The sequence below is a fragment of the Eretmochelys imbricata genome, chromosome 3 (assembly GCF_965152235.1).
Source record: "Eretmochelys imbricata isolate rEreImb1 chromosome 3, rEreImb1.hap1, whole genome shotgun sequence".
In the NCBI taxonomy this organism is placed as follows: domain Eukaryota; kingdom Metazoa; phylum Chordata; order Testudines; family Cheloniidae; genus Eretmochelys; species Eretmochelys imbricata.
Window position 1 is genome coordinate 152,528,984 of NC_135574.1, and position 144,179 is coordinate 152,673,162.

Genomic DNA, 144,179 nt, shown 5'->3' on the forward strand with positions numbered 1-144,179 from the left:
GAATGCTACATAATATCCTGGCTCAGAAAAGGAAAGAAAAATAGAATTGGAAGGGTTCAAAGAAAGAGATGGAAGCTAGACTGAGAGACAAAGAGTGAAACAGGGCTGTGGGTCAGAGGGGAAAATAAAAGTCAGAAGGGAAGGATGAGTAAATCAGGATGTGAGGTCAAGCCTAAAGCTCAATCCTACAGAAAGCTAAAGTAGCTCTACTGTATGTAGCTACAAAGGGAAATACGAAGTGAAAAAAGCCTCATCTGGGAAAGAGGAAAATATTTCCAATCTGTTTAGTAGAGGGTTGAAATTTTTCTCACATACTTTTTTTTTTCTTGAGAAAATGTGCTTCTGTCTAAACCAATTTCAGCTAAAAGTTTTGATTTTTCTGATTAGGAGGATCAAAACAAAGTGTTTCCAGATGTCATTTTGCTTACATTTCATTTTGAAATGAAAAATATCACTTCAGCCCATTGAATTGTTTCAGTCAAAAAATGACACAATTTCCCGTTTTGACAGGTCCAGTGCAAAACTTTTCAGAATTTTCCATTTTGAAGAATTTTCAGTATTTTGACTTTTCCTTTTCAAATTAGAATGAAAATGATATCAAATTTCTAGATAAAAGAAATGCCATTTTTGGAACAGCTATACTATTCAGTAAAAGCAGAGAACTGGCAACTCTTTACATTAGTGAGGTGCAAAATTACTTCTGAGTTAGGGAGAAAGACCTCTCTACTCAAGAGGATAATTTCAATTGCCATACCAGTGAGCCTGTACCTGAGGAGGGAAGGAAATGAGGGCAGGACTGAGCTGAGATGTTGGAGAAAAGAAACTGATTGCTCTGTTTCCAGCCTGTAGCTTTTGCTCTGGTTTTACAGTGTTCTATTAAGTGTTTTCTTATTCACATAAATTATCATAATGCTTTGAACTCTTAGCACCTTTCATTTGAGGTTCTCAAAGCATTTTGCAAATGCTGATTGATTCAATGGCACAACTCCCTGTCAGGTTCTGTAAGGGCCAAATCCAAAGCCCACTGAAGAAACTGAAAGATTCCAGTTAATAATAATTTGTATTACCATGGCACCTAGGAGCCCTTCCTCCAGGGGCTTGCAGTTGAATAAGCTTGGACTTTGATGGGCTTCGGATCAGGCCCTAAATGAATATCATTATCCTTATGTTACAGCTGGGGACACTGAGAGGTTAGGTAACTTATCCAAGGTCACATAGCCCCAGATCCTGCAGTGAATTCTATTCAGACACAGGAGTAATGGCAGGTTCAAGGTCCTAGTAAGTCATTGCCAAAACTCTAAGCAGAACCCAAGGCTCCCAAACCCTGGTTTCCTTATGTTACCACTGGACCATGCTCCCTCTCTGAACCCAAACTAAAGAATAGGCAACAGGTGGTAGAGGCCTCATGAAGTGCCTGGTTCTATTCCCTTTATAGTCCATGGGAATTTGGCCAGTGACTTCAGTGGGAGCAGATCTAGTCTAAAGCCCCTAATTCTTTGGTACCTGTGTGAATGCTAAAGAGGAGAGGGAGGTGCTGGTATTCCAATGGAGAATATGCTAACAGACTCAGCCTGTAGACTTTCCTAGGCTTCTCCCTTGTGGTCTACATCTCTTCCTCACCACACTTGTTCTGGAGATCACACAGGCAGAGTAATTATGCAGATTTCTTTGTTTCCTCATCTTAAACCATCCAAGAATGGATCATTCTTATAAACTGGTTGCTACGTAGGGGACAGAAATGGAGCAGCATTTCATGCTGATTGGGCACACCTCATTAGGTCAGTGATAGCCTTTGGCTGGCCTCCCTACAAAGGATAATTTGTACTGACAACAGTGTTGTTTTGCCACTTACCAGTCAGAGGTGGCATCAACAACAAGATCAGCGAAATAAACAAGGAGGAAGGAAGAGGAGGAAAAAGATTGCTCAGACACAAGCAGCTTAGGAATTAAGAAAGATGCCCACAAAGCTGGTTCTTAATTTTATTAAGGACAAATGATAGCAATTTTCTATCTTCAGTATCAGATGACTGAGCAAAGCATTATGAAGCACTACTTAATAAAATTGGAGGCAGACCAGAAATGCTTTTCATGCAGTCTGAAGACAGAGTTCAGTGGAAAAGGCAGAGACCAATATCTCTCTCTCGTTTGCTATATGTCCTTGGTGAGTGCTTTTCTCCACTGTATAAAGCTTATGATGGGGTCCTCTTGTTGACTTCAGCAGGAGCTGAGAGTGCTTACCACTTTGTTGGAAAGGGCCTTATCTTCAGAAAGAAGAGGGAAGTTAAGTTTGGTTTGCAATGACTATGTCAGTGAACAATAGAAGTTGGGACCTACAAAGATCAGATACCAGACTAGATACGCCATTGTTCTGATCTGGTCTGAAAATTCCTGTGTTCCTTAAATATTTCATTTGCGTTCACTTAAAACTTACTTGTTCCAGGTATTGGTAAGTGCCCATTATCATTCAGTGTGGGTGCCCCATTTATGTTATAGTAATATTGGGGGTTTGTTGCAAAATAAAGAGGAATCTTTGAAAAGCTTAATTGTTTCATTTGTAAGTACAGGTGCCAAGTGGAGGCAAACTCCACAAATATTTTGATCCATATATTCCAGGATATGGAGCCAGGCTAAGACTTTCTCCAACACTTAGTATTGTCGTTTTTTGTTTGTATTGCTCTAATGCCTAGGAGACTCCATCATGGACAAAATTCCCATTATGCAAGGTGCTGTACAAACTCAGAACAGAAGATAATCATCAGCCCAAAAAGCATACATTTGAAGTAAACACAGAAGGCTTGTTTACACACACAACTTGCACCAATTTATTGAACTGGATAATTTGGTGACCAAATTATGTATAAATTAGTCCATAGAGCACACATACAGTTCAATTTTTGCACCATAAAACAATCAAATGACATATTGCAATATAGTTCCTGTCAAAAAAGATACCATATGGCTATTGTTCTTTTAATGGAAGTTTAAGATTAACATTGGTTAAAAACTCGTAACTTCTTTTAATGGGAAATTTAAAAAAAAATTGCATTGTTTCAAAAATTCCCTCTAAAATTTGATGAAAATCAAAACAAAAAAATTCCTGGTTTTGTTTTTTAAAAAATTGGGTTTTGAAAACTAAAATCTGAAATTTGTTACCAAACCCCAAAAACTTTTACAGTAAAAGATCAGGTTTTGGTTTCCATTCTTTTGTCAAACTGGGAAATTTTGACCAAAATATATATATTTTTTTCCCCGGGGCGAAAAAAAAAAAAGAAAAAAAACATGTTTAGACAAAAACATTTCAATCAGCTCTAGGTATGCTATGTGCAAACTGTGGGCCAGATCCTCCACTGGTGTATAGTTGTGTACCTCCTTTGGCTTCAGTGGTGGTGTATTGATTTACACCGGCAGAGGATCTGGCTCTATTAAGCTGTAACAATAAATACTTACCTTTATGGCTGGAGTCTGAGTCTGCATACGCACACACCGATAAAGTAAAGGACAAGAAAGGGGGATGATATTTTGAGGGCAAAGAGGGTTGTATACAGATGTCATTGTAATTAAAACTGGCTGAAAAATAGACTTTTTCTGTTTTGTTAAGTTTGAAATGGAAAATAAATAGTTTTGGGTCAGAATGAAAATAAAAATTTTCAGTGCATTGAAAATTCAGAAAAAAGTTTTAAGTCAAATGGAATGTTTTGTTTCAACAGTATTCAAGTGCTTTGTTTTGATTTTCAGCTTTTAAAAATATTGATTTAAAAATGAAATTGAAGGAAATTTCAAACTGAAAAATCAAAAAAATTATTTAGAAAAATGTCAAAATGGGCTATTTAGAAGCTTTTTTAATCTTTTTCTTTTTGTTTTTTTCAAAATGAAAATTTGGCTAATTGACGCACACCCATAAATCATGTCAATGACACTAAATCTGCATCTTTTTCAGAGGAAAAAATTGGTGCTAAAATTTCACCCACTCCAATTATAATGTATATCCTGGCCTAGACTTTGACCTCAGAGTAAATCTGGAATACCTCCATTATCCTAATCTACTTCACATTTACACTGGTTTAAGCAAGATCAGGATCTGGTCTCATAAACGTCACTTGAAAGTATCAGAGTAGCAACCGTGTTAGTCTGTATTCACAAAAAGAAAAGGAGTACTTGTGGCACCTTAGAGACTAACCAATTTATTTGAGCATAAGCTTTCGTGAGCTACAGCTCACTTCATCAGATGCAACTGATGAAGTGAGCTGTAGCTCACGAAAGCTTACGCTCAAATAAATTGGTTAGTCTCTAAGGTACCACAAGTACTCCTTTTCTTTTTACTTGAAAGTATGCAAATGTTTAACCCTGTTTCCATCATGATTGTGATATGTTTAAAATCTATTTTTGTGTATAATCCTAAAGAGAGAAAATATTTCTCTCCTCCTGTGCAACATTTCTGAGCCTTTTTATTCTCCATATTCTTCCCAGTGTTTGTTTTTCCTTTTTTTATGTTCATTTCTCCAGACTTGTCCAAGGTCTTGTTTATGTCAGCATCTGTATGAGCGACGCCCCCCTTGTGTTTTTTATAACTCAGCCATGAAAAAGCTATTGCCACCTCAAAAGCAAGCAAGCCTAGTCAAATTATGCTCTTAGAGTGAAAGCTATCTCTACATCCTCTGTGTATATGTGCTCATATAGGGCTGGATTATTTTTTTTTCCCCCACAGGCACTAAGCCCCCACCTTGACTTCAGTGGGAACTGTGGATTTGTAGCATCTCTGGAAAACAGGCCTGTATTGTGTGTGTCAAAGTTGGGCTGACCTTGCTCAGTCCTTATCGATTGTAAACCCTTCACTCGCCAGTGAAATGCAGCCACCTCTGTGATGGAACTCGCAATAGTGCTACAGTGCACCAGGGCAGAAGAAGATTGCTGCAAAACCGACTGTTACTGATCCTGCACACACTGGGTGCGGAGTGCTATGTATTCAAGTGTAAGGTAAAAAGGGGTGAGCAGGATGGGGAGCGCATAGGCTCCCACTCTTGTATTAACAAGAGAGGAGTTAGTCTTGCTAGTAGGCAAGCATCGAGGAAAGAAAAGTGGGAGCAGGTAGCTCTGTGCTTTATGGGCATGATAGGATTGCTCTTAAGCCCTTCTCTGTGCATGTCCTATCCTTTTGTGTGTGTAAGGGAGTGGGAATCAAAGACATACAGCTGCCAAATATAGCTGGTTGGCTACACTAGCGCTAGGGTTGCCAACTTTCTAATCGCACAAAACCAAACATCCTTGTCCTGTCCACTGCCCTGCTCCTTCTCCGAGGATCCGCCCCCACTTAATCCATCCCACCCTCACTCACTCACTCATTTTCACCATCCTGGGGCAGGAGGTTGGGGTACAGGAGGGGGTGAGGGCTCCAGCTGGGCATGCAGGCTCCTGGGTGGGGACAGAAACGAAGGGTTCAGGGTGTGGGAGGGGGTGAGGGCTCTGGGGTGGGGCTGCAGATGAGGGGGTTGGGGTGCAAGTGGGGGCTCTAGGTAGAGGCAGGAGGATGGGGTGCAGGAGGGGGTACAGGCTCTGGGCTGGGGGTACAGGCTCTGGGCTGGGGGTGCAAGCTCTGCGGTGGGGCTAGAAATGAGGGGTTCAGAGTATGGGAGGGGGCTCTGGGTTGGAGTGCAGGGGAGAGGAGGGTAAGGCTCCAGCTGGGGGTGCAGGCTCTAAGGTGGGGCTGGGGAGGAAGTATTCAGAGTGTGGGAGGGGGCTCAGGGCTGAGGCAGAGGAGGGAGTTCAGGGTGTGGGCTCTGGCTGGGCAGCGCTTACCTTAGGTGGCTCCCAGAAGTGTCTGGCATGTCACCCTCCTGGAGGGGCTCAGGTGGGTGGGTGGGCTCTGCACGCTGCCCACGCCCACAGGTGCCACCCCCACAGCTCCCATTGGCCGCAGTTCCCAGCCAATGGGAGCTGCAGAGCTGGTGCTCAGGGTGGGGGTGCGCCTAGGAGCCGACATGCTGGACGCTTTCGGGAAGCCGCGTGGAGCCAGATAGGGAGCCTGCTAGCCCCGTGCCAACCAGACTTTTAATGGCCCCGTCAGTAGCGCTGACCAGAGCCGCCAGCGTCCCTTTTCGACTAGGTGTTCCAGTTGAAAACCAGATATCTGGCAACCCTGACTAGTGCTTATCCTTTTGTGTGCCCATATGGTGTCTCCCCTCCCAACTGCTCTGGTTCTGTGCGCTATCCAAGGGCTGTCAGGAGCAAGGCCTTCCTGTGAAGTGCCTATACCCATCCAAGTGGGATCATAGGGAATGGCTTTCCTCTGCTCTTAGAGGCTCTCCTGATTGCTTGAATGTTCCCAGCACGTGAGGAGGGCACTCTCTAAGCTACCTTTCACAAGGAGTAAACCAATGTCACACAAACATCAAGGAGGGATTGGCCCTCATCATGTCTCTAATCCTGACTAATTCACTCCAGATGGCTGCAAAACACGCACTGGTGGGAATAAGCCAACATCCTCCTGTGCCAGCAGGGCACACCCTCACATGCCTGTCTGTCCTCTGAGTGTCGAAGTCGCGGGGCGGGGTGGGGGCAGAGGCTAAGCCAAGCTGCTCCCATTTACAGGAGCCCAAAGGCCCTTTTCAACTGGCATGTCTCATCGCATTACTTGTAATCTCCTTGAAGAGGTTAGTTAACCTTAAACTTTTTTCTGTCCTGAAAAATCCATCCCCTTAGCACAGAAGGCAAGATGCTATCCAGTTAATGGCTTAGAACATAGGAATACGGGGGATGCCACACTGGTGCAGAACAAAAGTATAATCTATTATACTAAGCCAAAAGGTGAGGTCTAACAGGCAGTGGAAAATGATGGGAACACCATACTTTGAGTCATTTAACATTGGATTGGACAGAGCGCTAGAGAATGTACCATGGGGTGCCACCCTGCACTGTCCTAGAGATAAACTCAAAATTTAAAAATCTGCTAGATCACATAATTTCATAGTTTTCAAGGCTAGAAGGGACCATAGTGATCATCTAGTATGACCTACATAACGCAGGTCCTAGAATTGCCCCCAAAATAATTCCTAGGGCAGATCTTTTAGAAAAACATCCAATCTTGATTTCAGAATTGACACTGATGGTGAATCCACCATGACATTTGGTAAATTGTTCCAATGGTTAATTACTCTCACTGGAAATAAAGCAAAAAATTTTAACAATCTGAATTTCTCTAGCAACTTCCAGCCATTGGATTGTGTTATGTCTGTCTCTGCTAGATGATTCTAGGGCCTTTCTCCAACCCTAACAGATGCCTCATAAGACTGCAGGCCAGTAGGATGCCTCTGACCGTGTAATGCTCTACTCTGAAAAGGGGAGAAAGGATGTGATTTCTTCCTGGCCCAATCTAATGAACAAAACAGCCAACCTCAAGCATTCAAATTTCATAAATCAGCTCCCCTCCCACCCCAAAAAATCATGAGATATTAAAAATAATTATTTGCCTTCTGGTCCCTGAGCCTTTAGTCTTGAGTATCTCCCCACAACCAAGAGGGCTAGAGACTTATTTGATTTATTTCTACAGTGAAGTTGACATTGTCAGAATAGCATGACTCCAGGAGCTAAGGTTTTAAGAAAGATATCAAATATAGCAAGACTTGCAATACAATCATTGGAGTTGGCAGTATTGGGATCTTTATGTCCTGAAGCAGGAGGACTGACAGCCCTTTGAATGTTTATACGCTTGCAAGAATAGCTGTAGAAGCTATAATTTTTTCCCATAAATGTTTAATCCTTTCACTGAAATAGTTTCAAGTGGCCATTGGCCCTGATATTCTAGTGTGTTTTGTTCTATTCAGGTACTTATATTGCACTCATTTCACAGCTATTTGAACACCCAGTAGAGTTAAAATAAATAAAAAATTACAGAGTGACTTACATCACTAGTAAGTAAAACGTCCTCTCCTATCCCCAGGAGATTTTTGATCATTTAACCTGTGTTTGTATGTTCTAGTCATGGGAGGTGGATGAAACCCCGCTTCAGGAAGGCTAGCCCACAGACCCCGCTCTTTCTGCCCAAGGCCCTGCCCCTACTCCCCCCGCCCTCTGGCCCGCCAGAGCCCTGAGCTCCTCCTCCCCCACTGCTGGAGATGCCCCAGCTGACGTGCCCTGAGTTGCTTTGTTGGAAATCATGTTCAAAGAAATAGGATTTACATTCGGACCTGGAGGTGGTCAGGTTGATGGTCACCCTTAGATCCTGGGAATCAACTGCCCACAGTCAGGCCAGCCCCCAAGAAAGTCCTGTCTGCTGTGCTTCACCTTCACCTTTGAGATAGACTGGTCCCTTGTTCCCGAGGAGCAGAACTGCTGAGGGCAGGCAAAGAACAGGAAGGCAAGGCAGTCCTCTAGGGATCCTATCCCCAAAACATTGAGGGCCTGGTGAAAAGGACACCAAAGGCCAGATATACAGATGTGCCTGAGTGCAGTTAAGTATCTAGTGAGGTTTTCAAAAGCACTTTAGCAGGTTATGCAATGAGGAATTTGAAGATCAATAGGAGTTAGGCATCTACAGTACTTCACTTATGGACCTAGTGGGATTTTCACCTATCTTCATCTTTAGAAGCCTAAATACTTCTAAAAAGCTGGCCCCAACATCACAAAATTGGCATGATCTTCAACAGGGAGCCTATGGCATACAAAGGGACTACAGCCAGGGAGATGCACACTGCCCAGGAACTAGGCTGCTGCATGGTGAACCAGCTGCAGCTTGTTTAAGCCTGATGCTCTGAGCCCAAGGTAAAGCGCATTGTGTTGATCTGGTTTGGAGGTAACTAAAGCTTGTGTGAGCAAGGCAAGGCCAGGCCATCACCGGACAGGATGGGATGTAATCCTCCAGCAAGCTGGCAGGAATAGAATATGGGGTTTGTGGGCAATGCTCTGTTGAGAGTGCAGGGTCAGGAGGAGCCAAGGAGTACTCTCAGCCAGCGAATGCTTTGGGGACATACATCTTAAACTGGTGGACACATTGAATCCCATGATATCTTTGCAAGTATGGCCATACAGTCTTTTACTACATATGCTATGCACATGGGCTTCAGCAATTACAGTGCCTGGCTCTGGACTTCAGCCCATCCCTCAGGGTAGGGTGAGCACCACTATCCAACAAAGTGTTCCAGTGGGAAAGTGGATCTGCTGTCTTTTGTACCAGGTTCATCACCTTTCCCAAGGCCCAAGCACTGGTGCAGTGCGCTAGTCACTGCAATGCGAACCAGTAGCTCAGGGGCTAACAGGAGAGCATTTGACATTTCTCAAGACTAAGTAAATCCGCATTCCTCTGCTCTAGGAACTAACCCTCAGCGCTCTTGTGCAAGCTAATGTGCTGAGCGATTGGGCTGGACAATCCTATTTTGCTTCCCTTGATTCAGAGATCAAAGGCAGTAGTACAATGCTTTGGTATTTAATATGTCAATCCCTCCTGCTTCAGTGGCATCCACTTAAAGGAATATATCTGCTAGTGGACTAGACCTGTTTAAGAGATTATATTTTCCAGGCAGCAGAGCAGAAGACAGAGTGAAAAGCAGGGAAGCCCACTTAAAGGGCGTACTTGACAGAGGGATACATTTTGCACTCAGTTATCAAATGCACCAAACAGGGATGATTCTCAGGGTGTAATGTACTCGCTGATATTGAGTTTACTTTAGGGCCAAATTTTCTTCTCCCGTACATAGTGTGAAGGAGAAAATTCATATAAATTTAGTCTTAGACACAACCATAGAGGGGAAAGGTGGCTACCGAGCAGTAGCCTGCCACAATGCAGAAGCTGAACTCCATGCAGCCATGGCAGCTTGCCCTGTTGGGGAAACAGAGAGAGGGAAGAGATGGTAAGAGGCGCTGTGATAGAGGTGAGCAAACTACAGCCCGCGGGACCATCCTGCCCAGTCCCTGAGCTCCCCACCAGGGAGGCTAGCCCTGGCCCCTCCCCTGCTGTCCCCCCTCCCCCGCAGCCACGCGGGCAGCGCTCTGGGCAGCAGGGCTGCGTGCTCCTGCAGGGCAGTGCGGCAACGTGTCTGGCTCTGGCTGGGTGGTGCGGCTCCAGACATGCTGCTCTGAGTGGCATGGTAAGGGGGCTGGGGCCAGGGGGTTGGATATGGGGCAGGGGAATCCCGGGGCAGTCAGGGGACAGGGCGAAGGGGGCGGTTGGATGGGGCGGAGGTTTGGGGTGGTGGTCAGGGGACAGGGAACAGGGGGCAGTTGGATAGAGTGGAGGTTTGGGGGGGCAGGGGATGGGTGGTTAGGGGTGGGGGTCCCGGTAGGGGGCGGTCAGGAGACAAGGAGCAGGGGGGGGTTGGATGGGTGGAGGGTTCTGAGGGGAGCAGTCAGGGGGTGGGAAGTGGGAGGGGGCAGATAGGGGGCAGAGGCCAGGCTCTTTGGGGAGGCACAGCCTTCCCTACCCGGCCCTCCATACAGTTTCACACCCCGATGTGGCCCTCGGGCCAAAAAGTTTGCCTACCCCTGGTCTGTAGGGAACAGCTGTCCTAGGTGGCATGTTCCATTCCCAGGGCAGTGGACTTTATGATGGAAGTTGCATAGTAAATTTCTGCCTTTCCGCTTCAGCAAAGCAGTAGCAACTCGCTTTCAGCTCCCCCTTATGTCTTCACCATGCTGATGCCTAGAGCTGTAGTGATGGGCATATTAGAAGTGTCACGGGCCAGAGCTGTGATGGGGATCTGAGAGAATGTGGATGGTCTGAGATGTCTATTGGTACCTACAGATCTTGCCCTCCCATAAAAACTGCGGCCCAGATCCTGCAAGGAATTTAGACACTGAGCTCCTATTTAAATTCTCTCAGCAGGCCTGCCTTGCTCTTCGGGCTGTTCTTCTCTCTTGCACTGGCCCTGCTTCCAGTAGAGGACCATGCAGTGAAGTGGAAACAACTAGGTCTTTTTAATGTCAGACATCTGCCTTCAGTGGGAAGGGGCGGTTATGGGTGATAAAGATTTGGAAGGTTAATGGGACCCTTGAAATTCAGCCAGCTCTGATATAGAAGGCACATGGGAACTGTTTAACTATTCAAGCAGCGTTAAAGAGAGAGGGAGAGATCAGCATATCTGAGCCTAAGACTAGCATCGAGGAGCTCCTGCCGTCTTCTCCAACCTCTGATACTGGCTCCCTCCGTGGTTCCTGGGCAGTTCATTTAACTTCTCTTTCCTCTGCGGTAAAAAAGGGGATAATACTTAAACTGACTGACTAGGTTGTCCTGAACATGAATATTTATGATGCTGAGGAAAAGCCCTCTTGGCCCCTGGCTCTGTCTCTTCATTTCTTTTATTTATTTGGATTTAAATAGTAAAAAGACACTAATGCAAAGGCTCTAAGGGGCTGGAGGTATAATTGGCATTATTGCAGGATACCCCAGCAGCATTAAAAGGCAAACATTTAGACAAGAAATCAACTCAACTTGGCCCACTAACCAACTACAAAAAAGCTGCTTTCTACCACACCCACATCGTTCCAGGACCATACCCTACACCTTCTCAAAACCCCCTATCAAATAGATGGTTTTTGCAGTATGTCACCAACATCAAGCTATTTTGGCCCAAGGCCTGTTCCAGCAATGCAAAGGAAATCACAAGTGTCTCTAACAGGCATGACTGACTACTTCTCACCTATTCGCTGTCCCTATGCTGTGCGAGTGTTCCTCAGCTGGCAGAGCAGTCTGTATGGAACTGCTGTAGACAGCACAGAAGACTTGCTGTAGCTGGTTCACTGTTTGGTTGGACTGAGATTCAGGAGCAGAAGGTAACTTCCAGCCACCTTTTCCCCCACATCCCCAGTCCTGTGCTAACTGCTGAGGATGGCCCAACCAGAGCTGGGGATGTGGCCTTCTCTGTTGTTTGTTTTTATGATTATTATGCCAATTCCATCGCAGCCTCCTGTCGTGTTTGCTATATAAATATAGATGGTATGTTGTAGAATCCTAGAAATGTAGGGCTGGAAGTAACCTTGAGAGGTCATCTAGTCCAGCCCCCTGCTCTGAGACAGGACCAAGTAAACTTCGACCATCCCTGGCAGGTGTTTGTCCAACCTGTTATTAAAACCTCCAAACACAGGGATTCCACAACCTCCCTTGGAAGCTTATTCCAGTACTAAATTATGCTTGTAGTTAGAAAGTTTTTTTCCTGATATCTAACCTAAAGCTCTTTTGCTGTGGATTAAGCTAATTATTTCTTGTCCACCCTTCAGTGGACGCTGAGAACAATTGATCACTGTCCTCTTTATAACAGCCTTTAACATATTTGAAAACTCTTATGAGGTCCCCGCTCCCTCATTGCTGCAGGACATTTCTTTTTCAGTAGTAAATATTATCCCCTCTTCAGTACTTAATACTGGGGTTTCTGTTGTTGTTTTCTTCCTTTTGTCATACATTGGTGGGTTGTTTTTTTCTGTTTTAGGAAATATATGGATGAATTTGGAACTGACTGAAATAAAACAAAGATTGCTTCATTAGAAGAGTAGATCAGGAAAGATATTTTCTTTGTACCAGACACCTCCTACCCTCCCTCAAGGGTCTCCTAAAAGAAAAAAGAGACCTCTGAAATCTGTCCTTTGTTATTAAAAGAATAAATCCACTGCCAATGTATGCATGAACATGGTCATGTATTCAACTGGTGTCTCAGAGCCTCCATCCCCAGGGGAGGAATCTATAAACCTGATATGTGAATGAAGGGGAGGTGGGGTACCCCCTTGCTGCCAGTTCTTACTCTAAGCATGGTCAAAAATCCATGGAAGTCAATAGGAATTTTTTTTATTGATTTCAATGGGTTCTGGACCAGGATCCCTATATGTAAGTCATACCTTGTGAATTCAGGGAGAATGTGGAACAATACTACAGGAGTGGAATCATTGCCATCTTACTGTCACTTCACCATCCGTTCTGTATGGGATTTGCATCACAAGTTAGGGTTTGATCCAATGCCCACTGAAGTCAACAGCAAGTCAAATGATTCTATAGGCTGGTGGTTAGTGTAGTCTCCTGGGAAGCCCAGGTTCCAGTCTCCACTGAAAAGATTATGTAAATATTTTATACAGAGTAGAACTGCTTCAACAGGAGACACTGAGAGAGCCCCTCCCTAGAAGGTGGGAGATGTGTGTTCAAAGTCCCATCAGAGAGGGGATTACTGAGTGCTCTAACCACTGTGCTACTGGGTTTAAGGAGACCACCTCCACTTCCTCTGTTTTTTTCTGAGTAAAGACTGACCTGGCTTAGGCACCTAATTCCAGGAGAGGGTACATGGCTCTGAATCCCACGCACAGGAAGGCACCTAGCTCCTTTTGAGAGGCAAGGACTAAGCCCCGCCGGTCTCCTCAGCATTTATTATTGGCTAATGTAGGTGGCTCCCTGTTCAGTTTGCTGGCTGTTGGTGAATTTCATTCTTAGGCATCTAAATCTCCCCCTACCTTGTGTGGGGAGCTTGGGTATCTAACTCAGGGCTGTGGATTCCATTAGGTGCCAGAGCACCTAAATGTTAGGCATTGCAACACTGAATCTGTCGTCTTTGTGGATCTACCCTTAGTGACTTGTTTTTTCTGCTTCCAAGTCCAACTGGATTTTTCCAGGGTCAGCATTTTCCTCCCTACGTATGATGGGCCAGATGCTGCAACTGGGGTAAACTGGCCTACCTCAACTGAGGTCACACCAATTTACAGCAGCTGAGGATCTGGCCTGATGCCTCTATTATTGCAGATGCTATCTTAAGAGAAGCCTGCCTTTGAAGATGATGATGATACAGCCAGAAAAACAGAGAGTGAAGCTAAACTCAAATACAGCCTAGTTTGGATGGTTTTATAAAGTCTTGCAGAGTTCCCTCCACAAACCATTAAGTCTTAATTGCCATGCTAATGTTATTTTATATTGTAAGTGCAACTCCAGACTTGTGTTGTTACAGCACCCAGCGGAATTAGAGCAGGCACTTAGCTTCACCACGCTCCTTGCTGTAACCTTTTCGTTCCGCGATTATTATTCTGCCGATGCATGCTTGTTCATTATTACTTAAAGGTATCGTCTCTTTCACCAAGATGATTTGCAGTTGTGTAAATTAGAGCCATAACTAACCGGGTTCAGTGCTGAAGCAAGAACCTTTCTTCTAACAAGTTATGAATTAAGGGCTTCTTTTTATTCCCAATGAAAGGAACCTTTCTCCTTCATTTCTAATAAGGGCAATGCTGAGGTGGGTTTAAAAGGTTCTTTTCCCGTGAAAGGGGTTTAATCTCCTCTAATCTGAGAATAGCAACAAACTGAGCATTAGGCCTGAATTACAGATGCACAGTTAGCTTCTCCCTCCCCTCCCCGCCCCCCGGTTTAAAAATTCATTTAAGATATGCACCCCCCTGGGATGACAGCAAGGAAATGCCTTTCCAATTAGAATTGCAATTTGATTAATTATTAGGTAACTCTAGCTCTGGTAATTACATTCCTACTGCAGAAATTTCCTCTGCATTTTAGATATGAATACCATGTTGGGTAATGTTGCTGTGGCTGCATTTTAGCAGCCCAGATCGTGGTCTCTCTCTTTTGAGTAGTGCAGTAATGACCATTACAATTAAGGAGCCATAACTGCTTTTCTTCTAATTCCCTTTCAAAAGATGGTAGAATTCTTTATTGCAAATAAATTAGGCAGTGAATTTAGTCCTTGTTTTAATTCATGAATCGCTCACTGATGAATCCGAGTTTTAGCAAATATTTTCATTATTTGCACACAATCTGGATGAACGAATATCATCCCACGGGTTGTTCAGACTCTGGTCACTTTGACTGTTGCTCTTTGCTGTTGGTGATTTGTGATTCATCACGTTATTGTTTCTACACCCTTGCTGGATGATAGATATTTTTTAAATAGGTGGAAAGCACAAAAGAAATGGTGACTGAAGACTAGCCAATAATGAGTAGCGACCATTCTTTCTCATACAGGACTTCCGTGACTTGTGTGTAAATATACATAGTGGTAGGAAGAACCACCATTCCCCTGACAGTGCTATCCACAAGAAGCATTTCACATGAATGTACGTGAATAGAGGCTAACAAGGGCCACACTAGGACCCTCTCACAAACCCTGGAGTAGGGTGGGTGTCAGGGTGGAGCTGCAGCATGCTGCGCTGCAGAGATTCCAAGCACTGCTGTGGCCCATAGGACTGCCTGAGAAGGCTACTGCAATTTAGACAGCCCCCCAGAGCAGCCTAAGTTACACCGTGAACCACTGAGCCGCGAGGATCAGGACAGTGCAGACTTGGCTTAGAGCTACCACATGCCTCCCTCCCCTTGGGCTGCAAGATGGGTGCTGCTGCGGCACCCTTTCGAGATGCAGCACAGAATCTCACCCTAAATTGAGTTGACTCTTCTCTGCCTTGCTCCTGGTCTGGTCATTTACTTCTCGGGAAAGTGGGAGTAAAATGCTGCTCTGGGTGGAGAATTTTGCTCTGGAGGTGTTTACATCCCCTTTCCACTCGCTTGACTCAGATGTAAATGGTGGCACAAGGTGCAAAGCAGTGGAGAATCAAGCCCATGCTTTTGCAGTGTTTGACCAGTTATTCTCCCTGGGAAAGACCTTTGGCACTAGTCCATCCCCTGTGCCAGTCAGTGGCAGCTGGGAATTAATGGCATGAAGCTGGCATAGCAGTTCTGTCACCTACTCCTGGCACCTCTGGCCAGGTGTGGGAGTTGTCTGGCTAGACATGTCGTGTTCTGGCAGTCCTGGATCAGCTGAATGGTTCCTATGTGGCTGCCGTAGTGAATATAAGTTAGAGCAGTCCTGTATCTGCCCCAATTTACATGGGGGGCTTGTTACACTAGTATAAATCCAGAGTAACTCCAGATTTCAACTTGTGTAGCTGAAAAAAGAATTTGGGCTCAATTCTGAGCAGCAGAATGGCCCATTTACACCACTCTGCAGTAGGGGACACAACAGAGGACTGAGTCCACTGGAAAGCTCATCTAACTGAAGCCAGTGTTCTAGACCTGGCACAATCTGGATTTAGGCCAGGACATGGAACTGACAACGCTTTGGCAGCACTGGTGGATGATGTCCTCTTGTCAATGGGTAGAGGACAAACATCCTTTCTCATCCTCCTGGACCTCTCTGTAGAGTTCGACACTATTGATCATGAAATACTGCTGTCTCACCTGAGAGAGATGGCAAGAGTCCAAAGTAACGCACTAACATAGTTTGAGTCATTCCTGGAGGGATGCACCGTAATAGTAGTGATGGGAAACTGTACCTCCACCACTGGGCCCCTCACTTGTAGGTTCCACAAGGATCAGTTCTCTCTCTGGTTCTTTTCAACATCTACATGCAACCACTAGGTGACCTGGTCAGATGACATGGACTCAAGTGCCAGCAATATGCAGGTGACACATAGCTCTACCTATCCTTCACCATATATGACTGCAGTACCCACCAAGATGGCCCATGGATAAAGAACAGCTGGATGAGCAAAACAGAAGTGATACTGGTGGTCAGAGGAAAGTATTTGGAGGAATTTGCAGCCACGGTGCAGTTTCCTTTGATTGAAAGTTCACATCTGCAATTGGTCAATTCAGTCTGTAACCTAGGAGTATTGTTGGATTCCTCGCTGTCGCTGAACTCTCACATCACAATGGCCGTGAGTAAAGGTTTCTACCATCTCCAGTTGGCCAGGAGACACTGTCCCTCTGTGGCGGATCAAGACATAGCCTCAGTTGTTCATGCCATCCTCACCTCTCTGCTGGACTACAGCAGTGTCATTATAGCTGGGCATGAAACCATCTGTGCTTAGGAAATGCCAGTTAGTACAAAGCGCTGCAGCATATCTCCTCAGCAACACAGGCTATTGTGAGCATGTCACACCTGTCCACTGCTTTCTACACTGGCTTCCCATGTTGAATCAAGTTCAAGGTCTCAATCCTTATCATCAAAGCTCTCCATGGACTGGGCCCAGGATACCTATCAGACTGCTTAAAGCTCTGGGATGAAGACCGGGGTCAACAATTCCACTCCTCTGGCCGAGTGGAACTCTCAACAATAAGACTAAAGCTCATCTGTGTGGGGAGAGAAAACTTCTCTGGTGGTTGTCTGAGACTGTGGAATAAAGTCCCCAAAGAACAAAGGTCCATTACAAACCTCACCACTTTGCCCTCCAAGTGCAAGGCACATTTCTTTGACCTTGTCTTCTCTAATATAAATGCATAGCAATAAGTATATTTAAAACACACTCACACAGAGAAAAACCACCTACCACAATAAGTCACTTGACTGCGTATGCTTGTTCTTCTGTGGAAGGGGATGAGAGAACTGATCCCCGATGACAGATGTGTAGTTTTGTTTCTTCATGCACTATTGGAAGGCACACAGATGCTGTGGTGATAAGTGAAGTATAAACACCTGAGTAGATTAGAATAGAAGATGATTTTGGAAACTGTCCATGAGAGGATGAGGAGTCAGAAATACATGAACGCCTCACCTTTCTGAAATGAGATCCAGGTCACCTACTCAGAAGACTAACCTGGAAGCACCAGCAGGTGTAATCCATATTAATGCCAAGTGCAATTTACCTGCAGTTGCTTTAGCTGTAAATCTAACCTACCTGACACTGCTGATGAACCTTTTGGCAATGTGAAAACTAGGGCACAAGACATATGAGCCTTCAGTAAATATGAGGTGTGCATGTGGCAGGCTCACCCCCTTTTACAAGACTATGTTAAATGTTGTACAAAGCATACTGTGCTAGGTATCATTTGAAAACTCATGATTTGCTGATCATTATTGGCCTGGCAAAATACGTGTGGCAACATTGTGTGTAAAGATATAAGCTTCCACTGTATTATATTACCCAGGATATGTTCTGGAGGGCAGTCACAAAGTTCCACAGAGACAAAAGGCTAGCGAATGCCTCACCAGATGTGAACACATTCAAAGGGACCATCACATGATTAAGTGGCCACTCTTTGGCAGGCGAGAGGATGTGGGCAAAAGATCTGCATTTTGACAAGGAAGTAGCTTAAGGTTCCTGGCCACACTGACCTTCTGTCTGCTGAACATTAGCTGGAGATGAATCTTGCACAAGAGAAAGGGCTACAAGAAGAGAGGGCATAAACCATCTCTCCCTTGCTCTCTCCCCAGAGCATCATCGACTGCCGAAGAACAAAGGAAGCAGGATTTGACTGCGGGGGCGGGCGGGATACTGACTGAAAGAGGTTCAGCTAGTAAGATTGCTGGAACATGTGGTGAGAGAGACCTTTGCTTTGTATTCATTCAGCCTGTTAAGTTAGGTGTTAGTTGTGTTTTACATTTTATTTCCTTGTAACCAATTCTGATTCATATTCCTCATTGCTTGTAATCACTTCAAAATCTATTTTTCTGTAGTGAATAAATTTGTTCTGTTGTTATATCAAAACCAGTGTGTTTGGACTGACGTGTTTGGGGAACTCTATTTGGGATAGCAAGCTTTGTGCATATCAATAAATGATGGACTTTATATGAGCTTGTATTGTCCAGGAGGGTGCTGGGCAGTACAAGACACACATTTCTAGGGGCAGTCTGGGACTGGGAGTTTGCTGGTGTTGCCCTGCAGCATAATTCAGGAGTCGCTGGCTCAAGCACTCAGACCAGATAGCTGGGAATGATTTACATGCTAGAGAGTCTGTGTGAGAACAGACCAGGAATGGTTGTGTTCACAGTGAAGCAGGATAAAAAGCACCCCATGCTGGAGAATTGAGGGGACACAGCTGTCCATCAGTCCAAACCTAGGACTGTACCCTAGGGAATGTCACAGTGCTCTTTGTCACTTGAACTTTAGACATTCTTCCCTGAAAGGACATGGGAGAATGCTAAACCAACTAGTCTCTTTGGTTCACCAATTTGTAAAGCTGGATTGTTGTCCTCGAGAAACTGTCCACAGCTGGACTTTTCTGAGCTAGCACTCAGGAATGAATAGCTTGCAAACACCCCATAGGCTGGCATTTATTCACACCCAGCCCTTTGGGGAATAATTATGGATACCAAATACATTCTCATAAATTGAGATGGTTTGTGAATGATAAAAGGGCTTAATTCATCTGATCATTTACGTGCCCTGAATAATTCAAATATTTCTAATTGAAACCATCAGTCATTGAAGTCAACAATGGAGTTGCACCAGAGTAATTTAGAGAGCAGTGTGGCCAGCATGAGAGAACTAGTCAAATTCAGCCTGGCTGGATTCTTGACTAGATATGTATAGACCTTTCCTAACCCCAAAACATGAACTGCTTCAGCTTGAGCTAAAGCTCTCTAGCTCAGGGGTTAGCAAACTACGGCCTGCAGGCCACATCCGGCCTGTCAGACCTTTTAATCTGGCCCTCGAGCTTCCGCCAGGCAGCGGGGTTGGGGGCTTGCCCCGCTCCAGCACTCCAGCCAGGGAGCAGGCTTGGGGGCATGCCACGCTCCGCACGTACTGTAGCTCCCAGCAGCAGCGGCATGTCCCCCTCCAGTTCCTGTACATTGGGCAGCCAGGGGGCTCTGCATGCTGTCCCTGCCCCAAGTGCCAGCTCTGCAGCTCCCGTTGGTCGGGAACCATGGCCAATGAGAGCTGCAGGGGCGGTGCCTGTGGATGGGGCAGTGTGCAGAGCTGCGTGGCCACGCCTCCATGTAGGAGCTGGAGGGGGGACAGGCCACTGCTTCCAGGAGCTGCTTGAGGTAAGCGTCGCCCGGAGTGTTCACTCCTGACCTCCTCCTGTGCCCCAACGTCCTGTCCCAGCCTGGAGCCCCCTCCCACACCCACACCCCCAGCCCAGAGCCCACACCCCTTCCACACCCCAACCCCTGCCTCAGCCTGGAGCCCCCTCCCATACTCCAAACCCCACTGCTCCACCCTCAGCATGCAGCCCTCTCCTGCACCCCAAACCCCTCCTCCCCGGCCCCACCACAGAGCCCGCACCTCCAGCCGGAGTCCTCACCCCCTCCCACACCCCAACCGCCAATTTCGTGAACATGTACATAAGAACATAAGAATGGCCATACTGGGTCAGACCAAAGGTCCATCCAGCCCAGTATCCTGTCTACCACAGAGGTTCACTCCCTCTCTGGCACCAGGCATTGGCCAAACAGGTAATGGTCAAGTGATCTCTCTCCTGCCATCCATCTCCACCCTCTGACAAACAGAGGCTAGGGACACCATTCCTTACCCATCCTGTCTAATAACCATTAATGGACTTAACTTCCATTAATTTATCCAGTTCTCTTTTAAACCCTGTTATAGTCCTAGCCTTCACAACCTCCTCAGGCAAGGAGTTCCACAGGTTGACTGTGTGCTGAGTGAAGAAGAACTTCCTTTTATTTGTTTTAAACCTGCTGCCCATTAATTTCATTTGGTGGCCCATTGTTCTTCTATTAGGGAACAAGTAAATAACTTTTCCTTATTCACTTTCTCCACACCACTCATGATTTTATATACCTCTATCACACACCCCCTTAATCTCCTCTTTTCCAAGCTGAAAAGTCCTAGCCTCTTTCATCTCTCCTCATATGGGACCCGTTCCAAACCCTGAATCATTTTAGTTGCCCTTTTCTGAACCTTTTCTAATGCAAGTTTATGGCCCACCGTACAATTTCCAGATGTGGCCCTCAGGCCAAAAATTTTGCCCACCCCTGCTCTAGCTAGAGTTATGACAGGTTCATAGCCTCTGTGATCTGCACCAAGGGGGACCTGGCGCACACAGTTACCGATGGTTTACACAAGCCTGGCCTCAATTTCATGCAAACTTGAGCTTCAGATTGTTTCTGAGGGAAATTAAAATTGGATGGGTCTTACCATCAAAAATGTTCAGCTGAGCCAAAGCAAAACACAGATGATTGCAAACAAAAGCAGCCATATTTTGCCCACCTGTCTTGTGACTGCTACCCTGCGCTAACTGCTAGACTGGTGCATGTGGATGGTTACATTTTGCTCATTGGCATCTGCTTAGCCATTTCATGTTTATTACTATGGAATGGCAACAATGCCTGGAGCACTGGGTGAATGTGTATGGGCTGCGTTAAGTAGGAGGTCAGACTAGATAATGTCCCATCTGGCCTTAAAAATCTGCACATGCTAGTTACACAGTAACCTACTCGTGCTGTGTGTATCCTTTATTCTGCCAAACCTTAACATCTATACCTTTTATTTCTATAGTGCAGTGAAGTCTCCTGTTAAGCAGAATCATTCCTAGTCATGCCTGGTTTATATATTCATCCTAAGTGGTATGGGTGCATGGGGCACAGAGAATATTTGCCCTGGTTTCTTACACTCTGCAAAGCCCTATAAGAAAGGTACTCTTTGAGGGCTTTTTAGAAGGCTGACTCTTCACATTTGAGAACGTTTTTTTTTCCCAATGTACATTTGACTTTTGTGTCACGTGACTCCAGGAGCCACACAGAAGACACTGCGTGGACTTGAATCAGAAATGTTCTCATGTCTCTGCACACACTCTGCCGTGTGCTACATATTTTTTATCTACTCAGGCACCGTACTCCCAGGAGGCAAGACAAGGCCTGTTTTTTCAAAGCGAGTCTTGGCAAACTCTGAGGCAGAAAACTCAGAACAAGATGAGTCACACAGTGCTCATTTTAGTTCCATATTTACTGCTTTTTTGAGTACAGATTTTGAAGGGAGTATTCTGCTTTTCCATGGCTGTGACATACCAAAAGTGCAGGATCGGGAGGGCCCACTTCTCTGTAACACTTCGGGATCGCGGTTTGGGGGCATTCTATAACAGTCCATTGCAGGGTTTCTTGCACCTGCGTCTGAAGCATCTGGTGCTGCCCCCTGTTGGAGACAGGATATTGGGCTAGATGGACATTGTGTCTGAGCCAGTCTGACAGTTCCTATGTTCTTTTAATGTCAGATTTCCTCTCTATGACCATAACTCATTCGGTGATCAAGTTCTGGGGGTACCACTTTGCCATTTCTGTGATCTGTTGGGTACAGGCTGAGGGCGTCTCTCTTCCATGTGAACAAAGGTGTGTACAGAGTCCCACTTTCTGGTACAGCAGTACATTGGATATACGGTGAGGTGTATTGGGTTTACCCGATTAAGGATTCATACTTCCCTCTGTCTGTGACCTGTTCCATGTACAGGTTTGAAGGAAGGAAGAATTGTTACTTCAGAATGAGTATGGATTGCAGTTTTAATCCATAAATCAGGATCTCATCCTGATGCTAGCTGGAAAAGGGAAAGTGTGTGCATTACTGCAGTGGTAACAAGCAAATATAGCAGCATGTGCATCTCTGTCTCTGCCTTCTCACCATCTTCGTTTTTACGTCAAGGCAGTGACAGTGTAAACAGGGCAAACGTCCCTGTAAAAATATAATCTAGTCTTCCTTCTCAGACACCTGTCTTGTAGCGTGACTCATAAAATCTTACGACTGGTAATTAACTGCATGGTATGAAAATATTCCAGAGTGGCTCCTTCTAGAGAAGAGAAGTGGGACTATTAATAAATTATAAAGTGATGACTTTTAAAATGTGCTAACCACAATGGAAGAGAACCATTTATTTCTGAAAACGGAATTGTTAAAGGGATACATTCCATGAGTAGCGGCATGGCACTGCCTGTTATTAAGTTTGCTCAGTACTTCCTATTATAAGACCATCTTTTCAGTTGCTTATAACTTTGCCAAACATTAACCATTGGAATTGAAGTTTTGCATGCTGGGTGTCTGCCTGAAGCTGAATCTTTTGGGAAAAATTCAGCCAAAATGATTCAGCTGTTTCCTGAGAATGAGGCCATAGGAAAATATGGTGTTTTACCCAGGTTAAGATATTAAGATCTTCTCTGAAATGCTCTAGCACCTCCCTGCTGTGGAGAAGAGGCGTGAAATTTGGCAGGGGGTGGCCTTTGGGTCAGGGATGTGACTTTTGCTGTTCCTCTGGGGAAAAAAAAAAATCCAAATTTGGCCACATTCTAAGCCTTTGAAAAATCACGGTTCACACGTGCTCAGTAGAGGCTTCTTCAGTTTTAGCAGCTAAAATCTCAGAAGTTTCTGTCCTCACTGAGTATGTACAAGTCTCTCACAGATCCTAGGTGTGACCAGACTGAGCATGAGCCATCCCTACAGAGTGACTGAACTAGCAACAGGGATACAGGAGCTCAGAAGGAGTTTCCCTGTAGTGACTGCTCCAGGCCTGGGTGGTGTCAGGCACTAGAGCTGAAAGCAGGGAGTCTCTGTCTCCTGTGCTCCCAGTGACCTGACTGCTGGCACCCAGGCAGTATGGAAGAGGAAGCCATCTGATTCAAAATCAGAGGGGACAAAAGCCAGACAGGGAGGTGGGGGGGACCGAGAGGAAGGGAGTAGATTGGAACAAGGATTCTGAGACTGGAACTGGAGTTGGGGACAGAGAGAAATGGTAACAAGCAGTTGGAGAGGGGAGACTAGGATGACTGGTCAAAGAGCACAGGAGCTTGGGGAGAAAGGGCAGGCTGGGACTGGGAGCCAGCTGGATACCAGATCTGGGTGCTGGAACCAGAGCGGACTGTGCACCAGTTGTGTGGAGTGGAGGAGGGGCCACTGAGATTGGACAAAGAGCTGGGGAGAGAATGGATTGGTTGGAGAAGGAAACTGAAAGTAGGAACCTGTTGGAGAGTGGGGAAGAGAGAGAGATCTCACAAGGAGGTGGGATGCAGGGGACAACTCGGGTTGGTTTTGCAAAGAGACATAGACACGGGGCTAGGGCATAGGGTAGGGGAAGACTGAGGTCGGATGAGGAGCCCAGGAAGGGAGGCTGGACCTAGAAGCAAGCGAAGAGGGAGAGGAGAGAGAGATTGGACCAAGAGCTTGAAGTGGGGGAACTGGGATTGTCAAGGCAAGGAGACTGGGGACAAGGAGTTGGGGTGGGAGGAGGGGACCGTGGGTTGACTGGGCCAGGATATTGGCTTTGGATGAAGAGGGGGAGAAATTTGAGATTGGGACTTGGACAGTGAGACTAGGACTGGCTGGGCAAGGAGACAATGGCCATGTCTACACCACCAAGCTTATAGTGGCACAGCTGTATCGAGACAGCTTTGCTGCTGTAAGATTGCTCATATAGCTGCTCCATGCTGATGGGAGAGAGAGAGCTCTCCCATCGACATAATAAAACCACCTAAATGAGCAGCAGTAGCTATGTCAGCAGGAGAGTGTGTTCCACCAACATAGCTCTGTGCACATGAGCGCTTATGCCAGTGAAACTTACCTCACTCAGGAGTGTGGTTATTTTTTACACTCCTGAGCAACAAAAGTTTTGCCAACATAAGGGGTAGTGTAGACATAGCCTAAGACTAGGATGAGAAGCCTGAGGAAAGATGACTGGAACTGGGTGAGCAACGAGAATGGGACTGAGACAAGGAGCTGGAGTGGGGAAGAGACACAACTGGGATGGGGATAAATTGGAGGGGACAGGCAGAAGAGGTCAAACTTGGGGCAAACAGGGAGAAGAGTCTGTGCGCACTAGACCACACTCCCCTCCAGAATCTGGAATGGAACTCAATATTCCTGAATCTTGCCATTATTTTACAATATCTTTGCAACCCACTGGCAAAGATTGTATCTCCTCCTCCTCCTCTAGTGCTGGTCCACATAGACGATGACAGCTGCTATTGCTATCAGTTCCTCTGTTAGGTCAAGGGACAGTGGTTTGTACATTGGTTCTAAAGGTTCCACCCCACTGCTGGCCCAGGAGGGGGTCAATTTGATGCCACGTGATGGAATTTCTGATTTTTTTCTCAGATTGCCTTTTTGAAAAAAATCTAGGAAATTACACACACAAACACAGTGTTAAAAGAACACTGTTAAGGTTGCAAAGTCAAGTACCCAACAGTTGAGAAACACCACTATTAAAACTGCTTGTGGAATTTTAATTCACCTCCACACACATGCCTGTTGTATATGCATTAGGATATAGTTTTTAGTTACATGATCACATACTTTTTTTTTCCCTGACAGGACCTCTGGCTCATTCAGCACACAGGATGAACTTGAGACTGGATGTACTATTTTGTGGGTATTGGGACAGACAGTTTGAGGCCAGCCCATAATTAAAGGGGGGGCAGGATCACAAGACCCAGTTCACAAGTGAGTACATGGTCAATGGAGAAAATAGCCGCAAGTGTGAGGTCAAAGGTTAAATATCAGGGAACCAGACGGGGACACCAAGCAGAGAACTCCTGACAGTGCTCACTGCTCCTCCAAAGAGTCAATGGACACTGCCCAGAGGAACTCTTCCTAGTTACTTGGGACTGGGAACAGGCTCCGCAGTCACAGAGCACCCGCGTGTCCCCTTCCCTTCACTTCCCTTTCCTTCTCCTGGAGTGGTGGATTGCCATCTTGGCCAGTGGCAAGAGGAGGTCGACAAGGAGGTCCCATGACTTTGTGGGGCTAGAGATAAGATGTGAGTAGATCAGGAGGAGTGCAGAAAAGTGGTACACCACATCCAGTGCATTAAATGCCTCAATAACACCTAGGAGGGGAAAACCAGAGAATCACTACGCTCATGACAAAACTCATACAGGAAAATGATAAAAGACAAAACCATGATATCAACTGTGGGTCAACACAAAGCAATTACTTTCTCTCTGACCTATCAATCCTCATCCTCAAAGGAAACCTGCACAGCACATTCAAGAGACGAGCCTGGGAGCTTAAATTCGTAACTTTGCTAGACACTAAAAATCATGGGCTTAATGACAACCCTGGATTTATGGTTTATTACAATAATCTGTAACCCACTAAACTCACTTTTTGTCCTATTCCAACAGGGGTGTTAATGGGCCACTTCACCTTGAATGATCTCCTTAGTTAAGCATAGAATATGTGCTAACTCTTTATCTGTTTCATCTTGTATTTAACTGTGACACACTCAGGACCTTTCCCAGAGCTGAAGAAGAACTCTGAGTAGCTCAAAAGTTTGTCTCTATCACTAACAGAAGTTGGTCGAAAAAAAGATATTACCTTATCCCCATGCATCTATCAAGTACAATGGTTCAGGCAGTTGACTGCTGCCCTGGAGAACTGGATTCTGTCCCTGCCTCTGCCCCAGAGTTTCTGCGTGATGCTGGGCAAGTCACTTAAACCAGACATTTCACAGGTAGCCACTGGTTGTGTGTTCCTCATTTTCTGGGTGCCTGAATGGAGACCTTGATGTCTGATTTGTGGAAGTGCTGAGAAGTCACCGCTGTAAATGGAAGCTGTACTTTGAACATACAAAGTACTTTATAATACTATTTACTATGGAAAAATCAAGTTCCAAATTGGGCACCCAAAATTAATTGATACTTTTGACCTTGATCTCTCTGTTTCTCATCTGTAAGGTGGGGATAATACTCATTTCACAGGAGTGTTGTGAAAATAAATTCTTTTAATATTTGTGAAGCACTCAGGCCCTATAGTGATGGGTGCCAAAGAAAAACCCATGAGGAAATTCATAATTCTGACATCAGAGCAGGGTTTGAACAGTGCTCAGTAAATAAGACCCATGGCCACATAAAATACAGATGTAGAGCAAACTTTTCTTTTTTTAAAAAACACTAATCTTTCTTCTCTCCAGGGGTGCTGGAACAATTTGTATAGTGGGGGTGTTGAGAGCCATTGAACCAAACTGTAAACCCTATAGATGATGGAAATCACTTCAAGCCAGGGGCACCCCATACACCTCTCGTTCCAGCACCTATTCTGCTCCCCCTTTTCTAAATTACCAGCACAGATGGGTGTAATTTGACTAATACAAAGAAAGAGCCCACTGGAGCTAACGGTACAAAGGGAACTAGAAGTACAAGTTTGTTTTCTCGTAAATTCTCCCTGCCTCAGTAGAGTCCCGTTTTTCTTGCTCTTTCTTTTCCCCCTGACAATCCTCCAAAAAAGGCATTGGATAGGCATCTTTCAAGAACCCCAAAAGTTTATCAACACAAAGAGTTCAATTGCTGCCAAAGTTAATACAGTTCATTAGCTGACTACAGGACCCTTCCCTGGAGACTATGCTTTCACTGGGATTTACTAGTATCCTGTGGTAGGAGAATAGGTAACATAGTGGTAATGAGGTTTTATCTTGAAATGGCCCAGGCTGAAACCCAGTGATCGCTGTCTCCTGGAATAAAACATAAGCACCTCCCAGTGACTGCAGTGGGCATCATATGAACCTGCAAAGGGGCCGGGGAGCTTTGGGTAAGTTCATATCCAAACCCAGCCACTGATCCGCATATATATGGGGTTTTAATTCAGCTCATTATATCAAAACTCTGCAAAATATTGGGGCGGTTCATCCCTAGAGCTGTACTCTACAACTCTAGACCATGTGTCCAATTGGTATGATTGTCAATTGCAAGCTGCTACATATAAAAAGGATGTTTCTGCCATCTCTTTCTCTCTCCCCTAGTATATCATCACAGAGTCATGTTCTTTTCCCAGCAACACCAAAAGAGAACACAGATTTCTACATAAATTAGTCAGAAGGTCAGAGAGCTCCATACGTATAGAGAGAGAGCAGCGGCACTTGCCATCTGCTGGCAGTGCAGTTCCAGGCATAAGCACCTTGCACTCTTTGATCTAATAGGGCCTAGTGACAGCTGATGCTGGGGGATACTGTATCTTTGAGGATTCGGGCGTAATTAACTGGGGCTAGACAAATATACTGGAAAAAACAGCATTCTTATATTGAAACAAACAACTTCAAGCTATTCTTCTAGCTGGATTGCATTTGTCCTAAGAACTAATAAACAGCCTTCACTAAAAGGGTTTAAAGATGAGGGATGAAGTATCATCATGTTTAGGGCAATTTCAAAGCAAAACATGTTGGATCTTAATAATAAGGGTTGTTAATTTCATGTTCAGCATGTTATTAAATATATAGCATCACTCAAGTAATAATTCATAAGTGCATAGAGGAAACAGCTAGAGCAAATGCCAGAAAAATATGTTGAAACAAGTAGCATGGGGTACAGTATATACCATATGGCGAGTTGTATATTACTCATGGGTTAATGGGTATAAAGCATTGGAAACAGATGTGATATTCCTGCTATTCAAAGACTAAGATGTTTTCTTTGTTATCAGATGGAATTATTCATTGGTCCTCAGGTTTGAAAGTGCTCAAATCATTGCTACATCACTTGCCCAGACAACTCCCAGGGCTCTGTTTGGTCATCTGGCTTTGGATCATGTCCGTTGGGATACAATGGGAAAATGAATTGAACAGAATCTGTCTGAATATTCATTTGAACACTCTGGAGGAAAACAGTCCCTGTAGCAAGATGTAACAATCTGAATGCCAGGATGCTAGTGCCAATCAGTCTTGCATCATGCAAGACCAGGATGCCTTTCACCTGTGTGTTGTTATGGGAGCTGGCATTGCTTATGACAAGGTCACACAAAGTGGGGCCCAAGCACTTAAATGAAGCTTGAAGAGTTCTAAAATGCTCTCTTCCTATAACTGCAGGGCAAAGGGAAAGCAAATCATCTGCAATTTTCTGTTGCTGGGGAACTTATCATTCATCAAGGAAGATACAATCACAGTTATGCTTTGATTAAAAAACCAAAACTATATACAGCAATAAGAATATTATGTACAGCTCTTGGGTTCCTGTCAAGGTTCCAGTGATTTCCTCAACGACGCAAATTTTGGACATCTGTGCTGCTTGCGTTATAATGCAAGACTACATTGTTTTTCAGCCTCTCAAAACATGGGCTCCATTTCATAATGGAATCTTGTCCTGTTCTTCCAAATAAAGGGCATGGCACATTTTTAGAAACAATGTCTATGTTCCCACCATAAACGATGTCAAAAATGTAACTTACACATGCCCAGCTGTCACGTAGCATTTCCAAAGGCATCTCTTTGGTTTCTGCACCTTTAACTGTCCAAGCTGCCTTCTACGGAAAGCTGTTTTCAAACGGTGGTGTGTATTTTACGATCTAAACCAACTGACACTTGTATTTAGAATAGAGTTGCTGATAACATATTCAACACTCTGTAGCCCTAAGTCAGTTGCTACTTCGTGTGACAGTATTGTTACCTGAGGTTTGTAAAGCTCTGTCTCAGTTTAGGGCTGTGGGAACAAGAGGGCAGATTCAACTCCCCCTAGCCAGTGGTGTTGTTCCATTGACTTCAGTAGCAGCTGGATCAGGTGATCCATCAAGTGCTCTTCCAACCCAAATAAGTTTGTGTGTGTATATAAACTTCACCCACCACTGAAACTGAGTCACTTCAGAGGTGGAACATGGCAGTTCGAACAGCACACAGCAACAGTACACAAAAATATAGATCAAGCACTGCAGAATGAAGTATTCAACTGAAAACTGCAGTAAACTGGGGGTATGAGAGATCAGAGTTGGGCTAGGATGCTGGGCTTAAAAGCACTGATGTCATGAAAAGTGCCATGGGGTCTTTAATGTGCAGAAATCATTAGAATGTTGGTTCTACATTTCATCCAAAAGACAGGTTGTCCAGAAACAGTGTTCCCTGAGCTAGTACGCTGGAGCATTAGTTTAATACTGAGTCAGGGAGAAGAGTGCCACCTTTGGCATCATCCGTGCTACTTCATTCAGCACTTGAGTGTTGCTTGGTGGTCTCCCAGCCAAATATTGTCCCATCCCGGCCTCAGACGATCGGACAGGGTTCTGTGGGGGCCGATCGGACAGGGTTCTGTGGGGGCCGATCGGACAGGGTTCTGTGGGGGCCGATCGGACAGGGTTCTGTAGGGGCCGATCGGACAGGGTTCTGTGGGGGCCGATCGGACAGGGTTCTGTGGGTGCCGATCTTGTTTACCTTTCAATCAGCATTTGCAAATTTGTTGAGCCTCAGCTTCTAGTGGTAAATGAATAAAAATAATAATTAACAAGAATAAGTGCTCTTCCGGTTGTTACATTGTGGCTCTTAATACCTGGCTCTTTTGGCATGCATCCACTTCTTCAAGGCAGCATCTGCTGAGTTCCTTTCTCTGATCTTATGCAAAAATAGAACAGAGGTTTTTTTTCTCTGTAATAAAGAGGAATACATTGGACACTGCTTTTGAATTTTCATGAGGGTGAACACTATTAATATTGCAAATGAACTTGACAGCTGAATTCGAAGCAACCCAGCTGCCATGTTTAAAGGGAACCGCAATGTAATAAAAACCAATAGTCTAACCACTGCATATAATAACAAAGAAAGTTAAATTACGACACAAAATTCTTTAAGTGTCTTCAATACAATTTAAAATTAAGTATAATTAACAATCAATGGGAAGCTGTCATCTGGACAGTTGGCTTATATAGATTAAAACACAAGAAATACAGCTCCCATTTGAATGCATGGGAAAAGCAGAAACTTTCAAAGCCATTGTAAAGTTATATTAAACATTTTTTGGTTATATGAACATTGATAACATAGGGCATGATCCAAAACCTATTTAAAGGTGTGGAAAGACTTTGGATCAGGCCCTTAGACCACTGTTAAAATACATTGGTAATATAGGCCCCTGTAAAATTAACCCTTAAATAGGGCTTAATTTATCACTTTTTCTTCCTCCCCTCATACATGCTAAAGGAATCTGAATTGCTTGATTCCTCATCCCTGGTGAAATTCTGGTCCCACTGAAGTCAATGGGCGTTTTGCCATTGACTTCATTGGGGTCAAGATTTCACCCTAAATCTTCATCAGAATTGCCTTCCTTTAGGAAGTGGAAATAAACAGTCAATTTCCAGTTGGAGAAATACCAGTGCTAATCACTGATACTGAGACAGGGAAATGGCAACTTGTTTCTGAAATCTGTTCTGGAAATTCATTAACAATCTAGCTATTAATGATAAATAATAATAGATCCTCAGCTGGTGTAAATTGGCATAGCTCTATTGATGTGGATGAAGCTATGCTAATTTACAGCAGCGGAGGATCAGACCCATTGTATATCTCATATCTTATGTTTGAGGCACTCTGTATACATTAGTTAATCAACCCTCACAACATGCCATGAAACATCAGACATGTTAACTGTTAGTCTTGTGCACCAAACACTACCCATCCATGCACAAGCTGCCTGGGTGTGTTCAAGTCAGTGGGAGTTTTACTACAGCAAACAGTTCAGGATTGGGTCCATATAAAGTATTGTTATTATTGACTGAGCTTTTATTTAAAAGGCATCTAAGGCCTTGTCTACACTAAGAGGGTTTTGCTGGTGTAGTTATACTGGTAATAACTGGCAAAACCCTCCAAGGGTGGATGAAGTTATACCAGTATAACTGTGTTGATATTGGTACAGCGTGTGGGGAATGGCATAAGCTATACTGCTCTGAGTGTATGGCCTCTACCAGCATAACTGCGTCTGGGTCTATCTACACTGCAGTCAGAAGGTGGGACTGCAGCATGTGTAGCTATACCTGAGCTCGCTAAAGCAAAGCGAGCTCGAGCAACAATAGGAGGGAGCACAGGTAGCAGCATAGGATAGCCCGGCTTGCCCAAGACCTGAGTACAAACTCAAGAGGCTAACCTATACCACCACTTGTGCTGCTGCAGCTTCATGCCGATTGTTACTTACGCTAGCTAGATCAAAGCGGACTTGGGTACCTCTAACCATGCAATCAGACTTCCCCAATGCAGTGTATACACATCACACTCCTAACCGACATAGCCAACATTTTTCATGGTCTGTGTGTATATAAATCTCCTCACTGTATTTTCCACTACATGCATCCGATGAAGTGAGCTGTAGCTCACGAAAGCTTATGCTCAAATAAATTGATTAGTCTCTAAGGTGCCACAAGTCCTCCTGTTCTTTTTGCGAATACAGACTAACACGGCTGCTACTCTGAAACCCGACATAGCCAAGTTTAGATCAGGTTCTCAGAGCATGCTATTCACCCTTATGCAAAGGGCCTGTGCACCACTGAATACCTCTGATTAGGCATGAACTTCGCCCAAAGAAAAATATCTTTCCGCACACGAAACAACAAAGAGAGAAAACGTCTCAAGGTCTTTTTCTTTTTTAAAAAATATTAATGCTTCTTATTTCGGTTTCAAAGCAAAACACAGGACATTAGAACAAATGAAAAGAAGAAGGTGCTTATTTCCCCCAGGAATGTTTTGTTTTTACTGTACATTTTGTAGCAAAAAAAGAAAAATTAAAAGGAAAATAATATTCTGATCACAGGGATGTCATTGTCTAAAACTCCAAGTAAGAAACATGACGAATACAAGATCAAGTACATAGCCATGTCACAATATATCTCTGAATCTTTAAAAAAAAATACATAGAGGTTTTTTTGTGGCTTTCCTCTGTGCCTTACAACCTTTCTCCACACGTCTCCTATAAAATAATAATAATGTGCAATTTCAAAATGGTTCCCAGCTGACAGATCACTGGGAACAAACAAATAAATAAACAAATTAAATAAAGACAGTTGCTGTAGCCACCAAAATATTGGAAATCACATTAAAGTCACTAAGGACAATGGAGCCAGGTGGATGGACCATGTGCATCCACAGCATTCTCAGAACCACAGCAATGCTCCCCAAAAAGGAACTTGAAAATCAGTTTACAAGCCATAAAGAAGAACCATTGGTCTCAGGTAGCAAGTACCTTTGCAAGGGATGGGACAGAGGTCTGGGAGTAGGTGAAGGGCAAGATGCAGGTGACACTTGGGAGACCATCTATTCTGAGACATCCGATTCTAACTTGTTTTCCGTGGCTAAATAGGAACATCCCCATTACACTTATAATCCCCTTAAATGCTCAGATACCTGCACTTCCTGCAATGCTACTGATACAGACGCGCCCTGTTGTGGCGACTGACTGGACAAAGAGCTTTCTGTTGCAAACGAGCTAAAGTCTGCATTTTCTTTATCAGTCGAACAGAGTGACAGAATAACCTTGGTCAGCAGCAATTTGTATTAATAATAGGGAGAGTTCACCCGAGCAGCTTTTGTTTTCGCCTCTTTCTTGCCTTTTATATCAAATCTTGAATTTCCCCCCCACTGATATGAATAGCTGTTGCAATCTGCCTTGACAAGCAGCGACCATGAAGGAGATGGAAGAAAGATGATTATTTTTAAAATTTATTAGCCCCCTAGATTTCATTTTCCTGGGACATAAAGGGTGGTGTTGAAGGCGGGTTATACAGTACATCGAGAGTTTAATCTTTGTACATATCCTTGGTTTCATCACAGGGATTTGATGAGAGACTACAAACCAAAAGGAAAAAAGAAACATCCCTTTTTCCTGCAAAAAACCAACCCAACCAAACCAAAAACCCCTCAGCCCAACAACAGGGGGCAGGGGAGAAATCTCCATATGTTTTTGATAACACCAAGACATCAAGCTGAAAAATTGGTCTGTTCTGTCCCCACAGATGCCCTTAGTGTAGTTCTGTGATGACAAGCGCAATTACAGGCAGTGACATACTTGCATCAGTCTTCTATCCATGGGAATATACTTCACAGGCTACCAAAAGGGAAGAAAAAACCCCCCAAACCCTTTGAATTAAGTATGTGCTGCTAACCCCACTTTAATCCTCGTTTAATCTTGTTTGTCGGGTCACCGGGAGGCCAGGAGACTTTTGGAAAGCAATGCTAAATACGACTGGTAAATTCCTTGAAATGTTCACACTCAGTTTTGTTGGGATCGGATATTAATGGGGCCACACGTGCTTATTAGCATTTCATTACCCTTTTCCTCTTTTGTTATCTTATTTTGTTTATTTATCTCTCTCTCTCTCTCTCTTTTTTTCTTTTCTCCAACGTCGTTGAGCATGTCCCCCCCACCCCTTTTCATTTTCATGGCTTTTCAACAAAACCAAATTTTATTACATTTGATGTAATTAGGGAGAAGCGAGGGGGAGAAGCTCTTATTTACACTGTGCTTTCCATTACCCATTCTGAACTCCCATAAGTCCCTTTCGCCCCTGCTAAGTCATTGTCATCATACTGCAAGAGCATGCCATTCACCGAGAGGCTGCGCTTTGTCCAAATGTTTGTTATCTTTTTTGGATAGGTGCAACATTGAGATGTGGCAAAGTCCCCCATGTCAAAAGAATGGCTACGTTTAGTTTTCCCCTCCAGTGGTAACATGAGGAGACTACGGAATTTTGACTCCTGTTGACCCAAAAGTGGCTCTTTGTCCGAGTGGCGGGCCACTGTGGAAGTTCTGGAGTCTACCGTGTCCTCCTTTTTCTGACACTTCAGTTCCAGGGAGGCAAAAGCTCCCATTAGCCGATCAATGTTATGTTTTGACCTAGAAGGAGGCCTCCACTTACTGGACAATGTGCCTTGTTCACTTTGAAGGCTATAGTCATCACAGTCACGGCTATTCACTGAACTAGAAGAGGAGGAGATGCTGCTCTGTACAGACTCACAGTTAAACTCCATGAGTTCATTTCTTACCACCACTTTAGGGTTGACTTGGGGCAGGACCCCATTTTGAACAGGTTGAGCTCCATTAGTCTGTGAGTAGACATTGCTGACATTGGCCATCTTCCCCTGGGAATTGTTACAAACTTTATACCGGACCATGAGTATGACGATGAACACCAGTAGAGTTGCCACAATGATGCCTCCAATGACTAAGATCATCGTCCCACCCAGGAACTGGCTGTGCATGGACTGGCACTGAGGATAGTCCTCTTTGGTGAAGAACTGGGCGCACCCTACGACGTTGGTGGCTGTGAGTGTTGTGGCAGTGTCATCCCACATGGCCAAGACGCAGAGGTCATAGCCCGTTCCAGATACAAGGTTGTTCACCACAAAGGCTTTGTTTGTAGCGGGGATCATCCTTTAAGAAAAAGAGAAAAATAAGTTAAGGTTTAATGGGAAACAGATACACAATTACAAGTGGAGATGGGCCTAATCTGTAAAGTTCAGACCTAGATCCAAACTTCCTCAAAGGTCAGGGGTGCTCAGACTTAAGGTTTTTCTTCAGGTCCATCTCTCCTGTAGTTACAGAAGGGAACAAGAGTAAATAAAACCAGGCTGGCCTGTTCCTTCCAAAGTGTTTGTATTCAAACTCAGAGTGTACATAGTGTAACCAAGGCTGGGTGAACAGCTCAAGGAACATAATCCTCAGCCTGTATGAACCAGCCCTGACTGAGTCTGCCAAATGACCCTCCAATTTGCTGAGCTCAGGACCAGCAGTCTTGACATTGTTTCATGAGGGTTGGGAAATTTACATTGTGATATGATGATGTTTACATTGCAATACCAACTACAACAGACTGTGCTTTTGATGCATACAGGTGGCAGACAGCCATCTCTCTCCTTCTCCCTACACTATGAAGGATGGATCCTTGAAATGCAGAGATCTTATCTGCTGGAAATTTCTGCATGTGACCACCTTTCTCAGATGGGGTGGGAAAAGAAGTATCGGCAATAAATGCAGAGGCGTGGTGGCAAGGTGTAAGATTGGATTAGAAGAGCAACTCTTTTTTGGTAAATCCATTCAAAACCAAACAGTCCCAACTTTACAACAAATGAAGAGGCTATAAAAACGAAAGATATTCCTGAGTTGTGTTTGCAAAATATGGAGTTGTGCATGGAAAAAGAGAATGGGCTTTGCAATATGGGTGGTTGCTAATGGGTCTAATTAGCTGTTGCTGTGCATTTTGGGCAGTCATTTATACTGGCGCAAAGTAGATGTAAAAGCACCATTAAATCAGAAGGGTAGTGTTCTGCCTACAGCCACTCCACATTCATGTTACACTGGTATACATGATGGCACGAAGTGCAGGGCAGTGGAGAACCAGGCTCATACCCAGTTTACGTGTTCTACATGTAACTGAGAAGCAGCCTTGACATTTTTATCCTTGTCTTCAGACAGCATCCTGACGGTTTAGAATAGTGGGGAAAAGGCAAATTAAATATAATAAGCTTGAGTCTCGTTTATATCTCAGGCAACTTATTGCCACTCTAGCTTACTCCCGCTCTAAGGCCCATTTACACTGCTAGAGTGTTTCTAAAGTGGCTTTAGACTAAAAGAGAATCAGGTCCAGGCATTCAAATCTTGCAGTCTTTGTTCAGGCAAAATCCCTATTGACTTTTGCCTGAATAAGGACTGAGTGGAAATTGAGTAAGAATTTCAGGATTTCACCCATAGTAACCTGAGATTTGAAATATAAAACTATGGAGCCAGAGACCTCAAAAACTGCTGGCTGAGGTTTGTTGCTGACAGTTATGTATTGATATACTGTCATATTGTATGACTCTGGATCAAAGCTAAGACCTTCAGAAGACTCAGATATAGATAGGAAGTCTTTGCCTGCTGCATCCCTCTCCCCTTTGTTCTGCAGCTTCAGCAAATTTACCATACTGTTACCATACTGGCAAACAACAGGAACAATTATATGTAAGGTATTTACTTTGTAGCTGATATTCAACAGAGACAGCTGATGGCAGCAAGGCACCTCATTACTTGGAGTAACAATCTTTATGTGACTCTCCTCCCCCCAAATCTCTAGCATTTGGTCACATACGACAAGGTTAAAATACAAAATGATTGAGAAATTCACACACAACTCTTTCCCTGGTGGCATTCCTTCACTCGTGCTGTGCGGTCATGCCCCACTAGCATTCCATTGATGACAATGGTATCTGCAGAGTATTCCTGGAACATTAAGTAAAAGTAGATGTGTTCAACCAGACATACATGTGATAATCACCAGCATGGCATGTGGATAATGCCTGAGCCTGGCTGTTTATATAGGAGTTCAAAGAGGTGTGTTCTTCCTGGACATACGGGACCAGAATCTCAGGTGCAGTATGGCTGCTTTGCACTACACTGCCAGTGTAACCTGTCTCTAAAGCCAGTGTAACCATGTCAGGGAGGATCATTTCAATGTACAAGTGATCTTCCAGCAGTGGAGCAGATACACAGACACGTACGCCACTCAATCATCTGTTGCCAGGGTAGCAGGGAAAACGGCATGGCCAGAAGAAAGGTGGTGTAGTTGTCATGCCCCTAAACCATGCCAATCTTCAGGTGTATTTTGGCCTTGCATAGCCATTGCAGTCAGCACAAATTAGAGCCGCCCATATGCTGTTCTATCGCAATGCAGGGGCACCAGCCTGCACAGAGAAGCAGCAGTATCAGAGCAGTGTAAAGGTGAGTATTAAGCTACTTTTGCATGTGTGTGCATGCGTGTCACAACTTGGGTCTCTGCAGTTTGGCCACAGCTGAGGATCTGGTTCATTGTTTTTAGAGCACTCTGTAGGCAAAGTACGTATCGCCCAGAGATGCCTGGAAAATTGAGCCACCCAGCAGGTGCCTTTGACTTTCTACCTAGACATGCCTGGTACATTTAATATCAGAGCAGATGTGTTCTGCACAGACACAGGCAGGATACACAGGAGCACCTCAGGTACATTCAGTAGTGAGGCAGGAGCGCTGTACCTGCCATCTCTAGAAAGTTCAATGACAGTCAAATGTTCAATCTAGAGCCACTTTTGATTGCGCTTCCCCCCAATGGTTCTAGAGGCATTATACTTCCAGCCACCACAACTTGGGTAGGATGACTACACAGCAAATGTGAAAAATCAGGACTGGGAGTGGGGGATAATAGGAGCCTATATAAGAAAAAGACCCCAAAATCGGGACATCTGGTCACCCTAAACTTGGGCAATGTTCCTCTTCAATGCATGTTCCACACCCCTGCCTGGGATAGCCATAATTTAGTCACTGGGGCAGAGATCATAGCATCTTCTGTTTTCCAGATTGCCAACCACTCTATGAACAATAGTAGTGAAAAAAAGCACAGCAAGAAATGGGAGATTTCATTGGTTCAGATTTTACCATTGGAGCCCTCTGCTAAGTAGCCCAGTTTGCACATGTACATTCATGTTGGCTAGTTACTCTTGCTGGCTAATACTGTGTCTGTCCGTCTGTGTCAGTGATTAATGTGCTTCTCTGAAGTATTCACACCCCTCACTCCCACACTTTCTGGCCTATGTGGAAGCAGGGACATAGTACAAATCTCATAAGTAAGCCTGGTCTCATGAGATTTCCTCCTCAGCTTGCAAAGACATTTTGATAAGTCTGATTTCTGAAATCAGTCAATGTTTGCATTGCATTGACTTCAGCTCCTCCAATGAAACCTTGCTGTCTGAACCAAACCGTAGCCCACTAGTCGCCCGAACATAGCCCTAAGGATTCTGCCCAGCTGTGGTTTTAAAGAGCCCTTTTGGGTCTGCACTAATTCCCTACCACTGAGTGCGGCGTTCGGTGATTAACAGTACTCGAAGTGCAGAGCAGCTGTGAAAGACTCCTCCATGTGATGGAGAAAAGTAAAGATTGAAGTGGCATCTCACAGCTACCCGTGTTGTGGATAATCAAAGGGTCATCAATATCCCAGAGTGAAAACGTGTCTACATTGATTTTAGGTATGGGGACTCTTAAGTGCTGCCATCAATCACAGCAGACTAGTAATAAGTTTGGGGGATGGAGGATTATTTCAAACAGAGTATCAAGAAATACTTTAAAGATTGGGTAACTTCATGAAAACAAGATCATCCTCTTCAGATGCAAGAGACCTGGTTCTGAGTTTAGTTGCTTAACCCCTACAGTGCTTGAACCTACTACTTATTTCCATGCTGAGCTCTTCTATTACAGTAATATTCATTTGAATGTCATGCAGGGCAGGACCTCTGAAGTACATTTATATAACCATACGTAATCCTTGGCTTTACATGTATTATGGAAAGATGATCACCTTTCCATAAGTAAGGTTCCAACCAGGTTCCATTATAAGCCTATTATTAGCCTTTACGCAGCTACAGCTGTGCTAGCAAAATTGATTGGACTTAAACAATACTAGATTTCCCCCGAAGGCCATGATTTTTTTCTGGAAAGTTTGAAGAAACTTAACTAAACTGCATTTGAGTTCCAGGTCATTAACAAATTGCCCTGCATTGACATTTTGATTAGTTTCTCATGTTTCTTTTTGCCCCTCTAGGTTAAATAGCTAACTGCTGCCCCTTCAAACATTCCACATCATTAAATCTCCATCAAAATTCTTGTCTGGTCCATATTTGAATAAAATAGGTTATAAATGAGTAATACCGTTAATGCTTGTTATATGTAACTGTAATGATTACGGTCCCTTTAGATGAAATTCACCTGTGTGTGCACCTGACAAATACAAGACTTATATAAAGAAAAGGAGGACTTGTGGCACCTTAGAGACCAACCAATTTATTTGAGCTTAAGCTTTCGTGAGCTATAGCTCACTTCATCGGATGCATACTGTGGAAAGTATAGATCTTTTTATACACACAAAGCATGAAAAAATGGGTGTTTACCACTACAAAAGGTTTTCTCTCCCCCCACCCCACTCTCCTGCTGGTAATAGCTTATCTAAAGTGATCACTCTCCTTACAATGTGTATGGTAATCAAGGTGGGTACCCTGGATTTGTGCTGGAAATGGCCCACCTTGATTATCATACACATTGTAAGGAGAGTGATCACTTTAGATAAGCTATTACCAGCAGGAGAGTGGGGTGGGGGGAGAGAAAACCTTTTGTAGTGGTAAACACCCATTTTTTCATGCTTTGTGTGTATAAAAAGATCTATACTTTCCACAGTATGCATCCGATGAAGTGAGCTATAGCTCACAAAAGCTTATGCTCAAATAAATTGGTTAGTCTCTAAGGTGCCACAAGTCCTCCTTTTCTTTTTGCGAATACAGACTAACACGTCTGTTACTCTAAGACTTATATACCATTTCATAGAATCATAGAATATCAGGGTTGGAAGGGACCTCAGGAGATCATCTAGTCCAACCCCCTATTCAAAGCAGGACCAATCCCCAACTAAATCATCCCAGTCAGGGCTTTGTCAAGCCTGACCTTAAAAACCTCTAAGGAAGGAGATTCCACCACGTCCCTAGGTAACACATTCCAGTGCTTCACCACCCTCCTAGTGAAAAAGTTTTTCTTAATATCCAACCTAAACCTCCCCCACTGCAACTTGAGACCATTACTCCTTGTTCTGTCATCTGCTACCAGTGAGAACAGCCTGGATCCATCCTCTTTGGAACCCCCTTTCAGGTAGTTGAAAGCAGCTATCAAATCCCCCCTCATTCTTCTCTTCTGCAGACTAAATAATTCCAGTTCCCTCAGCCTCTTCTCATAAGTCATGTGCTCCAGCCCCCTAATCGTTGTTGCCCTCCGCTGGACTCTCCAATTTTTCCACATCTTTCTTGCAGCATGGGACCCCAAACTGGACACAGTACTCCAGATGAGGCCGAATAGAGGGGAATGATCACGTCCCTCGATCTGCTGGCAATGCTCCTACTTACACAACCCAAAATGCTGTTAGCCTTCTTGGCAACAAGGGCACACTGTTTAAACCCCATTTTGAGGGTTTAAGTGGGATAATTAAATGGTGCATAGGCCTTGGGATGACCCTGCTGATCAGCTACTCTCTGGCGGTTTAGAGAGAATATAAACATCAATTTTGGCTATATGTACACTCACGAGAGCGTGTAGATGCATGCTCAGTTAGCACAGGTACAAACAGCGATGGAGATGGTGAGATGTGGCTTAGGCAAGTTAAGTGCTGTTCATGCCTGAACCCCCACAGTGTTTATCCTACCCAGTCCGCGGCACGCCCAAGCAGCAGCTGGAGCTTTTCCCCACTGCCATAACCTTTCACTACTACGTGTAACTACACATGTAATACCTGTTTGTTACATGCCACCGTAAGTGTAGCCATAACTCTGCTTCATAAGGAATAGTTGAGGGAGTCAGTGGAGTTCTTCAGTACCACATGCAATGGTGTCTGGGGGAGTTGGAGGAAAGCTGGGCATCATTTAGTGCTCCTAAACTCTGCAGGACTGGGTGAGCTAGAAGGAGTTACAGATCTTGCAGAGCTCCTGAGATCCACTTCACAGAAGAGGTCTGGAGGACCCTGCAGAGCTCCTGAACTCTGCTTTGGCCCCATTTCAGAAAAAGCCAACAATCATATAAGGAAATAAACTGGCAAAAAACTATTAATTTTAAGCTAAGTTTGCTACTATGCATTTCCTTTTCAGTTAAAGAAGTCGAAGCCTTTAAAAATCTGGAAATAAATACTCTGGGGAAGGCAAATATTTTCCACTACACTAACAGTTCAAACAGTCTCTTTCACATTGAATAATCCAAAACCAACCTTACCTCATTCCTGGCTAGACAATCCATCTTATAGGGGTCCACTGGCAACCTAATTATAACAAGCACAAGTTTGGAAATTATTTGCATTAACCCATTTCCTGCCAACTCTTGGATATGAGCCACACACCGCAAAACACCTCCTCTGACCAAGTCATTTCTATATTTCTTCCCTTGCCCTTTTCCCTCTGGATAGAAAGAGCAGAGAAATAACTCCATCATGTTGATGCAAGGATTCAGATAATGGATACTTAAGGTTATTACTAAAGTGTCTCACTAGAGATTAAACATGTCCCAGGAAATTAGGAGATTCTCCCACATAGGAGTCTGCTTGCTACCCATTTGGAAATGCTGTCTTTCCAAAATGAAATGAGTTTGCAAGTCTCAACTTTGGGATTGTAAAAGACTGGAATCACAGGAGGTTTTACAGGTGAAGACTGAGGCACATTGGAAGAGCTTTATGGTAGCCAGAAATGGACTTTCAGAGGTGCTACAGGGGAAGATTGAAGTGCATTGGTAGAACTTTGAGGGGAAGAGGAAAGTATGCATGGCTCCCGTATGGATTATGCCTGCCTCTTATTTCACATGAGCACTAAAATGAATGGATCATAACAAAACAAAACGGCATCTCAGCTCCCCTTTTTGAGTTCAGCCCTGACTTGCCCCCAGCACACTTCCCCGCTGAGTACATACCAGGCAATCTTGTAGCCACAGCATAGCGCCGACTGCTTTTGTGATATCTGAGCTAGGCCCCCGGCTTCATTTAAACAAATTAGGAAATAAAAGACTTTGAAAAGCCAGCAGCAACGGTTAAGTCCCAGGGCTGCTGTGGACCTCCCTTTCATTCCTGGCTCGCAGGAACAAGTGTGGAGAGGCACATGGCCTTTTGGATGGAGCACTGAACTGGGACTCAGAAGAGCTGTGTTCTAGATCCTACTCTGTCACTGGCCTACTTGGTGACCTTGGTCAAGTCTCTTCAGCTGTCTGTGCCTCAGTTTTCCCTTCTGTAAAATGGGGATAATGATGCTGACGTTCATAAAGCACTTTGAGATCTACAGATAAAAACCACTATATAGAAGAGCTATGTATTATTATTATGACATCATATACAAATGTCCCCATCCCTTGTTTTCAAGCATTAGAGAGTACCTGTGGGGAACTTAGGGGTTAACATTCCAGCTGATGTGTGTGTGGAGTAGATGGATTAGGCAGAAGATAGACCAGACTCGTTGAGTAGGTTATTTAATTCCAACTTTCCGTCTTGCTAGGGATAAGATACCAACTATTCTTACCCTGAAATTGGCTGCAGTAATCAGAGAACTTGAGCTCCAACATCCAGCCCTGAGTATAACTGAATGTTAAGAGGGAGAAGCATTTAATGACTAATCAGATCTTTGTCAAACGTAGGTGCAACATTTCCCAGGGCAAATGCTGAGGGAATGCAAGTTGGCTTGTGTCAGGGCAAAAGGCTAATGAATGCAAGAAGGCTAAAAGTTTGGCCAAACACATATTTGTCTCAGAGCGTTACCAGTTCTTGCTGTAAAGACACCTCTTTTTGAATAGCCCATCTCTTGAGTCCTAGTTTAGTGCCCTGTTGATATGTGACTAAGAGCCTATGTGACTCTTGTGTGTATTAGCGATAGAGGTACACTCCCTGCATTTCAGTAAGATTCCCCTTAAGATCTTATATCCTACCATGGAAATTGGAGAGGAAATGACACATTAGATCATTTAGTGTAATAGCAATAATAGCACCACCTGTTCCCCTTCCTCATCTTCATTGTTTTTACACACAGCCCTCCCCCCCCGCATTCTTTTCCCCCACTTTTCCTCCCCTTTCTTCTTCCCCTTCCAAAGCGTGTGGAGGAGGCGGGTGAGAAAGAGAAAGGGAAGTTGGAGGAGAGAGATAACGGAGAGAAGGAGTGGGGCAGCCCAAAATAAAAAATATAATTTGGTCTGTTTTTGAGAAATGGAACAAAAACATAGTTGAACTGAAATGACCATTTTCATTTTCCTGAAGAAAAGAAAGAAAAAAGAAAGAAAGAAGTTAAATAACAGTTTCCCATGAAAAAAATCAGTTTTGGCAAAGCCCTATTTTTGGTAGGGAAAAAATCAGCAAACTCTACTTGGGAGTATTGAAGAGGGTATAAGCAGGGTGGGGTGCATCATTGCAGATGGAGTTCCCAGGATGAATTTGGGCAGGATTAAAGTCAGACTGATCTAAAAGGGGACCAGTTCAAGAAGAAAATATGAGCGGAATAAAGGATGTGGTGGGGTGGGGGGGGGGTGTGTGGAAAAAGACTGGATTAATAGAGATTAGGCTGAGGTAGTGGGAGGGTAGAGAATGAAATTCACCTTTGCACAGAGGGCCAGCACAAGGCCTTTAAGTCCTTTAGAACTTCAGTGGTGCACAGACCTTGCATTGGCAGGCAGAGGTAGGAAATTGAGGACAGGTAGAGTGAGAAGAACCTGAAGGAGGAGTGGGTGAGGTGAGTGAAGATGAAAGAGGGTGAAGCAAAGAAGGTGATTCAAGTGGAAAACATGGTACAGTCAAAGCAGTGGGAAGCTGCAGAAAGCCATACAGACATAAGTATAGCAATCAGTGGGGTAAAAGCATTCATGTGAATGGCAACACTCAAAATGATGGAAACATCAACAGACAGCTGAATTATGATCAAGGCCACAGAACCTGATCAATACACAGGTGAACACCAATTAGTGCAGGTGAAGCAGCTCTGTGTACAAATATGAGACAAGTAGCAAGGCAGAGAGCTGAAACAGTGCAGTGGAAAGGGCCTAGCTGATGGCATGCTAGATGAGCCCCACGGTACATGTCACCTCATTACTATTTCCTAATTTGATTATGCTCTCTTTTGCTCACTTGGTAAAAGGCAGGGCGGGGGTGGGGGGAGAGAGGAAATAGTCAAAGGCAAGTTATAAGCCTGGTGTGAAATAATGAACCAGAAAGATACACCCCCCTGAGCTACAGGGAAGAAGAAAAGCATATCTGATACTGTATTTTAGGGAACATTAATTAACGGTTAGCTCTATTAGGCTGTTGGATAGTGTTCTAATGGAAGGAGTAAAAGACATTTAAAAGGGGATAGACAAAGCACTTGGAGAACATAACCTAGGCCTCTAGGGAACAATCCTGCACGGGCTGGGGAACAGGGTCTGATGAGTTCCTTCCATCTCTGGGTTCCTTTGTTCTATGATACATTTTTTCCATTAGAATTTTCTTCAGACTATTGCCTAGAGCAAGGATCCACAAGCCAGCTGTGCTGAAGAGCCACTTCTGACTGAATGGAGAGCCACAAAACTCACTATGTAACAGCTTGAATAAACATAAGTCTGGGGAATGGTGTTCAGCTCCTTGATGTGACCCTTCCCCAAGTTTGGGTTCTGGTTCAGGCCCATTACAGAGATGGGCCCAAGCTTCTACCACACAACCTAGTCATTCCAAGCTTCTCTGAACTTCCTGGTTTTGAATGAAAATCGAGCTTCTTGTACGTTCCCCTGACACACCTGGCGCTGGCCACTGTTGGAGATGAGATGCTAGGTTAGCTGCAGCCCTGATCTTATCCAGTATAGCAATTCCAGTGTTCCTACGTGGAAGTATGAACATACCAGGGTCTGCCCTGTCCAACTTGAAGCAGAATTACCAGAAGTCTCACAGAACAGACTGACCTCAGGATCTCCTCCAGCCTCACTTAGCAAACCAAATTGACTTGGAGATGTCTGAATAAATAGCTGACTATTTGTATGCTGTGTGAATTAACCTGTAATTCTGACCTTTTTGAGGTTCTCCTGTAATGCTCCCACGAAAAAATAAGCTTTCTGGAACAGGAGATGTAGCAAACTCATCCCTGCCTAGGAACTTCATGGCTGTTACTACACCACAAACCTTACACATACTGAACTTCAAAGCAGCATGGGGAAAAAACTTGGGTCCTCCCATTTCAATAGTACCATCTCATGCTACTTGAACTAAAGGAGAATCTCCACTATCTGTGAGCAGCATAGGTGCTCTGACACAGAATTGAGCAGTTCTGATTCCATCCAGTAGAGGACAGCAGAGTAGATACACACCAAGCAGTTCATCTAAGAATGCTCCACTCAGGCAGGGAGGTTAGTTGAGTGGCTAGTAATGACCCAAGGTGTTTACATTAAAGATACTGGCAAAGCATTTAGATTTTGTTGTCAGACGCGGGTAAGCTACAGGTACGAGAATGACTTCTGCATGGTCTGGAAGATAAATTAGCCTGCAGAGTCCTAAAAGGAGGCCAGTAGCTGCTCCTTTTCCTGTAGCCACAGTGTGAGGATAAAACTGACCAGGTTTTTATTCATTGCTATTGAACTCAACAAATAGTTTTAATTGATCTACTAAGGAAGATTCAAGGCTAGACAAATATTAAGGCTGTGCATGTTTTACTTCTTACACAGCTGTATATACTGTCATATACACACAATATGGGACTTGTGCTGAAGCCCTCAATTACCCTGTGAAGTCTATGAGCCATAGTCCATAGGCTAAACATGCATCCTGTGACATTAGGGAACTTTTGCTGAGGCCAGCTGAATTCATTTTGGAAAGGATTTCTCTTGCACACTCAGACTAGCCGTCTCCCTTAACTCATGAGTGAAATGGTTATTTATCAAAAGGGCAAGAGCAGACCACTAGGAGGAAGGGACCTGTAGGTATGTAACCTAGCATTCAAATCAGCCACTGTGCCCGATGTGCCTAATGTAACAACATTTAAAAAAAAAAAAGTCTCAAGAGGCAAACCAGGCAATTACAAGCCAGTAAGCCTAACTTCACTACTAGGCAAATTGGTTGAAATTATCATAAAGTACAAAATTATCAGGCACATAGATGAACATGATATTTTGGGGAAGAGTCAACATGGCTTTAGTAAAGGGAAATCATCGCTGACAAATCTATTAGAATTCTTTGGGGATGTCAACAAGCATGTGGACAAGGGTGATCCAGCTGATATAAAATGTACTTGGACTTTCAGAAATTCTTTGACAAGGCTCACCAAAGGCTTGTAAGAAAAATAAGCAGTTATGGGATAAGAGAGAAGGTCCTCTCGTGGATCAGTAAACTGTTAAAAGATAGGAAACAAAAGGTAGTAATAAATGGTCAGTTTTCACAATGGAAAGAGGTAAATAGCAGGGTCCCCCAAGGATCTGTATGGGGACCTGTGCTGTTCAACATATTCATCAATGATCTGGAAAAGTAGGTAAACAGTGAGGTGACAAAGTTTGCAGATGATACAAAATTACTTAATATAGGTAAGTCCAAAGTTGACTGTGTAGCATTACAAAGGGATCTAACAAAACTGGATGACTGGGCAACAAAATGGCAGATGAAATTCAGTGTTGATAAATGCAATGTAATGCACATTGGAAAAAATAATTCCAACTATACATATAAAATGATGGGGTCTACACTAGCTGTTACTGCACAAGGAAGAGATTTTGGAGTAATCCTGGATAGTTCTCTGAAAACATCTGCTCAGTGGGCAGTGGCAGTCAAGAAAGCTAAAAGAATGTTAGGAACCATTAGGATACTTGAATACCATGTGCAGTTTTAGTCACCCCATCTCAAAAAATATATTAGAATTGGAAAATGTACAGAGAGGGCAACAAAAATGACTCACAAAATGGAACATATGAAGAGAGATTTAAAAAACTGGGACTTTTCATCTTAGAAAAGAGATGACTAAGGGGGGATAAAATAGAGGTCTATTATCATGAATGATGCAGAAAAAGTGAATAGGCAAGACATTATTTACCCCTTCACACAATACATGAACCAGGTGTCACCCAATTAAATTAACAGGCAGCAGGTTTAAAACAAAGATAAGGAAGTACTTCTTCACACAACTCACAGCCAACCTGTGAAACTTGTTGCCAGGGGATGCTGTGAAAGCAAAAGTATAACTGGGTTAAAAAAATTAGATATGTTCATGGAGGACTGGTCCATCAATGGCAACCAGTGAAGATGGTCAGAGACACAACCCCATTCCCCATGTGTCCCTATCCTCTGACTGCCAGAAGCTGCGACTGGACAACAGGAGATGGATCACCTGATAATTGCCCTGTTCTATTAATTCCCTTTGAAGCATCTAGTACTGGCCACTGTCGAAAGACAGAATACTGGGCTAGATCTGGGTTGGTCTGACCCAGGAGGGCTGTTCTTACAAAGACATATCGAATTTGGGTATTCTCTGAGTAAGTGCCTAAATACAGTTTCATCCTTTTACTCTGAGGTCTAATAGTTAAATAAAGCATTTCATTGAAATCTGAGACTCTGTTCTTCTTTGAGAATATATTTTAAAGCACAGACTAGTTAGAAAACATAGTATGGGGGCAGGTAATATATATTATTGAAGGGAATATTGAAGCCCTGTTAGGTCAGAAAAGCAGCTTTGATTTACACATACTGTAGGGGGGAGATAAGGTGAATTAAACACCTAAGGCCAGTTCAATAGTCTTGTCCAGGAATATGTTCCTTTATTCAAAAGTCTCAGACAGATTAACAGCTATTCTCACAAGGTTACAGTAAATTGACAAAGTCACACCAGTAGCCCAAAGACACTGACATATTCCTTACACCATGGCACTGGGACACAGACATGGAGTGATTTGCCCAAGGTCACCCAGCAGGCCAATGGGAGAGCCAGGAATATAGCCCTCCTGAACTTTGGTGCTTTACACACTGGGCCACAATACTGAACGCATTGCAGGAAAAAACAACATAGCCAATGCTGGTCAAGTCCTCTACTTCCAGATACTGACTATATATATCTATATCTAAGTACTTACATGGTCCTTCTCTGACCCAACGGCAGAAGACAATGTGCAAAAGATCGTTTTGGTGTGTATAGCAGATTTCTCAGCATTATCTGTGGAAGAGCTAAGAACTGCCTCTCGGCAAGATGACCTCTTAAGTGAGCTTTGTCAAATTGTATGGATGGGAAAATGGCCAAATCAACACTCGAGAAACTCATTCTATTTCAGAGTTTCAAATCAACTGGCTAGCTTGGATGACATTATACTAAGAGTAGACTGAATCATGGTTCCAATCTCTAAGATTAAAGAGTACTGCTTCATGAGATTCACCCTGGTGCTGTTCAAACTAAACACATTTTGCATAGTTAGTTTTGAGGTCTAATATGGACACAGATGTTGAACAGCTGATCAGAAATGATAAAGAACCACCCTGTACATGATGACCAGTCACTGCAAACTTTAGCTATACCTTTCGGTCTGTGGATAAAATTAGATCCAGCTCTGGTTGGTCTATTGAGTGACAACTAGTCTCGATACCCTGAGGCATTCACAGTCACAGCTATTTCCTCATCCACCATTAGAAGGAAAGTTGAGCAAGTCATTTTGCACATTATGGATATCCTTTTGAAGTCCTTACAGATAATGGAGAGCAGTTTGTGAGTAATTTCATTGAAAGATTCTTTACAGACTGTGGAAGCAAACACATAAGAGCTTCTCTGCACTCTCCAAAGAGTAATGTAAAGAGAGAGTGTTTTCATCTTTACTTGAAACAAGCTTTCAAAGCCACTAATAGTGAGGGAAAGGGCTGGAAAATAGTTGCCAAAGATACTAATGTGGGTGAGATAATGTGTTTTATTGGACCAACTTTTGTTGGTGACAGAGACAAGCTTTCGAACGATGCAGAGTTCTTCAACCTGAAGAAGAGCTCTGTGTAGCTCAAAGCTGGTCTCTCTCACCAACAGAAGATGGTTCAATAAAAGATATTACCTCACCCACCTTGTCTCTCTAATATCCTGGGACCGATAACAACACTGCCTATAAATAGGGTTGCCAACTTTCTATTTGCAGAAAAACAAACACCCTTGCCCCAACCTGTGCCTTCTCTGAGGCCCCACCCCTGGTCACTCCATTCCCCCTCCCTCCCACCCTCACTCCCTCGCTCATTTTCACCGGGCTGGGCCAGGGGATTGGGGTGCGAGAGGAGGTGAGGGCTGTGGCTGGGGGTGGGGCTCTGGAGTGGAGCTGTAAATGAGAGGTTTGGAGTGCAGGAGGGGGCTCCAGGCTGGGGGTTGGTGCCAAGGGGTTTGGAGTGTGGGAGGGAGCTCCAGGCTGGGGCAGGGGGTTGGGGTGTGGGAGGGGTGAGGACTCCACCAGGGGGTCCAGGCTCTGGGGTGGGGCTGCGGATGAGGGGTTTGGGGTGCACGAGGAGGCTCCAGGCTGGGGCGGGGGTTGGGGCATGGGAGGGAGTGTGGGGTGTGGGGTCTGGGTGGCACTTACTTCAGGTAGCTCCCAGGAAGCTGCCGGCATCTCCCTCTGTCTCCTAGGCAGAGGCACGGCCAGGCGGCTCTGTGCTCTGCCCCTGCCTGCAGACGCTGCCCCACAGCTCCCATTGGCTAAGGTTCCCAGGGAATGGGAGCTGCGGAGCCAGCGCTGGGTGGTGGAGCAATGCGCAGAGCCCCCATGGCCACCCCTAAGCCTAGGAGCCAGAGGGAGATGCCGGCAGCTTTCTGGGAGCCGTGCGGAGCTGGACAGGCACCCTGCCTGCCCCACTATGGGTGGCCAACTGGACTTTTAACAGCCAACCAGAGCCACCAAGGTCCCTTTTCGACCAAGCGTTTCCATACATACAAAGATACTAAGGGCGTACTGCTCAACTATTCATAGAACTTCAGGTGAAATGCCTACAAAACTATTTCTCTTACAGGAAATGTGCTTCCCTAGCTCCAGATTGCATAACTGAAAACAAGGTGCAACAACACCATAAAGAGTATAAACAGCAAATGGAACAAAATGCAGATCAAGTACACGATGATACAAAGACCAGATTTTTCCAAGTTGGAGGATCTTGGCTATGTTGCCAGCCCGACAACCAGGGTTGGGAAAGCTGGACTCATTCTATAAAAATGAGCAATATGCTAACCTCAGAAATTGCTTTGGACTTTAAGCTAGACTCTCAATTCTAAGGAGGAGAAAAGAATACCCAATCAGGCTGAAATTCAGTCTAGCTCTAGTTTGGAAGCTAGTTTGGAATTTCGAATAAAGAAGAAGAGCCTCATATTCAGACTAATACTAAAAGTGGGAGAGTTGTGAAAGCTTGTTAGATTTGATTATTTTATTTTTTTAACATAAAATGTAAGTGAAGAATGGAGAAGAGTGTCATCTTGTTGGCGTTGCATGGATCTGTCAGGGAATGTAGAGGCAGGAGGAAGAAAGCTAAAGAGGCACAGAGTTCAGGGCACTGAATAAGATACTGAATATGGTTGCTGGTTATATCCATTTACTTGCTGGTGTAATAGCTAAACAAAAGCATTTAATTGAAACCCAAGACTCCCTGCTTCTTCGTGAACACATCAAGCAGTGCACTTTAAGGTTCTGATGGTTTAGTTCATGGTCTAGCTCTATGATCCAGCTTGCCGTTGGGTCTTTCATCAGTGAGGGCATGTGATCCATATTAGACCTTGGATTCATCAGGTCCAACAGCCAATAACAATCTTTTAGGTGAAAGTGAAGAACATCCCTCCCTGCACATTGATGGGGCCTGAGGTGAAACCTGTCTCCTGCAGCTGATGAAGCAAGAGTTTCTACTACCTTTGCCGGGGGCGACAGTGAGTTGGGAGGAGTGAAGCTCCATACCCCCAAACCAGCCTCCACACCAACTGGTGTTGGATGGGAGCAGAGGGTTGCCGATGATGCACCTTCTTTAATGGTCACTCGGGGACCGTGCTCCCCCTGTAGTTCATGGGCCCAGTTTTCCATTGCTCCACTCTTGTGTTGGAGACAGGATCAAAGTTAAGCGTTAAAGGTGACCACCACGGCTCCCTGTACTGGGGGCCGTACAGAGCCTGCCCAGTTCCTGATGTAAATGAGAGCAGCCTGCTCTGATTTACATTCTGCTTTTCATGGCATCCTATGAGCCCTGGGAAACAAACAGCTGTAGCTCCGTGCACTCTGGCTGTGCCCTCTCTTCACGCTTGGCCCCCTATGCCAGGCCAAGGAGGCCCTGGTGCAAGCAAGTATTCTCAGACAGCCATTTTCACGCTTATTAAGGCCCATTTATGCTGCTGCAGTGGCGCAGAGGGGCCTTAGGGTAACTGAGAATCTGACCTACTGTGTCTGCACGAGGCAACTCAGAGCTCCTGCTGGGTGATACCACCTTCACGCTACCCCTAAGGCAGGACTGCCTTATAAAGGTACCATACAGCCCTCTGTGTTTAAAGAGAAAATGAGCATTAGAGAGTTAAAATGTAGACAGAGGCTTTCATTCCAGTTGATGGAGTAACCTTTCCCACTTCCTCACCAGGGAATTTCTTCAGGGTTTGGGAGGTTTTGTTTTTGTTTTTAAAAGTTTAATTAATCCTTTTCTGCTCTCATGCTTCATCAGTGTGACAAGGGGAGGCAGACAAACAATCAACAGAAATGGAATCTGCAAAACTGCTGAATAGCAACATTTGCTGAACGGGGAGAGGAGAGTGTGGGCTGGGTCCAGGCCTCTGGGAACGGAATACCCTTGTTGTTGTGTGGCAAGCACAGCAAGGGAACAAAAGGGGAAATGGTTAAGTACGAGACTCCTGTTCTAATCACAAGTAGATCCGCTGCTTGGCATCAGCCTTTGAATGTGGCTGAATCTGTTTCCAGGTTAACTGTAGACACCAGAAGCAGAATAAGTTTTATTCATGATGCCTTCACAAGCAGAGTATATACATGGATAAATCTGGTGTCTAAGCAGAGCGAAGTCTGCTTCTTTAACAAACTGCCTACAAGAGACCATAAGTGTGTGTGTGTGGTTACTGTATGTGTGTATGTGCATTTGCACACTTATGTGTATGTACAGTGAGAATACTTTTCTCTACAGATCACCTCCTGTGACATTACTACTTACCATTACACTGTAGGCCTACAGCCTCCATGTAACAGGCATGAAACAGAGCCAGTTCAGGTACTGTGTAAGCCTATTATGGCTGCTGCCTTTCCCACAGATGTTACAGTCTAATGTGCTTTGCGTGTACATTGTAATTAATTAATGTCAGGCAGAAGAAACTACACTTAATACAGACAGAGCCAGGCCCTGCCCAGAATGCCTCGATCTCTCTTTTATCAGTGCCAATAAACCACAAGTAAGTATCCAAGGACAGAATTTGGGCTTTAGTTTCACTTAGCTACACACATAACGAAGGTATAATTCTGATGCACGGTGGTTAAACACCAATGAAATATTAAAAGGATATGTAATTAGTGTTCGCACCTCCAAAATGGAAAAGGACTTGTTCTGTAATGGCTAAACTTCACAAGTGTCTTTTAGAAATAGCAACTGCTTTTTAAAGAGCATGCTGGTAAATTTTTTTTTGGTAACACTGAAGGGGGGAATGGACAGAAACACTCTTATCACCACAACTGCCAGTTTCCCGGCTATGTGAAGATGAGCACAAATATTCAGGAATTCGCTTAAATGTCCAGGGCTCTCCCACAAGACTTTCTGGTGAGCTGCTCAGTAAAACTGTGGCCTATAAACGCTTCAGTCCTTATCTGTGGCACTTCCCTTTTATGTGACCTTATGGTTTTGCAGACAGGGATTGTGGGCCTGATCCTGTCAGCTCCCGTGTGCCTCAAACTATGGGATGAGTGCCCTCAACAGCAATGACTTCAGTGGGAATGGCTGTAGCCAGAATGGTATTGCATTAATAGATTACTATTAGTCCCCTAATATTCTATTCTGGTTTTAATACTACGCCCATCATTGTGATATGTGAATGCCTTCTAAAAGTGCATTAAGTGACACGACTAGCATCTGTCTCATAACCACATTAAAGACTATAGGATGCTCCGACACTTCGCAAATGGTAGACATACCAATACATAAATAGACCGGAAGGATGTTTCAGTAGTTAGTGCACTAGCCAAAGACTTGGGAGACCTGAGTTCAAGTGTCTGCTCTGCTACAGACTTCCTGAGTAAAGGAGAAAGAACAGGAGGACTTGTGGCACCTTAGAGACTAACCCATTTATTTGAGCATAAGCTTTCGTGAGCTACAGCTCACTGCATCGGATGCACGAAAGCTCATGCTCAAATAAATGGGTTAGTCTCTAAGGTGCCACAAGTCCTCCTGTTCTTTTTGTGAATACAGACTAACACGGCTGCTACTCTGAAACCTGAGTAAAGGAGTTCTTCTGTATGTAAATCATGATTGGAGGATGTCAGTAACTCAGCCAGAGGTTATGAGTCTATTACAGGAGTGGGTGGGTCAGGTTCTGTGGCCTGCAATGTGCAGGAGGTAAGACTAGATGATCATGATGGTCCCTTCTGACCCCATGGGAAGTGCTTGATATTTGGCAGGATCTGACCCCCAGTCCTTGTAAATGCCAATGCCCAGTGTGGTCATCAGTCCCACTCACAGCAGGTTTTGGTGTGGGTTGGGGCATGATGGTATAAGCTAATTGGCAAACTGGCAATTTTCTATTATAACAGTGTCAGCGACGATGATTTTGCTGTATCATCAAGTAAGGAAAGGTCACGGGATACTGGTATTGGACCAGGACTAATAAGACACGTTAGCCGTACGATTGCTGTGGCATAAATGTCAGTTAAACTAAGGCTACGTGTACGCTATGAGTAGGGGTGTGATTCCCAGCTTGGGTACATGCACTAGCCCTAGCTGGATGAGAGCTAGCACAAGTGTAAATAGTGGTGTAATCACAGTAGCATGGGCAGGGGCAGCAGCAGCATGGGTTAGCTGTACTGACTACAAACCTACCTGAACCTCATCAGTACCCCTAGTTAACAGTGTAGACGTAGCCTAATAGTCGTTCCTATTCACAAAGGATTCAGAAGGTGAAATTTCAATACATAAGGTTGTTGCATAAAAGTGCAACCTTTTATGAGCTATTCAGTGTCACTGAATCTGTTGACTTCAGGAGATGTCATAGATTGACAAGCTGACTGATACTAAGTTTTCACATTTCTGAATGGCTGATTCATAGATTTTAAAGCTAGAAGGGACCATTATGGTCATCTAGTCTGGATCTCCTGAATAACACAGGCCAGAGTATTTCACCCAGTGATTCCTGCATTAAGCCCATAGCTTCTGGTTGAGGTACAGCACACACTTTAGAACGACACCCAGCCTTGGTTTCAAGACGTCAAGGAATGGAGAAACTGCCACATCCCTTAGATGTTTGTTCTAATGGTTAGTTACCCTCCATGTAAAAAAAAACCCTGCATCTTATTCCAAACTAGACCATTATGTTTATGTCAGTAAAAGTATTTTGAGACTAGGAATGGAACAAAATGGAGTTTAAGTAAGGAGAAGGAAGAAGAACTAGAGACAGTGAATTGAGCTAAACAACACTAGTCCAGATGAATTTTAATTATTATTATTATGTTGTCTTCTGATTACTATAGCAATGGAGACCCCAGAAACACCTAACATGAATGGATAGCTACCTAGAGGGAGTTTAGCAGAGACGATGGAGACTCAGAAACTACGGAGAGATAGCACTAACATAGCTTGAGGCGGTCTTAGGCAGTCTGGAGGCAGACAAGGGGCATACAAAAATGGGTGCCCAGGCAAAAATGCCGTTATTTGGCAGATAGCACTCTCAAACCTCGGGGTGGCTCTGTCTTAGGAGCTTATGTGCTTATCTATTACATGATTGATTATTTATTATTTGTTGTGTAATGCCTAGAGCTCCATTCACTGACCAGGACCCCACTGTGCAAGGCGCTGTACAAACACAGAACAAAAAGATAGTCTTTGGTGTTTTAACACATTCATTAAAATTAAGTAGACTATGGTGCTAAGGTCTAAGGTGCTATACCACAGTTCTGCCTGTCCTAAGGTCTGTTGAGGAAATCAGCATCACTCAGCACAAGAGTCAGTGCAGTAGACTCTTAAACGCCTTCAAAATGAAACATGACATTTCAAAGCTCTTGTTGTGCTGATCAAATAAAAGATGACCTTTACTCTTCACTTTTCTTGAAACAAGGTCAGCAGCATAACTATGATCTATTGACAATTGCCTAGGTTGCCCATTGAGCAAGGGATACCCCATGGTTGTCGATGATTAATATCTGTATTTCACTCACCTCAGAGCCATAACTCACTCAATGCTTCAGTGTTTGAGAATGATGGAGCATCACTGGAACAAATAAACCCATAAATACTCCCTAGCCATCAAAATATTGGTAGCTCTCTAGGGGTTTCTTTAAGATTCAGACAATAGTTTTCTGTTTAACATGTGCACATAGGGGCATAGAAGGATGGACACAAATCTCACATTGAAAATGAAGGGAAAATTAATAAGAGTGCATTAGCAGAATTGACTGATTAGTGTCACACACTTGCATTATTAGTCACTTTTTAAAAAGAAATGCTAGACAGAAGGACATCACATATATTCAGCTGCATCTGTGACTGGCAAGATAAATTCTTTTGCAATTTTGCTGAAAATCATACTTTGAAGTGTGGTACTTCTCTGAAAAAAAACATCTTTATAAAAATATCACCTTCTTAGGCAATAGAACTGCTTCCTGGGAGTCCTACTATCAATCACATTATTCAGAATCATATCTGCTGACTGTAGTGACTAAAATAAGTTTTCAGCTATCAGAGAGTGATCTGGATTCTCGTCTGATTCAGGTGTCATCAAAAAAATTGTTAACTATGTTGCAACCACAGAATATTTATTGCAGTTGATGCATGAGCCAGGAAGAACCCAGCTTGACTCTCAGATTCCAGGCAATGAATTAGTAGGGCTGGCAGTTAGAAAAATAAACCATAAACAGAGTAGATTTAATCTGGACTCAACGAGATGATAACATGGAATCTTAAAATTATATATTTAAAGTCCCTTTTCAGAATAGAACTGCTTTTACTAGAAGATAGTCTTTTGGGTCTAGGTTCACTAGATACACCCCAATAACACCTGTCCATAGAGCTGAGAGGGAAATGTATTTCATTTTCCACAACAAAATTTGAGGAAAACTTTTTTTTGTTTCCATTTAATTTTTTGTGGTATTTTTCAGGTTTTCTTCAAGAAACCCAAACCTGAAATATTTTCAGTTTTCAAAAACCAAAAATAAAAAAAAATGGTTTTCAGATTTTCTATTTCTAATGAAAATCTGAAAAACATTAATGAAAATTTAATCAAAAAGACTTTTTTTCATTTAAATATAGTGATGATTTTTTTTTTTTTACCAATTCTACCTATAGATATTTAAAAATTAGTGATGGATCAACCATAAAAAGTTTGATGATTTCAGCTGGATAATCTCTCCAAAGTTTGAAAGAGTTCACTCTACGAACCCCTCCTAAATGCTGGAGGCACTGCACTGACACTAGCATTGGGTACCTCAATTGTAGTTGCCATTCAACAGGCAACAAATACGCAGATCAGGTCAACGTCACCCTGAGCAATGAACCCAGATCCCAAATGCACATTCAGCTAGTAGTGCCTAATGGAGACAGGGTGAGCATAAAACAGCATCCATAACTATTTGTCCCAGAAGAACTTGGATGTTCATCCAATCAGGTGAAAAATGATAGCTAGAGCCCTGCGTGGATACAAAAATGTGTATCCGCATCCAATCCGTGATACACAAAAAATGTCCGTGGATTTGCAGGGCTCTAAACTAGGGTGACCAGATGTCCCGATTTTATAGGCACAGTCCCTATTTTGGGGGCATTTTCTTATATAGGCACCTATTACCGCCACCCCGTTCCGATTTTTCACACTTGCTATCTGGTCACCCTACTCTAAACAGCCCCACAGCAGTGACACAGACCTGTGCCAAGCTCCTGCCCGCCATTTCTTCCCAGAGACCTCCTGCCCTGCCCCCATTCTACCACCTCATACCCCGCTCCAGGTAGGAAGGCTACAAGCCTGGGCCCTCGTGTGCAGTGCCACCCTCCCAGTGGGGTGGGCTCGGACACCACTATGGAGCTGCAGCAGCTGCAACGCATGCAGACGCAGCCTGGACAGAGAGCGCCACCTACTCCTCTATTCATAGAATGCACCCTTGCCGCCCGCTAGTTTAAATGACAGCCACACCTCTTTCCAAATGGCACTTGGCTCACTCCCTTCCAGGAGTTGTAGTTTACCTCCTCCATCCAAGCAACCTGGGGACTACAACTCCCAGAATGCCCAGAGGGCAAGTCGAGCTGGAGCCTGCAGGCTGGGTGATAGCCACTCTGTTTGGGTCAGCGTGTGCTGCAGAGTCCTGGGCAGATACAAAATTTGTATCTGCATCTGAGCTGCGATCCACAAAAATGCTCCACGGATATAAAGCGGATACCCGCGGATTTGCAGGGCTCTAATGATAGCAAGTGATATATCTAGCCAGATACAGCTAACACATCTTGAACAAAGACTATCTGCGCAGAACTGTCAGCAGTCAATCCATAATTAAAATAATTAGCCAAAAAAATCAGTCAAATAATTTTGAACAAATAATAAATCTGGGAAAAATCAAAATCTGGCCCTGGATATAAACACAAGCAGGAAAAGAGGCTCAGTTCCAGATAAATGATTTGTTGTGACTTACTGGCTCAGCTGTATCAGCGTCCCTGCTGAGAGCCAAAACCCAGAGGGGAATGACATAAAAATAATAGGAAGAAAGTTAATCAAACTTACTTAGATTTGGTTCACATTTTGTGAGGGAAATGGCTTTTTCTATTGCTCAAATCAATGCTCCTAATTGTATGCATCCGTTTCTGTGTCCATATATGCATCCTTTCTTTAGCTAAGTGCTGTGCAGTTGTGGTTTGTTTGCTTTTTAATTAGCATTAGGCCAACACATAAGAGCACATACCAGATAAATAGCATGCACGTCACTGCACTAGCTATATGGGATGGACACTGCAAGGAAAAAGGAGAGAACATTGTGCACTGAAAGTAAAAAGACAGCCAAAGTACAAAGTGGCCCTTCATGTTCTGCTGGTATGCAACCCTCAGTGGGAGGGGAGCAGCTGGGATGGAAGAAGCTGAAAATGCGTAACACAATCCTTCGCTGACTTACTGCTGCAAATGGATAGTGCTGAGAATCGTGATGGCTTCCTGAACGTAAATCCTAGCAGGAGATCCTGGCAGCCAGGGTTATAGCATTTCAACACATAGCTGAGCAGTTCTGATCCTATCCAGTAGAGGGTAATGTTACTCATTTCAGTTCATGGCTTTATTTTTGCGTAATGTGTAATACAGTATAAGAAAAGTATTTCACTTTTATATGAAAATGGGGATTCTTCTAAATCGAAATTTTCTGTGGGAAAAGATCAATCTTTGTTTGATTTTCCTGACAGAAAATTCCATCACAACATTTAATTTTGGGTCATTTTTAATTTCTGTGTCCACCTGGATCTTCACAGGGATAGTTGTATTTGCAGGTCCCTCATGCCCCAGTTCTCCACTATGGTCCTTTCTCCATAGCTAGACAATATTTCTCATTATGTAATGTAGTCTCTCCCTCTCCCACAATACACTATAACAGCTCAACCATGGGATGAGAAAGACATACACATACACACTCACTGTGGTGCATCATGGGAGATGTAGTCCAGCTGGACAGAATGGCCCATATAGGAGAATAGAGGCATGAAGAACGTTGTACTACAGCTCCCATGGGGCCCTGTACTGGCTCAGGGGCAAAGATTAATGCTGACCCAAAAGGACTTTTCCAAAAAAATATTTTGACATTTTCATGACATGATATTTCAACTTTTTATCCTTATTCTGGACAAAAACAACGTAAGATTGGAATTTCCCGGGATAAAAATTCCCATTTTTATCAGCTCAAAAGAATTATGAAACAAAAACATTGTGATATATGTAGTGTTTCTTTATAGCTATTACAGGAAGCCAGACAAGAGGTAGCTGGCAGATGGTTCTAGGCAAATGCTCTATAATGAAGCAGAGGGAGCGAGACAGTAGCTTTATGAATAAGACTATATTTTGTTCTGTTCCCTGTTCAGTGTTAGAAGAAACCAACTCCTGTGATTATTTACTATCACATGACAAATACCTCTTCTTTTAGTGGGTAAACTGAGGCACCAAAGCCAGAATTTTCAGATGGGCTCAGCACCTTCAGTCAGGACCAGATTTTCAAAAGAGCTTAGCTCCCGTTTAAGAACCAGAACAACAGGCCTGATTTTTAAAAGGTCTCAAAATTTTGGGTGTGCGATGGGTGCTGTGCTATTTGAAAATCTAGCTCCACAGATCAACAGACTTACCCAACATCACACAGGAGTGAGTTTGTGGCCAAAACCAGGAAAAGAGGCTGGAGTTTTGATTCTAAGTCTCTTGCTTTTAATGTCCCTCAGCCGTGTCTTTAAGCAGAAAAAGAATGTTGCCTTGTACTGCTATCTTCAGATTCTCTTTCTTCCCTGAACATATTTAGTCCTTCTGAGTTGGAGTAATACAAGTAATGGGGAAAACTGAGCATGGTGTAGGCAGGCCCCGTGCAAGTTGCACTCATATAGCTCTATCCCAGCTAGTCCAATCCGAACCAGAGAGTGTCAGGGCTAAGAATAAGATTTTCAGATGCAGAGGGTACAGCATCTTCAGTGGCAGGATGGGAAACATTACCAGAAGAGATCAGATGGAATCTGATACTGCACACGTTCAGGTCTAAATGCAATACCCACTCCTCTTTGATAACACCATGGCATCTTGTCAGCACGGAGCCACAACTGATGAGATTGGAGGTAAGAAAAACAAACAACAAAATCCCTCCCAAACATGCATACTGGGAACAAGGGAGACAGGAAGAATGCTACCATGAAGGTCATGCTCAATGCTGTCTTTAGTAGTCGTGTGATGCTTAGATACCATGTTGACAGGCACCTTAGAAAAAGCTAAGATAAACTGCTACATAGGTAGTAATGTACATGAATGGGGATCATGCTATACTAACAATGAAGAGAATGACCCTGATTACAACCCTGTTGATTTAGATGGTGACTAAACTGAATTTGCTGAACTGGCTGTGTCATTAGTATTAAACTAACAGAATTAATATAGTTTAGAGCGGGTCAGGAATGGTTTTCTGATATAAAATTCACTTTCTGCAAAATTTTGAATTTTTCCATTAGAAGATTATTCCCAGCATCACAGCTCCCCCACTCCTTGTCAGATGCAGCTGACCTGACAGGCTGCTGGGGAGTCCCAACTTCCAGGTTCCCTGGTTCTGAGGCAGCCCCCAAAGTGGACTGCCTCAGGGCTAGAACTATCAGGGGTTCCCCAATTTGCCCAGTTCTCCACCTGGAGGGCTGCCAGGGCTCTGGGAAGCTCAAGGAGCCTGGGAAACATTTTGAAAAGTCTGAAGCAAAATGCCATTTTGACTTTTTCAAAGTGAAGTTTTGAAATTCGCGTTTTATGGAAAACTTTGATTTCTTTGTTCCATTTTTTTTTTTTTTAATTTTGGAATTTCCCATGCAATGGGAATTCCAGTTTCTGGCCAGCTCTACCCGAGTTATAACCTGATCTGGAATTTGAACTCAGGTTGCCGGAAATTAAGCGATGTAGCTACCACTTGAGACAGCTTATGTTGTGCCTCTGCATGCTACAGTGATGTGTACCTTAGAAATGCATGTAACAGTCAGCTCAAAATAATTATGTTGAATGCACGGCTGATTCTCCATAGCTAGTTTCAGGTGTTCCTTTCCTCTCACTCCTCTTATTCTTCAGGCTTTTGAAAGAAGACCAGGCAAATCCTGGTGTTACAGCTGTGACAACGTTTGCCTATAACTTGTAGTTCAGGCACTTCAGTACTCATCTAAATCTCTGTCTATGGTAGTGGTAGCAGGATTTATATAGTGTTGGGCTAATGCAGGTAAGGGAAATGCTAGCTCTTTTCATTTGAGAAAATACAGTGGAAAAGCCCTTATATATTTAAATAAAATTTGTCCTTCAAAGTCATAAGAAGGTTAAAAGCAAAGTTATTTTTATTTTATTTATTGGAAGGAAAGCTGTATCGTTCTGCCTTGCAGCAAAAATATCTATCAGCTGTTGCACAGTGCCTCCTGTTACTTTTTCTTCAAAAAGTACCCACACCTCCTAACTCTTAGGTGTTCTTCCTTATACACCACTCAGTTAATGAACACATTAATAAATACCAATTAAACTTGCTACAAATACATGTAGCAGCTGTGACACAGAGATCCCTCTACAAAAGTTCTCCTGTTCTTTACAAACAACTCTTGTCTTAGACTTGACAAACTCATTACACCAAACACATATCTTGCAGGGTATTAATCCATAAAAGGTAACATGCAAGGTGCCTACAGAAAGTTTTTAACTTATCAAGGCTCGTAAGTATTGCAAAATGTATGTACAGGTAATATTTAAGGAACAATATAACTATACTGAAAGTATGCCTTATGATCGTGGAGTAAAAGTTACCAGGGATAATATGTCTTGGGATGGCCCATTCACGCAGAAGGAAGTTGTCACCGTTCCCTGGTAAGCCAGTGATGTAATGAAAAGCTCAATTATCTAGCCTTGCTCCATCCCAAGACTATCAATGGAAAACCATCAGAAACAACTGCAACAATCAAAACCACTTGGAGGTTTAAAAAAAAAAGAACATTACAATAGACAGATTTCAGAGTAACAGCCGTGTCAGTCTGTATTCGCAAAAAGAAAAGGAGTACTTGTGGCACCTTAGAGACTAACCAATTTATTTGAGCATAAGCTTTCGTGAGCTACAGCTCACTTCATCAGATGCATCCAATGAAGTGAGCTGTAGCTCATGAAAGCTTATGCTCAAATAAATTGGTTAGTCTCTAAGGTGCCACAAGTACTCCTTTTCTTTTTACAATAGGCAGAGGATCTCTCTGTCTATGAATAGAGACAAAAAACTATTTCAGTATAACACAGAATGGGGAGAGGCATAGTGGATCCATTCAGTGAGGAAACATCTTGTGGAGCGGGGGTGTTTTCATGAAAGCGTGCATCCTGGTTCCTTGGAAGCCAGCCAGCTCTGCAGCAGACTGAACTTTTGGGGGAGGAATCTACTTTATTAGCTAGGAAAAGTAACTATTAATATGTGTAGGCCTTAGTTCGCTTTTTGTGATTTTGTTTTAAATTGTAATCATTTGTGTCCATCACTCTCTCTTGTTACTAGTTGATCTCTATTCTTTCTTAAATAAACCTACTTTTGTTTTATTATAAGGGCTCATATGTGCTACGTGTCATACAGGAGCAGTGGTTTAATGTAAAACTAGTAAGCTGGGGCACACTGCTCCTTTGCAGGCAGCAGATCTGTGAGTAGCCAGTGTCAGGGGCTGGATATCACAGGGGAACATTTCAAAGGGATTGGGATGCACCTGTTGCTAACCCATAAGGCAAAGGTAGGACTGGCTTGGCCTGGAGGAGAATGCTTAAGTGGCTGACAGGCTGATAGTGGTAGGGAGCTAACACCCAGCAACCACAGGCAAGGCTACCTCTCACTAGAGGCAAGGGGTGACAAGGGAATTCACAGTCCTGGGCACCCAAGAACTCTCCCAGCACCACACAATGGAATATGCAGAAACCTCCAAGAGCAAATCCCAACAGAAATCACTTAAGAATGACTAAATAAATTGATTTACTCAAGAACTGGCCTAACTAGCTGATTAAACTACAGCCAGTATAATTATCCAATACAAGAGGGACTGGATGGAGAAAACAAAGCAAAAAGGTATGAGCAAGGTGACTCCTCTTTGATCACTGTAGCTTTGGCTGGCCAGCATCCATCTTGCCACATTCTCACTAAGTCTTTGTTTTTTAACTGTGGAAGCGGTTGTGATGCTGTATGATTGAAATATGACTATTTATATAAATGATATTGCCACTGTTCGACAATTGCAACAGATCTTGTACAAAGTATGTCATGTAAGGTGTCAATGGGAAAGTTATGATTTGCTAAGTATGATTATCCTGTTTATATGCATATATCATTTTTTGCATCTGAAGTTACGAATATTGGCTATATACCTGTATCACCATTGTGCTTGTTCCTGGGTTAACGCCCACAAGGTAGTTTACATCCAGCCTAGCTAACACATAGTGAATGGACTTTTCAAGCTTCATTGCCCATTAAGGACACTTAACTCTCACAATGGGCCACAGGAGAAACTCATCCTACTCAGCAAGTCTTCCTGTGGATGCCTGAGCACAGATATGTCCAATGGCTATCCTCTGTGAGTCAGCAAGCCATGTAAGGACATGTGATATGCTCATGTGACCCTAGACTCCATCTTGTGCCAGTAAGTTTCAACAGACAGGGGCTGTAGGCTTTGTTTGGGACAGTAAAATTCCAAGCACATGGCAGAGGATATAAAAGACCCCTGAAACATCTCCATGTTGCCTCTTTCCTGCTCTCATTCTCTGGATAATGGATTTACAACTAAAAGGAGAATTCTGAACTATGGACCGCGGTCTTTCCAATGTTTTGGAAATTACCAGAGAGACTTTACAAGCCAGCAGCCTAGAACATCACTGCTACAAACCTGATACGAGAACATTGCCATTACTGTGTGTATATGATCTATTAACCATTTCTAACTCTCTTCTTTTCTCTTATAAATAAACCTTTATATTTTAGTTACTAAAGGATCAGCAGCAGTGTGATTATTGGGTAAGATCTGAGTTACATATTGACCTGACTATGTGGCTGATCTCTTGAGATCAGAAGAACTCTTTGTTTGATTAAAGTGGTTTTCCACAACCATTCATCATAAAATCTAGTGTCTGGGTGGCGAAATAAGGGCTGGAATGCCATTTTTGACTTCTTGTTAACCAATGTGGTGAGACAGAAGTTTACTTTAGTTACTGGCTGGTATATTTAGTGATAGAATAACCACCACTTTGGGGTGAGTCTGCCCTATTTCTCAGCAGTTTGTCCTGAATCTGGTATTCTCAGCTGTGACCCACTGAGCCACAGTGACAGAGGTCTTAGTTCTTTATTATAATATTTTGTCTGACTTCGCGTTCCCATTGTTTTCCTCACTATCACAGACTCCTTTGTCATCCTATGTTTTTGTCTCATACCTGGTAATTGAGTATTTACATGTGTGTTGTACAGGAGTTCACCAGATGACTTTCCACAGTTGAATAGTGCTAAATACAGAACATCTCTTGCATCCATTGCTTTTTTGAGTAAGTTCTTCTCTATACATACTCCACATTCAGCTAATCCATTACCTAGAGGATACCTAGGACTCAATGTCTCATGAAGAAAGTCAGACATTTTAGCAAAGTCCAGGAACTCCCTATTCTTGAACTGCGGTCCCTTGACAATTATTACTGTCCTTGGAATTCCATGATGTGCACATATGGATTTAATGTGCCTGACAACTGTTGCTCCTGTGGTATCTTGAAGGGTAACTACTTCTGGCAAACTGGTAAAGTAGGCCCATTATAACAAGGTGGTCATGTCTTCTGAGGTTGAGCATGCTAGTTCCAGCTTTGTCCCATGGAGTGGCAAGTTGTTCGGGCCATAGCATAGGTTCTTTCTGCTGGGAATCTTTCTACTTCTGATACATTCCACACCTGCTCATAGACATTTCTTTGATGTGATTATTTATCTTTGGTCAAATCACAACTTCTCAAACTCTCCTATTTTATTTGGTCATTCCTAGGAATCTTTTGTGTATGCATTCCATTATTTCCCTTTCAGTCACCGTGGGAACCACAATCTGTGTCCCCTTCAAGAGCACTCCTGAGATCAATGAAAGCTATTTTAATAGTGGGAATAGGCAGGTGGGAAACGCTATTTTCCCCTCCTTTACTTAGCACTTGTACCACAGCTTGCAGCATTTCGTCTTAAGCTGTTTCTGTCTCCACTTCATCCCATATGCCTAGAAATACCACACGTGGCACTTCTATTATGTTCACATGTATGTTTACTGCTTGTTCCAGATCATCAGGTTGCGTATTATCTGATGGAGGATATGCTCTTGAGATTGTCTACCATTACTAAGGGGCATCCACATTGGAACTCCAGGGTCACATCTTACGTCTACATTATCAGTAGTGGTCACTGTGTCACTCCACCTCCCATTTTGTGTATTTCAGTCAGTGGTTTGTGATCAGTTTCTGCTTTGAAGCTATGACCAGAGAGAAAATTGTGAAATCTTGTACATCCGCAAGCCAGACCCCTTGTCTCTTTTTCAATTTGTGTGTACATCGTCTCTGCAGCTGTCATAGCCCCGGATGCATGCAAGACTGGCAGCCAATCAGTTCCATGACACTGTAATAGTACAGCTCTGAGCCATCCTTTCGAGGCGTTTGTGGAGAGTTTGATGACTTTCAATGGGTTAAAAAAAGTGCAGCACTTGAGGTGATGTCAGAATGTGCTTTAAATCATTGAACTTTCTTTCATGGTTTGGCATCCATGTCCATTCGGTGACTTTGTGGAGGAGATGTTTTTGTGAACTTGTTACCCGAAGTTCTTTCAACCCAAAGCTCTTGGTAACTTTTCCTCTGTGCAAGGTGGTGTCAGGAAATACATCAGGGGAGACACAGCTGTCCAACCGATAGATGGCTGGCACAAACAGGACAATGCAAGAGTGCTTTCACTTAAAGCTAAACTTTACTTAGTCTCAAGCACTTATACACATGTCTGCAACAGGTTAGTAAAACATCCCCAACCCTTGATAATTACCAAAGCTGAGTGTGGCTCTTGAGTGGCACGGCAGCAGCCCATCTGCTAGTGGGGAACACAAGATGCATCCAGAGGGAGAGTCCAGTCCTGAAGAGTCTCCCTACCTCAAATTTGTCCCCCTTATTTATACATTAGTAAAAGAATGACATGTCCCTTAAAGCAAACTTGTTAAGTAAGCAGTTTCAATGGTCAAGCGAGAGGTTCCTTCTGATTATCGATTAACCAGGTGTGGGTTTTTCCAGAGTTTGCAGCCTTGAGGCCCCAATAAACATTCCTGAGGCACATCCTGTTCTTCTAAGATGCATGTATCAGCAACTTCAACGCAATTCTTATCAGGAAGGACACGGCGTCAAGCTGCCCTTTCTGTGGCACCCAACAACACCCCCCCCCCCCGGTTAAGCTAAGCCTGCTGACTTGGCTGCTTTTAGCAATAAGCCATAGTGGTTTCTGGCACTTTACTGGTTTGCCAAAGTCTCCCCGTACAATTTCCCCTCCTTAAAGATCACCTTTTACACAAGGGAGCCTTTACATGATCGCTGTCATACCTTTTCTGGATGTACCTGAGTTGAGATCCAATGAAAGCTCAAGGCTCTCAGCTGAGACTGAGCAAATTATCTTCTTGTTGGCATCCTATACTTAGCACACCAGCATAGCAATTGACAAGCGATCGCCTTAGCCTCCTTTCCTAGTTGAGGGAGGGGTGACAAGTTCGATATGTTCCTTATCCGGGGGTATGAGTGCTGGTGGCAGTAACCACGGACTCATCTATCGGGGGACTTGCAATTGCCGGATTTTGTGCCATATCCAGCATGTTATTAGGCCGGTAACAAAAACCACTACTATTTGGCACCCTAAGATTACTATGATGGGGTGTAGGACCAAATTCAGTACACCTGTGGCAGTGGGGGACCATCCCAATAACACTTCCCACAAGTGGTGCGACAGGTCCTGGCCAATTCTTGCAAATACCCATTTAATTTCATTGGTATTATGATGCACAGTAACCATGACTCTGCACCCTTCCTGTTTTGCAGTTATGTAACTGGTTCTGTAAATCAGGGTGTACAAGCAATGTTTGTAAAGCACGTGAATCCATTCCACGGGGCACAGGTGTTACAATAGAATACAAAGTATAAGACACCTTTAACTGACTATATTTAAATTCGGGTACATGCAATTCGAAATCACATCCCCTAATTGCTATAATATGACAGAATCATTTATAACATAATTTGATTTGTCTGCCAATACCTCTATGTTAGTAGCATCCAGCACTTCAATTTCTAATCCAGTTCCCATCCAGACCAGTTCAATACATTTCTTGGGAGCCTTTTCTTTAGGCTACCCACCCTCCTGGCTGCCAGGCAAAATCCAATAGCCTTCAGTAGTTCACACTGAGATAGTATTAGGGCAGCTATATCGTCACTGGGCCTTTCTTTCCTTATATCCAATGCCATACAACACCCAGGTGCATTCAGCTGGGCTTCCATGCTGGAAGTTAACTAGGAAGTAATAATTGGCAAGTCTTATTCTTTTAGTAACCCGTGGTTTTACATACCCTTTTTTCCCTTGGTAATTTCACTTTGTGCTTTAAAACTTTTTATGTCCATCCTTTTATTCCCACCAACAGATACACCTTGTGTCTCATGCATATTTTGCTTTTAAATGTGCCTTTACCGCCTAAGGATGTTTCCCTGTTATCAGACTGGCGTTTCTGTAAATACAATTAAAATGCTTGTTAATCCTTTTCTGCATAATGTAGTATTTCCGTTTTTGTAACACAATACACAACAATGCTAGTAACAAGACAAACAACACAAGACAAAACATAAAACACAAAACACAATCTTTGCTGTGACAGTAGATCCATGGTATTCTGGGTTGCTCTTTAGCTGGTACCAGCTTTTGCTGATTCTCTGAAAGACAAAAAGAACATGTTTCTAACCCCTTTTGGGGTGGCAGATTATTGCCTAAAATATCCATTCCTTTCACAAATATCCTTGCTGATTGAATCATAGACTTTAAGGTCAGAAGAGACCATGATGATCGTCTAGTCTGACCTCTTGCACAACGCAGACCACAGAATCACACCTGCGCACTTCTGTAACAAACACCTAACCTATGTCTGAGTTATTGAAGTTCCCAAGTCGTGGTTTAAAGACTTCAAGGTGCAGAGAATCTTCCAGCAAGTGACCTGTGCCCCACGCTGCAGAGAAAGGCGAAAACCCCCCAGGGCTTCTGCCAATCTGCCCTGGAGGAAAATTCCTTCCCGACCCCATCTAACATCCCATCACAGGCCATTGGGCATATTTACCGCTAATAGTCAAAGATCAATTAATTGCCAAAATTAGGCTATCCCATCATACCATCCCCTCCATAAACTTATCAAGCTTAGTCTTGAAGCCAGATATGTCTTTTGCCTCCACTGCTCCCCTTGGAAGGCTGTTCCAGAACTTCACTCCTCTGACGGCTAGAAACCTTCATCTAATTTCAAGTCTAAACTTCCAAATGGCCAGTATATATCCATTTGTTCTTGCGTCTACATTGGTACTGAGCTTAAATAATTCCTCTCCCGCCCTGGTATTTATCCCTCTGATATATTTATAGCGAGCAATCATATCTCCCCTCAGCCTTCTTTTGGTTAGGCTAAACAAGCCAAGCTTTTTGAGTCTCCTTTCATAAGACAGGTTTTCCATTCCTCGGACCATCCTAGTAGCCCTTCTCTGTACCTGTTCCAGTTAGAATTCATCCTTCTTAAATATAGGAGACCAGAACTGCACACGATATTCCAGATGAGGTCTCACCAGTGCCTTATATAATGGTACTAACACCTCCTTATCTCTAATGGAAATACCTCGCCTGATGCATCCCAAGACCGTATTGCAGGCAAAACAGAGGAATTACCCCGATACTTTCCTGTGTTTTTGTTCTATAGGCAGACTAGGTTTCAATGGCTCCTACCTTTTAAGGGTTTAGGGGAAATTATTCCACTGTTCAGTTATTAAATTCATGAGGTGGTGTACCTCAGTTTTTCTTCTTATACAGCAGACCAAGTTTGTAATGTTCTTTCTGCTGTGCTAAGTTTTAAGTGTATTCACAGGTAATAGCTGAGAAGCATCATTACAATATGACCTTAAAGGTTTTTTTCAAAAATCATACACAGTATCCATTGTTACAGGGGTACTTCTTAACATTAAATTTATCCCAATGTTTTAATATTAACATCAAATCTATTAAAAACTTCAGATTTTAGCACTGCATACACACACAAAAAGAATATTTTTCCTACTTAGGGATAACCTGTCCCTCTCTTATTTTTAGGTTTGACTTCTTTTTCCACCTTCCTCTATCAGTAAGGTAATTTGCATTTTTACAGACGCTTTCCGGCTTGCTTTTGAATCCAAAGCCATCAGCAGGTCAGAGACCCTCTCTTAAAAGGAGACACAATCAACTTCCACCTGAGTTTTGATTTCTTTTCACTTTCAACTTCTGCTTCCAAAACACACAGTGATCTGAAAAAGAAAACACAGCCTATTGTGGCTCCTTTTAGAGCCCTAATAGGATTTTAGTTAAGTAGCATGTTTTGTTTGCATTTCTTTGCACAATGTCCTGGGAAAAATGCACATTCCTTTCAGATTTTAACTTCTGTAACATTATATTAGCCATATCCAGCGATGAGCTGCCAAAATCTTAACAACTGGTTCCCTATAAAAAGTTCTGATTTAACGGATGTGCCCCAGTATGTATTTTTTGTACCAAAACAGGGTGACCATATGTCCATATTTTCCCAGGAGGAATTTTTAAAATTTAAAAATTCCTTCCAGACGGTGATTTAAGAACCAAAAAGCCTGACCTGTCCGGGAAAATACAGGTGTATGTTAACCCTGCCCAAAGTTCTTTTTTAAAAAGATGGGCCTGAACTAGAAATGAGCTCCGTTTCACATGTGTGGGTCCCCGCCACACCCTGGGGAGTGCTAGGGTGACAAGATGTCCCGATTTTATAGGGACAGTTCCGATTTTGGGGTCTTTTTCTTATATAGGTGCCTACTAACCCCCACCCCCTGTCCTGATTTTTCACACTTGCTGTCTGGTCACCCTAGGGTGTGCACATGCATGGGTCCCAGCTGCTCCCTGCCCCCCCCATTGAAGCAGGTGTGCAGGGTTACTGCCCTGGGAACTGCAGGGCAACAGTGAATGTGGGGCCAGCTGCAGACAGGGGCGTGGGGCAGGGCTAGCTGGAGGCAGGGGGTGCAGGGCAGAGGGTGCGGGGCTGGCTGGAGACAGGGGCTAGTGCAGGCAGGGCAGGGGGTACAGGGGTGGCTGGAGACGGGCTGGCTGCAGGCAGGGGGTGCGGGGGTGGCTGGAGACAGGGGCTGGCTGCAGGCAGGGGGTGCGGGGCTGGCTGGCGGCAGGCAGGGCAGGGGGTGCGGGGGTGGCTGGAGGCAGGGGCTGGCTGCGGGCAGGGTGGTGGGTACTCATGGGGAGAGCAGCAGGATGCAGCCCAGGCCCAGCAGAGCAGCCGGGGACCCACCAGGCAGCAGCGGGAGCCTCAGGGCCAGGGGAGCAGCAGCAGCAGCAGCACCAGGGCTCGTGCCCAGGGCCAAGCAGCAGGCCACATGGCTCCCGCAGTGCAGCGCCCCCAGCGACCGGAGGAGGAATTACATCCCTTCCCGGACGGAGCCCATCAAAGCCTCAGCGCCCCCTGCAGGGAAGCGGGTTAACAACCGGTTCTAAAACTGCTTCAAAATTTAACAACCGGTTCGTGCGAACCGGCTCCAGCTCACCACTGGCCATATCAATTTTTACATAAGGTGTAACAGTTTCTTTTGTGCTCACACAGTTTCCATGATCCTTTATCAAAGTGACAGTCTGATTACTCAGAGCCACCTTAAGGCTCAGTGTTTCTAATATTGCTTCCTTTTTTTTTGTGCACCTCACCCCTGCTGTTGCTCCAGAGGGGCACTGTCTTTTTTTCTTTTTTTAACTTCTTATACTACAGCTCTTATCTGCTATTTTGTTACCAAAAAAAAAAAAAGGATCCAGGATTTCTCCCCATTCTCCTGGGTTTTCTCCTGCATTCTCCTGCAACTCCTGTTGCAGCCAGGACTTTGGTCTTTTAAAAAAAATATATTGAACTGTATAAAGCATTAAGGTACCTTAAGGGTCAAATGCTAAATACCAAAGCCAAACACCACTAGTCACCTTTGTCTGGCAAAAAAAGTGTTTCTCAGTTTTGAAACTTTGAATGAAAGATTCAGATGGCTTTTTAGTGGTGTTATTTAAAACCAAACCAAACCAAAAAAATAATTTATCTTAAACCCACAAAACAGAGTTTCACAAGACAGGAGTGCCGGCGTTGGTCCCAAACATTCCACACACTTACACAGTATATCTATACACACACACACAGATATACCCACAAGCATACTCTTCTCCTTCACATCCCTTACACTGCTTTAATTTTTACACAGCTGTACATAGATTACATCGGTATATATTTGGGGTCAGGTAAGTTCCCATAGAAACCCCTTATGTTCTTTTGGTAAATTTGACTAATTGTTCAGTCAAATGATTCAAAGCAGACTGTCTTTTTGCCGGGCTTATTTACAAACATTCCTTTGGAAAAGGGCCCATTTTGCCTTCAGAATAGCTGCAAAGAAACCAAGAATCTTTTTCTATAACACTTTTTCTGTTAACATTTGTACAAGGTTCAACTGCTTAATTCCCTCAAGCCTCTGCAGAGTTAATTTCTCACTCTCTTTATCTGTTGCCTGCCTGCTTGTCTGGGCCTGATCCTGCTTTCCTCCCTGAACCGCCCCTTCCCATGGGCCCCAGCCTTGTCCCACTAAGAATTTAGCAAGGAGGGTGGGTTCTTCAACTAGCCCCCACCCCTCCTGGTCCCTTTTCTTTGTTCCCTTTCTCTCTTGTTGCTCTGGGGTGGTCATTCTGCCAGATAGGTAGCGACCCTTTCTGACAGAAGGCACAGGTACTTTGCTGTTGTTTACTGTGTTAGACTATCAGTTCTGTCCTGAAGCCCTTAGGCTGCCTGCAGTGTCTCCACTGAATTCGTTACCAGCACAAAATTCTCTGTTACTCACACATTCAAGGGCACCCACTTTTTCCCCAGTTCCTAGGGCTCCAGGCAAAAAAGCACCTAACTTTACCCCTCCGTGGGGGGCTCTGCGCTCTTCTCTTCCATGGGCTCCGGCAAGTACCCATTCCCTGTGGACTCAGAGCTAACTCCCTTTTCCTGTCGACTCAGGGCTTAATCTTTTGTGGGTTTACGGGGTCTTTTACTAGTGAAAGAGCCTTACACAGTAATATACTACATAACCTCTATTTCTTAACAATCATCAAAACAGAATGCACACACATACAGTGCTCACCACTCCCAATAAGACAGATGGACTTTTCCTGATGGCCAGTCAGAATTAGGTCCACCTGGGGGACTCCAGTTTCTGCACGGTGTCATTGGCAGAGTGTTAAGGTCTGGCAGCTCTGATTTTTGGGGCTGTGTCCTGGAGTTGGTTCCCTGTTTCTGGACATCATTTCTCTACTTGAGCAGGCAATCAGCCTGAGTTCTGAGTCCCAGTAACAGAATGTATCCATAAATTAACTTGCAAACTGCGACACAGGAATTTGTAGGGAGTGACCCCACCCCGCCGTTTTTACCTCCTATTGCAATGGACAAACTACAAACTATTTGTACCATCTGTCTCCTTCCTCTCTACCAATCCTTGCTGGGGCCTCCAAATTCTGTTACCCGGGGTTCTTTCAACCCAAAGCTCTTGGTAACTTTTACTCTATGTGAGGTGGTGTCAGGAAATACATCAGGGGAGACACAGCTGTCCAACCGATAGATGGCTGGCACAAACAGGACAACACAAGAGTGCTTTCACTTAAAACTACACTTTACTTAGTCTCAAGCACTTATACACGTCTGCAACAGGTTAGTAAAACATCCCCAACCCTTGACAATTATCAAAGTTGAGTGTGGCTCTCGAGTGGCATGGCGGCAGCCCGTCTGCTAGTGGGGAACACAAGATGCATCCAGAGGGAGAGTCCAGCCCTGAAGAGTCTCCCTACCTCAAACTTTTTCCCCTTATTTATACATTAGTAAAAGAATGACATGTCCCTTAAAGCAAACTTGTTAAGTAAGCAGTTTCAATGGTCAAGCGAGAGGTTCCTTCTGATTATCGATTAACCAGGTGTGGGTTTTTCCAGTGTTTGCAGCCTTGAGGCTACAATAGACATTCCTGGGGCACATCCTGTTCTTCTAAGATGCATGTATCAGCAACTTCAACACAATTCTTATCAGGAAGGATAGGGGTCAAGCTGCCCTTTCTGTGGCACCCAAAATCCCTCCCTCCCCTCCTGCCTTGGTTAAGCTAAGCCTGCTGACTTGGCTGCTTTTAGCAATAAGCCATAGTGGTTTCAGGCACTTTACTGGTTTGCCAAAGTCTCCCCATACAAGCTGTGCAAGCTGTATAGTTAGGTATGAACTTGTTGGTGTAATTCAACATGCCTACTTGCCTTTTCATTGCCGTTTTATGTTCAATATTGTCTGAATCTTTGCTTCATTGGGCAAGATTCCCTTTAAGGTTAGTCTCTTTCCTAAGTATGTTATTTCTGTTGTTTGAAATTGACATTTGGCCTTCTTCAGTTTAAGGTTATTAGCTCATACAAATTTCCAGTACTCTATTTATTGTTCCTGATGTTCAGTGACAGTGCTTCCCCAAATTATTATATCATCAGTGAACACTTTCATGCCTGCTAGACCCTTTAGCATCTGGTGAAATACTTCTAAAACTGAACATATTTCAAAAAAGCAATCTTAGGAAGCAGGATCTGCCAAATGGTGTGCTGAAGTGCAGATCTTGGCGCTCTCATTGTCCAAGGGGAATCTGCCAAAATCCTGCTGATGCATCTAATATGTTGAAGAATTTGGCTCCTGCCATCTCAGACAATAGTTCACTGCTTGTGGGCAAGTGGAACTGTTCCTTTTTATGTTGTTATTCAGCTCCTTAGCATCCATACACAACCGTAAGTCCTCTCCTTTTTCTCTTTATATAGACTTTATATTTATTCTTTCCTTGTTTTCTCTGTGATTACTCAGGCATGAACCTAATCTACTGGTTCCTCTATTCTCCAGATGATACCATTTGCTGTCATGTTTTCCAGCTCCTCTGCTAGTCTTTTTCCTAAGGCTTGGGGAACCTTACGTGCAGTATGCACCACAGGCTCTTCATCTTCTCCTAACCACTAGTATGTTACTGGGAGGCACCCATTTCCTATGTTTACATCTTCATATGACACTATTCATATCTGGCTCTGTGTCGTCTTTCTGTCTCTCTATGGCACACATCCTCTTAACGAGACCAAGCACCTCGTGTGTGTAGGCCTAAGACTGCTTGCTTGCCTCTGGGTACCACCACAAATTATTGGTTTATCATTTTCTCTTTGTATTTAAGTAACCGCATGCACTCTCCTAATGCTGAATTGTTCCTCCATTATAGTCTTTCACACACTCTTTTGACTCTTCCACTTTTATGTGTTCCTTACATCTCTCTATTTCAGTTTCTATTATAGCATTTACTTGTGCCCCCGTGTCTATCTTGTATGTCACCTAAGTGCCATTTGTGCACGTTTTATAATTTCCAGTTTTTGAGTTTTCAGTCCCCTCCATTATTGTACTTAAGAACAGCTCTTCCTCCTCACCTGAAGAATCCATTTTTGCACTTCATACATACACTTTACTGCTTTCTCTGCACATTTTAGTATAATGGCTGGGCTTATTACAGCTTCTACATATTTGCCTGAATGCTGAAAATTTCCTATATTCATTCAGGTGGCCATATCACTGGCATTATTTCCTGCTTTCTGTTTTTGTGTCACTAGCCAATTTCCTTTCTGTGAACTTTTCCCATGCTGGTTTAGTTATGGTCCTCACACTCATATGCTCTGTGCCTTTTTCTAGGTTTTTTATTTGTGTTTCTGTTCTGCATATGCATCTTGCCCTTTCCAGCGTCACATCCATCTCTCTTAGTAACCACTCACAGACTCTTTTTTTATTGTTACACCTCAAGGACAATCTCGTTTTTAATGAGAGTCTTTTAATATACCATATTCACAGGACTGACTTTTTAGTTTTAAGTCTATGACAACCTCCTCTATACTCTCCCCTTCATTCTGATCCTGAACATCTCTCTCTCATAAGTAACACTTTTTCTGTTTCTATTTTTTCTGGGAGGGGTGGTTTCTTTATTTTTTTGCACTGATCCACAAACATTTTCATTATTCCTTCAAAACCTTCCTCTGTCTCCCCACCACCCTCACTATGGAACACATAGTAGACACCTAGGGCTTCTGTGCCTATCACTGTTAAGAGCAGTGCAGTCTTTTGCTCATCCTCAGTTTATTTGCCCCAGTAAGTTTCACACATTGCTCAAATAGCTGTCTGAGCCATTTCCAGGCACATTCAACATTTCCAGGGAGTCTCAGGTCTGGTGGGGGAGTTGCTTGCAATTGCATGGGCTCTACAGTAGCCATTGCAATGTTATCTTTCACAGATCTACGCTGTGTTTTCCACTCCTGGAACCACGTAGTATCTTACTGATGAGTGAACCAGTGTCAAGATAAACCCTTTATTAGGAATGGAAACCATGTGCAGAATAAGGTAATAAAACTCCCTACTGTTCTGTGTAGCTGTAGACTGGGACTGCCCCATCTGGAGCTTCTTTGTTTCTGCACCAGCAGCAAGCATGTGACAGGAAACCAAGGACTGCATGAAGAGCGTACAAGAAACGTGACATCTCTAGATGTTCTGGAGGACTTTTCTAGAGCACAGGCTCCTTCCCATTTGTGGAGCTCAGTGAATGATGCCACACAACCGCCTCTTCTTTACTTGGGTTAAAACATAGTATACTTTCCCCTATGGATGCTGTGTACATTCTGCAGAGCACTTGTCCTAGCCAATGAAACTCCCTCCCTTTTCATTTTTAGTCACTGTCACTTTCTGAGGCTCTTACCCTAGCAGAGTGCTACGGGGACAAATCCATCCCTGCTGTAACTCTGCCATCAATGCAGCCATTATACCAGGGCTGAATTTGAGCCATTGTATTTGGATTTCCAAATATGCCAGAGAACGTTTCATTCCCTTCCCCCACGCCTGCATAAAAATGATTTAATTTTATTGTAGATATGAAAACATTTCTATAATATTATTATTGTTCATTATTTGGATGACAGTAGCACCTAAACGACCTCAAATCAGGGACTGGGGTCCCTTTGGGCAAGGTGGTTCCATGCTTACTATGTTATTAATAGATTGTAAGATGAGAGAAAACAGGTGAATACAACTACATAAGAACAGGAATCATCTGTATCAAGCTTTAGAACCCTCCAGCACCCCTCCCCTATTTTTTTCTTCACCATCTAAACTTTGGACCACTTTTTGACTTTAGGACAACATAGAACAAATGGCTTCTTTGTCATAAAACCATTCATTGGACATTGCAGCAGGCCCCCTGTAATAGTATGTTGAGCATGAATCTTTACTGCTTCAAGATTTAAGCTCCTCATATTGGGTGAAATTCTCCCCTGTGCAGAGGGTTAACACAAAGCCTATGCACTCATAAAATCTCACTTACACCCTCAAAACCGGGCTTAAGGCATATGTGGAGCACAGGCCTTGTACTGGCCCCTCAGTAGAGGGTTAATTTTCACCCACTCTGAGCAAGCACACTTTGCCCTTGAACTCTGCATTCCCCATCTCAGCTTGATTTTTTTTCTAGGGCTTTGTCCAGTCTAATTTTAAACCTTTCAAGTGACTGGGTTTCAACCATTTCACTTGGGAAATGAATTGCACTGTTGCTATTATTTTTTAAGCTCCGGCAATGTGCTCAAGGCACAAAATAAAAACAGGTTCTGTCTCCAAGAACTTATAAGCTATAAGTCTGACACAGGATACACCAGGGAAGCCAGAATGGGGAGTTAAAGGCTATGTATTCTAGTGGATGAGGCACTGGACTCAGAGTTAAGGTCTGGGTTCTGCTCTGAACTCTGCCACTCACCTGCTGTGTGACCTCTGGCGAATCACTTCCCCTCTGTTTCCCCGACTATCCTTTATCTGTTTTGTCTATTTAGATTGTAAGTGCTTTGGGGAAGGGTCTGCCTCTTAACATATAATTGTTCAATGCCCAGTGCCACATAGCCCTGATAATGGTAGGGGGCTGTAAGCATTACTATAGTACAAATGATTAATAATAACTTGGAGCCACTAATGCAGTATAACTACAAGGCAACCTGTCTGCATTTTGTGTTTTGTTTCAGAAGCAGAATGTTAGAGCTTTTTGCTGTGCTCTCTCTAGTGTTTGCTTTTACATGGAGACTTTATATTTATTCTTTCCTTGTTTTCCTTCATCTGAAATAAAAGACATCTAGACTGAAAATGGTATTTTCTATTAATTATCCTATTCTTTTAAACATCCTATTTGTATCTCAAATATCAAGATATTTTTCTACATATGCAGACTAAATTTCCATTTCCCCCCCATTTTAGACATAGGTTGCACCTCAACATAAATTGAAAGAAACGTCTCTTTCCTTTACTTTGGAAACCTTTATCCCACTGTGGCTCAAGATTCTTCTCCTCAGGACATGGCATCCCAAGATAAGGAATCCTCAGCTTTGCATGATTGCAGCTAATTCTTATTTATTCTTGGGGGGGGGAAACACATTTGTCATAATTCTGTCTCTTGGAGTCTGTTCTGATAAATGTTTGGTCACAGCTGTTCGACAAGTCTCTTAGAGACAAGTGTTTCTGATTATCACTCAAAATTATAATAAGAACATTTGGCCTACTTGACTTTCTTACTGTTCCAGTGGCAGTGAAGAAGTTTCTGATCCCATTTGTTTTTACTCTCTCATTTGTCTCCTGCCCTTTTGTCATTCCTCCCCCTTTCAGGCAGACTGATATGACACTAGGCACCCTGTATGCACACCCTACACACTACTGTGGTAAATACTTGTGCACAATCTGCCTTGTGAGGTCTCAGATGAAAGCTATCAACACACTGTTTATTAATATCATTGTAAAATGCATATGTTAATGTTATATTTGAAGTTATGAATTCTCTCTGTTTGATGTTTCTAGAACATGTTTAAAACAAGACAGCCTAGCCTAGTTAAAGGCAAAAACAGGTCTGTCTTCGGCAAAAGACTGTGGGTTTACCTCAATTTACATATTAGCTATAAACAAAGCTATCAAGCTAAACCAACAGGTGTTAGCCTGATCCTGAACTCAAGAGACAGAGAATTAACATGCTTCTGTACCCCAGAGGGACACAGGAGGCCTTCCTGACTTGAAAAACAAAGACAATGCCTTTGGGCATATAAGGAACACAGAGAGACTCCATCTTTACCCTTCACCTTAGGAGACAAACAAATCAAGTGGTTTGACCTCTATGATGGGTCCAGGCCAGGCTAGCCAGTAAAAAGCTGGAAGGGAGACTGCGGGTGAGAGAAACCATCTGGAACAAAGACTGCAACTTGCTAGATTAAGTTTTAGACTTTCAGATGTGTGTTTTCACTTTTACTTGCTTGTAACCATTGCTGCCTTTCTCTCTTATTTGGTATCACTTAATCCATGCTATTTTGTTAATAAATTTGCTTTAGTTTTTCTATAAACGAATTCAATGCTGTATTTGAAGGGAAGGGTGTATTTACCCTAGTTAATTTAATAAACTGTGAGGTACAGGGCAACTTAATAGCTTCAGTGACTGCTCAGTGATAGGGGCTGCACATTTCAGAGAAACATCTCCGAGGAGTTTGGGGACTGCAGTTCATGAATTGTTACCTCCTAGGCAAGGTTTGGGTCAGGAGAGCCTTGAGGCGTTTTCTAGTGAGGAAGCAGATTGGTGTGGCAGGGAGCTGACACACAGCCTACTCGTCAGCAAAACTCATTCTTGCAGAGGCAGAGAGGTAACACAGTGGGCTCAAGCTGTGGGTATCCCCAGCAGCATGTGACAATTGACTCTGTGCACGTCAGCCTTTCCCGCAGCAGTGTTATTTTTTAAAATATTCTTGGTGCACCACCTAAAAACCCCATTTGTGATGGGGCTTATTGTTTTGAATTTGCCCGTTGCTTCCCTCAAATGGAAGCTGTGCAGAACATGGGAATTATCTGTATCATTTTTTATAAATGTTATGCAGCTATATATATATATCTCTGTGGGTTTGGTGGTTAAGGTATTGCTGGTTAAAAGGTAGCTAAACCCTGCAGGAGTCTACAAATAATGACTGTATACAAAATTCAATTTCCTGGCTCTCAAAGGATCAATACTACAAATCCACTGTGTGAAGAGGAGAAACTCTCAGGAGAAATGCATAAACTAGTCTGGTCAGGTTTGGTTGCCCTGCTCAGAATGCCAGGGGATCTTTCGGCATGAACTCTGAACAAAGAGATATTAGAATGGATAAAAAGACTACCTTCAGGCGACTTAAGGGAAGAGAAACACTGGCTGGGGACTGCTGAAACCTGATGCTGCAGTCAAAATGTGAGGTGAACCACAGAGTCTCACTCTGAGAGATGTATTTCAGTGTCGTATAGGAAAGTTATAAAAGAATCACCCACTTACTGGGGACTCAGTTTACAGATAACTATAGTTCCACCTCAGTGATGGAATTACAATGATGGATCATTACAGAAGGCAAAACTAATGCTTAGTCAGACATCTAGCAGAGCTCCTTGCATGTTTAAAGGTAACCTATAAATATAAAATGTGAAAATCAAACACCTTGACTTTCATGGTAAGCTCTTTGAGGCAGTAGCCATCTTTCTGTTATGTGTGTGGACACAGCGCTTGGCATGATGGGGCTCCAATCCCTGACTAGGGCTGATAGGTGCTGTTACAATTCAAATATAATAATTGTTTAGCACAGCATGCTGAATTACTAAAAAAAAGTATGAGGAGAAATTGGCACATTTGGAAAGCATTGACAGCTGCACACTGGTACGCCTGGGTTCTCCTCCGAGCTGTGATTCTCTGGGTGCTGTTCCCAGCTTTGTGCCATTGGCTCACTGAGCTACCTTGAGCAAATCACTTAACCACCCTGTGCTTCAGTTTCCCTATCTGTAAAATAAGAATGCCCCCATCACAAAAGTTTAAGGCTGATTGAAAACCCATTGAAATGAATGGGAGTCCTCCCATTGATTTCAATAGGCTTGGGATCAGGCCATTAGTAAGTAGTTAACGTTTGTAAAGGGTCATATCAGTGCCATGTATTTTTATTTTATATGCATATGAATGATATGAATGGTATAGGAGCTGGTTACCGTTAAAATGTCAGCATTTTGCAATAGTTACCACACAGAGCAGCCTATGAGATGCCATAACTCTTTCCTATATTTAGAATAGGAAAAACTGTAGTAACTCAGTAGCTGTGGGCTGGCTTATTAATATTCACAAATCCTATGTATACGTAAATACTTTTCACTTACACATGAAAGTGTTGAATCACCAGAAGCTTAATCAAAATGGCTCATTTTAGCATCAAATATGTAAAACACTATGACTATTATAGGTGTGGACAGCTCCCAGCACTTGGGTTCAGAATAGCTAAGAGGGGATATGACAGATGTGGGCAAGAAGATTCTCCTCCTCAATGCCCCCCAAGTAAAAATGTTGAGCCTTTGATGAGCTAAATAAATAATTAGCCACAGAGCTAAAACAGGATCACTCAGTCTTATAACAGTCTGGAAACTAATTCTGATTTCACTTCCGTCCGTGTAACAACACTGACTTTGGTGGAGTTGCACCTGAGAAACACTGCAGTGACTGAGATCAGAATCAAGCCCTTTGTCTTTTTGTTCAGCTCCCGAGGCAGAGCTCAGAGGGACTGCTGTAATGTACTAATTCTTTATATACATCCCCAAACGTTGTCAGACAATTGTTATACTTTAAAACAAGGGCTAGTACAGGAGGGTTTAAATATTTTGAAAACCGGAGAGAGGTGCTAACAGCCCAGGAGACTGAAGTCTTATCTATTGCCTGCCTCTCTCATACTGGTTCTTAAACTGGTGACCATCACTGCAGTATCAGAGTCCTCTGTCCACAGACAGATGCCATGGGTAGCAGTAAGGCAAGCTTCCCCTACTGTACTCTATGTACTTAGAATTATCTCCTGTGGAGATAAGAGAGGGCTCATTCAGTCTTGGGCCTTGCTGCTGTGACTGTCAAGGGAACTCCCCTAAGGGAGTTGGTTCTTGTAAAGTGGACACTTGTCCATTATGAACTGGACTGAGGTACAATAACTCATTTTACACAAGCCACTGAACAAACACAAGATGGTAACAACTTCTTGTCACTAACAATCTGGGGACTGCTTTGATGACTTCGAGGTTTGGGCTTTCCCTGGATTCATCACCACTTTTATACGTGCTTATTTATTTTGGCAATATCTACCAGTCACCTGTTAAATGCAATGATTCCAGTGCTGACATGATAATGCAGCATTTGCCATCTCTAAAGCATTTCCCTATCTCCTTTTCTCTTCCTCTCAGATTTCTTTTTAGTACTGCAGAACAAGCCAATCTGTGTCCTTTTCCAGGCATGAGACAAAACTTGTGCGGAAAGGGGGAAAAAAAACACCCTAAGATCTAACTGATATGTCACTGTGAAGCACCGTAATGTGGCATTGAATACCCCAGAAGACCTTCAGCAAACCCTCAGCACGCTAAAGCGCCACCGGAAATTATCCCAAAACACTTTTTGCGCTACTTTGAAGCAACCTCCAGAGGTCCCTCGTGGACTTCCTCTTGTCCTGATTTATGGGGATCTCACTTCACCCCAAGGATGAGATTCCAGGAGACACATATTATTATTTTTATAAACTTACTGCCTCTGCCTGTCAAGGTGAAATGATGAATACTGTGTCTTTATCTGGTTGGCTCTAGCTTTTTAGACTATTCGTCCCTCACCAACGACTTTTGCCAGCAGTTCCTTTGTCTGATGCTTAGACGCTGGAAGTTGAATGGTTAAGGGGCAGAATCCTCTGGTGCAAGTAAGGGCTATGCAGTCCAATGGAGGTTGATGCTCATCAACTCTGCATGGAGGGGAAAAGTGAAAAGGTCCCTCTAGGCTAGCTATGGCTGCTAGAGGATAGCTTGGTGTCTAGGCACCATGGCACGTCCTGGGGAACATGGGGACACTCAGGTGGGCTAGAAAAGGGAAGAGGTGCAGCCAATCGGTCCACAACTATACAGAGCCACTGTCCACATCCACCATGTATAGGGTGGTCTGGCCTCAAAGAAGGATTCCATCCCTCTATCACCTGTGGAACTCCTCTATGCAAACTTGCTCATGATTTGCTTAGAAGAGAAAATAACATACCTTGACTAACTATAGCGAGTGCACCTCAGCCTGTGATCTTAGGTAAACAGAGTCAGGCATGCTCAGGCCTTGGATGAGAGACCTCCATGGAGTAAGCATGTGTCACACAAAATGGTGTTAGTAATTTGGGTGCTGGCACTCTTTTCTGGGGCTTTGCCACACCCTGGTCCTGGGGGTCCTATGCTGTTGCATGGTTGAAATGCAACATCAGGTTCCTACATATTTTCATAAAGCACCCATCATCATAGTCTCTAAGTGCTTGTTATTAACAGTCCATCAAATGCAAGAGTAGATGTATTAGTCCCATTGTGCTGTGGAAATTCTAACTCAGTTAATTACTTCCTGCCTAGCTACAAGTTTCCATAATTGCAATTGCTGAGGTTATTCTTTGCTTTTGAATTTTAAAACATTGGTGCATTGGCTTTCTGGTGCAGAGTTGCTGCTATGACCTAACAGAGATGTGGCTGGGTGTCAGTGATTGGTTTAGTGAGCTCTCTTCACCTAGACTGTAAAATGTTTGCAATGAAAGGAGCTGTGTAAATGTAAAGCATTACCACATTGTTAAAAGAAAAGGAGTACTTGTGGCACCTTAGAGACTAACCAATTTATTTGAGCATAAGCTTTCGTGAGCTACAGCTCACTTCATCGGATGCAATAAATTGGTTAGTCTCTAAGGTGCCACAAGTACTCCTTTTCTTTTTGCGAATACAGACTAACACGGCTGTTACTCTGAAATCTGTCACATTGTTAAAGTAATCCAATCCACTCCACTATTGTTAAACAGGGGAGAGAGCTGTGGAGCCATTTATTCATATTTTAGAGCTTAAACTGCCTGCTACATAACATAGATAGATAGATAGAAAGAAATAAAAACTGTTCAGGACTATATACAATACATTTTTCAGTGCTGAATTTATAAGTTAGAGTGCAATGCTACAGAAATCCATAATTTGTACGGTTGTTTATATCAACCTTCATATTAAATACTGCAAAGTAAAACAGGCCCAAATCTATCATAAATGTAATGATTCTGGAGTGTTTTTAAAATGCATGTATTTTAAGCAGGTGTCCACCACAGTCACCCACTATAACTTTAGGCTTCCAGCTCCCAGTCATCGCCTCTCTTAGGTAGAGACCTGCATCTCTCTTCCTCCTGGCTTGGGTTTTTCCAGGCTGCACTATACTGACTACATTGTGATATTCCTAGCAAGCCAGACTGCCTAAACAGGCCAGCGTCTGTGCTTTGCTTTCTCCCCAGAGGCTAGGAACAGCATAATTGCCCACAGTTATAAGTTGCCAAACAGCTCTTTCTAAACACATTTATTCTTAAGGTGAAAGCATTACAGAGAAAACAAATTAAAACAACAAATGTTCCTAAACCCATGCTAACATATTACCAGAGATCACCTATCAGTCTTATGGGGCCCTAGTAGGTTCATCTAACCCTTCCGCAAGGGGTCCCCTCCCCTCCACCGCACCCCACCTTACCTCACCCACTTGGACAGAAGGTCCTGTCTGTTTGCCGGATCAGAAGGAAGGCCCTGAGTCAGTTTAAACTGAGACTATTTATCCAGAAGTCCTTTCTTTGTCTGTTGGTCTCTGGAGAATCTAGTCTGAACTAGCATATGCAAGCCTCCCCAAGCAGTGATACCTCTCTGGGGGTGGGGTTACAACCTGACTGATTTGCCTGAATACCCACCCACTGCTTTTGGTTCCATGGAGTGGAACACAATCATACATAAACCATGAAACAGTGGACCACGAAGATACTGCAGGAAGATGCAATATCTGTCACCTCTCCCGCTATAGAGGTTACATTACTATCCCAGCTCAGAGTAATATGTAACTTAGTACAGTAAGGGCTTTCAAGGATATTGCAGGAAGTTGCCATATCTGTCACATCATCATTGCTTTAATCGAAAATACAACCAGCAAGCTAAATGTGGCCTGAGAAGTTCTATAGCAATACGTGCAAATATTCTGATCTTTTGCAGTAATAGTAATAGTTAATATTACATTACGATAGTGCCCAAAGTCTCAAATCAGAATTGCGGTCCCCATTGTGCAGGGTGCTGCACTAACATAGAAAAGAACCCAGGTCTCCTAAGGTCTAGGCTAGTGCTTTAACTGCTGTATCTGTGTGGCCACTACTCTGGAAACCTGGGTTCTAGTTCCAGCTCTGTCACTGCCCTGGGTAAATCGTTTCCCTCTCTGTACTTTTATTTGCCTTCTCTCCCTTTGTTTGCTGATTGTAAGCTCTTCAGGACAGGGCCTTGTGCAATGCGTCCCTGATCTCGGCTGAGTGCACTAGATTCTACTGTAATACAAAACCACATAATGGTTCCTCCGATCTAAGTTTGCTTTAGTAATGGGGCACATTTAAACGTGCTTTATGTTGTGTGCATGCGTGTGGGAAAGGATCAGACTGCTGAACACAGATTCACATACGTTTCAAAACATCCCCCCATTCACCTGGCTCCTGCCCTCATAATTCCCACTGGCTTTCTCTGATATGATAATTATGAAAATTCCTGCTCACTTTTCAAATAATTAGCTGTCAGAATGGAAGCAAGCAGCAGCACGAGCTGCTACTACCTTAGTTCACCCCTGGCTCCTGCATGGAACACTGTCACACGTCCCCGTCGGGGGTACTGAAGCCCCAAAGCAACGATTATTTCCATTCCACTTCCAGCCAGCAGGTGCTGTTCTTCTTGTTTACGGGGATATAGAGGATTTCCAGCAGAAGGTGGAAATGCCAGTTTCACAGGAGGGAAGGAAGGAGGGGAAATGTAGAAAGCAAAGAGAACCAGAGCTATAATTATTCTTACAGTTAAAAACATTAATTTGGTAGGAATCGGAAAAGGAATTGTGAGCAACCCATGTGGCTCTCCCAATCTATACAGCCTGTGTTCTTGGATGCTGTGTGTGCCAAAGGGGGTCTTTGCTAGTTTACATGCTATTGGGATACTTAGCTAGCAGAGCTTCTCTTGGCATTCCCTACTTTACTATTCTTATGTAAATAATGCAATAGGTGAGTGTTGCACTTTGTGGACCTCAAGAAGAGTTCTGTATAAGCACAAAAGCTTCTCTCTCTCTCACCAATAGAAGCTGGCCCAATAAAAGATATTATCTCACCCACCTTGTCTCTCTAACATCGTGGGACTGACACGGCTGCAGTGACACTGCATACAACACTTGCAGATGTGAAACAAGGGGCCAGATCCTCAGCTGGCATAAATCAGTGCAGCTCCACTGAGTTGAGTGGAACAACACCAATTTGAGCTAAGGATTGGGCCCAAAGTCTCTGCCCTGGTAAAGTGTTGAGCAGCTTTAGAGGTGGGGGACAGAGGAAAGAAAAAAAATATAGAAAAGATGTGTCTAGTGATCATTTTATTTAGTTTCTTTGGCATCCTATATTTCTCTCCTCATTTGCTCTGCTTGGTAAAGACATTTAGATGAAAACTTAGGTCTTTGCTTTCCAAGACTTCTGCTATTCCTGCTGGCATATTCCCCACCTGACATCACAATTCCCCGTTTTGTGCCATTGTCTCAACAGCAGCAAGCTGTGGCCATAAAAAGGTTACTACGAATCCAAGGTGGGAGAATTGTGAAGGGTAGGAGACTGGAAGTCCAGATTCCTGTGTTCTATGACTCTGCACTGCCTGGCTTTGTGACTTGGGACAAGTCCCTTAAGCGCTCTTGCCTTAGTTTAAATAATTTAAATATGTGTATGACACAAATCACCTCGGGAGGTTGGTTGTAGACTCCCCATCACTGGGGGTGGTGGTTAAGAAAAGGTTAGGAAAACACCCGTCTAGGTATACTTAATATCTGTCTCAGTGCAGGGAGATGACCACCTGAGGTCCCTGCCAGCCTTACATTTCTATTATTTCTGTGATTGACTGTAATAAGCAGGTGAAACTGAAGAGCTCCTAAACGTGTACTGGAATCCACAGTAAAACTTGTCTCTAACTAGGCCAGTGCTAGTAACCTCTGCTGGATAGGTGTTTTCTGTTTGATTATCAAATGGTGTAACAGTAGTATGAGGAGTGGAAGTGGAGCAAGAGGATCTGGTTTCCTGAGGAATCTAGTGTGCTATGGCACCCAGGGGCTCGGGAATGCAAGCTGAGTTCAGGCTGCTACTTCTCAAACTCCAGAACCACAGCATGTAACACTGGTCACACGGCATATTTAATAATGAGCTCTTTCCCACAACTCTGCCTATTTTCTGCATTATTTATTGCGAATGAAACACTACACAACAGAGATCCTGTGTCCAACTATAAACAAAAAAAACCCCTGCACGTAACATAAACGTTAATTATTTAAAAAACGTAACAAAAGGGGGAGAGAGAACTTCACAATATTTGCTTCCCTTGTAAGATGATGCACCTCCCTCCCCACTGGTTACTGTTGTAACTTTCCATCTGCCTTTCTCTACCCACTGCCCGTTGCCATAATTCACTTTGGAGAGCAAAGTAATCCAGGAAACATTTAGTACAATGTGTTCCATGCTGAAGGAGTATATCCCAAAGGGGAGGTGCCTGAGTAGTCCAGAGGGGAAGAGGGGAACTATGAGATAGCTATGTGGTTACAAATCCACCCCCGCCCTCCCTCCCCTCCGCAAACACTCCACGGCAAATGTGTCCTGGGACAGTGCATAAAGCAGCAAGTAACTCCTTGAAAGCCCCCATCTTCCCTCCTTGTCTCTGTGCTGCTCCCGACAGTATTTAAGTGTGGAAAAAGCCCAAGTGTATCTGGGCTACAGGCACAGGCAGCAACCTGCCAGGCCACGCTTTGTTTCCTTGCTCCTGTGGCACCAGCTGGCCATGACAACCCATGGCAGCCTCATGGCTCCACAAATAAATGGCCCCAAAGCAGCATGTATCTGAGTGGGGAAATGGAGAGTCGGGAGGAGGGGATGGGGGTGTCTATAAGAGAAAGGGGACCAAACGTTAAATGGAAAAAGAAAGCAGAAACTGAAGGAGGAAAATAAGTAGTAAGGAGTAATAAGTTAATGGTGCCCGTCTGCCAATCTAGCAGAAAGCAGGGGCTACAACAAACAACCCGTGTGTCAGGATCTTTTAAAATACTACCGCACTTGCAAGGTGGCAGGTAGCTGAGTGCAAAGCCAAAGAGGAGACTTTTTGGTGTCAACAGTTATTTACAAACGCCTTTGACACAAAGGAGATTTGGCACAATGATCACCGTGATGCAAAAAGAGTGGCATGTGGTATCTTACATGAGGGAAGGCAGGTCGCTCTTTAAATGCCAGAGGTAATGCCCACGATTATCATTGCAAATTAAGACTGATCAAATCACCTGTGCCTATATACCCTTACACAGATGCCAGTCCATTCTCTCAACCTTGTCCTTATTACTCCAAGGCAGTAGAACACAGCTAATGTACTGTTGACCTAGACTTAGGTTCACTGCAGCTGTGCATCAGGGGCCTGATCCTGCTTCCACTGAAATCAATAGGATTTTTGCTGTTGATTTCAATGGGAGCAGAATCAGGCCCTGCGCAGAAATTACAGGGGCACGTTCAGATTACTGGGCTGCCACTTCCATTAATCCTAATAATGCCAGCACTAATGAATCTAGAGCGGAGATTCGGATTTTGATAACCTTTTGCTCCATTCAGTCAGAAGAGTTGATGGGAAACATTTCTCATTATTTCCCACGTCTTTTAATTTTCATGAGGTCATTGGAGCCCTGATATCCCATTTGCACAGCCTGCAACGTGTGCAGAACAACCCTGAGAAGACAGCGGAGACCTACAGGCCAGATGAAAGGCATATCGTGATCAGTGTTGTATGCAATTGTCATTGAGATCAATCAACAGTTTTCACTGACAATAGAAAGGTGCAGTCCCTCACCCTTTCTGTTTGAAAATGAATTTAATGTTCATGAAAAGGGCTGAGTGAACAACACAGCAAACTTGTCCTCAATGCATATAGCATTCACAGCAGCCGGGCAAGCGTCCTCCTTTCAGAGCCCTGCCAATGTATCTCAACCCTGTCTATATATCTTAGGTGACTATAAAGTGCCTATTGCTGTGTTATTTAAACACTGAAATATTGTTTAGCATTTACACAGCACTTTATATTGTTCAAGTACTGTACAAAAATTCTGTTTTCTAAGCTCATGACTATGCCCATATGAGTACCCATTAAAGAAGAGCTAACTAACATTAGCAAATTAACTGTGAGAAGCAGAATGGGCCAATGGATAGGTTACTGAACTGAAGCTCAGGAGGCCTGCATTTGGTTCCTATCTCTAGCACTGACCTCCTGTATGACCTCAAGCAAGTCACCTCAGCTTGCTATACTTCAGTTCTCCTATCTCTAAAGAGTGGATAATGACACTTACCTTTCTTTATTAAACACTTAGAAATCTACAGACGAAAAGCGCTAGGTACAATTAATTTGGTCTCACAGTGTCTTTGCCGGATAGAAGGCAAAGATCATTGTTTCCATTTTCCAGATGGGGAAACTGAGGCACAGAGCGGCAAAGTGACTTGTCCAAAGCCACTCACCAAGTTGGCAGCAGAGCCATTATTAGAATTCTGGACTCTCTGACTTCTAGGCCTCTGCTCATTCCTTCAGACCATGCTGAAGGGGCCATTGCTGACATCTTCCACTCCTTCTATTCTTACCACATCACCCAGTCCCCTCCCCTCTAGCCACTAGATGGTATTTCCTGCATCATTTTTATTTTTTCTGGACAGCCTTTTCTTCATAATCATCATCAGACAGTCTACATACCTAGCTCTTGCATTAAAATATGATCTTCATGCACAGTGCCCACCTGTTTGTACTGTTTTCACAGCTGCTGCCTCAGACCTCCAGGGAGATGAAGAACTTAACCACCACTAGGCCTTACCTCTAGAGTTAGTCCCAATTTTCCCTGAGGACTATTATATGTTGATCTCTTCTCTACCTAATATTCTACCACTACTTAGTTTATTATTCCCCTTTCACTCTACGCAGTTGCACCTGGTGGTGAAACCCAAGGTGAACACGAGTTCTACAGTACATTAGCCAGAACAAAGCAAATAATGTCCATCTAGTACTTCATCTGATTAATTTAACATATTTTTGTTCGGAGAAAATATATGAGCAGATTGTGATTTCCTCAGATTTATTCAATATTTGAATTTTTTCACATTTTTTACTCTATGGATTTGATTTCCAGTATTCACATTTTGAGCTGTGTCACTCAGTTGTGAGCAGCCAGATACATCACATGGTAATGTTTCTGTTCCTCGATTGGCTGAGCACATAAGAACATCTGGCTCAAGTACTTGCATGGGTTAATTTAAAATTCTATTTCTACAAACATTGGCATTTGCTACTTGAAATCAAAGATGAATGCAAGAGGGATGTGTGCATGAACAGAGTGAAAAGGCCAAGTAGCACTCACCAGATATTATGGTAGCTATCAGCAGGCAGGTAAGGATTCAGCCTAAAAGCAAAGGCCCTTTGCTTCTGGGGAGTGCCCCAACATAATATTCACAACCCTCACCATAGCCCCTGTGTTTTGATAAGGGTTTCCCATTAGGTACAATTTAGCCCAGTACACCTGCTATTGCTGTCTTTATAGCCACAAGTCAGAAAGGAGTGCTTTCTAAGGATTATTTGTTTTCATCACTAGCCTAAACACACTACATCAATCTTACACACAATAACACACTACTATTTTCCTATTCTGTTAAGGCATTTCCTACTACTTTTTTAACACCTAAAATTTACAGCATCTTTCCTTTTCATGTGCTTGCTTCCCCCCTGATTTATTCCTGTTTTATACCTATGGAATGCCACTGAAATCAAAACTGGTGTAAAGCTGGAGTAGCACTGTTGGTTTATCAGGCCCTGCATATTTGCAGTTATGGGTCTGGTTCTTCTTTCCATGAACACTGGTGTAAATCACAAAAAGCTGTAGTGACATCAGTGACAGGAGTGTAAAACTGGTGTAAGTGAGAGGAGAATAAAGCCCCAATATGGTTTAAAGTGCCAAACTGAAATCCCTTGAGGTCTTCTCTTATTCCTTGGAATAGGTAGAACATGGGCTGCGGATAGACAGGACAAGCTTTCATCCACACCGTTTCCCCTCCATACCAGTATGCTTCAACCCTGATCCTGGTTAAGGGTGGCAGAGTGGCAGGTGGGCACCTCTCCATGTGGGAAAGGAATTTAATCTCCAAGCAAAGTAATTTTTGCCTTCTTTTCCAAGAGTACCAACAAGGGTGCCAACTGCAATGGTGATTTTTTCCCCCAACATGGATGCCAATTAACTATGAAATGGTCTAGTCAGAGCCTAGATACTACAGTGATCAGTACTGTATACAGGTAGATAGGTTAGACAGACAGACCTATCAAATAGTAAGGAATTTTTGTCACCGCCATCTTGGGTCAGATTCAAATCAGTGACATAACAATGACAGGCTACATCATCCATTATTAACCCAATCCCCTTCCCCCCACATGCCCATCATCTTAATTTTCAAAGGAAAAACTGGCAGTCACATTTACCTGTAAATTAGAACTTCATCATCCGAGCAGTTATATTGCAGCTGATACATTTTAACCCTAGGGGCTGACTTGCTCACCATCCACTTGACCAAAGCTGAGGTAGTTGTCACCTCTGACACCAGGACAGCCCTTTCAGGTGGACCTTTCGTCTCCCCTCGATTGGACTTGCTGGAGCTAGTGATGTCAGAAAGCCTGGATTTGGGTGGGGCGGCTCGGCCTGTACTGTTGCTGAGGTGTGGAAGCTGCACAATTGAGAGCTCAATGGTCGCGGTTGATTCTCCTGCAGCATTGGCTGCGATGCATGTGAAAGTTCCATAATCCTTGGATGTAGTGATAACGATATCTAAAGTACCATTATCGTAGACTGCTGTCCTCGAAGAATTCCCAATGAGTCGGTCATCTGGAGCCACCCAGTGAATGACTGGGGATGGGTCCCCAATGGCTTTACACTTCAATGTGGCAGTTTGTCCTTCTAAAACCAGTAACTTGTGAGTATGCTGGGTAATGAGAGGTGGCTCACAAACAAATTCCTCTTCCCGTACATGCCAAAAGTATCTTCCCTTTAGATTTGGAGGGGAAGCACAAGTTTCCATATCATCATCTCTGTCAAGCCGCCTTAACCACAACAGCTCACAGTTACAATGCAGGGGGTTGCCTCCAAAGCTAAGAGACAGAGGTGGAGAAAATGGAGTTGCTTCTAATGGAGATATTTGGGACCTGGCAAATATGGGATCTGGGGGGAGCTTTTGAAGTCTGTTAGAGGTTAGATCCAATCTGGCCAATTTCTGAAGATCTGCAAACGTCCCCTCTGTAATATAATCTATCAGGTTATGATCCAAGCTAATCTGGTGCAGGTTTACCATCTTCCTTATAGATTCCCAGGGTATGCCTTGGAGGTTATTGTAGGAAAGATCCAAATCTTCCAACGTCACCAGAAAATCCTCAAAGGCTTCGTCCGAGATGCTGCTCAGCTGGTTGTTATTTATTATCAAGTGCTGAAGGTTAATTAAGCCTCTCAAAATATCCTCTCCAATGTTGGGCAGCCTATTGCTGTCCAAATGCAAAGACCGAAGGCTTTCTAGATCAGCAAAGGAGTAGGGCTGAATATAACTGATGGTATTCCTGGACAAAGTGAGGTCAACAAGGCCAGACATATTGGCAAAGTCCTGTCGGTTGATGTTAACAATGAAGTTACCCCCGAGTCGGAGTTCAACAGTCCTTCGGTCTATGTCTAATGGTACAAAAAGGAGGCCCTTGGAGGGACACAGAGTCCCCAGTGACTCCGACAGGTTCTGACACACACAGTATTTGGGACAAGCATTGACCGCAACTGCCATTCCAAACACCAGGATGCTACAGAGCAATTTTTCCATGGTAAATCACGCAGCAGTACCTGCAAGAAAGGAAGAATTACAGTTGAGTCAGCAGCTTTTTCACTCATGCTTTTTGGCTAATATCTTCCCCAAAGAATCAGCTCAAGTGCAACTTCTCCCAGTCATGTGGGAGAAGCTGGGACTGGACAACAGGGGATGGATCACTCGAAACTGCCCTGTTCTGTTCATTGCCTCTTAATCATCTGACAATGGTAACTATCAGAAGACAGACTACTGGGCTAGATGGACCATTAATTTGACCCAGAATGGCTATTCCTATCTTTGAGGCATCCACTCTTCCCAACAACAAGTGCTAATTCTGTGGTTAGAGCAGCAATTTCTCCCCCTATAAGACACTTGTTTTTTTTCCAGATTATGATGGTGGCATTTTGAATCGGAGTAGAATAGAAGTTATTATCCAAAATGACCATTCATATTTACAGACATAATGGTTTGTCTGCTCATGAGTTTTGTTAACTCACTGCTCTTTAGCTATATGGTAACATAACAGGGTTTACAGTTAAATATTAGGTAGCTGGATGAGGACATAGCCTATCGTTGGGCAGTGCACTTACTTAAAATCAGCGTGACTTCAGTGGGAATTATGCATACTTCTCTGAGGGCAGAAGGAGCCCGCGAGTAATTACACATCCCTGCGCAATAATGTGGAGTTAAACTTAGGGTCAAAAGTTCCAATTTAGAGGATAAAAATAGCCACATATTTTCCCATCAGTTACATGATAATTAAAGTGTAATTGTCTAGCCAGTTCATCCCCTCCCATGACTAAACCCACTGGAGGCAGCTCAGGGAGAGGAAGTCTCCTGGAAAACTCACTGCATGGAAATTCAGTTCAGCTTCACCATGCCATCTCACCAGGAGGTCACCCCCATGGAAAATGCTGCAGAGCCCAGCGTAGCAGATCCCCAGGCATCTGTAGGACATCTATGCTGCTCTGGCCCCTGGCAAACTTCCCATTACCCTGACTTCCTTGCAGTTCAGACCCTCTCGGGTTGGGATTGCCCACTGGGTCTGAATGGAATGATTTGCATCCTCCCTGACCTGCCCACTTCCCCTTGGCCAGCCAGTCTCCACCCCCTTCCCCATGCAAATTCTAGACCCACAGAAAGGTCTTTGTGGGGACTTGAAGAAGGGCAGCGGTGCTGTGGAGGCAGTTGAGTGCCCTTCCATGCAGGAAATGAGAGAACCGCATGGATAGATTCCACTCCACATGCAGAACTTGTTGGGGGAATCTGAGCCCTGGTAATTAACATGGTCAAAGGTTACAATGTAAGTAAAAACAGGATCTGAGACATCTGTGCCTTGAAATTTAAAGTGCTATTAGAGTATCTAAATTATACAGTAGCTAGAACTGTGATTTCTGTTCTAAAACACATCATGGACTCATTCCGACTTCCAGCGTAGATCTAATCTCTTTCTGTCGTCTCCTGTCCCCTGCTCTCTTTTCCCATTCATATTCTAGAACCATCTTCCTTTCTATCCCTTCAGTCTGTTGATGTCAGTATGTGCTCCCTACATCTTCTGTTGTCCCTAACATCCTTCTTGTATCTCCCTGCCTCATCGCTTCCATCTGTTTCTCAAATCTCATGTGCAAACATATCTTGTCATCTTGATCTGCTAGGAGCATTAATTCAAAGAACAAACAAAACACTTAGAGATCGATTCAGAGGGCTAGATCGTGCCTGGAACCACATGCCTCTGCAGGGAAGTAAAAACACCCCCAGGTCCCTGCATGGGCTATCTGACTCTTGGGTCTGGGTGCACAGGATATATGCCTGCTTACTTTCCTCATTGCCCCCTCACCCCATAGGCAGGGAGGGATAAGGAATGATCAGTCCTCCCTCTGCCCCAGAGACAAGGGGGAAGATGGGAGGGAACTGTTTCTTTGAGAGGTGTCCATAAACTATGAAGTCACCCAGGGTTAACTTCTAGGGAGGTAAAGTTTACACACCTGTCCCCTGCTTAGGGCTATGCCTAAAAGCACAAGACAACCCTAAATCACTAAGGAGAGGAGTTCACCTCCATTTGACCTTCATCACCTCTACTACATAACCTCACACCACTATTTGTGACCCTAGGGGCATGTAGCACCCCTTCCTGATCACACAGATGCCTCATGCTTTCAGTGCCCTTTAGTAGCATCCTTTGAAAAGGAAACCTTATAGAATAAGAAAGAAGACACTCATGCTATATTGGTTCCTTTTACAGACCCAAGTTTCTAAGGTGGCTTCATCTGATTTAATGAGGAGACATCTCAGAGGTTTGCTTTTGGTAAGTGATTGAAGTATTTATCACCACCCCTGCAGCTCATCATCTTTTATACTGAGTAACATCAAGCCCTGTGTTACATTGTCTGCTTTGAAGGAAGTAGTAAACAAGCTTTAACCACTGATGGAAGGGTCCACTCTGAAACATTTACCTAGAATAATTCTGACCCTGCATATTTGTAGGTGGTAAATAAATCATCTGGGTCTAAAAATGGCTTGGAGAGATGTTACCACTGCATACACGGTGATTTCACACAGCACCCCACAAAGAGCTGTAGTGATTAGCACTGGGATGCCATTCGCCCCTGAGAAACCATCTGACACCAGGAACACTTTTCAATAAATACAGCTAACTATCCATTTATATATACTTCATCCCACAGTTGAAAAGACCATTGTCCACCTATTATATCATAATGCAAAGAAGAGATCCAGGTTGGTTAATAATTCTCTGGCACTGGAACCAATGCCTGTCACATCAATGAATGTTTTCCAGTTCTTGCTCTGAGAAACAGCTCCTGCTCCCATTACAGTCAATGAGAATTGGGTCCCAGAGCCATTTGTTATTGTAGGGCTGCTTTCATCATTTGTATAACATGACTCAAATCCTGACCACTTGGGTGCTAGAGCACTGGGAGGTGTTGTCAAATTATTAACTGGGTTAAATACATTCTGACTATTCTGTATCTATGCAGATTTTACTCCACTCTCATCACCATGGTATCTGAATACCGGAGTTCCTCCTTAAGTTGTTCCTGCAGCTTCAGCTGGGTACAGATTCTTCTGCCCTAAATTGTAATACAGTGTTCATGTGCACCGATGTTGTACTCTGCCCAGAAGTGGTTGCATTTCACTAGTAGGAAAAATATTTCTGGTATACTCCCTAATACAGTATGTAAATCAGTAGAGAAAGAAAGGAGCTATATAACTGTAAAGTATCCCACATGCTGAGCTGTACACCGTAGGGAATTTTTCTTGAGGGGTGGGGAAGGGGGCATTGGGATTTTTTTCTTTAATGACGGGGTTGATCAGCAATGTTGGGATATTAGCATTTATGTAATATTATTTTAGGGGGGGGGAAGGATTGAAGCATCAGTAACTGCTGAGCTCCACAAACAAATATGACTGAGGGTTTGTTTTTTTTTTTTTAAAAGGAATCAATTAGTGTCATTTTGCCTTATATATTAAATAAGGAACTAATGGTTAAAATATGTTTGTTAATACTTAGCAAGTTTATTATTGACGCAAATCTATGGCATAGTTCACAAAGCTCTTTAAATATCCTTTATATTATCATCAATTGCTAGTTTTCTACAGACAATGGGCTTTTTTCGGAGTAGCAGCCGTGTTCGTCTGTATTCACAAAAAGAAAAGGAGGACTTGTGGCACCTTAGAGACTAACCAATTTATTTGAGCATAAGCTTTCGTGAGCTACAGCTCACTTCATCGGATGCAACATGTTCACAAAAGCTTATGCTCAAATAAATTGGTTAGTCTCTAAAGTGCCACAAGTACTCCTGTTCTTAATGGGCTTTTTGAATCTTAATTATAATCATGCTGTGAGACCTTACTTTTGTATATCTCCCTACCAGCTGAAACAACAAACAAAAAGCAGCTTAAAAACAATTTTTGGGAAAGATCAATACAGTTAATTACTAATAAGCCCTTCCCCAGCTTCTCTCTTCCCCCACATCTCCAATCCCCAAACATATATTTGGGAATATAAATGCACACTTAGGGTATGTCTACACTACGAAATTAGGTCGAATTTATAGAAGTCGTTTTTTTAGAAATCGGTTTTATATATTCGAGTGTGTTTGTCCCCACAGAAAATGCTCTAAGTGCATTAACTCGGCGGAGTGCTTCCACAGTACCGAGGCAAGCATCGACTTCCGGAGTGTTGCACTGTGGGTAGCTATCCCACAGTTCCCGCAGTCTCCGCTGCCCATTGGAATTCTGGGTTGAGATCCCAATGCCTGATGGGGCTAAAACATTGTCGCGGGTGGTTCTGGGTACATATCGTCAGGCCCCCATTCCCTTCCTCCCTCCGTGAAAGCAAGGGCAGACAATCGTTTCGCGCCTTTTTTCCCTGAGTTACCTGTGTAGACGCCATACCACGGCAAGCACGGAGCCCGCTCAGCTCACTGTCACTGTATGTCTCCTGGGTGCTGGCAGACGTGGTACTGCATTGCTACACAGCAACAGCAACCCATTGCCTTGTGGCAGCAGACGGTGCAATAGGACTGGTAGCCGTCATCGTCATGTCCGAGGTGCTCCTGGTCGCCTGTGTGAGGTCGATCAGGAGCGCCTGGGCAGACATGGGCGCAGGGACTAAATTTGGAGTGACTTGATCAAGTCATTCTCTTTAGTCCTGCAGTAGTCCTATTGAACCATCTTATGGTGAGTAAGCAGGTGATACGGATTGCTAGCAGTCCTATTGCATCATCTTCTGCCAGGCAGGCAAGAGATGTGGATGGCATGCAGTCCTTCTGCACCATCTGCTGCCAGCCAAAGATGTAAAAGATAGATGGAGTGGATCAAAACAAGAAATAGACCAGATTTGTTTTGTACTCATTTGCAAACCCCCCCACCCCCCGTCTAGGGGACTCATTCCTCTAGGTCACACTGCAGTCACTCACAGAGAAGGTGCAGCGAGGTAAATCTAGCCATGTATCAATCAGAGGCCAGACTAACCTCCTTGTTCCAATAAGAACAATAACTTAGGTGCACCATTTCTTATTGGAGCCCTTCGTGAAGTCCTGCCTGAAATACTCCTTGATGTAAAGCCACCACCTTTGTTGATTTTAGCTCCCTGTAAGCCAACCCTGTTAGCCGTGTCGTCAGTTGCCCCTCCCTGCGTCAGAGCAACGGCAAACAATCGTGCATCTGAGTTGAGAGTGCTGTCCAGAGCAGTCACAACGGAGCACTCTGGAATAGCTCCCGGAGGCCAATACCGTTGAACTACGTCCACAGTACCCCAAATTCGACCCGGCAAGGCCGATTTAAGCGCTAATCCACTTGTCTGGGGTGGAGTAAGGAAATCTATTTTAAGAGCCCTTTAAGTCGAAATAAAGGGCTTCATCGTGTGGACAGGTGCAGGTTTACATCGATTTAAAGCTACTAAATTCGTCCTGAAGTCCTAGTGTAGACCAGGGCTTAGGAGCAATGTCTCCTTTAAGTGTCCCAATCACCTAACTGCCTTTTTTCCTTTTTCTTTTTTGGATGCTGTTAAATATCATAGCAATTTTGGGAGATCGTCGACTGTGAGCATCGGAGTGAAAAGGGTTTGCAAAAACAGGGCAGGAACAGAACTTAATTATGGAAAACAGGCATCCATACACAGAGAGGAGGCTGTGAAACAGGAGCTTCTAAATGGCAATGCAAACCCCAATGGGGAAACCATCTTGTGGAAGATTTGACAGCTCATCTGCTGTGTGTCTATGTGTTTGAAAGAGAGAGAGAGAAAGAACGCAAATGCTTTTACCAGCAGAAGGATCAATAGCATCGTTAGCAGGAGTGGCATATCATGGCAGTTGTCATTCTGACTGTAGTATACTATTTGGAAGTATTACTGTGCTAGTTATTTTCAGTAGAAAGTCCCAGCCGTTGTGATATATCACCAGCACTGGTATTTTGGTACCATAGACGTCCTTGTGATGCTCTACCTTAGGGCCCATTTACGTCATTTTTACTGAATGGTACCTTACCTGTACGAATAGTCTCAGACTTCAGTGAAGCTGCTGGTGTGAGAACAGTGAGTACTCATCAATGATAGTGCCAGATTGGGCTCTTAGTGATGAGCCGCTAAGCTGGAGCCCAGTGCATTAGTGTTCATTCAGTTGTGTGCTGTCTAATGGAGTTTAGACTGCTCTTGCAACAGCAAGGCCCAGCAATAAGCTTGTAGGGCTTCAGGACACATGCATTTGTTCCCTGCAGAGCCCTAAGAATCCATGGTATATGCAGGATTTTTTATCCAGGCTCTGTACGAGCCTAGAAAGTTAGTCAGTTAAGGTATGGATGAGGCTCCTCAAGGAGAGAACTTTGTGGGATTCCCAGTGCAGTTCCTTCCCCCACCTCCCCTTAGATTTTTCCTGCAGGAGGAATGGAGACTTCCAGCCCATCGTTTGGATGAAAATTCAGAAATATGAACAGTATGTATCCAAAGCTTATCCGAAAATCTCCCAACGTCTAGGCTCTCTCATGATGCCCTTGGTACTTCCTGGTTTCAAGCGGAATGGATATAACAATGAGAACTGCCTTCTTCATGAGATATGGTGATTCTACTTCTGGTAGTAAATGGGCTTAGGTAAACGAAGAACCACCCCAAATCAGGAGCAGCGGAAGGCCCCTAAAAGTGGGAGGGCCACAAGTGCTCAAATCATGGCCCTGCCCCCCCCCACGCCACCCTTTCTCCTTAAGATCCCACACTCCCTGCTCCTTTCGCCCCCGCCCCCCGCTCGCTCGCCCTTGTGGCCAGTAAAAAGGGGAGGTATGGCCCCTTGGTCCCCGATTCTGGCAGCCCTGCCCCAAACTTTAAAACTTACATTGACCCTCCCACATTATATATAGATTTTGGGATTCCACTTCCAGTAACATTAGATTGATTGAATTTATGTTACTGGAAGTGGAATCCCAAAATCTAATCTAATCTATCTATATATATATTGGAGGTGTCAGTTTAGGCTTTGGGCAAAATTTGGCCTGGTTCTTATTTTACTCAAGCCTGTTTGTTTATCCAAAAGGTGCAGACCCCAGATCTCCTATGACCCCCAGCTCCACTCACATCCAGCAGCAACCAGAAGGGAATATCTCCCTCAACTGATTTACATGTAATAGATATCTATCAGCCAGCCAAAGGGGCAGCCTCGACTGCAAGTCTGTAAATCTGGCAAAGTTCCTGTCTTAGTACAGGATGAAAAATAACCTCTTTAGTACTCTTACTAAATTCGGTATGAATTAATGTGAGCACAAGGCATAAACCCTGGTATTTTGTATTCAAAATCCCCTTATAAAGACAACTCTTCAGACGTGGCATCTCATTTTAGGACTGTCTCCAAGGCACTTGTTAATTCTATACGCATTGAGTCTTGCATAGAAATTCCAAAAACCTTTGCATACGGTGGTACCAGTTCATTACAAGGTAACTGTCTATTCATAGCTGTGACTGTTGTGTACATGTAAAAAGAGAGATGGAGGGAGAGCAAGTTCCAGTCTGCTACTTGCTAGTACTCTAGGACCCAAGGGTTAAGGAGTCTGAGGGCAAGATTGGGCCTAGCTCTTTGCAGTGACAGGGCTAGAGGGAAAGGGAGGATGCAAGGAACCACCCCTTCACCCTCTTTCAGCTCTGCTCGGCAGGTGTAATCTCTGTCTTTGTGATGTGGGGATGGGATTTTCAATATAGTTTGGTATTGGTTTAGCTTTGTGTGACCAAAAATACTAATCACACTCTATGTGCCATAGGCATAACCTTTGTACAAAATATGCCTTGTGAGGTATCATTTGAAAACTAACTAACTAGCTGGTCAATAATATCATGATGAAATGTATGCACCACCATTTAGTTATGAAGTCTCCCTATGTGATGTTATTAGCACATGTTCAAAAACATGCAGCCCTGCCTAGGAAAAAGTTGTTAAAACATGTCTGCCTAAACAAAGGAATGTGTGTTTTCCTCAGTTTAAATGTAAGTTGTAAACAGGGTCCTCAGACAGCGAGAGGGGAAGAGAGGAGACAAGGGAAATCTGCATTTCAGAAAACAGAGGTGAGAAGAAAAACTCAGAAACAACTCTGACATCATAATCAAAAAGGCTGACAAAAGAGATGCTGTTGTCATCATGAATAGGTCGGAATATGAACAAGAGGCTGCTCGGCAGCTCTCCAACACGAGTTTCTACAAGCCATTACCCTATGATCCCACTGAGAGTTACCAAAAGCAACTACAGCATTTGCTCAAGAAACTTCCTGAAAAAGCACAAGATCAAATCCGCACAGACACACCCCTGGAACCCCGACCTGGGATATTCTATCTACTACCCAAGATCCATAAACCTGGAAATCCTGGGCGCCCCATCATTTCAGGCATTGGCACCCTGACAGCAGGATTGTCTGGCTATGTAGACTCCCTCCTCAGGCCCTACGCTACCAGCACTCCCAGCTACCTTCGAGATACCACTGACTTCCTGAGGAAACTTCAATCCATCGGTGATCTTCCTGATAACACCATCCTGGCCACTATGGATGTAGAAGCCCTCTACACCAACATTCCACACAAAGATGGACTACAAGCCGTCAGGAACACTATCCCCGATAATGTCACGGCTAACCTGGTGGCTGAACTTTGTGACTTTGTCCTTACCCATAACTATTTCACATTTGGGGACAATGTATACCTTCAGATCAGCGGCACTGCTATGGGTACCAGCATGGCCCCACAGTATGCCAACATTTTTATGGCTGATTTAGAACAACGCTTCCTCAGCTCTCGTCCCCTAAAGCCCCTACTCTACTTGCGCTATATTGATGACATCTTCATCATCTGGACCCATGGAAAAGAAGCCCTTGAGGAATTCCACCATGATTTCAACAATTTCCATCCCACCACCAACCTCAGCCTGGTCCAGTCCACACAAGAGATCCACTTTCTGGACACTACAGTGCTAATAAACAATGGTCACATAAACACCACCCTATACCGGAAACCTACTGACCGCTATTCCTACCTGCATGCCTCCAGCTTTCACCCTGACCACACCACACGATCCCCCATCGTCTACAGCCAAGCTCTGCGATACAACCGCATTTGCTCCAACCCCTCAGACAGAGACAAACACCTACAAGATCTCTGTCAAGCTTTCTTACAACTACAATACCCACCTGCAGAAGTAAAGAAACAGATTGATAGAGCCAGAAGAGTTCCCAGAAGTTACCTACTACAGGACAGGCCTAACAAAGAAAATAACAGAACGCCACTAGCCGTCACCTTCAGCCCCCAACTAAAACCCCTCCAATGCATTATTAAGGGTCTACAACCTATCCTAAAGGATGACCCAACACTCTCACAAATCTTGGGAGACAGGCCAGTCCTTGCCTACAGACAGCCCCGCAACCTGAAGCAAATACTCACCAACAACCACATACCACACAACAGAACCACTAACCCAGGAACTTATCCTTGCAACAAAGCCCGTTGCCAATTATGCCCACATATCTATTCAGGGGACACCATCACAGGGCCTAATAACATCAGCCACACTATCAGAGGCTCGTTCACCTGCACATCCACCAATGTGATATATGCCATCATGTGCCAGCAATGCCCCTCTGCCATGTACATTGGTCAAACTGGACAGTCTCTACGTAAAAGAATAAATGGACACAACTCAGATGTCAAGAATTATAACATTCATAAACCAGTCGGAGAACACTTCAATCTCTCTGGTCACGCAATCACAGACATGAAGGTCGCTATCTTAAAACAAAAAAACTTCAAATCCAGACTCCAGCGAGAAACTGCTGAATTGGAATTCATTTGTAAATTGGATACTATTAATTTAGGCTTAAATAGAGACTGGGAGTGGCTAAGTCATTATGCAAGGTAGCCTATTTCCTCTTGTTTTTTCCTACCCCCCCCCCCAGATGTTCTGGTTTAACTTGGATTTAAACTTGGAGAGTGGTCAGTTTGGATGAGCTATTACCAGCAGGAGAGTGAGTTTGTGTGTGTATGGGGGTGGGTTTTTGGAGGGGGGTGAGGGAGTGAGAGAACCTGGATTTGTGCAGGAAATGGCCCAACTTGATTATCATGCACATTGTGTAAAGAGTTATCACTTTGGATGGGCTATCACCAGCAGGAGAGTGAATTTGTGTGGGGGGGTGGAGGGTGAGAAAACCTGGATTTGTGCTGGAAATGGCCTAACCTGATGATCACTTTAGATAAGCTATTACCAGCAGGACAGTGGGGTGGGAGGAGGTATTGTTTCATATTCTCTGTGTCTATATAAAGTCTGCTGCAGTTTCCACGGTATGCATCCGATGAAGTGAGCTGTAGCTCACGAAAGCTCATGCTCAAATAAATTGGTTAGTCTCTAAGGTGCCACAAGTACTCCTTTTCTTTTTGCGAATACAGACTAACACGGCTGTTACTCTGAAATCTTTCACTACCAGACACCATGCTGCCTTCTTTACTGTTTGAATGAACTTTAACTAGGGGTAACCCTCAGGAAAATGCATTTCAAAAGGTGACAACTATAAAAGTGAGGGGGGAAAACACAAGGAGTTATGTGTTCCTGTCCATCTCTCTCTTTTCCACCTAAGACAACAAATAAAACAGCCTCTGGACTTTGGGAACAGATCTGGATCTGAAATGTGGTCAGCAATGTTACCGGGAACCTGTGGTAAGAATTTCACTGTGAACCAAGTCTAGTTTTTTAAAGTTTAGAAAGTGTTTTATCTTTATTTCTCTTGGAACTTTATTTCTCTTCTGACTTTAAAGCCTTATACCTGTACGCACCTAAAATCTCTCTTTGTAGTTAAATAAACTTGTTTTATTCTTTAATTTAAACTAATACAGTATTGTGAATTGTTTGAAAGTAACTCCATTTAAGGTAGCAGACTGTTGTATATTGATCCCTTTAGAGGAGCAACCAGACCTAATAGATCTGGACTGTCCAAGACATGTTTTTGGGGCGAAAATCTGGGACTGGGAGTGTGTTGGGGGAGTGTGCAGGTAGTAACCAAGGCTGCTGGAAGCCAGAGTTTGGCTGGTGTTTGCTGACAGGCTGGTAGGGTCAGAGTTGCTGGACCAAACCTGTGGCTATACACAGATGCTTAGGTGTGAACTGCATGCTGTTTGGCTGTTTTCAAGGAGCCTAGAGTGGGAACTACAGCTGTGAAGCAAGGTGAGGTACCATAGGTTGCAGGACAGGAGTGACACAGCCCCTCACCAGTCTGGATTGCACTTTAGAACATCATACTCCGTTCCCATTGACTTCAATGGGAGCACAGTTAGGGCAATGCTAAACCCTTTAGAAAATTCCACCCCACAGTGCAAGGCCTGAGGAAATCTGGCACTGGCAGTGGTGAGAGGAACACCATATGATGCAGGATGGGTGGGACCCTGTCAAAGGGTGCAGAGCAGTGGTTCTCAAACTTTTGTATTGGTGACCCCTTCTACACAGCAAAACCTATGAGTGCAAATAAATAAAATTAATAAAATTAAAAACACTTTTTTATATTTAACACTATTACAAATGCTGGAGGCGAAGCAGGGTTTGCGGCTGGAGGCTGACTTCTCACAACCCCCCACATCATAACTTTGCAACCCCCTGAGGGGTCATGACCCCCAGTTTGAGAACCCATGGTCTAGAGGATGCTGCCACTTGCTAGATTCCCCCAGTGCTCATGGAGGCATTTGCTTGCTTCAGACACAATGGGCCAGATCCTCGGCTGCTTTACACCACTCTAGAATGGTTCATATACGGGCACACAAATCCTATCGCAAAATACTTCAAAATAATGAATAAATCCGAGAATTACACAAGCCGCTCCAGAATGCTTTAGGGGGAAAAAAGGGGGGGGGGGGAATCCAGCACATGAGTTATTCATTATGTAATGACTGAGTGCCAGATGTCTGCAGCCTGTGTGGGTGGGAAGGGAGCTGACAGGAGCCCCAGATACCTGTGCAGGAGCCAAACTCAGTCCTAACTATTGTGTTCAAAAAGCACAAGGACTTCTGGAGGCTTGCACTGGTGTTTGGGGAGGCTGGTGCCACTAAGGATGTGGTCATGGTTCTGCCCTCCCTCTGCACCAGACAGCACAGCTGGCCCTATCTGGTAAGTGTGTGTTGGGGGAAGTGTGGTTAAAGCATGCAACAGATACCACTCCGGCTTGTGCTCCTCTAGTCTCTTCACAGAAATGGTGTCTGAGTCAGGCACAATGCCTCTGAGAGCTCCCACTGGGGTGTGCGCAATTCCCCATCCCCCCAGACCATAGGCCTATGTCTTAAAGGCACAATCTAGCCCCTATGTATACTAATAATTCTGTGTCCTAGGAAGCAGAGACTCTCAGAGGACATAGGGGTCATGGTAGATAACTGAGTTCCCAGTGTGATGTGGTAACTAAGAGAGTAAAAGCAATTTTTGGACCTATAAGTAGGAGTAAGAGTTGATGTTACCTCCTCATACAGCATTACAGGGACTATAACCAGAATACTTTGTCCAGTTCTGGTGTCTGTACTTCAAACAAGATGTAGCTTTTCTCTAAACTCTTAACAAGAATGACATAAGAGTCTGGAAAACCTGCCTTACACTGAGAGTTGAAAGAAGCTCAATCTATTTAGTTTGTCAAAGAAAAGGTTAAGAGGGGACTTCAACATAGTCTATAAGTACCAACATAGAAAAAGTTTTCTGATAGCGCTCTTTAATCTAGCAGACAAAGGCATAAAAAGATACAAAAGTTGGAAGCTGAAGCCAGACAAGTTCAGTCTACAAATAAAGTGCAAATTTTTAACAAAGAGGGTAAATTAACCATTAGAACAATTTACCTCGAGATATGGAGGATTCTCCATCACTTGTAGTCAAGACTGGATGTTTTTTTCTAAAAGAGATGCTATAGCTCAAAACTGAAGTTATGTATTTGATGCTGATATTATGGAGTAAGGTTCTTTAGTCTGTATTGTACATGAGGTCAGACTAAATGATTATGATGGTCTCTTCCGGCTTTAAAATCTACTATTCTAATTAACTAGATTTCCAACAAAATACCCAACACTTAGGAAAATGAAGCCCTGTGTTTGTATAAGTTTAGTCCTCAGGTTTATTTACGACAGAATAATATATATATACACACGTGCATTACACACACATACACCCCACCCACCCCTGTCTCTATGGATCTTGTATAGATATATGGACATTCTCCTACCATTGCTGAGGCCTCAGGCACCTCGGTCCTTCCTAGTCTCTTCCTATGGCACATCATAGTTGAGCCTCCTGTGGGCTGGAATACTTTGATCTAATTTTGGTTGTTAGGTTTAGTGCACGGGTGCTGGTGGTCTATGATGTGCAGGAGGTCAGACTCCATGACCCGGTTGGCCCTTCTGGCCCTAAACTCTGTGACTATGCCGCTATGCCAAGAACATGACCACTTTTTCATGTGGGAGAGGAGGTCTTGTGATTAAGAACAAGAACTGGACACAAATCTTGGTTAGTTCCTGGCACTGCCACAGAATATGCATGTGACCATGGCAAGTCACTTAGGCCCCAATCCTACAAATACTTAAACACGTGCTTTACTTTAAGTCTGTCGGTAGTTTTACGGACTTCAAAGGGATGTCTCATGCACTTAACGTTAAGCATGTAAGCAAGCACTGGGGTCTTCATATTTATGTGGCTCAGTTCCCCAGATGTAAAATGGAGATAATAGTTCCTTTCTCCCACCCTTTGTCACCCTTGCTTATTTAGACTATAAGCTCATTGGGACAGGGGCCGTCTCTTACTGTGTTTATATGCAGCACAATGGAGCTTTGATTTTAGTTGGGTCTTCAACAAGCTAGTATAATACAAAACAACGAATAGCATTAATTGCATGAACTTCATTTTTTCTCCAACCTCTGATTAATCTGCAAATCATGGAAAAAATATGTTCATGCACTTGTGGCAGTCACTGCTAGGCTCTGCCCTTACCAATGTGACTGATGTTTCCATAGTAACTGAAATGTGTCAAATAGAAATAAAAAAAAAGCAGGAAGGGTTTGGACACCTCACAAAAACCTATTAAAAGAAGAGAAATAAATAAGGTTAAACTGCCTGGTGGTGCATGGGGGTGACTGCAAAGTTTATATTGTCACTTGCATGACTTGCTCATGAATAATGTAGCCACAGGATACTCGTGACAATAAAACTTGATAGCTGCCCACTCTGTCATGAGACTCTTTCATGCCATTTGCTTCATTCGAATTTTGTTCTCTTGTTCCCATCTTCCTGAAACTGTCCCACAGTGAACTACTTTAGTTACTACGGCCACAGCTGAAGACATTTGGGATTCTGCCTGAGTGCAGGCATCAGGACTGGAAGCATCTGGGGATGCAATGATCAATCTGGGCAGAGTATAGGGAGGTGCACACAGAATAATAAAGTTAGTTCATGAGGTGGTTTGAAATGTAGGACAGTTTCTGTGACAGTTATCATCAGGACCTAAAATGGGTTTACTGGCAATAGAACCGAGTCATTAAGTTCAGAACCAGGTATGAACTTTGGCAAAATCTGGGTGTTTAGAGCAGGGGTTCTGGTTCAATCCAGCACAAAGATAAGCGTCAGCTGCCAAGTTCAGGGGTGTTCAGATCTGGGGAGCTTGGTTTGAGTCCATAAGAACCCAACAAATTCTTAAGCATGGGTAACAGTAAGATTCTGGTCTCTCTCAGCTGAATACTTGACAGAGCTTTGTATGCTGTGAGTATCTCTATGAAGCTTTTATAGCACTTGCCTGCTCCATCCCTGTCCCTAGCTATGATCACTGGCTTTTATATGCTCTAAACTCACCCCATTTCTACCACCACTACCAAAACCAGTGTAATACATTCAAAAAGCTAATATCATCACGCAGTTAGTTGTAGGGATGGGTCAGATGTAATTCAGATACAGCTAGACAGTCCTAAAGCACTAGGCTATCAGCTTGGTGGAACATACATTATTTTACACACCACAATGTCCTCGTTGCCGCAGGGTTTCGGCTGGGGAAGCTGTGATCTGATAGTAGCTTTTCTACTGGAATGTAGGAGTGTAACACTGATAGTCTCTGGCAGGGGAGCTGCACAGTTTTAATGCAGACAAATGGTTTCAGCCTCCTGTGTCTCCCAGTCTATTAAGACATCACATTCTCTCCATCTACCGCAGCACGTTCCATACACCTTAAAAGAATGAATCCATTTATTAATGGGCCGGCACAGTTAACTCTTTCCAGTGAGGCGCCTCGTCACATTTCAAATACGAATACAAACCAAGTGCACTTCACCTGTGAATGATGAAAGTGGACAACGCTTGAAAAAACAGCCGCAATACTGACTCGCACTGCACAAGATACCGTTTGGTTCAGTTCAAACACCAGCACGCTGGAAGTCTCCCTCATTTCTAGGGGTGTGTGTGTGTGGTGACAGGACAGTGCGGAGACAGGTAACATACAATTTAGTGGAGGATTTCAACAGCTCAAAGTTTTGTTTTGTTACGATTCGGAATGAAAACCAATTATTTCTAAATTCTCTATGAAAGGGATCGGAGCATTGACTCCAGGGAAGCGAACATGGCTAGCTGCCCCAGAGCCCTCCAATGCTGAGGCAGTTCAGCAGGAGGGCTGCTGAGAAGCCATGCCGGTGAGCTGAGAGGAAACCTGCTTCGCAGACAGGTTCCATTGGACCTCTGTCTGGTTTCCATGGGAATAGAATCAAAATTGAACCATCACCATGAAAAATTTTGATTTCTGACAAATCAGCTAGGGCTGTCAAGTGATTAAAAATTAATAATGATTAATGGCATGATTTTAAAAAATTATTAATAATAGAATGCCATTTATTTAAATATTTTTTGATGTTTTCCACATTTTCAAATATATTGATTTCAGGTTCAATACAGAATACAAAGTGCACAGTGCTCACTTTAGATTTATTTTTTATTATAAATATTTGCACTGTAAAAATAAAAGAAATTATATGTTTCAATTCATCTAATACAAGTACTGTAATGCAATCTCTTTATCATGAAAGTTGAACTTACAAATGTAATATTATGCACAAAAAATAACAGCATTCAAAAATAAAACAATGTCAAACTTTAGAGCCTACAAGTCCTACTTCTTGTTCAGCCAATCGCTTAGACAAACAAGTTTGTTTACATTTGCAGGCGATAACGCTGCCTGCTTCTTGTTTACAATGTCACCTGAAAATGAGAACAGGCATTCACATGGCACTGTTGTACTCAGCGTTGCAAGTGTTATGTGCCAGATGCGCTAAAGATTCATATGTCCCTTTGTGGTTCAACCACCATTCCAGAGGACATGCGTCCACGCTGATGATGGGTTCTGCTCAATAACGATCCAAAGCAGTACAGAACAACACATGTTCATTTTCAGCCTCTGAGTCAGATGTCACCAGCAGAAGGTTGATTTTCTTTTTTGGTAGTTCACGTTCTGCAGTTTCGGTATCAGAGTGTTGCTCTTTTAAGACTTCTGAAAGCAAGCTCCACACCTCATCCCTCTCAGATTTTGGAAGGCACTTCAGATTCTTAAAACTTGGGTTGAGTGCTGTCACTATCTTTAGAAATCTCACATTGGTACCTTCTTCACGTTTTGTCAAAATCTGCAGTGAAAATGTTCTTAAAATGAACAACATACTGGGTCATCATCCGAGAGTGCTGTAACTGAAATGTATGGCAGAATGCAGGTAAAACAGAACAGGAGACATACAATTCTCCCCCAAGGAGTTCAGTCACAAATTTAATTAACACATTATTTTTTAATGGTGTCATCAGCATGGAAGCATGTCCTCTGGAACGATGGCTGAAGCGTGAAGGGGCATACGAATGTGCAGAACATCTGGAATATAAATACCTTGCAATGCCGGCTACAAAAGTGCCATGGGAACACCTGTTCTCATTTTCAGGTGACATTGTAAACAAGAAGCAGGCAGCGTTATCTCCTGCAAATGTAAACAAACTTGTTTGTCTAAGCGATTGGCTGAACAAGAAGTAGGACTGAGTGGAATTGTAAGCTCTAAAATTTTACATTGTTTTGTTTTCGGGTGCAGTTATGTAATAAAAAAAATCTACATTTATAAATTGCACTTTCACAACAAAGAGATTGCACTACAGTACTTCTTTGAGGTGAATTGCAAAATACTATTTCTTTTATCATTTTTACAGGGCAAATATTTGTAAAAATAATAATATAAAGTGAGCAGTGTACACTTTATATTCTGTGTTGCAACTGAAATCAATATATTTGAAAATGTAGAAAAATATCAAAAATTTGTAATAAATTTCAATAGGTATTCTATTGTTTAACAGTGTGAGTAATCAATTTTTTAAATTATGATTAATTTTTTCAAGTTAATCGCATGAGTTAACTGCGATTAATCAACAGCCCTAAAATCAGCAAATTCCAACCACAACAAAAAAATGTTTCTTTGGAATTTTTTTCAACCACCTTTTATACACTAAAGTTTAGGCTGAACTTTTCAAAGCCACTTAGCGCATCTGGATGCTCAATTCATGTTAATGGATATTAGGCATCCAAATCCCTTAGGGCATTGAAAGCATCTGCCCTGAAGAGTAGCAAGGCTCTCTGTGTCCAAAGGCTTACCTTTGTTTGTGCATATGTGTATTTGCATAGTGAGAATGAGTGGCGGGATTGAATTGTTGCACTGTTTATTTACATTCAGACAAATGTCATGTTGCCCTTGGGTTTCCCTTTTAAATATATTAAACGTCAAGAAAGTTTGTTAATGTTGCAGTTAAGGTTGCCCAGTGCAGCTTCATGCCCTTCCTGAGTGTTGAAAGTGGCTAAACTTAAAACTTCTGAAAAACCGGTAATACGAAGTTAAGGTAATGCCAACTGCAGCTGCTCCATTCAGCTCAAAAGGTGTTCTTTCCCATCCAAGGGCGTTAGCACTTGTGGACCTGCACTACGTACTGAGCATGCCCATTCTCAGCTCCTCCCCCTAGTCTCACTACTGTGTGCTTAATGCATGCACGGAGCATGCCCATTCAATCCCCCACCACAGTCTCATCAGTTTGTGCCTCGGCCACGCACCAAGTATGTCCAGCACAGATGTATGACCCCAAGTTTAGACTCTACCCCCAAACCCAAGGAGGCACAGCAAATTTCATGGCATTCTGAGTATCCATGTGACTTTCAGAACATTTTGAAAAATCGGCTATAAGCCACTGCTTATGCATCCGATGAAGTGAGCTGTAGCTCACGAAAGCTTATGCTCAAATAAATTTGTTAGTCTGTAAGGTGCCACAAGTCCTCCTTTTCTTTTTGCCCCACTATAATTAATATTCACACCTTGTATTCTCTTCAATGATACTGCTTAGAACTTGGACTTTGACTCCAGGAAACACAGAGGACAGAACAAAAGAAATACGAGCTTAAAATTGTATTCAGCACCTTGCCTCTCTCTCTAATGCTGCAAAAGATGGAAAAACTATGCTAGAATGATATTTACCTTCAAAGTCAAAGTCAGCCTCAACCATCTCTCTCCCCAAGTTGTAAGGTTTAGTGTTTAAATCATGGATGTTATTTATAGCTATGAAGTTAATTCAGCCCCAGGGCATGATTAAGCCACATATATTGCGTCTTTCAGCTGTTCTCCCAACAGAGGGTATTTTAAAAAAACCCCAAACCATAACTGGTTTCCCTCTGAATGACAGGACCCCTTCCCCATATAGCTTTAAAAGTCAACTCATTCAGTCCTATGTATACAGAGACTGCAGTGCTAAGCACACTGCCAAAACGTGGGTGAAAACCAGGGCCGTCCTTAGAATTTATGGGGCCCTACGCAGTATTATTAAACTGGTGCCCCTATGGCCAACAGCTGTCCGGGCTCACATGTGTATTTTAGATAAGGGTGGTCTTCTGAACGATTTTATTTAAAAACCTGTATGTCTGAAGATCTAAGCATTTAAGGCTAAAGATGAAGACTTAGATCGTGCATTTAAAAATCTATGCAAGGATTTTTATGATTTTATAATCTTCAGAAACGCACTAATGAAATATTTTTAAAGCAAATTTTAAACTAAGGTCCTGTAGACTCACATGTTCTGAGTAAATAATTACAGTAATGCACAACTGTTTTTGTCAGTAAATTCAGAAACAATACCTGGGGGCTGGCAAATGTCTGTTAAATGGCTTCAATGTTGTGCTAATAGGTCTTCCAGGCTTTTTCACTTTTAAGTACTAGATCCCCTCAGGAGGAAGACTCACCAGGCTGCAGCAGCCAGCTGTAGTGGGAGCCTGCTGGAAGGGTCTGAAGAGGGATAGGAAGAGGCGGGTGGGTAGAAGTCCAGTCTGCTGTCTCAACCTTCAGGAGGAGTCCATCTAGAATTTCCACACAAACTTCCTCGTGGCTGGACTTTACTAAAACTAGACAAGCCATTTACAACACACACTTTGCTTCTCTACAAAAGAAAAAGGACACTAAACTTTCTAAACTACTACATGCCACAAGGGGCCACAGCAATGGTACCCTCAACCCACCCAGCAATATTGTTAACCTATCCAACTATACTCTTAGCCCAGCAGAAGCAGCTGTCCTATCTCGGGGCCTCTCCTTCTGCCCCTCCACCCCCACAAACCTGATACAGTTCTGTGGTGACCTAGAATCCTATTTTCGACGTCTCCGACTCAAGGAATATTTCCAACACACCTCTGAACAACATACTAATCCACAGAGACCTCCCTACCAACACTACAAAAAGAAGGATTCTAGGTGGACTCCTCATGAAGGTCGAGACAGCAGACTGGACTTCTACATAGAGTGCTTCCGCCGACGTGCACGGGCTGAAATTGTGGAAAAACAGCATCACTTGCTCCACAACCTCAGCCGTGCAGAACACAATGCCATCCACAGCCTCAGAAACAACTCTGACATTATAATCAAAAAGGCTGACAAAGGAGATGCTGTTGTCATCATGAATAGATCGGAATATGAACAAGAGGCTGCTCGGCAGCTCTCCAACACCACTTTCTACAAGCCATTACCCTATGATCCCACTGAGAGTTACCAAAAGAAACTACAGCATTTGCTCAAGAAACTCCCTGAAAAAGCACAAGATCAAATCCGCACAGACACACCCCTGGAACCCCGACCTGGGATAGTCTATCTACTACCCAAGATCCATAAACCTGGAAATCCTGGGCGCCCCATCATCTCAGGCATTGGCACCCTGACAGCAGGATTGTCTGGCTATGTAGACTCCCTCCTCAGGTCCTATGCTACCAGCACTCCCAGCTGCCTTCGAGACACCACAGACTTCCTGAGGAAACTACAATCCATCGGTGATCTTCCTGATAACACCATCCTGGCCACTATGGATGTAGAAGCCCTCTACACCAACATTCCACACAAAGATGGACTACAAGCCGTCAAGAACACTATCCCCGATAATGTCACGGCTAACCTGGTGGCTGAACTTTGTGACTTTGTCCTTACCCATAACTATTTTACATTTGGGGACAATGTATACCTTCAAATCAGCGGCACTGCTATGGGTACCCGCACGGCCCCACAGTATGCCAACATTTTTATGGCTGACTTAGAACAACGCTTCCTCAGCTCTCGTCCCCTAAAGCCCCTACTCTACTTGCGCTATATTGATGACATCTTCATCATCTGGACCCATGGAAAAGAAGCCCTTGAGGAATTCCACCATGATTTCAACAATTTCCATCCCACCATCAACCTCAGTCTGGTCCAGTCCACACAAGAGATCCACTTCCTGGACACTACAATGCTAATAAACGATGGTCACATAAACACCACCCTATACTGGAAACCTACTGACCGCTATTCCTACCTGCATGCCTCCAGCTTTCACCCTGACCACACCACACGATCCCCCATCGTCTACAGCCAAGCTCTGCGATACAACCGCATTTGCTCCAACCTCTCAGACAGAGACAAACACCTACAAGAGCTCTATCAAGCATTCTTACAACTACAATACCCACCTGCGGAAGTGAAGAAACAGATTGATAGAGCCAGAAGAGTTCCCAGAAGTCACCTACTACGGGACAGGCCTAACAAAGAAAATAACAGAACGCCACTAGCCGTCACCGTCAGCCCCCAACTAAAACCCCTCCAACGTATTATTAAGGATCTACAACCTATCCTGAAGGATGACCCAACACTCTCACAAATCTTGGGAGACAGGCCAGTCCTTGCTTTCAGACAGCCCCCCAACCTGAAGCAAATACTCACCAGCAACCACATACCACACAACAGAACCACTAACCCAGGAACCTATCCTTGCAACAAAGCCCGTTGCCAACTGTGCTCACATATCTATTCAGGGGACACCATCACAGGGCCTAATAACATCAGCCACGCTATCAGAGGCTCGTTCACCTGCACATCCACCAATGTGATATATGCCATCATGTGCCAGCAATGCCCGGTACATTGGTCAAACTGGACAGTCTCTACGTAAAAGAATAAATGGACACAAATCAGATGTCAAGAATTATAACATTCATAAACCAGTCGGAGAACACTTCAATCTCTCTGGTCACGCGATTACAGACATGAAAGTTGCGATATTACAACAAAAAAACTTCAAAACCACAGTCCAGCGAGAGATTGTTGAATTGGAATTCATTTGCAAATTGGATACAATTAACTTAGGCTTGAATAGAGACTGGGAGTGGCTAAGTCATTATGCAAGGTAACCTATTTCCCCTTGTTTTTTCCTACCCCCCCCCCCCCCGCCCCCAGACGTTCTTGTTAAACCCTGGATTTGTGCTGGAAATGGCTCACCTTGATTATCATACACGTTGTAAGGAGAGTGATCACTTTAGATAAGCTATTACCAGCAGGAGAGTGGGGTGGGGGGAGAGAAAACCTTTTGTAGTGGTAAACACCCATTTTTTCATGCTTTGTGTGTGTATAAAAAGATCTTGTGTACTTTCCACAGTATGCATCCAATGAAGTGAGCTGTAGCTCACTAAAGCTTATGCTCATACAAGGACACCAATTTGTGGGCATGCAGAGAGCCAGCAAAGAAAGAGGCTGTTTCTAAAAATCTGGGTCCATACATACATTTGTTAGGGGGAGAAAGAAAGAGAAATTCAGAGTTTAAGACAAGAAGGGACCACCAAATCATCCAGTTTGACTGCCCATAAATCACAGGCCACCAACACCACCCCCACATTAAACCACTGAAATTAGAGCAAAGTATTTAAGTCCTCAGTAGGCTAACCTATTATATGCCACAGGCAGATGAATGATAGGCAGCAGCTCTAGATCCTTGCATATACATCAGGCTTCCCATCAGGTCCACCAATTACAAGACACTTGTTCATGATATCAGGGAAGTGACCACATCAAGAAAAGGAGTACTAGTGGCACCTTAGAGACTAACCAATTTATTTGAGCATAAGCTTTCGATCAGTCTTCATTGTGGTTGCCTTTGCTAAACTGATTGGACAGCATAGACATGGTTGCAGTAGCAGCCCCAGAATAGGACTGCTGATAGTCTCTGGCCTGGGGACAGAGGATTCCATTCCCCCAGCTAATGCAGAGAATCTCTCAGCAAGGCCTATTCATTCAAGCATATTGTAGGGGTAGGGTTGCCAGTCCTGCAGGATTGTCCTGAAGTCTCCAGGAATGAAAGATTACTCTTTAATTAAAGATTGTGTCATCTGATGAAACGTCCAGGAATACATCCAACCAAAATTGACAATCCTATATAGGAGCCCGGATTTGACAAGCACAGAGATCCTCCAGTGAAAGAAGTACAAAGCATCACTTTCAATAGCGTCAACTGCAAATGAGTTGATTTTGTCCCCAGACCATTTGCAGGTAAATTCTCTTTGTTACTCTCATTGCTTAGATCTCACCTGTCCTATTCATTTAATGCCCCTAGCATATATTGTTGGCACCTGTGTTTATTACTTCATGTGTATTACTGTGCATCCACTATATCTTCATCAGATTTATATCTGAGGTCTCATGAGTCAGCTCATCTGAGCCCCTTTTTTACTATAATTTATCCATTTTGTTTATTTATTTGGTTCTTTATAGCTGTCTTGGATCTTGCTTCACCAGCACAGTAGAAAAATGGCCATTGTGGCCCTTATTCACTTACACAGATAAATAAATAGCAAAGGCATCAAACGATCCCTCAGAAACATCCCCCACAGGATGACGTGATTACTCATCAGCCAGACCTTTTTTCCTCCCTTGTAGCCAATTCAGAGCCTGCTCTCATCATTTGAGCCCTAATTCCCTGTTCTGAGCAGGAACAGCAACTCCACAGGTGGCCCTTTATCATAGGCTTGCACTAATTCATGTAAATGGCTCTATGTACTGCGATTTCCAAGCCACTTCAAAGAAGGAGAAGATTATTAAGGTTGGGGTCATTTCTGATATCTGTGTTTGCTATTTTTTCTTAACCCAGGGCTAACCCCTGTGGGGAACGCCAACAGAGTTTCTCAAAGGCTGTATTTGTTCTTTTCCACAAACGGCATTACAGTTTTCCTTTGCTAATGTATAAAAAAAGTTTTAAATAGGCACTGTAAGAAAAATAATACATACGTTAGAGGAGTTTTCTTACTTTCTATAGCTTCGTTTTATCCATAGCTCTCAAAGAACCTTAGAAAGACAGGTCAGTATTATTATCCCCATTCTAGTGATGGGAAAAACAAGCCACAGGGAGGTTAAGGCAACATTTTCAGAAGTAGTTGCCTTAGGTTTTTGAATACTAAACGTGAGACACTTAAGTGTCTCACCATTAGCACCCAAGAACCAAGGCACCAAAAATTAGCGTACATGTCTAGAAGTGTGTCCTAAATAATTACTAGTTCAAGATCACACAGTATATCAGTGGGAGAGCTGAGAATAGAACACAAGTCTCCTGACTCTCAGCCCTGTACCCCATCAGTGGACCAAAGGCTTCTCAAGTCTTTGTTCATCCTGAAAAAAACCTTTAAATACTCACAATCTTTTCACCACTAATGCAGTTTATATATTTATGTATTTGCCTTTCACTCAGTTTAGATGAAGAAACTAGACTGGTGAATATCATCTTTTGTTTATAGTCAGTTCCACTTTCTGATTCTTAGGTACTACCCTAATAACAAGACTCCCCTGGCTTTCTAGAGGAACTCTCATCTCCTATATTTCAAACACCTGAATAACTTATTCTTAAAGCTGATGACCATCTCACATATGTTTATGCTATTGCATTTTACACAGTGATGTGGCATCACATCGGAAGGGGAAATGAGAAGTTCTGAATAATACCACGACCTAGCTGTTATCTAGTGCTTTTCATCCATAGATCTCTAAGCACTTTACAAAAAAGAGGCAAGTATAATTATCCCCATTTTACAAGTGAGGAAAGAGAGGCACAGATTGCTTAAGTGACTTGCCCAAGGTCTCCCAGTAAGCCAGTGGCAGAGCTGGGAAAAGAACCCAGCTGTCCTGAGTCCTAATCTAGTGCCCTCTCCACTAGACTGCACAGCCTTATTGCCTCCGAAATGTCACTACAGTTGGAGCACATACAGGTTTCCTTGAATTGTAGTATAAAACAAAACAAACAAACAATCAAAAGAAACAGAGAGAGACAAACAGTGTAGCCTAGAAACCTGAGCAAGGGCTTAGGAATTTAGGTTTAGTCCTGACTCCCTGTATGGCATTGGGTAAGATGATTTAATTGCTCTGTGCCTTGGTTTCCCTATCTGTAAAATAGTGATCCTCATACTTATTTACTTCAGAGGGATGTGCTGAGGACTAATTAGTTAATGTTTGCACAGTGCTACATCACTGCTAAGTATTATAGGACAGGAAGTATATTACACCACCAAGAACATGAAATTGGGGAGTCAGGACTCCTCGGTTCTCACTTTGGTGCTGCCATTGTCTTGACATGCAACCTTGGGCAAGGCGTACTTACCTCTCTGTCTCATTTGCCCCATTGCCTCTCCACTAAGATGGGGATAAATATACTTACTCACCTCCATTAAATACAGCTTTATAAAGTACTTGGAGATTTTGTACATAAGGTGCTGTACACTGTAAGTGCAAAGTAAATCATCATTATATAGAAAGGAGGATTAAGTACAGTTGATGGATTCTGGAGCCTTACATCTGTTAAATCATCAGTTCAAAATCAATGCAAGGTTGGTGTGAACAAAAGAGGCATAGTCCTCTGATGGCTATTACAGGGCTTAGGTAACATGAATTGCCGGTTTTCAGTCTAGCTGCTGTGTGATAGGTCCATGCATCTCAAAAGCTACCATCCTAATTGCCGTGTTGCCAACTCCCGTGATTTTATCTCAACTCTCATGATATTTCGGTGTTTTTCTTAAACCCCATCTCCTAGAGTCATACGAATATGTGAGAATCTCAGCTTACATTTTAAAAAAGGTAAGTTTCTACCACTCTTGGTTGCAGAGAAAAGATTGAAACATGACCCAAGTGCACCTTGAACGCTCAGAAACCTGACTGCAAATAAAAAAAAGATTAGATTAGATGATATAAAAATCTCACAATGTTTAAGCCAGTCTCACGATTTTTGAGCGCTCAGCATTGGCAGTACTGGAACTGGTACTAACAAGCCCCCTTGCTGGCACATTTGAGTTGCAGCTACCCTCTCCCAGCAGAGTGCCTCCAGGTGAAGCTAGAGGAACATCATCAGCAGGGGGCAGGATGAGGGAAGCTTGTGCTGCTATTACTAATGCTGCACTACATACTTCACTCCCCAGAGCTCTCAACATGGCACTTTCTATCAGCACAAAACTGGGGGGAACCACACCCCACCCTCTCAAAAAAGGAAGAGAAAACACGTGCTAAAATAAAACACACAAAATCAACATATTACAAATATGAATTCGACTCCACTTCGCAGTTCTTGCCCACCAGCCACAGGATGACAGTCTGATCATTTAAGACTGGCCTGCCGCTGTACACCGCATTTAAATTTATATTACAAACAACAGGCTCCATTACCCAGGGATTTTCTTGCTGCATTCCTAATATTGTCTTTCTGCATGTTTTATCGTTCCTCATTTCCCCACATGCTGTTTGCTTTCTAGTGCGTGCAAACACATCCTGCTATTTGTTTCAACCCTTCTCCGATTCCATGTACCTCCAGCTAAGTAGCCTGGTTTATACCTCTGTATATGCATCAGTTCCTGCTTCCCAGCTCTGAAGCTGCTTTCTCATTGCCTCTTACTGCCTTCCTCCGCCTCCCTTTTTGCATCTCACCACCAGCACCCTCAATCGTTTGATCACTGATATCTTTGAAGCGTGCCATCAAACTTAAGCCCAATTTCATTATGTTTTTAGACAACTGGCCTCTGTCGTCCCAATTTATGAGAGATATTTCCTTAACTGATCCAGGGCCACATCCACATGCTGCCTGTTCCTAACAGGACACTGGACAAAACAGGCAGTCGTGTATTATCTGTCCAAGCTGCTTTCCACAAATCAGTGGTTAATTGTATTTATGTATTCCCTTGTTTCAGTGTATAAAATGCACCCAAGCTGATCCCTGGATTTATGTACAAAAAACAAAAAATGAAGACAAGTTAAATGAACAATCTCAATTCAGAAGAGCTGCCCAATTTACAGCAACTCCCATTCCACCACTCGAGTGTGGCCTCAAAGAATAGATTGCATCAGAGAATAAATTGCAAGGTGGCCTGAAGATCAATACACTTGTGCTCTGTCAGACCAATTAGAGAAATAAATGCCAGAGCTGTGGGACCCTCCCACACTTAATATCTCCTGGCATCATCTCACAATCTGGGAACTTTCAGTGACACTGCCCTGGCTGCTCTTATCTGTTTGGATGAGGCATAGAGAGATGGTCTCTAAGGTAACCAGGATCCAAACCATCTAGAACGTTTATGGATCAAAGTGAGCACCTTCTATTGAACCTAGACCCAAACTGGAGGCCAGTGCAGTGTATGAAACACTGGTTTAATACGCTGCATGAGAGAAACTCCTGTAAGTAAGTGCGCAGCTGCATTCTGCGCTCGTGGAAGTTGCTGAGTGTCCTTCAAGGGGAGTCCTACTTGGAGCAATCCAAGGTAGCAGACATCTCATCTGCATATGAGAGCCCCCCGGAAATCTGAGGTGTGAACCACAGCTCAGACAGGAAAGGCTAAAGCCTTCCAGGCAAGCAGTGGTGGAAAAAGTACACTTGGTGACCAGTGGATTCTATGGTGTCTAAGAGCAGCCGAAGATCCAACAGGATGAAGATTAGAGCGGTGTGTCATCAGCATATTGGTGACACTGTATCACTTATACCCTTTGGTCTCACAGCAGCCTCACGTGTACAATGAACATGAAAAATTCCCGTAGTGCTCCACATAAGAGCCCTTGGGATCTCTGACAGAAGAGAGCAACTCCATCTTCCCCTGCCAGGATCTGCAGATGCATCAACAACATACTATGGTCTGCTATATCCAAGGCAGATGTGTCCTTCCTGATTTGTTTGAATCTGACATTTACCTTTGTCTGCTGCCAGATGACACCATCCAACAAGATCAGCACAACTTCTGTGCCCCACCCAGATTTAAGGGGGACAAGAGAATCTAAGTATTCCAGATAAAGCCAGAGCTGCACTGTCACAACCTCAATAGCCTTTCTCCAAGGTGGAAGGCTAGAAACAGGATGTCTAGTGGCATGACTGCCAGCATAAGGGAATGGTTTCATAGACCTCATAATCACTTCTATGAGAGATGCTGGCACCCAGAGAAATGTTGTCAATCTCCACCAATAACTGACCCAACGACCGTCTGATATATGTTACCATCCATGATGATGTGAGGTTTTCGTTTGGGTCTACTTCTAGTTAAGTACAGGAAACCGACATCCCTCTAAACTTACACACACAGTTCAAAAGCCATGGCAGATTTTTTTTTCTTAAATAGGAGAAGGATAACTTTCAGACAAGGAAAGAGATGGGAGGAATCAAATCATACGTAAGAAATAGAAAACAACTCTTGGATTACCTACTGTCCTCCTGGCTCCTATACTCTCCCATGTTTTGTTCCATCTATTTGTAAATGACTCGATGTGAAGAAAGAATAGCAAATATGGCAGGCGACCAGCTTGGCTTAACAGTGAAATCTTTAGTGAGCTTAAACTCAAAAAGGAAGCTTACAAGAAGTGGAAATTTGGACCGATGACTGGGGAAAGGTATAAAAATATTGCTAGAGTATGCAGGGGTGTAATCAGGAAGCCCAAGGCACAATTGGAGTTGCAGCTAGCAAGGAATATGAAGGGTAACAAGAGTTTCTACAGGTATGTTAGCAACAAGGTGGTGGTCAGGGAAAGTGTGGGACCCTTACTGAATGGGGGAGGCAACATAGTGACAGATGATGTGGAAAAAGCTGATGTACTCAATGCTTTATTTGCCTCACTCTTCACAGACAAGGTCAGCTCCCAGACTGCTGCAACACAGTATGAGAAGGAGGTAAGCAGCTCTCCGTGGTGAAAGAACAGGTTAAGGACTATTAGAAAAGCTGGACATGCACAAGTCCATGGGTCCAGATCTAATGCATCCAAGGGTGCTGAGGGAGCTGGCTGATGTGATTGCAGAGCCATTGGCCATCATCTTTGAAAATTCGTGGCGATCAGGGGAGGTCCCAGGCGATTGGAAAAAGGCAAATATAGTTTAAAAAAAGGGAAGAAAGAGAATCCGGGGAACTACAGACCGGTCAGCCTCACTTCAGTCCCTGGCAAAATCATGGAGCAAGTCCTCAAGGAATCCATTCTGAAGCACTTGGAGGAGAGGAGGGTGATCAGGAATAGTCAACATGGATTCACCAAGGGCAAGTCATGCCTGACCAACCTGATTGCCTTCTATGATGAGATAACTGGCTCTGTGGGTATGGGGAAAGTGGTGGATGTGATATCTTGACTTTAGCAAACCTTTTGATATGGTTTCCAACAGTATTCTTGCCAGCAAGTTAAAAAAAGTATGGATTGGATGAATGGACTATAAGGTGGATAGAACACTGGCTAGATCGTTGGGCTCAACAGATAGTGATCAACGGCTTGATGTCTAGTTGGCAGTCGGTATCAAGCGGAGTGCCCCAAGGGTCGGTCCTGGGGCCAGTTTTGTTCAGCATCTCTATTAATGATCTGGATGAATTGCACCCTCAGCAAGTTCGCAAATGACACTAAGCTGTGGGGAGAGGTAGATAAGATGGAGGCTAGGGATAGGGTCCAGAGTGACCTAGACAAATTGGAGGATTGGGCCAAAACAAATCTGATGAAGTTCCACAAGGACAAGTGCAGAGTCCTGCACTTAGGAAGGAAGAATCCCATGCACCGTTACAGGCTGGGGACCAACTTGCTAAGCAGCATTTCTGCAGAAAAGGACCTGGGGATTACAGTGGATGAGAAGCTGGATATGAGTCAACTGCATATTGGGCTGTATTAGTAGGAGCATTGTGAGCAGACCGAGGGAAGTGATTATTCCCCTCTATTCGGCACTGGTGAGGCCACCCCTGGAGTACTGCATTCAGCTTTGGTCTCCTCACTACAGAAGGGACATGCACAAATTCGAGAGAGTCCAGCGGAGGGCAACGAAAATGGTTAGGGGGGTGGGGCACATGACTTATGAGGAGAGGCTGAGGGAACTGGGGTTATTTAGTCTGCAGAAGAGAAGAGCAAGGGGGGATTTGATAGCAGCCTTTCAACTACCTGAAGGGGTTTCCAAAGAGGATGGAGCTAGGCTGTTCTCAGTGGTGGCAGATGACAGAACATGGAGTAAAGGTCTCAAGTTGCAGGGGGGGAGGTCTAGGTTGGATATTAGGAAACACTATTTCAGTAGAGGGTGGTGAAGCACTGGAATGGGTTACCTAGGGAAGTGGTGAAATCTCCATCCTTAGAGGTTTTTAAGGGCCAGTTTGATAAAGTCCTGGCTGGGATGATTTAGTTGGTGTTGGTCCTGCTCTGAGTAGGGGGTTGGACTAGATGACCTCCCGAGGTCTCTTCCAACCTAATCTTCTATGATTCTATGACCCATGCAATGGGGCTCCCATATCTTCTCTTAGGGACATAGTTGCACAGCATACCACCTCTCAGAATCAGGAAGCATTTCATGACATTCAGCCTAGATGTTCTTTTGATCAGAGTCACCCCATTATACCCACCTTGGACCAACCTAAAGATTTCTCCCACTTTTGGTTTCACACTCAGCAAATACTACACTTGAGTTTATTCCCTTTAGCTGCCACTTAGCAAGTCAAGCTGGTGTGGGTGGGAGGGAAACTTTCACCCTGCAGTGAACAGCTGCTGCTTCTTCTGATCATCTTCACCCACTCATAATGCCTCTTGCCAATTGGCTTTTGGAGGATGTTATTCATTTGTTCTCTCTTCTCTGGGCCAAACCCTGAAATCCTATTCATCTCAAACTGGGTGGGAGTTTTGCCTGAGTAAAATCCGAGCACGGTCTTCAAGGTTTGCCCTCAGTCACTAGATCCTTTTAAAGGTCACAAAACCCAAGAACAACTTCCAAGTTTCCCTATGTGGTTGTGTTAAACAGGAGCCATGTGGCACAAGCCGCTCTGTTTTCCTGTACAACAGGGCTTGGTGGTGCTCATGGACGCTGAGAATGTGGTTGATGAATATAGCTTGTACGGCAGTAGCTGGTGTCACTGGAGGATACCAGTAAGTACTTTACACGTGCTTGCACAAACAATCTTCATAAATCTACAAGCCAGCTGCATGGCACTAAATGGTCACAGAAATGAAGACTTTTGTGAAGATGAACTCTGCGTTACTTGGCTTCAGAGACGATTTTCCTTCCTCCCCCCCACTGAATTGTTTGCTTTTCCTTCAGGGTTTCTGGCAGGCACTGGAGCATAATCATGCTTCCTGACCTAGTCATCCTCAGCAAGGTGTTATTGCCAGAGTCTTTCACCTACCTGGTGGTAGTGAACGGTAACTAAATTGGACCCAAGACATGCAAATGGGGGTAGCGCACTGGGCTGAGAGTTAGGTGATCTGGACTCCATGCCTGGCTCTATCACAGACCTGTTGTGTGACCTCAGGTAAGTCACTTTCCCTCTCTGTGCCTTATTTCCCCTACCTGCTAAATGGGCATAATGCTACCCTTCTATATAAAGTACTGTGAGCCCTGCAGATAAAAAGCGTGATGTAAGAGCTAATGCTCAGATTCTTAAAGGTACATTAGATATGTAACTCCCATTGATTTCAGTGGGAGTTAGACACCTAAATACCTTTGAGGTTCTGGGCCCAAGTACATGACTATTATCAATTAATTATATTAATGCTTTTGCCACCTATTCAACAAGAGCTCTCTTTTCTCCATGTAATTCCATTAATTCTCCCCACATCTCCAACCCCATTTTTTAATCATGGACAGGTAGCCTGACTTGAAGCCTGCAGGATCTTTCCTGGTTCAGCCACTAGGGGTGCTAGAGTGTGACACTGGCCCTGGCCAGCTGAAGAAGGAAGAGACAAAACGTGATGCCCGACAAAACCTGGGTCTCCCACGGCACAAGGGATAATAATATCCAAAGGTCATGGAACAAGTCACTTCCCCTAATACGTTGGTTAACAGGAAGTTAATCTTAGTCTCAACATCAGTCCTGTCATAAAACAAAACACAAATCTGGAAGCAGCAAAGGTCTTTAGTAAAATTTGATGGCATAGGCTATTTTCTAAAGGGGATCAAGTTTCTGTCTTTGCATGAAAAGTAGAGTTTGCATATGTGGGTAAAGTCATGGAAAAGCCATGAACGTCACCTGTTCATATATACACACACACTTCTTGGCTTTGTAAATATTTCCAAGCCATTTAGCTTAGAGGCACAGCTTATTTCACCAAAAACGTAGCTCAGACGGTAAAGGGTTTGGGTTGGTGTGTAAACTAGTGTTAACGTCCCAAGTTAATACCATACAGATAAGGTGGCCATGGCTGATTATGTAGGATCTCAGATACCAGTGTGATGGTGCAGTATAAGAGGCTAGACAGGAGTGAGCAGAAGAGCAAATGCCAGGTTTCTGACAACGTTTACACTATTAATTAAATGAAGACTTAAAAAAAAACAAAAAAAACCCAAACCTCTCTCACATTATGGAAACTGACTTTAAATCTTAGTTCCTTCCATTTAAGGAGAATTCTTGACCGTAGTGCAGAACCAGAGTACTAGGCTGTATAGTGTGTGACTGGACTTATGCAGTTTATCACTTTCACAATAGACTTGGAAGGCAATGGAGAGAACATCTAGCCCAGTGCATCTGTAATTGCAATGAACCATATTACCAAGGCCATCCACTTCTAGTGAAGATCATTACATCAAAACATCCCTCATTATTGCAAGCAGCTCTCCTAAGAAAGCAAGCTAGTTACTTTTCCCATCAAGTCATATTTTACAGCTACAAGATTGTGTTTTTGACCTTCTGTTGGTATCTAATCTCTGTATCTTCAATATTCCACAGATCAAGATGAGGTCCAATTGTGCTAGTTGGAGAATTATGGTAAAATTATCGTCAGAAATCAGTTGTCTGTCAAGATGACAGCATGATTGAAACCAAACCAACAGTTCGGAAAGCCGGGGTCCCATAGTTGTGCTTATCGACCACTGTGGAAATCAACTTAAATTGTGCAATTTGTTTGCAATTTAGAACAATCGTGGCAGTTAGTGAATTGCCATCATCTCACTTCTCCACAAGCTTGACTTTTATGGGAGGGGTGCAGGTTTATTCTTGCTACTTTTAGCAGAGAAGGTGGGATCAGTGAGAAAACAGGCTTTTCTCCAGTTAAGAGATAATGTCAAGTTCTGCCAGGCTGGCTGTCCTATCACATGTCACTGTCTGTATTTGCTATGGTAGAAGTTCAGCCCTTCTCCTCATTGCAGAAATGTCCTATGCCTCAACCAGGTAAGTTTTAATGGTGGTGGGTGGAGAATGAACCTCTTTTCTGGGATGATCAGGGGATATTGCCCTCCTGGGAGAAGGTTTGGAACATACACTCCCTTATGTGCCATCTGATGAATTCCTTCCCATTAAAAACAAAACAAAACAAAAACCTTCAAGAAGTACCTATGAGACAAGGTTAAAAACCAGTCATGGCAGGGATGATTAAGTGATATCCAGACAACAGAATGAACCCAATCAGAGGTACAGGATCATTTCCCCTACACACAACCCCCTTCAGTTTGAACACAGCCAATGTCAAAGCAGGTGCTCAGATACTACCCTGATGAGGGCCAGATTGATAGAAAGAATCATTAGAGAGAAAGAGAAAGAGAGAGACATACACTAACAGGGTTAAAAACCAATGTACTGTATAGTTGACATCACTTGTAAAAGTACTCATTAACTGCTTAATTGCTGCCTTGCGTATAAAGTCTGTTGTAATAACTGAGCCTACAAATTTACCCTAATTGCACACTTAACTGTAAGGAGTGAGTGAAAGTTCATAAAAAGTGTCACAATAACCTATAACAAAATGTTGATGGGAAAAAGGTGCAAAAGGAAGACCGAAAGACTGAATTAATCCAAACAAAAAAAGCCCACCATATAATTCAAGAACAGTGTTAAGATCATCCCTGCTAAACAGGAAAATTGCAGGACTAGAAATCAATGGATCAAAACTGATGCATTAGAAATGAGGCCTCACTGATAAACAAACTAATGAGGGAATGGGCTCTTCCATGACCACTGCCTTTTGGGACTCTTAAAAAAAAAACACTGCAGGGGAAAGAGGGACTGCAAGCTACAACTACTGTCTGGGAGACAGGTCAAACAGAATCAAGCTTTACCATCATGGCGGTCACCCCCACCATATCTTGGATCTGCCCTAACACCATTGGGCCTTCGTCATCCTGATCATGAGAGATGTCCTCACCAGACTGGGCCAGACGGAGGAACCCAGGTGACAATGCCTACTCCACTGTCTTTGGCTAAATCCCGAACACCATCTGGCATGGGAAACTTGGGTTCCTACAGTTGTCTCCTGATCCTGATGTGTCCTTTTTCTTCCCCATCTTACCTATCTCTCTTTTTTCCTTCCAATGACAATCTGGCTTAGACAGAAGAGACTATATATTTTGCTGTAAGCCTGTGACCAAAGACCAAAAGCAATGCCCTAAACAGCCCAACTCTGGTACAAGTTTGACAGATCTCAGAGTAGCTGATAGAAAATGTGCCATGTCAATGATTCTCCAGCAGTGAGATTGCAAGTGAGAATCAACACCAGAGTCAGCAGCTGTATTTTTCATCTTTGCTGTTCTTTCCTCTCCCTCTTGTGTGTGTTTGTCTTGTTTTGTCTTCTAGGAAGTTGAATTGGACTTTAAAAACAGCAGCCGCAAAAACAGCTCCAGCTCATCTCAACTAACTTTTCTTTTCCCCAAAATGAACAACTATTACCATCTTTAATACCATCTAGAGATTATTACATGGGAATGGTTTCCTTCTAAAAACTCTTTATAGCTACAGAGAAAACAAACAAAGCTTATTGTTAAAATGAAAGCATTACTTTATACTTTACATGCTTTAATACTTTAATGCTTGAACTTTTTTTTCTTTTTCCTTTATCTTTAATTTAAGACTAAAAAGATTTTTAATGGAGTGTCTGCCATCATACTAAGCCGGCTAAGGTCTCTGTATATCAAACCTAAAACCTTGTTTAAAGCTGTTTAAGGTTGGATAGTGAAAGGGTCATATTAACATGTTTGACTCTTTGGGCCCATTTATTCCATCAAAATTAATGCAACGGGTCCCTTGAGGCAAAACAGTGCTGCCTTGTGTACTAGGTACCTCAACACTGAAGCGCCAAACAATCCCAGAGCATTCACAACACAATTCATTTCATGAATGCAGCATGGGGAGGTCTGTATCTAGCTGTCTTGTAACCAAAATATGTGTTTTTCCACTTTCTCTTCTTTTAAATCAAAGCCTAGCCTCTTCAGGTGTTTTGCTGAAGAATAAAAGGAAATCAAAGTTCTCAGAACAAGCTGTCTATGCCTTAAGGCCAGGGATTTCCAGGAATATATATTTCTTAAAGAAAAGTAAAAAAGAGTAAAAAAAAAAAAAAAGTAAAAAAGTAAAAAAGACCTACTTCTTTATCAGTACAAGTCAGATCGTTTCCAGAAACTGCTGCCCACAGCATCCAACATACTGAAACACTACGGGCTTCTTAGGGCTCAGGAATGCTCACAGTCTGGAGACAGGATTTATGTTTCAACATATCCCCTGTTGCTTATCAAGGGCATGCACAAGATTAATCACAGGGCAAAGAGCTACCAAAGCTCTCCGCCATACTCCTCCCAGCTCTGCGCATGTGCCTAATTCACTGACTTCCAACACTCCCTGATCTTTCAGTGCTTGCTGCCTCCTTGTGAGAAGCAGTTAACTGTGCAGTGGATTGGTGGTGTAGAGTAAGCATTCACTAAGGACTGGACTGATTTTGCCAAACTGTTTTTCTTTGGCTAAATACCAGAATGAATGAGAGTTTTTGACTGAGTAAATATGGAGGAAATCTGTAAGGATTTGGGGGCCCACTGATTTCAGTGAAAGGTGGGCCTTACTAAGGATGCAGCTAGGTCTTCAGGTTTCAACACCTTGTTTATCAATCTACATTTGAAGCCGTGTCACAAAATAAAAAAACAAACAATAATCCACTGTGCCAGCCTAACAAAGTTTGATATCTACAGTTATGCTTAGAACATGTGTTCTCAGCCTTGAGGTCATGACCAGACGGTCAGGCAGTTGGACCACCCTGTCCTCCCAATATTGCAAAGTGGGTGGGGAAAGCCATCTAGATAGGGTGGGAGTCCTGCAAAGGGGGCAAGGACCCAGTATTTAAAAGGTTGAGAACCGCAGTCATAGAATATATAGGGGAATAATATCAGGTTCTGCTTTCTCTTCATTTATTTAATCAGACCTGAACAATCAAAAATAAATATTTGCTAAAATAATTGCCAAAGGACTGGTTTACTGAAAGCAGAGTTCATGGAGAAAATGAACATTAGGTGTCCTAGAGGCACCAGATAAATGCTTAACTATTCATGGACTTGTTTGGGGGCATTTTTCACTGGTCTGCCTTGAGGTGGAAGAACACTGGTCACTGTCCAAGTTGCTGAATTAGTGCCAGGCATCTTAATATCTTCCAGGTCTGTTCTCACTGCTGTTGTCTGCAATCAGTTACATAGACTATAAGCTATGCATCCGATGAAGTGGTCTGTAGCCCACGAAAGCTTATGCTCTAATAAATGTGTTAGTCTCTAAGGTGCCACAAGTACTCCCGTTCTTTTTGCAGATACAGACTAACACGGCTGCTACTCTGAAACCTGTCAGACTGGATGTGGCGCTGGAGCAAAATGGACAGTCTTCAATGTTTTTAAAAGAGTAATTTCACAGATGGATCCAAGCAGATTTAAAGAGAGGCTGATGGGATTAATTTAGGAATGCAGATTAAAAAAACAACAACCCTAAATCTGTATAATGTGGCTAAGCAATAACTAAGAGGAGAACAGATTAACTGCCTGCAAATAGTTGAAAGCTGTAAACACCAAAACGCCAAGGAGGTAATCATTATCCTTACTCATTATCTCTTAAATCTTAGCCTTGGAAAATAAACCTATGATTGTTTTCACTATAAATTTATCTCAGTGCGGTGATGTTCTATAGGTGAATCAAACAAGCTACAGAGGAACATTTCAAAAGGGCTCAGGGACTGAGGTAACCCTATTATTAACCTGAAAGACAAAGTAAGACCTGACATAATCCAGAGGATATTGCTTGGGTGGCTAATAAACTGATGGTTTCAGGGAGCTGACCCCAGTTAAGCACAAGCAAGTCTCCCTCTTGCTGGAGGATATGGGGGTAACAAGGTCCTGAGCTTCCTGAGAACCATCACAAAATGCCTCCAAAAGAAGTGATGGAAATCCCTTTGCTAAGACATTTACAAATGGGCTGGACAAAAACGGTGAAGACTATGCCGCAGGACACAATCCTACACTAGCAGGAAGATAGGCTTTATGACCTAATAGGTCTCCTTAGTTGCTCATTTCAATTATTCTTTTATAAAGCATTTCTTTCAATGGCCAAAACATCAGAAGAAATCCTTCTTCAATACAACTTTACATTCATGCTGTTAATTCTTTGGAGCACAACTTCCCTCATTAATGTACCCTACACGCTCATGCACACATCAAACAACATGTCAAAAGATAAGAGGAAAGTGGAAGAACTTGGGTGACATTTGACATTTTCAGCAGAAGAAACAAACAAGTTACATTGTAGGTGAATGTTAGAAAGGCCTTGGAGAGCATGTTTCTTCTCATCAGTGTGGCCCTAGGGGTAAGTTAAATGTAGCCTGATATTATGTCCCCTAGAATGACAGGAGATGGGGATGACTCCGCTCAGCTTTTTGGAGACCTCAATAAAAAGGTGATAGATCATTTAATTTATGATTTTTAAAAGATCTGGGTCAACTTTTAAAAGAGAACGGCAAGATGCCCACCCATGAATTTAACAGAATGCCATTTTCATTTCCAGCTGGAGATGACAATGTGGCTATTTTCATTTTTAGACTAAATAAATGAAGATCCTTTTTTTCTTTTCAGAAAACATTTTGAGATCCCTTTAGAGGCTGCAACTGAGAAACATCAAAAAATCTTATTGTGGCCTGAGGGTGGCTCACTACAAAGCCATGTGCTAATAATACCTTATATTTATAGTTCTTTTCATCCAGAAGAAATGAATCCCCAGGCACTTTAGAAACTATAGATACACATAGGAATAATTTCTCCTCATACTCCACCATGGAAATGCGGCGGCCTCTGGGGTGGAATAGGGTATATGATTTGCCTGCACTCATATTGTCACACAGCATTTAGGGTAGGTAAGTAGGTAGGAATAATATATCATATTGAAACTCCGAAGTGAAGCAAAAAGTAAATACCTGAGGTGGAATTTAGGCAGGGCATGTGAAATAAAACAACTGTATTGTTGCAGAAGCTATCATTCGATCATCAATGACCCATTGAAGAGACAACACCTCTGCAACAAACTATGTTCCAGCATCTCCTTGAGGCATTGGTTCAGTACAGATATAAAGGAAAGGAAAAAAGCTCAACCTGTTATCTCACCAAACACCACTTCCTGCACCACCTTAGGTTTCCCCAGGAAGGTCTCTCATCCCATGACTAGGACCAAGCATTCTCTAACATCATCAGAGCACATTTTCACTGAAAGAATAACAACAAAATAACACCTCACATTATTTAGTGATGATAATCCTTAATATCCCAGAGCACTTTTTAAACAATAAGTACATGGTAACAGATACTCTCACACAGAAGAATTACGTCACCCATCACTGATAGCGGACCACCTCTGTGGTGAACTGTGGCAGCTGTTCACAGCATCACAAACCAATGGTCTAGGCTAGGAAATGCTGAAGAATCTAATTGAAACCACACAGGGAATTTTGGGTTGGTATGATGGAAATACCAACGTGAAACATAGATACGACATCTGAGTTAATACCCCAGCACTTGTGGAAAGAGCCATGGTAATTATTCAGGACTTCAGGTTTACATCTCACAGCACAAGGCTAGGATACTACTTTGTTCTAACGCAATCATCTTCTACACAATTTTGTCTTGATTGACGCTGTGGTTTTCCCTTAAATGAGTTGTCCACCTTAGTCAAACTTGAAAAATATGAAACAACTCTCATAAGTCAGCTTGTCTGTTGAAAGAGAAAGTTTATTGATAACCCATAGTTGGTGTAACTTTTAAAAATTCACTTTGGAGGCTTTTCTTTTGCAGTTCTATTTTAACAAAGACGGATTCCTGCAGCAGCCTGAATAACCAACCAATGGCCCCAAGAACAGATTCATATTTCAGAGATTACAGTGAGTAATATTGTAACTCCAAAAAAGTATTTATCACTAATTCCATGGCTTTTCTGTCATTTTTCATACTGAGTTTGGATAATGCCCGATATTGTACATATCCCATGTCATTTAAATGTGTAATGCAATAGCTCATTTATTAAAGTATGCCATTACCTCCTGTAATGTGTTCATGGATTAGAGCTACTATTTGTGAGCTCCACATGCTCCAGATTTCACATCTTTCCTTTGGAGCTTTCATTACTCCCCTCTCCTTCCCCGCATCCTTCAGCCCCATAACCTAGCATTTTCACTTCATTTCATTCAACAGGTAGATCTATGTTACTGAATAACAGAATTAATTACAACTTTCAGTTTTATGGTAAATTCTAAGGAGACTTTAATCAAATGAAGGGGTTGGTACCTGAATCACAGTTAGGTGAAATGGAGAAAAAAAGGACATTATTGTCATTCATTGTTAAAGCCAGTCACCATCAATTCTATCATGACATGACAGAATGCTTGATCAACCCTATCTGTTAGGTGGGGCCAGTTTAAGCCTGTAGCTCTCATTGTGTGCACTGGATGATAAAATGTACCCAAGAGACAAGCTGCTGCCAGGTTTGGTTGTCTACAATTACTTTGTTCAATTTTATTTTATATGGGCTTTCACTTCCATGAACCATCTAACATTAAAGTACATAATCTTGGATTGGACTATTTTTTTTAAAAGGACTGGATGCATTGTAAATAGAGATGTGCAAACCATAGTTAAACGCAACTGATCTTGAACCTATGGTTACTTCTTGTGTATCTTTGATACATGCCAGTAATCTTAAGGAAGTGGCAGCTACTAGTTGAAGCAGAGGACTCCAAATAAGGCATTAGAGTCCATTCTGCTGTTTAGTACATGTGTGTTCTTGCACACAAAAAAGACAGGACTTGGGAGACCAAGGCTCAGTTCCCTGCTCTACCGCATCCTGCCTGTGTGACCTTGGACAAGTCCCCTTAGTCTCTCTGTGCCTTAAATCCCCATCTGCAAAACAGAGATAATGGCCCTGCCCTGCCTCATCGGGGTGTTGCGAGGATAAACATATTAAAGACTGTGAAGCACTTTGAGATCTACTCATGAAAAGCTTTACATAGGAACCAGGTATTATTATTATTTCGTTTCTATTAAATTTTAAAAAATTTAGTAGAAACAAAAAAATTGTTCTCCCTCTCCCACACCTTTTCCAGTGGCAAGAAATGGGGGGAGGGGTGAACCCTAAAGCTGAAATGAAGCAACAAAACCCATTTAGAAACAAAACCATTTTTGCTTTGATTAATTTAATAAAAATATATTTAAGAAAGGAACCCTCCCCCCATGAAAATTTATGAGCCAAACATTTTTTTCCAAACATTTCCATGGAAAATACTTAATGTTTTTCAACCAGCCCGACTGAGAGGCAGTGGGCCCAGTGGAAGGAACGTTGGACTGGGATTCACGAGCCCTGGATTCTATTCCTGTCCTGCTGGGTGACTTGAGGCAAGTCATTTCACCTCTCTGTGCCATCTGTAAAATCAGGGTCATGACCCTGACTTCCTTTAATGCTTTGAGACGGACTGATAAAAAGCACGATACAAGCGCTAGGGAGTGGTGTTATTATGCCTTACGCAGGCAAATCTTCAACTGAAGTTAATATGAGTTTTTCCTGAGTAAGGGTGGAGTAAACGCTAAGTTGGAGCCTGAGGATTTGGACTACTGGGCATATGAAGGTATCACAGAACTCAATACAACAGAAGTCGCTCTAATACACAGTTCCAAGTTATAGCCACCTTTCCCTCTCAAAAGATGTGGTTTCATCTCTCATTTGGTTATACAAATGGTAACAAGTCTTAGAAGGGAAATGATGGGCTCATCTTAGAGCCAACCTCAGCACTCACAAAACCACTGCAGGATTTCAATGCAACTAGCTGTCTGTTTCAGGGAGGCCCAGAGGTGTACAGACAGGGCCACTGCAGGCCAGACTCTTTTTATACAGGACTATGCTTATGTGATTGTATCTTGAACACCCACTGAATGTAAGTCCATGACCTTCAGGAAAGGAGCAGGAGGGGTGAGTTCATTTGGCCGAAGCCTGGACAAACAAGAACCGGTCAGTGAACCCTAGAGGATCCCACTGAAAAACAACAGGAACTCAACATAAAAGGAAAGTTCTGACCTTTATATCGAGTTCCCCTGGAGAATTATTAGAGTAATTCTTGCTCCTCTATAGCGCCAGTCAACAGTTCCATCTGCTTTAGATGCAGCACAAGCCTGTATCCCTCACTGGGAGATAAATTAAGGAGGAAAAGGCCAAATGCTTTGTAATGCTTCTGCTCTCTTGGAGAGGATGAGCAAATGTCAGGCTGACACACTTGACGTGCAATCTTTATCCATTTAATAAACGTTAGTACATTATTACTTTGGTCAATTTAGAATAAGACACAGAACTGGCTCCAGCTGGGAGGTTTTAATCTTTGAGCCAGATTCACTCCTCAAGGCCTAGAGGGCTCAAATTACCCACACCCTGCACCCACTGGAACTCCTATGCCTGAGGGGGAATCCAGTTCGCCTATGGAAATAGCACTGCCACCCTCTGGCAGATGTTCCACTAGGGAAGCGACTTTGAAATCTAAACAGGACCCATATGACCCTTACCAGTGTAGGCTGCCCATGATAGGGCTGACTGAATCGCCCTGCCGTCACGGTTCTGCTCCTTCCTGGGCCACATTCTCCACTTTTGAGGCTGCACTGACTGGAATGGAGACTGCAGGTGAACTCTGCCAGCACACGCTGGTGGAACTCAAGGGGTAAAATGGTCTTTGGTTAGTTTAATTGTTAAAGGCAGAAGCTTTGCATCAGATTAAAATCTTGTATAGGAGGATGCTGTCAGGGCTGCTTTTAAACCATTAGCAATGGCTCAGCAAGTCATAGACTTCTGCTTACAGCCTTGTGAACCATAAGGCTGCACCTGAACAACCAGCAAGAGCCCTGTGGTTGACAATGCAATACAGGGCCTGACTTTGTGGAGTAATGGTCAGGCAATGGGCAGCCGTGTCACAATTCTGGATTCCAAGACTTGGACTCAGTCCCTTGCTCTTGGGACAGCAGAGGTGAGGAGCATACAGCAGACAATACTCCCAATCCATAGGGAAAGGGCAGTGTATGTTCCACTGCATTACTCTTCAGAAGATGACTCAGGGTGTTTCACATGGCCCAAGGTGCTTCACATTGCCATTCAGTTCTTTGAATGGAAGTCAAAGAACTTTAAAGTCCATGCAGAATTTTGCAAGGGGATCAGTATTAATATTTTGTATTAATAAAAAATACCGTGTCCGAGGATCTCAAAGCAATCTACAGTCATTAACTAAGCCACATAGACTCTCTGTGTGGTAGGCAGGTTCTACTATACTGGTTGTACAGAGGGATGAAGTTGGCTACCTCCTTATGATTTCACCCTTAACTCCTAAAGTGGTGCACATGACTTGTTCTGGCCCTCCGCACAGCCATCAGTCTCACCCTTAGTGACCTGAACCACGCCACACAGTAAGGAAAGGTACATTTGGGAATAGAATCCACAAAACTCCCACTCCTTTACTCTAATCATCACACCACTCTGCCTCTTTGTGTAATAAGAAAAAAAATGGATTGTTGTACATTTTCCTTTGCATGGTTTGACAAATTAAATGAAAGTTGCACAGTAGGACATAGTAGGTAAGAGCAAGAGTGTATTGCTACTTAGGTAGCCAGTGATCTCCTTAGGGAATGTCTTAAAAATTAGGCTGTCAGGTGAACAAAACTCTCCTAAGCTACTTAAGTCTACTCTTGCTCTGTAAACATATTGTGAAGCCATGGAAGACCTGTCAGATTTACTTTGGAGTAGTTGAGAGTCAGTGTTCTTTTGGTGACGTCTTTATATTAGAAGTTGGCATTAAATCTTGCTTCAGAAAAAACAAACACTTATTTGGATAGATAAGAGGATAAATATCTATAGATGTTCACTTTTCCATCACTCCTTCTTTGTTTCTTACCATTATAGCAGTCTGAACCTGCCCCAGACATGTGGAGAAACAGTGCTATTCATCAAGTTGTTAACTCACACGCTGTGTGTACCTGAAACTTAAATTAAACCAAACCAGTGTCAGGAAAAAGCATCAAAACATGAATGCAGTGAAACTGGTTTGCTTGGTGAATTGGGTTCTTAGGAAGGTAACAAGTTAGTTGCTCTGCCCAAAAAACAAACAAAAAAACCCCACATCATAGACATGGGTTTTGTTGCAGCTTTCTCCACATTGCTCTACCAGTGTGCCTCAGCCTTCATTTGCCACAACCACCACTCGAACCCTGAGCTCCACACACCCTCCACAGCTCTGCAAATTCATCACAATCTTCAGCTGCAGCATCCCTGCTATTGTAATGTTGTGCTCTACCCATATGAATCCGGCAATGTAACAGTCATGGTGACCTGCTGCCCACCCTGCTATTCCAGTGCACAGCTCTGCAAATGCACCTGGACCTGACCTGCAAAGTTCTGACCCCTGCACTCCCAGCGTATACTATTTACCGTAAGTTACATCAAATTATGTGGTGATTTGAGGAACAAGGAAATAGCTTCTAGGAGGATGGCAATGCTAATTTTAGCTACAACTCAAAGCATGATTTGCCTTCTGTAGAGATAACTCAGTCAGTTTCATATACCACCTTACAAATGAAAGACATAATAAAAAAGAGACATAGTGAGTCAAAATAATCAAATCCATTGGCTTCATGGGAATTATAGCAGTGATGAATTTGGCTTAATGTGTTTGTTTAATTTTTGACAAAGGAGATATGACAACCATCTACAAGTATTTGAAGAGTGAAGGAAAGAGGTCTCATGTAGGTTGGTCCGATAAGGTATAACTAGGAGTGAGGAGGAGACGAGTGAACAGGAATTATGTAGGATGAATTTCAGGAAGAAATTTCCAATGGTAAGACTGATCAGGCTGTGAAAGTTTCATAAGGATGGGGTAGAAGTACAGCTGCTTGGAAATTTTTCACCAATTTTTTTTTTAAACCAAAAAAATGCAGTTCATGAAACAGTTCAACAAATCTCCTAGCTTCAAAAAATTTTAACTAAAAAAGTTTCAAAAATGATTGAAACTTTTCATTTTGACTTTTTTGAAATATTTCAGTAGACCCAAATCAAACAAACCATCCTGGTTTTTTGGTTTGTGAATATTTAAGTTTGTTTACTTTTTGTCCAAATTACAGGATGAAAAAAAATTCAAACTCTTGAAAATACTTGCAGGATGGGAAAAATATTTCCCACCCAGCTCCTGGTAGCAGCTCCATCATGTTGAACAGGTAGAAGTAAACTAGAGAAATCACTAGTTCAGTATAGTCCTCTTCTTGCAGGAGACTGAGAAGGTGACATTACTAATACAGTACATCTTTCCATTTCTACTATGATTCAATTTCCAAGGCATTGAATTTTGAACACTCAGGGATTTTACAAAGCATATATGATGTAATGCTCATGTACAGGTCAGTGAATTAAGGACTAATCAATTTAAATTGATTTCCAGTATCTTAAAAAAACCTTTGTAAATATTAATTTTCAGATTAAGTATTGGGAAGCAAATGAGTATCTACTGCCCCTTTATCAAAAGTATTAACCTTTTTGCTCCTTTATTTTTTGCTCAACCTTTCTTAACTCTTTGGCACATATTTCTGGACAATGTCTAATTTAAATTTTATTTTAGAAAATGCCAATTCCTAAATTAATTGTGAATTAATGAACTCCTTTTTCATTTGTCTCTCAGTAGTCCAGCTATGACCAAACTCAGCAGAGTAGAGAGGAACTAAAACCCCTAATTCAGAAAAGGAGGGCCAATATAAAACAAGAAAACGTTAGCTGCAAGGTTGTAATGCACCAGAGCAGCCATCTGATCTTTCAAGCAAGGAGTATGAAAAACTATCCAGAGGCTGTAGCAAGGCTTTTCATGGCAGTTAAAAAGAAATAACTTGGCTGACAGATTAATTAACGTGAAAATCAAAATTGAACTAGCATATGGATATTGATCACTTAATATTTTGTAATAAATTAGTGTGTAAGATGTGTTAGTGTGCAAGATGTCAGATTGAGAGTCCTGGAAACTGAAGGCCTCTTTTTATCCACTGGACAGGTGCAGTTTAGGCAGCATAAGAGCAAGCTTCACATAATATCTACACTAGCGTAACACCAGCCTTGACCTGAAAGGATCACTTGTATAATTAGTGAGTTCTGTCTCTTTAGAAGGGTTGGGTAGGGAACAGATTTTCTCAACAAGAATTTGAGAGATTTCAGATTTGTTTCCTATCCCAAATTAGTATGAAAAGTCAAAATTTGCAAAATTTTTGGCAATTGACAAAACCCAAAAAATGTTTGGTTCACGTCAATTGAAATATTTGGTTTGATAATCTCAAAATATTTCATTTTGATTTCAACCTTTATTTTTAGTATAAATTAAAGTTAAATTTCAAAACGAAAAGGAATTTCAAAACAATCAAAAAAAGCTTTTTGATTTGAAAATGTTGAACCAATGTTTTTATACTTCCAAAATTTTCTTAATTGTTTTCCAAGTCAGGAAATTTGGTGAAACGGATGTCCCTGAGAACAGTTTCTGTTTTAACAACTTGGTATTTTTTAGCGGAAAAAAGTTATGTAAAAAAAGCCCCAACTATCTCTACTCTATAGGTTACTAAATATTTGACCTCTTTATTGAGGCTGCCAACAAGTGTGCCACTTGGTCCATGGAACTTTCACAGTTTGTGGAGGAAGGATGTTGTTGTGGTTAAGACACCTGTCCTAGAGCTAGGAGATCCAGATTCTATTATTGACTCGGTCACTGATTTCATATGTGACCTTGCCTAAGTCACATATTATCCTTTTTTGCCTCATTTTTCCCCATCAGTAAAACGCAGATAATAGCACACAACACAGCAGGGTGCTTGGAGGATTAATTCTCTAATGCTTTTATTGTGCATTGGATATCAGACAGAAGGCAATATATGAAAAGAGCAAGTAGCATTAGATTGTGGGTTTTTTTGTTTTGAGACATCTCTTCATTTCACATAGACCACTATATATCATCCAGATGCACAACTGGTTGGAAAATGTTCCTCCACAAAAAATTGAAAAAACTGAAATATTTTGGCACAAAACTTAAATACTTTGATTCAGAAATGCCACTGCAGTGCCTCAGGGGAGTTGTAGTTTAGTAACCTCATGTTCCCCTTCTCCTCTAGAGCAGGACTTCCTAGTTGGACTACATCTTCCATGATTCACCATGGTGTGTCCTCTTGAGGAAGGGATGGGAGGCAGTGTATCATGGGAATCCCATGGCTGTGGTACATGATGAGAGATTAAATTTGGCTGCGGAGCCTGGCCCATAGAGGGTACATGAGGGAAATGAGACCACCATACTATAATTCCCATAAGGCACCTCAATTTCAGAATTAAAATATTTTGGTTTTCATTCAAAATATTTTGGTTTTTTTGGTCAAAAACTGAAAAAAGCACTCAACAAATTGAAATTGTCCATGGAAAGCAGACACTTTCTACAAAAAACAGTAATTTTGTCTAAAACTCAATTTTCCTTTGAAATACAGTTGTTTCAACAGAAATTTTTCTACCAGCTCAAGTCAAATGGCATTTGTGGCGTATGTGGCTATGAAAATATGATGTCTTTGCTTTCTGTGAATTCTGTCTTTGAATTTCTAAAAATGCTGCCTTTGTGCTGGGGCTGCAGTCATTTTGTTCTCAGAGTCACTGCAATCTGTCAAAGAGGACACACACGCACACACACACAGAGCGTTCTCTCTCAAAAAGACACTACAGTTGTTCTCTTGTTACCCTCCTCAAGCTATAGCTGAAGGAGGCTTAGGCTAGAGCACACATGCACACACACACAATTTATAGATGTATGTATGAAAAAAGCATGACGTTAATAACTTTTGGCCACTAATACCCCTAGCCTGAATTGAAGTGATTTTCTAACTCTGAAAGCTTCCATACCTCATTACCATTAACTCCTTTGTTCTAGCTAGAAGTCATCTGTTCCACTTGCCTAGAGAGAACAAGTCATGTATTTCTCAGTTCCTAGACAAAGTGTCCATATTGTACTGCCTGGTGCCACTACCCTCATTCTGCCAGGCCCACAGACAGAAAATTCCGAGGCCCAGGGCAGAACAGTCAATGAGCCCCCATGCACGCACAAGCCGTGCCCACATGGACGCTGTCCCCCTGACATCTGGGTGGTGCTGCGCCTACGCTGGCTGGTGCCCAGTGAGCTGCTGGCTGCACTGATGGGCATGCTCTTCGGGCATGGCCAGGGCTTCCACATGTCCACCCCAGTAGGGTTGCCAACTGTCTAATTGTGCAAACCTAAAGACCCTTGCCCTGCCCCTGAGACCACGCCCTTTTCCCACTCCTTCTCCTAGGCCCCACCCCTCCTCCCTCCCTCCCCCAGCCTCACTCACTTTCACCAGGCTGGGGCAGGGGGGTTGGGTGTGGGATCTGGGAAGGAGTTTGGGTGCAGGCTCTAGGCAGGGGCAGGGTGTTGGGGTGCAGGAGGTGGGCAGGGGGTCGGTGCTTACCTCGGGTGGCTCCCGAATGCAACCGGCACACCCCTCTCGCAGCAGCTCCTAGGCAGGGGGCCCAAGGGGTCTCTGCACGCTGCTGCCCACAGGCACTACCCCTGCAGCTCCCACTGGCCACAGTTCCTGGCCAGTGGGAACGGCAGAGTTGGCGACTGGGGCAGCGCGCAGAGACCCTTGCCCCCCCAGGAGTGTCAGGGACATGCCCCCAGCCATTTCCGGGAGCAATGCGGAGTGAGGGCAGGCAGGAAGCCTGCCTTAGCCCCACTGCGCTGCCAACAGCAGTTGCTGGGGGCCCCTGGGCCCTTTTAAATCACCCGGACCCCTGGGCAATTGCACCCTTTGCCCCCTCTGTCAGTGGGACTGCTTCCTGCCACAATTAACTAGCACAAATCTCCCCTTGTATGGATTCATCTGTTTTCAAACAAACAAACACAGGTGGCCACGAATTAGAAGAAAAACAAAACAAAACAAATACTCTACATCAAGAAGGCAAAATATCTGACATTTCCTGGCAATAATATTTACAAACTCAAGGGTAACAGGAGAGGTCCCAGAAGACTGTAGAAGGGCTAATGGAGTGCCCATCTTTAGAAAGGGGGAAAGGAGGAGCAGGGGAATTATAGACCAGTCAGCATGACTTCAATACCAAGGGCCATTGATCTGTCGATTTTCATTCACAATAAAAATTCTCTCCAAAGAGAGAAAGACCTAATGAATTCTAGCTTCAATAGTCAATTATCTGCCTTTAATGTCACGTCATCAGTGGTGAAAATCTGATCCGCAGCACAGTTCTCCCCTCCCCCATGGCACACCGACATCACTTGGCGGCCCATTCAGGCTGCTGTCTGTTTTCTGTCCAGAGCCATAAACTTCATCATGACATAAAATACCAGGATCATCATTGATCATCACAAAGCTGCAGCTCACTCATCAAGCCAGCTGAGAAAACCTCCCTTCCTGCCTCTTCAAGGCAGTCCACAAAAGCCACCCACCTGCTGCTGACCTTGATTTTGATTTATATGGATGTTGGTCGATTCTAGTCAACATACGTCCAGAGGGAGGAGGGAGAGACCTTGACAGAACACTTAAGGAGTGTTATTGCACTGGACATATTATTTCTCTCATCTGAGAGGAAGGAGCATCTAGTGGTTACAGCAGAGAACGAAGAGTCAGGACTAGAGCTGGTCGGAACACTTCAACGAAATATGATTTTTCATCAAAGCCAAAAATGTTTTGCAGCGTCATATCAGCGTCAATGACATTTTTTTATTGTTTCTGAGGTCCAGGGCTCTCTGGTACCTTCTGATGAAAGAGAGAGGGGAATGAAAACCTGAGCTTTCGGCTGCATAAATATATGTTTCAACAAAATGCTGTTCTGCAAAAAACTTTCAAGAGGGTTGGGTTCGTTCTTCAGTAGAACAAAAACAAATTTAGAAACCATGAAAGTCTTCACGAAATGGAACGGTCAGTCTGCAGCCAGCTTTAGTTAAGACTCCTGCATTCTCTCCCAGCTCAGCTGCTCACTTAGTATATGACCCTCGGTGAGTCCCTTATCTTCTCCATGCCTCGATTTTCCCCATACATAAAATGGGGAGAATAATGTCTCTGGTGCTTCTCTCCAAGTATTGTTGCAAGGTTTCATTAAATCAGTGTTTGCAAAGTCCCTTCAGATCTTTCATATCAGTTCTTAGCATTTTTCATCTTTTAAGCTATTCAAGATGAGACAGCAGACAAAAAAAGTGCATAAGTCACAGCAGCTTTTCCTTTGCTTAAACTTTCTGGCTTTAACACAAAAAAGTCCTTTCCAGCCAGCATTTGGCACTAACTATTTGGACCCTTCTCATTGCAGTTTCACAAAGGAACTCTAAAGCCGACACGAGGCTCCCCTGTGAGCAGGCTCTCGTGGATTTCTGAACACCTCTTGCTTTTCACAGTGCCCTCGAGAACAGCCTCTCTGCTGGTGTTTTGGTTCTGGATGCATCAGGAAGCGCAGTGATGCAGAGACGAGGGAAGATAATGGGCAAGGCTGGGGGACTTCATTCATTGTTCTGAATCTCAAACAATGGTCATTTCAAATTCAGTTCAGTATTGTGGCAAGGATGCTCCAGCATGGAGTGGAGGATGTGAGGGTTTTAACTTTACAGAATGTGAGTCACGCATCCCTCATCATGTCACGCTCTGGGCAGGGGGGTGAGTTTTCTGTCAGGCCCATGGAGCACCACATTTTTCAGCATATCCATGGCCATGCCTCTAATTGGACCAGCCCCACCGAACAAAAAATGTGCGTGGAAAGGCTCCGGGGTGGGAGAGCATCTCTCAAAATGATCAGTATTTCCCAAGTGGTCATTCCCGACTGCCGGCAGCCTCCTCCCTCACAATTCTGCCTCTGCTCTGCTCCCTGCATTCCTGCTCCACTCTTGGGCACGGGAAGCAGTCGAGTGAAATAGATGAAGGCTCTTCATTTCAGCAGCATCTGCACTGGGCACTTCAGGGAACAGGATTCCAGTCAATTTCACTTGGATGTTAGAACACGTGCACTAGAGAAACTCTAAGTCGGTTATCCCAGGGAAGAAATGGGGAAAGTACGTGTCCCCTTGCCTTCTGAGATCCCATGTCAGTAGACGGTAGGGCTGCAAATGACCTCATGGCTCATCTAGTGCAGGGGTTCTCAAACATCATTGCATCGTGACCCCCTTTCAACAATAAACATTACTACATGACCCCAGGAGGCGGGGATCGAAGCCTGAGCCAGCCCGAGCCCCAGGTCAGGGGCGGGGAGGCAAAGCCGAAGCCCAAGGTCCTCAGTCCCAGGCAGGGGCCTATAATCCGAGTCCTTATACCCAGGGCTAAAGCCTTCAGGCTTCGGCCCTGGGCGGTGGTGCTCAGGCTTCAGCTTCAGCCCCAGCAAATCTAAGGCAGCCCTGGCGAACCCATTAACATGGGGTTGCAACCCACTTTGGGGTCCCGAACTACAGTTTGAGAGCACTCATCCAATCTAGCTGTTGGTAGGGAACCAGTAAACACTCTTTCCCAGTGCAGGGGAACCTCCAGATGTACAGTAACCCCTAACACTAGGCTGTTCAGTATGGACTCTGGATAGCTGAATGTCACGCACCAAATCACCTAAACCACTTGCCAACAATCCCCAGCACCATTCTTTCAAGGAACTGCAAGTCAGATCCAGCTGAAGTCCTAATTAATGTGTTAAGCCAAGATCCTTACAATATGGTCAAATGAATCAGTGCCCTGGGTTTTCCTGCCCCCCACCCCCAACTTGGCTATGGTATCTCTCTGTTCATTTAGAATTTGATTTTTTAAGCCTCAAGATACAGGTGCTGACTAAAAAGTCACTGACACTGCGGGATATCTTCCCTGTGAGGGGAACCACATGAGTCTTCCCATCACAGATCTAGGCTTCCGCATCTGACCTCTTAAACATTTTATATTATTGATAGCATCCAATTTAGAAGAATAACCAGCTGCCTGCAAACACATATGTAACATGGTTTTACATTCATTATTTCTTCCAAAAGACATTTGCTAAACAGGCCTGACAAGAGGATATTAAACATCAAGGCAGCTTGTTCCCCATCTTTGGGGACAGAAATCGTTCATCTCAACCCTAGGGAAAAAAAGAATGTTTAATTTATCAGACAGCATTGCAAGATGTTATTTACTAGTATACAGGATGTACGATTTATTCAACAAACCGTGAACATTTTAAACCTGTTCACGCTCTTCCGCAGCATAATAATTAAAAAGACAGCTTGGATCACATGTACGAGGCAACAGAGCATCTAAAGGAGAAGTACAGAGGCCAGTTTGGCTAGCTTTCAATTTATCGTCTCCTTTTCTCTGCATGGAGATGGAAACACAACTCTGGAGCTGCTTTCTTCTCAGCACACCAGAGCATCTAGGGGTGGGTGGGCAGCATATTACCCAGGAGGGATGGAATGGGAGGAAGTACCAACATCCACTGGTGTGGAAGAGGCACAATCTATCTTAGAGAAAATAGAATTGTCTAGCAGGCCTAGGACTCAGAAGATATGGGTTCTGTTCCTGGGTCTGCCACTGACCTGTTGTGGGACCTTGAGTAAATCTGTTTGCTGCTCTGCTCCTTCCTCCCACCATTAGTCGCTGTCTGTTTAAATTGTATCTGTGTGGGGACTGTCTCTTACTACATGTATAGCACAGCACCTAGCACAATGGAGTCTCGGTCCCAGTAGGGGCCCCTTGGCCTTACGTTAATATATAAATAAAGGATTTGTGGGGGCATATCATAATCTCATTTACACCAGTGCAGATTCAAATGGAGTAACACTGGGGAGAGTGAGATTTGGAAATATGTTCACCATAAACACCACCACCACAGACTACAAGGTGTGCCCTATCCACTAAGTTGTGCTAGACAAATACACAGAACTAAACGCCATGCCACCAGAGAAAATATAGCCAGTGTATTCTCCTCCTGTGTTATTAATAAAAATTACAAGGCACAGCCAAGTATGTTAAGTTTGACACAGGAGGTTAAGCTGAGACAGTCTCTAAGGGTGCAGCAATTTTCTGAGGTATAGAACTTCTCAGGTATAGATCTTCCCTTTAAACATTTGGGGTTAAAATG

General features: G+C 43.4%; 1 protein-coding gene across 1 annotated transcript; it reads right to left on the reverse strand.

Moving 5' to 3' along the window:
• Window positions 1-33,799: 33,799 nt before the first annotated feature.
• Window positions 33,800-92,030, reverse strand: LRFN2 (leucine rich repeat and fibronectin type III domain containing 2). Its single transcript, XM_077811913.1, has 2 exons — window positions 90,658-92,030; window positions 33,800-34,718 (listed from the first exon to the last, which is right to left on the reverse strand). The coding sequence occupies exons 1-2, from the start codon at window positions 92,028-92,030 to the stop codon at window positions 33,800-33,802; spliced, it is 2,292 nt and encodes a 763-aa protein (XP_077668039.1).
• Between the last annotated feature and the right edge of the window lie 52,149 nt (window positions 92,031-144,179).

Excerpts from the sequence above, each read along its gene's own strand:
- LRFN2 (XM_077811913.1), bottom strand. The coding sequence starts at position 92,030 with ATGGAAAAATTGCTCTGTAGCATCCTGGTGTTTGGAATGGCAGTTGCG. Across the intron at positions 34,719-90,657 it reads GATGAAGTTCTAATTTACAG|GATGATCCCCGCTACAAACA; the intron begins GTAAATGTGACT and ends TTTTTCTTAAAG.